The following is a 137,968-nucleotide window of genomic DNA, read 5'->3' on the forward strand; positions in this document are numbered from 1 at the left end:
AGATGAATGAATACATTTTGCTCATTAAGCGTTATACATGTTATTGCTCATTAGTAATTCCTTTTAACAAGAAATCTCATTTAAACCGAGGTTAATTAGCGAAACAAGATAACAAAGTGAGGAAGTGATTAAACTTCATTTACAAAAGGAATCCATGCGATTATTTAAGAGTTTGAAAGACTTCTTTCAAAACTTAACGGTGTATTGTTTCGTATAAAATTAACGCGTACATGCGTTTTAGGAGGAATATTCACGTTTGAACCAAACGCCCAACAATCAATTTTCTCTACTTCTGTACAAATTGCTTTCACGTATGTATTCATTTAGTTGTTAGCTATACATAAGCTTGCCAGACGTCCCAGTTTGACCGGGACAGTTTCGGTTTTCAGACAAAATCCCGGTGCCCCGGCCAATTCACTCCACATCTAGGCAAGAACGGATCCAGAAATTTGTAAAAGGAAGGGCGATTGCTTACTTTGACTGCTTGCTATTACTTACTTTTTCTTTGAGTAATGATTTTAAAATATTGATCACAAAGGTTTTGACTTTAATTCCGAAACTGTTCCAGGATAGCGTCAAGAACCCAAACCTCCCTTCTCCTAACATCAATGAAACTCGTCTAAATTTGCGTTATTTGAGCTTCATTTTCGAAAAATTACCTGTAGAGAGTTCCTCACGGAAGCGACGATTATCCCCATCGCCCGACTCTTGTATACGTCCCTGTGTCTCGGTAAAAGATTAATTTTAATTACAGATGGCCAAAAAAGTCTTAAAATAATTAACTGTGGCGGATTATTTTGGATAAATACTTTTTCATTTTGTGACATTGATTTATAAAATTAATATCGGATTAGCCTGTGAGGATTTTTACAAGAAGGTTAAAACCAAAAAAAGATTTTTTAAAAAACAGACTTAGTCACTGAAAAGTGTTTGTAAATATTGATATATTTTTTTATTTCTCATTGAAAGTGCTTCTTCTTGAATAACTTGTAAATATCAACGTTTAAGAAATAAAACGTTTAAATTTATATGCTTGTGTAATTTCTTACTACCCTTGTTTTAGGTTCATAATTGGTAACCATTTATTCATAGTATTAAGAATGAAATGCCCTATTAATGTACTCAAAAAACCTGCCAGGAGTGTGTACCAACTCTTTTGAATACTCGCTACGTTCAAGGGGGGGGGGGGAGAGGGGAAGCATTTAGGTGTCCCATTTGATCATTTCAGAAATCTGGCAAGTCTAGCTGTGCAGTAAGATTTCTAGTATGTTAGACTTTGTTTGTGGTGCTGTTTTTAACCAGCAATATAATATCTACTTATATCCTCTCACCTAAATATACGTATTAAAAAATTTGGAACATTTTTATTGTTTGTGAAGCATTTTCGAGTAACACTAGAAGTCGCATTTTAAAATACTCTTTGTTTTGTTCGGAAGTTTTTTAGAGACATTGTTTCTCGCGTCCTTTAGATTCGCATGTTGTTGATGAAGCATGTTTTCTTTCTTGCAGATCACGTGTTCAGTTAACAGTAGACTCGCCACATTTTTTCGAGTCCAGCTATCACAACCTACAAGAAGGCCTCATCAGTGGTTACCTTAAATCACAGCCTTATATATATCAGGCCTACGCGCTGTATTGCGCAATCGGTGTCACGTGACCTCAAGCAGGCTTTGAGCGGGGAAATCCCTTTAGTTCAAACAGTGTTGTGGACTTCAAGTAGCTGCTCGTTGCGGATGCAAAATTGTATTTCATCTCACAACTTTAGTATCAAATAGCAAAGTAATATTTATTCCAAATGTGTGAATACGTTATCAACTGTCTTTATGGAGACTTGAAATGATGTTTTCTTTTTTGTTCTTTGTATTTGACTGTGCTAAATCGTTACGTTTCGTCAAGTTTACATTATAAGCCGTTGGGATACTTTGGTGGTGAAAATTTAACGTATCAAATGTTTAACATCTCCAAATATGTTTGAAGCTACTATTGTTGGATTAAAAAATGTTAAGAAGGTAAGTGTGGTTACCAATAGTTATTTTTAAGCAGAATTGATAATAAAAATAAATACAGTAAAATCCCTCCTAGCGGATACCCCTCCTATGTGGACAGTATTTAATTCTTCGATTCTAAGGTAAAATTAAAAGGTATTATTAAACCTCTGTCATGCGGACACCCCTCAAAAAATTTTGTCTTGATAGTGTCCGTATTAGAGGAGTTTTACTGTACTTGTAAAATAATATTTTAGGGATTTTTTACTTGTAAGGGGCAAATTTTTATGTATGGTTTTTCATGCTACATATTTTTATCACTTTCGATTTTTATGACGAAGCTTTTTTGCCCTCAATTTGTGTAATGATTATTTTTTGTAACTATTGTTTCAAGGAACTTTTTAACATCAATTGGCTGAAGAGTGCTGTTTAATAAATACATTAGATCGCGGTTCATTAAAAAGAGCAACTGTTTTAACTTTTAAAGCAGTTTCTATTTCTGTAAGGTACTATACTCTATTATTGAAAGGTACACATTTTTATTTATGTTTTTTTCATGTAATACACGTTTATTACTTTCGATTTTAATGACGAAACTTTTTGTCTTCATTTTGGTAAATGATTATTTTTTGTAACTAAAATTTCAAGGAGCTTTTTAATATGAATTCTCTGAAGAGTGCAGTTTAATAGATTCACGAAATCGTGACTTTTGAAAATCACCAACTTTTTCTTTTAAACCCAGCTTCTATTTATATAAATGTATTTTAAAATGTTGTGGATTTTTTTTTTTTTTTTTTTGGAGGAATTCATAACAAATGAAAATGAATTAAAGCTTTTAACAACTATTAGCGAGCCATGCATTAGAAATGTGGTACATGACCATTACAAGCTTAGCTTTCACACCATTTTCTTGATTTTGAGAAATATTATGCGAACGATTTATAACATACTGTAGAATAACTTCTCCAAAAAAAAAAAAAAAAAAAAAAAAAAAAACACTCACAGATAACTCATGATAAATCTAATTATATTTTTTACTCTGAAATATATGCATCAGTATTGTCCTTTTATACCAATTGTTTAGTTTGTTTCAATTGTTCAGATGTTTTGCAATTATTATTTGGTATTGGAGTGATTTTTTTCTCAAAAATGTATACTGTTTCTTTTGTTTGTAACAGTTAGAAATATGGCTAAATATTGGTTTATTTTATTCCATCTTATTATTTTTTTTCATTTGTCTGTATTTTTATCAAAGGAAATCAATACTACTGTAAATCATTCGTGTGAAAAATGCAAAATATTTATTAGTTTATTGAATAAGAAATATGCACTTCCCGTTTGTCTTCCCCGTCTGTCTTAATCATTTTACAATTTACAGTAAGCAAAATTTATTTCGTACTTTCTTTTGCATTATGATTTGAAGTTGAAGTGTATTTTCTTTTTACCCATTAAAATTTTCATTTTTATTCATTATCTATATATTTATTGCGAATATAATATTTAATGTGTCATGCATGAATTTTAATTTAGTTTACTATTTAAGAACTATTTGTGTCGATATTAAAACTCGAACGATATAAATTTTTAATTTAAAGATGTATCGGAGTATTTCACGTAAAAATTAACTGTGTTTTTTAATGGATTATAAAAAAATCTAAATTTTTATTCACGGTAGAGCTATTATTTGATGTAAAGAAACCGCCTTCACGGGCGGCCATGTTGAATGAGCGCGCAGGCCTTGTGTTAAGATGGCTGTGCTTAAATGAGCGATGACGTACTAGAAAATGGCCGAGTAAAATTTTTATTAGTCTGTTTAGCGCTTTCAGCACTCGCCAACGCAAACGCCAATCTCAAATTAAGTTTCAAATTCTCGGCCATTTACAATGAAAGAAATATTTACAGAACTTTAACATTTTAGATATTTTTTTACTTTTTGCGTAAAAGAAATTCTGATCAGTGATCACTAAATTTTTTGTCATCATTTCAGTAATTTTAATAGAATGCAGCTACTAACTTGACGAAAATTTGCAAGAATAAATCTAAAAACTTGTTTTAATTGATTGTGAAAGATGAAATATGTGTCGCGAAGGAAAGTAAACAAAAAGAAAATATTTCACTCACAACTTACATTTTTTAAATATTACTTTCTGTTTCGAGAAATATTCACTTGATTAAGATAAATAAATACCTTTGTGCTGAACAGTAGAGTAAGAAGTAAACAACGTCAGAAAATCACAAATTCGTACATTACAAGACACGTATTTCGGCGTTACAGGGAACGCCTTTTTCAATGCAAAAAGTAATGAGCATACGGATGTCCTTTCATCCATAAGGTAATTACTTTTTGCACTGAAAAAGGCGTTCCCTATAACGCCGAAACACGTGTCAGTTGTAATCTGTGAATTTAGGCTTTTCTGACGTTGTTTATTTCTTACTTTATTCATTTGATTACTTTGCGTTGCAGATAGTGACGCATGATTTACATAATTCCACTGTATATTTTCATATTTATTCAGAACGCATAGAACGCATTCCATATTCAGTTATACATATTTTAAAAATAATTTATTATGATATCCATTGCGTTACAAAGTACGTGAACGTTTCTGCGATAGTGGACGGGAAAATTTAAAGTATGTCGTTCTTGATAATAATATAATAATCTTAAATATGTGTCTATGAAAGTTAAAATTTAAATTTTTCATTTATGTTTACTTCGTCATGATATTAATAATTTAGACATTTTATTTCGAATCTAATAAGAGTCTTTAAAAATCATGCGGATATAATACACTGTATTGAAAATTTTGGTTACTGTAATCTTTATCCTACGTTCTTTCTTAAATATTTACTCAATTTAAAGGAAAAAAAGAGCGTTAACTTAGAAAATAAACATTTGATTTCTCCTTTGATCAATGTTAATATGTTTGGTGAACTACTGTTCTCAAAATAATAGCTTTAGTATGTTAAGAGACATAAATTAAACCGATTTCCATCGGGAAATTTCCCCTGAGTCAGCCTCTTTCGGCCACGTGACAAAACCAGTGATAGGGCTTTCTATGTAGGAGGTGGGGGTCCAGCCCAGGTTCCTACTCGTTGAGTTTCTTGTTTCTACAAATAGAGTAACTACGTCATTTCATTATATTGTAAATTTTAAAAATATTCACTTTCAATCCGACGTGATAATTTAGATTTAGTATTATAGACTCTAACAACATATTCTGTTGAACCTTTCACGTTATCTCATGAGCATTTTATCGAAACTGAAAATTTCTATTTGCTTTCTTTAACCTTCTACAATGACTATTCTTTCTGAACAACCGGAATGAAATATTTTCGTTTAAAATTCCATTTTACATTTTGTAGGCATACCATCGATCTGTACTAAGTTCATCAGGGCAAATTCTGCCAAAGAAACATCTACTTCTGAAAAGTTTACTACAGCCATATTTTTCACAGGGCTCTAGTTTTTTCTCCAATTTCAAAACAATATCCTTTTGGCCCTACGGTTATTTCCATTCAAATGTTCGAGTAAATAGCGTAATTGTAGTTCATTTGTATGAAATTCATAAATAAGCCATTGCAAAGAATGTCCAATATAAAACTCAATTTTCCTTATAACTGCACTTTTAAAACCTTTTATTATAAACTGTTTGCACTTAACGTACAGTGCGTAACTAATCAATAACATCCTTTCAAAAAGTTAATATTCTTATCTTATGTTATTAGAGCAACCAGACATAGGGGTGACAAGGATAACATACTTTGATTTAAGTTATTAGAGTAAAATAATTTAGTCTTCCGCTATCCTTCTAGCTTTATTTTTTCATTCCTTAAATCGACTCAAATTATTGCTCCTTCGTCCGTCAAAGCACAGCATATTCTTATGAAAAATGTTATTCCTCATTTTTCTTTTCTCTTCCTTCTGATTTTGTGACGATCGTCTTCTTTCGAGGAATCATCTATGGCAATTATTCAAATACAAATACAAATTGGACGACCAGCAACAGGCTCTGGGCCCAGCTAGGCTGGTAAGAGGTCATTTAGTCCCCAATGAAGATCAACGGCCCTCTTAAAGCTATCTATCCCCTTGCTCATTACAGGCGCTTCCGGTAAACTGTTCCAAGTGCCCAAAATCCAACTAAAGTAATATTTTTTCCTAATTTCTAAACTAGCCTGAGATTTGAATAGCTTAAAACGAAGACCCCTTGTCTTGCTTTCCAAGCAAAAAGTAACCCCTTAGATCTTTCATATTGATAAATTTAAACAACTTCACATTCGCATCTAACTCTTCTTTGCTCCAGGTTATACGTAGTAAGACTTTCAAATCTGATACCATAATCTAAATATGAAAGTCCTCTTACTAATCTAAAAGTCCTCTTTTGAGCCCTTTTCAATGAAAAAATATTTTTCTTCGGATAAGGAGAGTATAACTGAACAGCATACTAAAGATGAGATCTTACCAAACTCTTTTAAAGCAGCATAGATAAGAATTTTTCGCTGATTTATCGGAGTCATCCTCCTATGCTACATTTGGACGTTTAATTCTCGTTTTTCATACTGAAGAAAAACTTTGACTTATAATTGTGTTTTTCTCCTTTCAAGTTGTTTATACGTAAACACAGCGTCTTCATTTGCATTTGAAGTAATATATTAATGTTTTGAAATAATTCAAATTAAATGAACTACTTTAAAAGAGAGAGACAACCAACTAGATCAAAGAGCGCTGTTGATATCAGCACAGACAGTGCACTGGCAGAGCATGCGCGATTAACACGCTGAAAGCACGTTTATAAGCAATTCCGCAATTATCTAGGTCATTCAACTAATAACTATATATTAAGTATTTATTTATCAAGAGTTTCATTTCAAACATTCAAGGTTTCAAATGAGAAGTAATTATATTTTATCTTTCCGTTTTCATCAGTTTGGTGAAAAATCGGGCTAGTTTAAATTCCAAGTTAAATGGGCAGCTAAAGATATTATTTGACTTAGCTAAAATTTTGTATGATAAATAGGCTTGGTAAGAGGCAACTTTTCCCGCATTTTGGCTTTACATATTTCTCACTTTCGTTTTTTCACTCCACCCTAATGCACACGTCACCTTTCCAACGACCTGTCTTACATAGATGAGCAATACACAGGGACGAGCAATCTTTCCCTTTTAACCTGCAAGATCTCTATTTTCGCAACCGTTAGTCCTAGATGCATACTTCCAATTGCAAAAAATGTTCAAAATCAGATGCAAAGTTAAGATATTGAAAGTTTGAAGCAAAAGTAAAAATGAGTCAAAAAATGCAAAACTTAACTTTTTATACGGGCCCTAGGTTCCCTAACTTATATTTAGGGAAATAATCTCCATCATAAAAATGTTCATTAATTGCTACTATGTTAATAATTATATTTGGTTTTCTGTGGGTACTCATTTGTTTAGTTACTGGTTGATTTGCCTTAATTTATGTCTTTTTTGGTGATATTTACTTTGTGGCTATATGTGTTTCACTGGTTCATGTATTTTATTTCATTATTCTATTTAATTGGATTATGGGTTGTGTCTGCTGATTTTCTTTTTCTTACACCTTCAATAGTTCTATTTTTTGCTCGACTGACCTTTCGTTTTCCGTTTTTTTTTTTTTTTTTTTTTTGTTGTTAATGAACTCATGCATGTTATAATATTGAGAGTCTGAACACTCAAACCGCAAATCATAACACTAACACACTTGGAGAATTTAAATACTGCACTATTTTGCACATAAATGTAGGAAGTATAGGATCTAAAGTTGATGAATTAAACAGATTAGTTAATGAAATTGATGATATCATAATAATTGGAATCACTGAAACATGGGGTATTTTGGATGCGTTTACATATTTTCCGGGTTTTAACTGCCATCATATTAACAGAATGAATAAAATTGGTGGAGGAGTAGCTCTTTTTGTAAAACAAGACTTTAATAATGTTGTTACTTGTGTTAAATTTACTTTTATAACTGAATTTTATGAAATATTGTCACTATTGAATCTGATAAAGTTGTGTTTTCAACTATTTATAAAATTCCAAAAGGTGACTTTACTGCCCTTTTTTCCTGTTATTGATTCTCTGTGTGATTGCTAAAGAAGTCAAAACACAAATATGCATCTTGGAGACTTTAATATTAATTTTCTTGAAAACAAATGACCATGTTAATGTGATACAAGTCTTATTCAGATCCCATTGCTGCCTTAATTACATTAACAAACCTACTGGAATAACTTATAGTACTTCTACTTTAATTGACGTAGTTGCTACAAACGTATATGATAATTTTTTTGACCTGAATCCCGAATACTTGGGCAATTTTGATGTTACAAGTTTTGATCACTTTGGTTCTGTCGCTTTTAATCGGGAAATTTTTGCTGACATAATTATCTCAGATATTTCTGATCATCTGCCTGTTTTTGTCAAAATTAATCAGAATTGAATTTTTAATAATCATATAGTTCTAAATGAAAATAATGTTTGCACTGAATCTGTGATCCGTTCTTATAATCTGCAATCTCTTGAAGATTTCAGACTTTTTATTTCTACAGTAAATTGGAAAGATATCGCGACATTTAATATACTACTACAATGCTCTTTTGAAGACATTTTTTGAATACTATGATTTTTTTTCGCCTTTAAAAAGAAGAAAAAAATGAGAAAGTGTTGGATGAACAATGACTTACAAAAATGATTAAACACAGAAATAAGCTCTATCAGAAATTCAACTACGACGATTTATTAACCTACAAGACTTATAGAAATAGAATAAATAAGGAAATTCAAAGAGTGAAAAAGCAGTTCTATTGCAATTTATTTTCCGTTGATAAATCAACTAAATCTATATGGAATAGTTTAAAGAAAATTAATGTCAATGGTAAGGGAATGGAACAGTGTGATATTGGAGATTTAAACAATGGCGATGTAATTGTCCTGTATGATGCAGATTAGGCTGAGCTCTTAAATAAATATTTTCTTAATATAACTGATAATTTTTAATAAATGCTAATGATACCGATGTTTCTAATGATCTTTCATTCCAAGGGTGTTTAAAAAATTTGGAGTCAGTGCCTAACTACTTTTATCTTTATGAAATTACTACTACTGAGATTTATATGACAATTAATGAATTGAAAAGCATAAAAAAGTGCAGGTCATGATGGAATAAACCCTAGAGTGATAAAATCTTACTACTATTGTATATGCGAAAGTTTGTCTGGATGTATGGATGTTTGTTACTCTTTCACGCAAAAACTACTGAACGGATTTTGATGAAACTTTACAATAATATAGCTTATACCTCAGACTAACACATAGGGTAGTTTTTGTCCCGTTATGGGGGGCAAAACTCCCTTAGGGGGGCAATATAACACAATTTAAAATAAATTCTCTAATATGGGGATGAAAAAATACTTGCACATACACTGCTTGATAACTGCTAAGGAACAATTACGTTTTTTGGAATAGTTAAGAATAGATAATGATTAAAAAAATAGAACGAAATATATAGTTAGTAGGGAGGGTGTGCCTTTATTATAAGTACAAAATAATACAGATATTACTGTATCAATGAAGTAAAAACTTAAAAATAAAAAAATAATCCTACTTAAATGATTTTCATACAAACACAAAAAAATTATCTAGGTCAGAATGATGGAGACATGAGTACTTAATTATGATGTATGATTATCAGGGACATTGATGCACAATTTACTTTTGTTTTTTATACTCCCCACTAATTATTGAGGAGTGCTTGGGGGATGTTTTCCCACTCCTCTCTCAATGCGGATTTGAGTTCTTGTATTGTTCTGGGAGGGACGGTTCTTTGCGCAACACGTCTGCCAAGAGCCTTCCAGGCTAGTTCAAATGAATTTAAGTCGGGAAAGTAAGCAGGCCACTACATACGGAGAATGTTTTCACTTTGCAGTGTGTCTGACACTTCAATGCTCCAGTGTGGCCTTGTATCGTCGTCCGTAAAAAGAAAGTATGGACCTACAGCCCCCCTAAAAGACGAACATGGTCCATCATAACATATCTGCAATACATTTGCGACGTATCACTTTCTTATTCAAAAATATGAAGCGGTGTTCTGCCATTGTGCATGATGCCTGCCCACACCATGACGCCTGGGCCGTACCGATCACGTTCGCAAACAAATTTTTGTGCATACCGTGTTCCACTCTCTCTCCACAGTAGTTTGTGACCAGAATCATTTGTCCCACTGAAACGAGATTCGTCAGAAAACATCACTCTAGACCAATTTAGATGATCCCACCAACATGTTCCTTACACCAGCGTAATCTCTCTCGACGATGGCGTGGTTGAACTCGGATGCAAGGTACGGGCTTCCTTGCATACAAACCGACATTATATACTCACCGTGAGATGGTTCTTGCAGAAACATGTGTACCGATAGCGGTTGTTACATTTGCAGCTACCTGTCCGAGAGTGAAATTTCTGTTCCTTTTTGCCACGAGGGCTACATAGCGATCCTCTGAAGGTGTGGTGTTCCTTCCTCGACCCCCGGCATGCTTTTGAAAAACATTTCCACCTTCAGCGGCCGTCTTTAATCGGGAAATGGCACTTTTTATACACCTATTGCAGCAGCTACAGTGGTGACACTTTGACCTGCTTCCAGTCGTCCAACCGCTCATTCACGGTCGTAGATACTCAAATGATATCTTGCTGACATTTTGCTCTTAAGTATTTCAAGAACCAAACAGAATTTTAGAGAAAAACCTTTTTTAACATCCAGCACTATTTTTGTTAAAAACCAAACAGCGTGAATTTTCGTACGAATTTCTAGCATGTATGCACTGTCTTTTATACAGATAACGAGTCTTGGTCTACCACGCCATCTGAACTTGAATTTATTTCCATTGGCCAGGTTGTTGAGATACAAATTTGCATAAATCACTTGTTCCTTAGCAATTGTCAAGCAGTGTATTTACATTATATGTCCATCGAAAGCTCTGATTTTTCTGCAGAAGATGGTACCTGTTCGAAATTTCCAAGTAGAATAAAAAACGAGTTATGAGTTTTTTAGTTCCATGTTCGAAGGCTTTCCTCAACTCAATACAGTATTTAGTGTATCATCTCAACTATTTGTCGATAGCGACAATTGTTGTATTATTGACTATCTTTGCTTTTCGTGACCGTTCAAGGCTTTTCTCAAGTCAAATCTTGCACAAAGCAAGATTTTTGCACAAGATTGGCAAATAATACATGGATTTGGCTGATTATTTTCCATTTTAATGCAACTTTGAGGCGCGGTTTTTTAAAAAATTTATTTGTGCTGACTGGGTATTTAATCGATCAGTATGAATCTAGCCAAACTTTTTTTGTGGAATCATTTCAATAGCTAAGGCATTCGGCAATTTTTTCAACTCTCGCTGTTTGTGAAGCTTAAGAATACGCAATACTGTTTTTCGGTTTTCACCATGTAACCAAATATCGCCATTTCCTTAATATTTCTTTCTTTAAATTTGTTAACACGTAAAATTATTCGCCAACTAATTCAAGAAAATCCATAAACAGCATAAAAACTTCCATTAATTTGTCTTTGTGCACATTTTCAAACAATTGCCAATTTTTTACTATTTATTGGAAACATTTCGGGTAGCAACATTTTATAATCACCAGAAGTATCTCAGAATTTGGCGACACTATCTCTTCGATTAAAATGAGTAACACACAGTTTTACAAAATAGGGAGCAATATTCTGTTAATAGCAATATACAGAATTAAAAATGTTCCCCATCTTCAAAAAAAAAAAAAAACCCCTAAGGATATTAAAAATTATAGAACAATTTCTATTGCTTGCACATTTATTAAAACTCTTGAGAAATTAATTTATACAAGGATTTGGAACTACTTTTATAATAACAAGTTATTATTTAATAACCAGTATGGTTTCACTAAAAATAAATCAACAGAAGCAGCTATAATTCGAGCAATTGATTATATTCAGAAAGAGATTAATACTAAAAAGAATATTGTACGTGGTTTTTTTCTTAGATCTCACAAAAGCTTTTGACGTTATTGACCACAATATTTTGCTGCACAAATTAAAGTTCTATGGTATAAGAGAGGGGGGGCATTTGAATTGTTCCAGAGTTTTTTAAGGAATAGAAAACAATATGTTAATATAAAAAATACAAAATCGAAATTACTTACTGTTACTCATAGTGCTCCTCAAGGATCAATTTTGGGCCCACTGTTATTTATAATTTTTCTAAACGACATTTTCTCTATTGCAAATAACTCATTAATACTGTCTTATGCTGATGACACATCTGTTTTTATTAGAGAAAAAGATGTAGTTTCCTTATATAATAAAAGTCAGGTAATTTTATAGCAAGTCATATATGACATCTTTTTTAACTAATAAATTATTTGTAAATTACGAAAAAACTAATTTCACTGTTTTTCATTGGAAAAATAAAAAATAAATGATAATTTTGAACTAAAATTGATTGGAAAAACTTATCAACATGTTGAGAATATTAACTTTTTGGGAGTAAATCTTCAAAATAACTTACGGTGGGACAATCACATTGAGTTTGACTCATAAAAGATTTATCGTGATTCAGGTTTAATTAATTTTGTGTTTAATTTCCTTCCTGCTGATGTTCTGTTTTTTTTTTTATATATTTTTCTTTGATATAATCAGTTCTCAATTATGGTGTTCTTGCTTGGGGCCAAACAACTAAAAATAATCTAAATAGAATAAATATTTTATTAAAAAGATTTCACAGAATAATTAATAGAGATAATATTGTGGGTAACAGTAATAGAAGCTTTTTAAAGACCGTGAAACAAATTTATAAATATAATGTTAGTATTTTTATGCATGATTTAGTAATAAATGGTTTGAATTTAGAAATAGTAACAATCCGGGAATTGGTTCCTAATTACCCCACTAGAAACCGTGAAAACATTATACCTATGAACGCAAAAACAAATCTATTGTTTAATGGCATTAATTTTTACGGACCAAGATTTTGGAACACCTTACCCAATTATTTAAAAAACTATTAATAATCGAAATTTGTTTAAGAAAAGGCTAAAAAATTTTACACTCAATTCTACTGCAGTCAATTTAGGATAAAGTAGCATATTTGTAATAGTATACTTGGGTTCAGTTATAAAATTAGACGTACTTTATTGCATTAATTGTGTTGTGTTTATGTGTTCTTTGTATGATTGTGCAATTATTTTTTGTCCATTACATCTTATGCTATAAACTTTCCCTAAATTAAGTTCTTTTCTGAGTGGTGGGAGCTAGTCAGGCTATTGTTATAGCCTTTACTCCCATCTACTCAATCAGGGATTTTCAAATAGATAGGGTGAAATATATTTCTGTTTGTAATTTCTTTTTTCTTTTATTTTATATGTGAAATGCATATTTGTAGAAATAAAAATATTTCCATGATTGAAATAAAATGAATTGAATTGAATTGAACTGAATTGAATTAAAAGCTATTACTAACAAAGAAAAAAAAAACTTGACATTTGTGCAACCAAAATTCAAGGAGCTAGTTTAAAAAAGAGTTCAAAGTTTTAAGGGATCATAAAGAAGATGAGATTGGAACTTATCGCTCTTTCAGAAGAACACTGTAAAAACGATTCAAAAACGTTCCTGGAAAATAATGGGCAGCTGATGTGCCCAATTTCTGCCAGTAACATATCTTGCCAAGTCCAGGAACGTTTTCCGCTAAAATTCAGCAGCCTTCCTGATATTATGCTGGAATCTTTCTGAAAAATTCAGAAATCGTCCCGTTAATAGTCAGTCGCGTCTTTGGAAAATTAGAGTAAACTTAGGAAAGTATAATACAATAGCTTGGCATCTTCCCAATTTATCAAGGAAGTTCCAAGAGCATTACTGCAAACATGGCCAAACTAAGCCAGAATTTCAAATAAGTAAAGGTAATTTTACTCACCTGCAATTCTTGCAAAACTACGTAGTCCATACTTATTTGCTCCCTTTGTTAACTTATTTAGCTTGGACGAGCCGTAATTGAGCTGAAGACTACTCACTTTATAAATACGCTCATTTGATATTTAAACTGGGAACTAAAAATATTTTTCACAACAGTGAAAAGTCTGCAATCTTGCAACCTGTAGCAATTCAGGAAACTTTTTGACAATGATACTTGATTTTTCCAGGAAGTGGATAAAAACCAATAATTTCCTGAAATGTAACACGGAAATACCCAGTAACGTTTCGGAATTTTTTTACAGTGAATGCCAGGTGGTCCAAGCGAAAAAAAAAAAGTATTTATATTTTTCCTTGCTATTCAAAAATAAATGCAAATGTTATACCATGATACGCAAAAACACACTACAAAACCTCAATCAATTTGAAAAACCACTCTATGCACGCATATAATTTTAAACACCCTGTTAACTGCTACATTTCCCCCCAAAAGGTGTTATTGACGGCGAGTGTAAAGTGGCGCAAGTCACAAAACGCTGCGTTTCATATCTCGGTGAATATTGGTCGGACTAATGTCAAACTTTTTGTGTTGGAATTATTTTTCAATGGAGATTATTTCCCTGAGTATAAGTTAGGGGACCTAAGGCCCGTTTAGAAAGTTTAATTTTGTATTTTTTGACTCATTTTTATTTTTGCTTCAAACTTTCAATATCTTAACCCTGCATCTGATTTTGAACATTTTTACAATTGGAAGTATGCATATAGGACTAACGGTTGCGAAACAAAAGGTCTTGCAGGTGAAAACGGAACACCCTGTATACTTTGTCCTAAAATTATCTTTTTCTTTGATGAGGAGTTACTGCATCGAAAATAAAACATTTCATTGCTACACTATTTAAAGAGCGGTTTATTCTGAGTTTCTACAATACTAATTTGATTTCAATTGATTAATTCACCTTAAAAAATCTAGAAAATGGAATCAACAATTTTAAGTTTTAGGCATAAGATTATTTTATTTTTATGTTGGTTTTCTTCCTTCGTTGAGTAATATTTTTAAATATATTTTAGTTGATAGAAATGAATGAAATTGACGATATGTAATGAGCTGAAATGCATTTTGCAAATAAAAAGGCCTCAGAAATGATTGCCTATTCATCAACTAGACACATTTATACATTATTTTGCGTAGATAAGTGACATAAAAACTGCAAAATAAAAATTAATTTCCGTTTTCTAGAGAAATGAAGTTTACTTTTGCTTCTCCTTGCGTTTTCAAATAATGTTGAACAAATATTTCATTTTGTAAAATCAATTACCACAACCACGAATCGTAGAGTTAGAAGTAATTCAATTCCTGCGCCGAATTTTCGGTTTCTCAAACTTGAAACACACTTATTCGAGATTTTTCTTAAAAGTACATAAAACACATATCCAATATTTTGTCTAACCAAATTTAATAACAGTTGAATTTAGTGAACTCTTTGCTTTGTATCCTCATGAATAATAGAGCTTCGTGAAATCTATTTCAAATGGAAATGTAGGATATATTTTACAAATATAATATTCGCAATAATTTTTAAGGTTATTTATTTGTTTATTTAAAAGCGTCTGGTTGGGGAAAATAAATAGCTGTTTTCTAGAATCCATAAGTTTACTTGAGTTATCGAATGCATTATGAGCTAAAATGTAGAGCAAATTATTTTATGCAGTTATAATGCATTTCCTTCTGAAGAAAACCATTAAAATTTTAGAAACGTATCAAAAAACATAGTTTCTGTATTCATAAAATTTATTTGTTTACATTTCGTAGATTAGGAAATGTTTTTACCTGAAATGAGTGGGCGAGTTTGCTTTTTTCAAGCTCGCTAGGGTTAAAAAAGTAAATAAAAGCAACTTAGCGCTAAAAAATCACGTTGAAGAAACAAAAAAAAAAAAAAAAAAAAGAGAGTTAAAAAACTATTTTACATTGAGAAATTTATGTTTAAGGGGTTCATGAACATTAGTATTGCATATCATTTATTTGTATAAGCGTTTAAAATCATGTCATTCATGTATTTTGTTTTTCATTAATTATTCACAAAAAAAAGCAACCTTAATTGAAATCTCGATTGTATTGGAAGGTGTTAAACAAAACAAACAAAAGCTTAGCATTATAGAAATGTATGATACTATTAAAAAATAAATAAATATTGATTTAAAAGGAAGTTCACTACTAACTTTAAACGGGTCTACTTTTTACTCATACCAATATTGATTTTTTAACAGCAGCAAAATCACTCTTGAAATAGGCTCACGCTCTGAAAATGAAATTGATCTCTTTTGTATAAATTGAAAATTATCTGTTGATGCATAAAATGATACGAAATGCATTCATTTAGTGGCTTTTTGTTAATACACTTTTCATAAGGAACTTGACTGATAAACTAAATTTAATCTCACCCTCTAAAATTTGAAGTCCACTAAAAATACAGCTGCTTATTTCTTTTCTTGTCACAATAGTCATTGATGTTCTCTCAAAAATGTATTTGAAATTTACAAGCTGTAGCTAAGATTTTTTTTTATAGCCATGATATGTGATATTTTCTTGAATGAAGCTCAAAAAGTAATGTATTCAAGAGGCGTTTGGGCTCAGATGATGCGAATGTTGCGCTAGGAATTTGATTTAGCCGAGAATATATAACCCAAATAGACTCTTAAGGAATTTTTCCGTAAATTTTCGCTCATAGGCCAGGAGTAAGACCCAGATCTTCATGCAATGTACCAGACAGGTCGGTTATCACATCCAGTTCGTTCTTGTTAAACTCATCAGTTTTGAATAGTAAATCAATGAGCAGGAGGTAGATGTCATCTCACTGAAGCTGAGAGCACCATAAACTGGTAGATAAAGTAAATTTAGTCTCTGAATGTGATAAACGGGCTGTCCGGTATTTTGAAAGCACTTCTGCCTTAGTTCTGGTTTATGAGCGATAATTTACTGCTAGATATCCAAGTTTTGCCTTCATTTTACTAGTCGAACCACACCATGCTGCGAACACTTGCTGCTGAGATAAATTTAATTTTTTTACCAGTCTGTTGGAGCTCCTAGCTTCAATGAGATGACATCTGCCTCCAGTTTGGTTGTTTACTATTCAGGACTAATGAGTTCTAACAAGAACGCAATTACAGTCTCTGAATGTGATAACCAGGCTGCTTGGTATATTGCATGTACTTTCAGAAAATTTCAAACGAAAACCAGACAATTATAGCCTCTACGACTTAAAAAGGTAATTCTGATCAAACACTCAGATAGAATGATGTAGTTCTCATACTAAAAAATATTGATTTTTTGTGGCGTCTTTTCCCAGCATTTGTTCATTACTTAAATTGGCAATAATTTAAAATAAAAACCAGGAAATAATTATTCCATACAACACAAGAAATGCATCTGCGTTAAATTTTATGTAAAACAATGTAGTTTTCATACTAAATACAATACGGCATTTTGTATGGTCTTTTACCGTCATTCTCATAATAATTAGGTTGGCATAAATTCTAAATAAGAGTCTCCAAATACAACTTTTAGAGTAATAAATAACTACATTTAACGAATGATTTTCGAGGAACAATAAACTAGCTAAAGAAATGAAACAAAATTGTCACAAAATAGTGTATTTCACTAACTTAATAGTTTAATAAGTTTATTAGAAAGAAATTTAAGAATTCTCTCTTGATGGGTCAACAAGAGAAAGGTAGTAAAACAAATTTTTACGACTCTTAACGAAGTTCAAAAATACGACTCTTAAGAAAATCATTTAGTTAATGAGTTTACAAAAGTCCTTCGCAGGAGCTCATTTGCATTGAACGAAATAAAAGTTTTTTTTCTCCCCTCATTCCACTTTTCTTTTATAAACTGCCTTTTAAGTATAATAAATGTAATTATCTTTGGAGAAAATCAACATTTAAACAGTAATCAACTATTACGACTACGTTTATCAGAAGTAAGACTCAATTTACTAAAACACGCACCTAAACACCTATATACTTATATATTGTCGACATCATGAGTGGTTAAAAAAAAATTGAATCTTTTGGGATGGTTATCTTTTATGTTACTTTGTACGATCTTAGGAACGTGATCTACATTAAGGTAAACGCACCAGTAGTGGCCAGTGCTTCAGTAGAAGCCACTTCAAGGTTTATATTTGAAAAAAAAAAAAAGAAAAAGAAATCAAGTATATTAATTTGAATTTTTGGCATCTTGAATTCAAATTATGTTTTTCGCAATCACGAGCGTGTGTGTGTGGTTGCGTGTGTGTGTGTATGTATGCATGTGTGTGCGAGTTGTGTATGCTGTGCTGTGTGTGTAGGCGTAAGTGTGTGTGTGTGTGTGTATGTAGGCATATGTGTTTGTGTCTGTGTGCAGGCATGAATATGTGTGTGCGTGTGTGTGTGTGTGTGTGTGTGTCTGTGCGCAGGCATGAGTGTGTGTATGTGTGTGTAGGTGTGTGAGTGTATGCGTGTGTGTGTAGGATATGGACGCAACCTCGAGACGGTTTTCGCTACAGAAGCATCATCGTGAGGAGCCGGTCGACGGTGATGCTGCAGAGAGTGATGGCGGGAAAATAAAATGATAGCACACCAAAACAGTCAAATGAAAGCAATAAGCAATTGTGATTGCTCAAAAAAAAAAAAAAAAAAAAAAAAGGGTTCCAATTCACCCAATGGATTTAAAAGTGCATCGAACGTACGCAAAAGGTCCTGCACGCTTGAATCTATTGGAAAACCTGGATTTATATTTTTTCAATTATGAACCTTGAGGTGATAGCTACTGAAACACTCTGAAGCACTGGCCACTACTGGTGCGTTTACCTTAGAGTACCGGAATACGTTGTTTAGATAGTTAAATAGTTTGGGGTTGCTTTTAAAAATTACTATTAGGTATACGAGAACCGGGTTATACCTTTCAAAATGAATTGTTTCTTACAAGAAGCTATACGCTAGAGTAAGAATGAGAAGAATCCAAATGAATAGCAATAAAAAGCGCGTTTCAAAACATATTTTTGACGCATAAGTTATTTGCGTTTCCTTTCGACAGTGAGCTTATGTTTTGATAATATGCCATTCCATAACCATAAGGGGCCAATAATTAATTACTTAAGGGTGAATCTGGCAATTCTAGACCTCCCTACTCCCCCCATCTAAGGGTACGCAAGATTTTTCCAACCCCCTACCTATTCTTACGTAAGTTTCTATTTTGTTTTTCTAAATAATAAAATAACGAATCTTAGATTACTGAAATCGTTATTATATACACTATTATTAAATTAAATCTTTTTTTATAAAGAAATATTAACTAAACAGTTGGAATTCAGACTGAATATTTTTTGACATTTTTTTTGTATCTGATGCGATACTAATTAAAAATAAAACATGCCTTACATAGTGCAATTATTTTTTCCCTTAGCACTATTCATTCTTTGTAAAACAAATACAAAACAGCTCATCCTAATACGTTTTACCATCCAGGCGCAAATGAAATATTATCCCTGCTAAATCACTTGAATGCGCAATTTCTAATGTAAAATACAGACTTGGAGAATCTTACGTAAGAATGGGTTTGACCCCCCCCTTCCCCCCAAGTAAGGATATGTAGAGGTTTTTCCAACCCCCCGGAACCCTTACGTAATTAATTAATGGCCCCTAAGCTGTATCTGTCCTTGTATTTGGATACTACAATATTTCAGCGTCAAGTTGAAATATGTTAGTAGTAAGCTAATTGAGCCAAGGGCAGCTCCTGTTTCTAGTTTTGAGGGGTCATTATGAGAAAAAGGTGTTCAAAATGCAAGCTTCGGGCAGAAATAGAGGCTCCAGAGCGAATCTTTTGAAATATGTCTCCAAAATACAGCCTTTGGCTATATTTAATCACTTTAGGGGGGGGGGGGGGTCATGACCACCATTGCCCATCCTCTGGATCCGTAATTGAATTGAATTGAAAGTTGTTTTTTATACAGGTTGAGTCTAAATTCTGGGGAAAAACTTTAAGGAGTGTTAGAGGGAAGGGTAAGAAGCAAAAGTCATTCAGGAACATACGGTGGCAAACACAATGCTAACGTGCTACATGCACACAAAGCCAGAAACCGATGGATGCAAACAGGTCACAAGTTTATTTTGAGACGATTTATCAATAACACATGGCTCGCAATGCCAAAGAACTCATTGTAGCAATAATGAGTCATTCTGATAAACTTTCGTTAATAACAGCGCCTTTGTTGCGAGTTACGATGCGTGCTTTACAGCTACTCTTTGCCGTACCTTTTAACAAAGACTTTAAACCTTTCTCAAGAACTTAAATGTCGTATAAAATCGTCTTTGTGCAATATATTTGTGACCTGTTTTGCCATCCATCAGTTTGTGCGTGTTGCGCGTCGGCATTGCGTTTACGACCATATCTTCCTCACGCAATTCTTGCTTCTTGTCGTCCCCTGTAACACCATTTAAAAATGTTGCCCAATAGTTTAGGTTCACGCTGTATAAGTCAATTGTCTAAACTTACCTGAAAAAGCGAGCCCGTCAGCATTATTTTTATTCACCATTTAAAAGGAGGACTTCATGCGTATTAATATCCACTCAGCGATCTAGAAAATCTTTGCTGCATAACTAATAAAACTGTAATCTTCTCTCAAAAGAATTTTTTTCCACCGACATTATTAGCTGCTTGACGAGATGTGAAGGCTGCGGTTTTTTACTTTTATATTCATTAAGTCATGATTTATTCGCCTGCAAGGCGTTGGAATGCTACTTAGTTTTTAAAAAAAGCGTAACGACATTTGTTTTAAGTACTGTTAATCAAGATATTTTGAAATATTAGGTAATGTATTTTAAAACCTGTCCAATTGTAAAATGCCTTAGTTAATTGTGGAAATAATAAAACTGCGTGCAAACTAGCGTATTTACCATTTCTAAGTTGAAGATGATTAATTGAAATATATATGGGTCGATATTGAGGATAATTTGAAAGAACATTACATGAAAATAAGCAATCTCAAACTTTAATTTTGCAAAAAAACTCTGCACAGTTGAACTAGTTCTATTTGGAGGTGAATTCGTCTTCTGTTTTTTCTCTCTTATGTCTCTGATTTTATTTTCATTATTTTCTCATTACTTCATGTTTTTAAAAACCTTTCAATGTTGTTGGAATTAGTACATTTAATGCCCAAGATAACATAATCAATGTTATCATTGGTGATTTGTTGTTGCTTTAATTTCAAAATTAAAAAGAAACTATAAAGATTAAATTAATAATGAAAATTCTTATGAATGAATTCTAAATTTCTGCTTTTTTTTCTCAAGTCTATTATATGGTTAGAAAATAGAACAAAGAATTAATCTCTTCATTGGATCTTGTTCCGTTTTTAAAAGAATTTTGTAAAACAATTAATGAAAAAAAAAACGGCATCCAGCACAAATTATTTAGCACCTTGGTCCTGGCATTAGTTTAAATTTTGATTAGTTTGAAATTTTTCTTGAATTAAAATTACATTTTTGGCAATCAAAAAAGTTTTCTATTCGTACTGTAAAAAGTGTCCAAAAGTGTTGAAAAAGTATACTGAACCAAATAAGTGTCATGAAAGGTGTTTCAAAAAGTGTGCTTCAAAGTGTTCAAAAATGGGGAAAATTGTCTACGTTTAAAAAGTGTTCAAAGGTTTATCAAAAAATGTCTGAAGATTTGCAGTGTACAAACTTTGTATCCAACGACGCGATCCAACTTAGTGTCACAGCTTCTTTTTACACTTTTGACCAATGTAACGCCTGTGGAAGTGTAAATAAATCTTCAAAAATGATCACGGTGCAGTTCTAGCTTGCAGAAAGTGATGTCTGTTGCTTTTATGCCTATGCTATTTTTGTGAAAAAAAATATTTGAATGTGAATGCCGTGTTTTTACAATGTTTCTGTATTGCCTTACGTACAACAGCTATTTCTACATGTTTAAAATTCTTGTAAAACTCTCTGCTGTATTTCTATATTATTGGAGGTTAATAATCTGGACCTGGGGTTGGTCATCTTGTTTCGTTTAAGAGTCACGTCAGGGTTTTCTTAAAATAAGAAAAAAAAATAGAGAGAAATGAAAAGAAAACATTTTATTTCCAACAAATGTCAAGTCATGAAGGCGTCTGCTGTTTTTTCTTGGTTTTTGATTTTGATTTTTAAGAATTTGTCGGTCCAATCAATGAGCACTTTTTTTGATTGAACTCAACTCAAAAAAAAAAAAAAAGATTGCAGCATTGATATTACATTTGTGCAGTGTATTCTTGAGAATTTGTGCTTTATTTTACGTTAGGTTTTTTACTTTGAAAATATTGTAGCATAAAGCTTATTTGCTCATTTTTGATTCAATTGGTTAAATATGTTTTTTTTATTAAAATACGAGGATCAAATTAATCGGTTTTGAAATTTTTTAACTAAGTTACAAATTATTTATAGTTATAGTTATTGACTAAGTTACAAATGGATATTTTGTTTTCAGTTTATAACAAATAAATTCTGTTTTTTAACAACATGATCTATTTTGTGTACACAATGAAATTAGAGCATTTCTTTCCGGCTAAGTTTTATGTTTGATGATACCTAAAATGGCATTCTCATTTGTCGGAAAACTCGATTTTTTAATTCATAGTTTTTTGTATTTGTTTTAAGGAAAAATTTAAAACGATTGAAAAATATGACAGAAAAGGTTAAAAAGGAAATAACTGAAATTTTTTAAAACTGATTTCGATAAATCTCTGTGGTTAAAGGAAAAAGATGCTTGAACCTGACACGAGTATAAAAAGTATTACGTTTTATGTTAAGTTCACTCTGAACAATACATTTCATTTTTCAGTTTAAGTTTTCATCTATTTGTTTAAAAACATTTCATACTAAGAAAATTTTGAAACTCTTTCTAAAACCTTATAAGCAGGATCTGGCAAAGCCTGAGTGACTGAAAAAATACTTTAGGACTAGAGTTTTCAGATCAGTAATCTTTCATAAGTCATGTTACACTGAATCTGACTATACAATATGGGAAATAATTTGTCAAGGAACTAAAATATGTGTCCTAGCTGTTAAGAATTTAGTATTGTATCTGCTTATAAGTATTAATTGTATTTGTACATTCTCATGGATTTATGCAGACTACGGCGTAATCTTCAACATTATCAATAATTAAATTCGACAGAAATATGCTCCCAGATCTTTTTCAGTTAAAATCAATATTTTTGATTTTATTCTAGATAGTAATTCGTTGGTAAAGGTACAGAAATGAAAAAAAAAAAAAAAAAAAATTGAACAATAAGCAGTTTTAAAAGGTACGTTTTTAGGAAATTAGAAACTTGAATCATCATTATATTACAAATCTGTTCTACAAGCAAGCTAAAACTTATTAATAACTAATTTATGCACTCAAAGCCAAAAATGTGCTCCACTGTAATATCTCTACTTAAAAGATGAATAGTTTCTCCCCTTTTTGGCTCCGCGTGCATTAATAGAATATTGACAGAGTTATTTTAATAAGAATTTCTTGTCAGAAGATGTCTACAACGTTCAGATTACCAGAACAATTTACGTTAGTTTCTAAACAAAAATATTCAGACCTATGGCTTTATTATTTCTTTCTCGCTTCGATGCTAACTATGCATTGAAATTTGAAAAAGAACGTAACAGGAAAATGCGTGTACAAGAAAATTTCCGCGAAAACTTTGCTCAAGCGCTTTTAATCATAAATAATTCAAACGCTATTCTATAGAATACCTACTTAGTTATTTGAAAATAGAAGAATTTATGAACCAAGTTCTACAGGAGAGAAGCCAGAAAAGTTATTCATTTAATCATTGCGTGTATTTTGTGATCACTGAACTCATCAAAGTATGTGAACAAATTTATTTATTACATGCACCGGGTATGGTACACTGCAAAAAATAAACTGTTGTTTTTACAGTATAATACTGGCAGCTCACATTCCAAAGAAAAATTTTAAAATTTACAGTTTTAAACTGTAAAATTTGCAGTAATATACTGTCTTATAACAGACTTTTACTGTGAAATTTACAGCGATAAACTGTAAAATTAGCAGTAATATACTGTCTTTTAATGGAAATGCCCTGTGAAATTAACAATGACTTACTGTAAAATTAGCAGTAATGTACTGTTTTTTAATGAAACTGCCCTGTAAAATTTACAGTATCAAACTGTAAAATTAGCAGTAATATACTGTTTTAGGAATGAATTGGCCTGTAAATTGAACAGAGATAATATGTAAAATTAACAGTAATATACTGCTTTTTAATAAAATTGCCCTTCAAAATTAACAGTAACAAACTGTAAAGTTAGCAGTAATATGCTGCAAAATCAGCTGCACTGCTCCGTAAAAGCAGTAGTATACGGTTTTATAAATGATTTGTACAATAAAATTAACAGCAGTTAACCGTAAATTCAATAGTTATAAAATTTTATGCAAAAGAGTTTTCTCCCCTATTGTTGTCTCTTTTCATAGCCGAAATCACTGCTTTTACAGCTGAAGAACAATATAGAAAAGTAAAGCAATTGATTCTGTATGTACTTTGTAGAAATTAGCCTACATGCGAAATCTGTTCCTTTTCTAAAGTTTTTCAACAACAAAAATATTTTAGGCTATGAAAAGAAACAAGTAAAGAAATATAAAAGAATTTTACATAAAAATAGTTAACTGCTGCTAAATATATGTTTTATTGATATTAATTTCATTGTACACAAAATAAATCAATGCCCGTGTTTAAATTTTATAAACACTTGTTAAAGGAGGAAAAATGGTGCTTTTTCATTTCTACAAAAAACTTTTAGCTTTTACTGCCAACTGAAAAATTTACAAATAGAAGGAAATTGCAAGATATGGTCTGAAGCTTTATTTTAGGAACAATTATAGCCTTTTCATAAAATAAAACTTTTTGATCCATGAAGGTAGTAAAAATGAGAAGTTTTTTTATATATATAACTGAAAACACTACATCGTGTGTCTTCACTGAAAGTACTTTTTTCACTTTCAGCATTATTGTAATGCTAAAATGAGCAGCATAACGTGGGAAATGTTTTACAGTATGCAATCCATTATACCTTTAAGTTTATTTTTAACTTTATACATGCAATTCCTTGCATTTATTTTCCTTTTCTGGAAAAACAGATTATATTCATGGTTTTCTTTTTTTAATGTTATAAGTTGCACTTGTACCTACTTTATTTGAGAAATACTGTTATTTTTAATAACCAGGCGCAAGTTCGATCCATATATTTAATGAAAGCAATGATTATATACAATGTGATGAATATATTTGCATATGAAAAAACATTATGAACTAAAATATATAATACATAATCGCCTACCTTTGGTAGTGCGTAGAACGAAACATGTTGTATAGATAATGGCTGACTGGAGAGTACTGCGCAGTTCGATTCGCTAGTGTTACAATTAATATGATATAAGTGCGTTTATTAAAGACGCTTAAGGCGACATCTGGTGATCTGAAAAATAGTGAAAGGAATTAAAGTGATGCATTAAGTTTCTGTAAGCAAAATGTTCTATCATATCCCCTGGTTTTGCTATAGAAACTTAAACCAGGTTCATTTTACCCCTACAGTACTGGTATTTTACTTTAGGAAGAGGTTTAGTCATTATATCTGCAAGCATCTCATTAGTTGGAAGATAGTCCAAGGGAACTGATGTGATATACCCCACCCTTGGCGACTTTTTCCTGTTGGCGCCAAGAAAGCGTCGCCAAGAAAACGATGTATGACGACATATGTCATACATCGTTCTTAGCGATGCTTTTTTAGCGCCAACAGGAAAAAATCAGATTAAAAAACATGATCAAAGCACTTCAGAACACAATATATATAAAAACAACATAAAAGCACAACAAAAAACATCACGAATATATGCTTCAAAAATGTACAGGGCCGGGTTTTTTTTTTGTAAACATATTAAAATACAATGAAATAAATTTTTGTATTAATTACAAGTCGAAATTAATGCATTAATTGTTTTTTCATCATTTCTCCGGGATACGAGCCCTCGGTCTCATAGTACTTTCGTAATGAGACCTCGGCTCGCCGGCCCTGCCTCGGTCTCATTACGAAAGTACTATGAGACCTCTGGCTCGCCAGGACCTCGCTCCGTTCGGTCCGTTATCCCTCCGACTGTTAATATACATTACAGTCGGAGTATGGTCACAATTATGTATATTTATGCATATTATGCATATTCATGTGTATGTACACCCTAGGGTGGCTCCTTCCGTTCAGTGTACAGTAATGACACAGTTTTAAGTGTGAAATATGCACCATTATTGTGCAGATTTATTAATAAAATTCAGCATTTTTAAGAGTACAACCGAAAGAACTTTCAATTGTTAACATAAAATTCAGTACCTAAAGGAGGCACGTTAATGTCTAAATAATTCGTGGCATCGATAAGAATTAACTTTTAGAACAAAATAACTGAACTATTTTTGTAAAATTAATTAACATACAGTAAAAATAAAGTTAAAAGCTACAAGAACCCCTCAAGGATTTGTAAAAAACAATGAATTTCCGAAGTGAGAATTTTTATGTGAATTCTAAAATAAAGAACTTACCTTTTTATGGTATAAATCCTCACACTCAGTCCAAAACAAAACATCATCTGACAATGGCGCGTTACAGATATACACCACGTTGGAGTTAACTTTTAATTAACCTTCAAGTTTGAAGAAACTGCCATTTTCTAATGTTTTTACTTCAAAACACAACAACTGAATCTAAACTAACACAAAATAAGCATTCCTGTAAGGTATATTGCACAAAACAACACGTATCTCTCCTGCGTAAAACCAAGTAAAGAACTTAAGTAAACAAGTTCGAACAAGTTTGCCTTCGCGTTGCCAACCACAGGTTAGTTTCACCAGGGATGCCATGCTTAAAAATTTATCGCCTCATTGGCGAGAAAAATATTTCAATTTTGTGCAAAAAATCGGATGTCGCCAAATGGGGGGGGGGAGGTATATCACATCTGTACCAGTCCAAGTCTATAATGTTTCTGTTGAACAAGTCTTTGATGTGATGATACTTTGTATCAATGTGTTTGGTTCGTGAACTGAATTTCTCAGACTGCACCAGCTTTATTGTGGATTGGTTATCTTCAAACTTTTTTACTGGCAATGACTGAGAAAGTTCCAAGTCGTTTTTTGAGTTTTAGCAGCCATAAAAGTTCTTGCATTGCTTCAGACAGAGCTATATATTCAGCTTCACCTGCGATAATGAAACTGTAGTTTGTTTCCTCGATGCCCATGAAATTAGTGAGTTTCCGAGAAATATCAGGTATCCAGATGTTGATTTCCTGTCATGCTGGCCTTGTGCAAAATCTGCATCCGTGTAAACAGTTAAAGTTGGTGCTGATTTTGCTGTTAATTGTAAACAGATTTCTTTTGTACAGTTTAAATATCTGATGACTTTCTTTATTGCGTTCCAGTCCTTTTGGGTAGGATTATTACATCTTCTGCTTAGTATGTGAACTGCTGAAGTTATATCTGGACGTGTAACAGTTGAGATAAACATGAGACTTCCAATTGCTTGCCTGTATTGATCATTCGAAGTTAGAAGATTTTCTTCTTTTTGCAAACTGTAATAATTCGTTTCCATTGGTGTGCTGGTTGGTTTAGCATCATCCAATCCAAATTGTTTCACAAGTTGATCGATTTTATTTTTCTGTGAGAGCATAAAACTTCCGTCTTTTTTTCTGTTAACTTCCATGCCTAGAAAATATTTGGTTTCTCCCAGTGATGTTATTTTATAACTTTTCTGCAAATCACCTATTATATTCTTGATTAACTTTTCTTCTCTAGCTGTTATCAAGATATCGTCAACATAAACGATTAGATTTATTTTATCTTCATTAGTTCCTTTTGTGAATAAAGGGGGGTCAGCTTTGCTTTGTGAGAATCCAAGATTCGTTAATGTCTTCTCCATTTCAATATTCCAACATCTTGCAGCTTGCTTTAAACCATAAATTGATCTTCTTAGCTTGCAAACTTTGTTTTTATGATTTGGATCTTCAAACCCTTCTGATTGTAGCATATAAATTTCTTCGTCTAGTTTACCATTCAGGAAAGCTGTTTTAACATCTGCTTGATACACTTTTGCCTTGTTAATTGCTGCCCAACTAAGAAAAGTGCGAATTGTTGTATGTCTGACGACTGGCGAATATGTTTGATCAAAATCAATTTTGTACTTTTGTGTAAAACCTTTTACAACAATTCTTGCTCTGCATTTCATTTCTTGACCGTTTTCGTCATATTTAGTTTTGAAAATCCATTTGTTTCTAACTGCACGTTTATCTTCAGGTAGTTCGGTCAGTTCATAGGTATCATTTTCTTTTAAGGATTGTATTTCTTCTTTCATAGCTGTAAACCATTTTTCTTGCTCTAATTTTGGTAATCTCAGTACTTCAACAAAAGATTGTGGATCTCTATTTTCATGTGACATTGGAAGATTTGTTTCAGCCTTGTATATCAACCTTTCTGGTGGAATACCTTTTGTTTTTCTGCTTGATCTTCTTTGAAGATTTTCTTCTTCCTCTACTTCTACCACTCCTTCATTTGTTTACTCATGTTCTTTTTCTAACTCTTCTTCACTGCAGTCTTCATGTTGCTGAGGCAGGTTAAAGTAAATTAAATCCGATTGATTGATGTAGTAATCTTCTGCTCCTTCCTTCGATTCATGTATCTCTTCAGAAAATTTTACTGTTCTGCTTACTACTATTTTTCTTCCACCTGTATAGATTCTATATCCTCTACTTCTCATATCATATCCTACAAAGGTTACTTCTATTGCTTTGTCATCAAGTTTCCTCCGTTTCTGTTTATGAACGTACATGTATGCTTTGCATCCAAATACTTTCAAATGACCCAAATTTGGCTTTTGTCCGTTCCAAAAGTCGTAAGGGGTCTTCGGAGCTGCTTTTGTAGGCAATCGATTTTGAAGAAAATTTGCTGTTGAAACTGCTTCTGCCCAAAAACTTTTTGGTAACTTTGAGTTTATAAGCATAGCAACAGTCATTTCAAGTAGAGATCTGTTTTTGCGTTCAGTCGTTCCATTAGAAGACGGTGAGTAAGGAACTGTGGTTTGATGAGAAATTCCTAGCTCTTTGAAGTAATTTTCCATTTCTTTGTTACAGTATTCTCTTCCATGGTCGGATCTTATTGCTTTAATCTTCATTCTGAATTTATTAGTTGTTGATGATACATATTCTTTGAATTTATAGAAAACTTCATCTTTTGAAGAAAGAAAATACACATGAGTATACCGCGAATAATCATCAATAAAAGTTAGAAAATATCTTTTTCCGCCTAAACTTTCAACTTCAAATGGGCCAGTTAAATCAGTGTGGATTAAATTTAAAATCTGTTCTGATCTATAATTAGCATTCTTAGGATATCGTTTCTCCGTTAACTTAGCTTTATGCATATTGAACAATCTAAGTTATGCGAACAGTTTTTAATTTGTATTCCTCCTGCTAAGTCATCCTTCATTATTTTCTTGATCGCTTCAAAACTTCTGCGGCCTAATCTTTGATGCCATTTTAAAATACAGTTTGAATCCGAGCAAGTACCATCTTTTTCAGATACGGTAAACGACCTTTCATCGCTTTTAATTATATCCAGTTTGAATAAACCATTAGTTGGTTCTCCTTTCAGTATAATCTTATTATTTTTCGTAACTGTGCATTTATCACTTTCGAATTTAACAACACAACCTTTATCAGTACACGCTTTTACAGATTAAATTACAAATTAAGCGTTTGTAAATTTTTGTTTCAATAGTTACTTGAAGCAAGTATGAAAAAGCTAGTGGGAAATAGTCTTGGAAGAGAAAGTATTGTGAAATGACAGGTTTTTTTTGTTGTTTTCTACGCTTTTAACTTCTAAGTTCGCTAGAAAAAGCTTTCTGGCAGGCGCCGTGGCTTAGATGGATAAAGCGCCTGTCTAGTAAACAGGAGATCGCGAGTTCGAATCTCGCCGGTGCCTTTTGAAAGCGTTTGTAAATTTTTGTTTCAATAGCTACTTGAAGCAAGTATGAAAAAGCTAGTGGGAATTAGTCTTGGAAGAGAAAGGTATTGTGAATAGACAGGTTTTTTCGTTGTTTTCCACGCTTTTAACCACAAAGTTTGCTAGAAATAGCTAAGTTACTGGGAGGCGCCGTGGCTTAGTTGGTTAAAGCGCCTGTCTCGTAAACAGGAGATCGCGAGTTCGAATCTCGCCGGTGCCTTTTGAAAGCTATGGTAAATTTTTGGTTTAATAGTTACTTGAAGCAAGTATGAAAAACCTAGTGGGAATTAGTCTTTTAAGAGAAAGGTATTGTGAAATGACAGGTTTTTTTCGTTGTTTTCCACGCTTTTAACCTCTAAGTGTGCTAAAAATAGCTGAGTTTCTGTTAGGCCCCGTGGCTTAGTTGGTTAAAGCGCTTGCCTTGTAAAAAGGAGATCGGGAGTTCGAATCTCGCCGGTGCCTTTTGAAATCGTTTGTAAATTTTTGTTTGAATACTTACTTGAAGCAAGTATGAAAAAGCTTTTGGGAATTAGTCTTGGAAGAGAAAGTATTGTGAAATGACAGGTTTTTTTCGTTGTTTTTCACGCTTTTAACTTCTAAGTTCGCTAGAAAAAGCTAAGTTACTGGGAGGCGCCGTGGCTTAGTTGGTTAAAGCGTCTGTCTAGTAAACAGGAGATCGCGAGTTCGAATCTCGCCAGTGAATTTGAAAGCTATTGAAAGTTTTTGTTTCAATACTTACTTGAAGCAAGTATGAAAAAGCTAGTGGGAATTAGTCTTAGAAGAGAAAGGTATTGTGAATAGACAGGTTTTTTTCGTTGTTTTTCACGCTTTTAACTTCTAAGTTTCCTAGAAATAGCTAAGTTACTGGCAGGCGCCGTGGCTTAGTTGGTTAAAACGCCTGTCTCGTAAACAGGAGATCGCGAGTTCGAATCTCGCCGGTGCCTTTTGAAAGCGTTTGTAACTTTTTGTTTCAATAGCTACTTGAGGAAAGTATGAAAAAGCTAGTGGGAATTAGTCTTTTACGAGAAAGGTATTGTGAAATGACAGGTTTTTTTCGTTGTTTTCCACGCTTTTAACCTCTAAGTGTGCTAGAAATAGCTGAGTTTCTGGCATGCGCCGTAGTTTAGTTGGTTAAAGCGCCTGTCTAGTAAACAGGAGATCGCGAGTTCGACATCTCGCCGGTGCCTTTTGAAAGCGTTTGTAAATTTTTGTTTCAATAGCTACTTGAAGCAAGTATGAAAAAGCTAGTGGGAATTAGTCTTTTACGAGAAAGGTATTTTGAAATGACAGGTTTTTTTCGTTGTTCTACACGCTTTTAACCTCAAAGTTTGCTAGAAATAGCTGAGTATCTGGTAGGCGCCGTGGCTTAGTTAGTTAAAGCGCCTGTCTTGTAAACAGGAGATCGCGAGTTTGAATCTCGCCGGAGCCTTTTGAAACTATTTGTAATTTATTGTTGCAATAGTAACTTGAAGCAAGTATGAAAAAGCTAGTAGGAATTAGTCTTGGAAGAGAAAGTATTGTGAAATGACAGGTTTTTTTTGTCGTTTTCCACGCTTTTAACTTCTAAGTTCGCTAGAAAAAACTAAGTTTCTGGCAGACGCCGTAGCTTAGTTGGTTAAAGCGCCTGTCAGGTAAACAGGAGATCGCTAGTTCGAATCTCGACGGTCCCTTTTGAAAGCGTTTGTAAATTTTTGTTTCAATAGCTACTTGAAGCAAGTATGAAAAAGCTAGTGGGAATTAGTCTTGGAAGAGAAAGGTATTGTGAATAGACAGGTTTTTTTCGTTGTTTTCCACGCTTTTAACTTCCAAGTTTCCTAGAAATAGCTAATTTACTGGCAGGCGCCGTGGCTTAGTTGGTTAAAGCGCCTGTCTCGTAAACAGGAGATCGCGAGTTCGAATCTCGCCGGTGCCTTATGAAATCGTTTGTAAATTTTTGTTTCAATAGTTACTTGAAGCAAGTATGAAAAAGCTAGTGGGAATTAGTCTTGGAAGAGAAAGTATTGTGAAATGACAGGTTTTTTTCGTTGTTTTTCACGCTTTTAACTTCTAAGTTCGCTAGAAAAAGCTAAGTTACTGTGAGGCGCCGTGGCTTAGTTGGTTAAAGCGTCTGTCTAGTAAACAGGAGATCGCGAGTTCGAATCTCGCCAGTGAATTTGAAAGCTATTGAAAGTTTTTGTTTCAATACTTACTTGAAACAAGTATGAAAAAGCTAGTGGGAATTAGTCTTAGAAGAGAAAGGTATTGTGAATAGACAGGTATTTTTCGTTGTTTTCCACGCTTTTAACTTAAAAGTTTCCTAGAAATAGCTAAGTTACTGGCAGGCGCCGTGGCTTAGTTGGTTAAAACGCCTGTCTCGTAAACAGGAGATCGCGAGTTCGAATCTCGCCGGTGCCTTTTGAAAGCGTTTGTAACTTTTTGTTTCAATAGCTACTTGAGGAAAGTATGAAAAAGCTAGTGGGAATTAGTCTTTTACGAGAAAGGTATTGTGAAATGACAGGTTTTTTTCGTTGTTTTCCACGCTTTTAACCTTTAAGTGTGCTAGAAATAGCTGAGTTTCTGGCATGCGCCGTAGTTTAGTTGGTTAAAGCGCCTGTCTAGTAAACAGGAGATCGCGAGTTCGACATCTCGCCGGTGCCTTTTGAAAGCGTTTGTAAATTTTTGTTTCAATAGCTACTTGAAGCAAGTATGAAAAAGCTAGTGGGAATTAGTCTTTTACGAGAAAGGTATTCTGAAATGACAGGTTTTTTTCGTTGTTCTACACGCTTTTAACCTCAAAGTTTGCTAGAAATAGCTGAGTATCTGGTAGGCGCCGTGGCTTAGGTAGTTAAAGCGCCTGTCTTGTAAACAGGAGATCGCGAGTTTGAATCTCGCCGGAGCCTTTTGAAACTATTTGTAATTTATTGTTTCAATAGTAACTTGAAGCAAGTATGAAAAAGCTAGTAGGAATTAGTCTTGGAAGAGAAAGTATTGTGAAATGACAGGTTTTTTTTGTCGTTTTCCACGCTTTTAACTTCTAAGTTCGCTAGAAAAAACTAAGTTTCTGGCAGACGCCGTGGCTTAGTTGGTTAAAGCGCCTGTCAGGTAAACAGGAGATCGCTAGTTCGAATCTCGACGGTCCCTTTTGAAAGCGTTTGTAAATTTTTGTTTCAATAGCTACTTGAAGCAAGTATGAAAAAACTAGTGGGAATTAGTCTTGGAAGAGAAAGGTATTGTGAATAGACAGGTTTTTTTCGTTGTTTTCCACGCTTTTAACTTCCAAGTTTCCTAGAAATAGCTAATTTACTGGCAGGCGCCGTGGCTTAGTTGGTTAAAGCGCCTGTCTCGTAAACAGGAGATCGCGAGTTCGAGTCTCGCCGGTGCCTTATGAAATCGTTTGTAAATTTTTGTTTCAATAGTTACTTGAAGCAAGTATGAAAAAGCTAGTGGGAATTAGTCTTAAAAGAGAAAGTATTGTGAAATGACAGGTTTTTTTCGTTGTTTTCCACGCTTTTAACTTAAAAGTTTCCTAGAAATAGCGAAGTTACTGGCTGGCGCTGTGGCTTAGTTGGTTAAAACGCTTGTCTAGTAAACAGGAGATCGCGAGTTCGAATCTCGCCGGTGCCTTTTGAAATCGTTTGTAAATTTTTGTTTCAATAGTTACTTGAAGCAAGTATGAAAAAGCTAGTGGAAATTAGTCTTGGAAGAGAAAGTATTGTGAAATGACAGGTTTTTTTTGTTGTTTTATACGCTTTTAACTTCTAAGTTCGCTAGAAAAAACTAAGTTTCTGGCAGGCGCCGTGGCTTAGTTGGATAAAGCGCCTGTCCATTGAACAGGAGATCGCGAGTTCGAATCTCGCAGGTGCCTTTTGAAAGCGATTGTAAATTTTTTTATATAGCTACTTGAAGCAAGTATGAAAAAGCTAGTGGGAATTAGTCTTGGAAGAGAAAGGTATTGTGAATAGACATGTTTTTTTCGTTGTTTTCCACGCTTTTAACTTAAAAGTTTCCTAGAAACAGCGAAGTTACTGGCTGGCGCCGTGGCTTAGTTGGTTAAAACGCTTGTCTAGTAAACAGGAGATCGCGAGTTCGACATCTCGCCGGTGCCTTTTGAAAGCGTTTGTAAATTTTTGTTTCAATAGCTACTTGAAGCAAGTATGAAAAAGCTAGTGGGAATTAGTCTTTTACAAGAAAGGTATTCTGAAATGACAGGTTTTTTTCGTTGTTTTACACGCTTTTAACCTCAAAGTTTGCTAGAAATAGCTGAGTGTCTGTTAGGCCCCGTGGCTTAGTTGGTTAAAGCGCCTGTCTTGTAAACAGGAGATCGCGAGTTCGAATCTCGCCGGTGCCTTTTGAAAGCGATTGTAAATTTTTGTTTCAATAGCTACTTGAAGCAAGTATGAAAAAGCTAGTGGGAATTAGTCTTGGAAGAGAAAGGTATTGTGAATAGACAGGTTTTTTTCGTTGTTTTCCACGCTTTTAATTTAAAAGTTTCCTAGAAATAGCGAAGTTACTGGCTGGCGCTGTGGCTTAGTTGGTTAAAACGCTTGTCTAGTAAACAGGAGATCGCGAGTTCGACATCTCGCCGGTGCCTTTTGAAAGCGTTTGTAAATTTTTGTTTCAATAGCTACTTGAAGCAAGTATGAAAAAGCTAGTGGGAATTAGTCTTGGAAGAGAAAGTATTGTGAAATGACAGATTTTTTTCATTGTTTTACACGCTTTTAACCTCAAAGTTTTCTAGAAATAGCTGAGTATCTGGTAGGCGCCGTGGCTTAGTTGGTTAAAGCGCCTGTCTTGTAAACAGGAGATCGCGAGTTCGAATCTCGCCAGTGAATTTGAAAGCTATTGAAAGTTTTTGTTTCAATACTTACTTGAAACAAGTATGAAAAAGCTAGTGGGAATTATACTTGGAAGAGAAAGGTATTCTGAAATGACAGGTTTTTTTTGTTGTTTTCCACGCTTTTAACTTAAAAGTTTCCTAGAAATAGCTAAGTTACTGGCAGGCGCCGTGGCTTAGTTGGTTAAAACGCCTGTCTCGTAAACAGGAGATCGCGAGTTCGAATCTCGCCGGTGCCTTTTGAAAGCGTTTGTAACTTTTTGTTTCAATAGCTACTTGAGGAAAGTATGAAAAAGCTAGTGGGAATTAGTCTTTTACGAGAAAGGTATTGTGAAATGACAGGTTTTTTTCGTTGTTTTCCACGCTTTTAACCTTTAAGTGTGCTAGAAATAGCTGAGTTTCTGGCATGCGCCGTAGTTTAGTTGGTTAAAGCGCCTGTCTAGTAAACAGGAGATCGCGAGTTCGACATCTCGCCGGTGCCTTTTGAAAGCGTTTGTAAATTTTTGTTTCAATAGCTACTTGAAGCAAGTATGAAAAAGCTAGTGGGAATTAGTCTTTTACGAGAAAGGTATTCTGAAATGACAGGTTTTTTTCGTTGTTCTACACGCTTTTAACCTCAAAGTTTGCTAGAAATAGCTGAGTATCTGGTAGGCGCCGTGGCTTAGGTAGTTAAAGCGCCTGTCTTGTAAACAGGAGATCGCGAGTTTGAATCTCGCCGGAGCCTTTTGAAACTATTTGTAATTTATTGTTTCAATAGTAACTTGAAGCAAGTATGAAAAAGCTAGTAGGAATTAGTCTTGGAAGAGAAAGTATTGTGAAATGACAGGTTTTTTTTTGTCGTTTTCCACGCTTTTAACTTCTAAGTTCGCTAGAAAAAACTAAGTTTCTGGCAGACGCCGTGGCTTAGTTGGTTAAAGCGCCTGTCAGGTAAACAGGAGATCGCTAGTTCGAATCTCGACGGTCCCTTTTGAAAGCGTTTGTAAATTTTTGTTTCAATAGCTACTTGAAGCAAGTATGAAAAAGCTAGTGGGAATTAGTCTTGGAAGAGAAAGGTATTGTGAATAGACAGGTTTTTTTCGTTGTTTTCCACGCTTTTAACTTCCAAGTTTCCTAGAAATAGCTAATTTACTGGCAGGCGCCGTGGCTTAGTTGGTTAAAGCGCCTGTCTCGTAAACAGGAGATCGCGAGTTCGAGTCTCGCCGGTGCCTTATGAAATCGTTTGTAAATTTTTGTTTCAATAGTTACTTGAAGCAAGTATGAAAAAGCTAGTGGGAATTAGTCTTAAAAGAGAAAGTATTGTGAAATGACAGGTTTTTTTCGTTGTTTTCCACGCTTTTAACTTAAAAGTTTCCTAGAAATAGCGAAGTTACTGGCTGGCGCTGTGGCTTAGTTGGTTAAAACGCTTGTCTAGTAAACAGGAGATCGCGAGTTCGAATCTCGCCGGTGCCTTTTGAAATCGTTTGTAAATTTTTGTTTCAATAGTTACTTGAAGCAAGTATGAAAAAGCTAGTGGAAATTAGTCTTGGAAGAGAAAGTATTGTGAAATGACAGGTTTTTTTTTGTTGTTTTATACGCTTTTAACTTCTAAGTTCGCTAGAAAAAACTAAGTTTCTGGCAGGCGCCGTGGCTTAGTTGGATAAAGCGCCTGTCCATTGAACAGGAGATCGCGAGTTCGAATCTCGCAGGTGCCTTTTGAAAGCGATTGTAAATTTTTTTATATAGCTACTTGAAGCAAGTATGAAAAAGCTAGTGGGAATTAGTCTTGGAAGAGAAAGGTATTGTGAATAGACATGTTTTTTTCGTTGTTTTCCACGCTTTTAACTTAAAAGTTTCCTAGAAACAGCGAAGTTACTGGCTGGCGCCGTGGCTTAGTTGGTTAAAACGCTTGTCTAGTAAACAGGAGATCGCGAGTTCGACATCTCGCCGGTGCCTTTTGAAAGCGTTTGTAAATTTTTGTTTCAATAGCTACTTGAAGCAAGTATGAAAAAGCTAGTGGGAATTAGTCTTTTACAAGAAAGGTATTCTGAAATGACAGGTTTTTTTCGTTGTTTTACACGCTTTTAACCTCAAAGTTTGCTAGAAATAGCTGAGTGTCTGTTAGGCCCCGTGGCTTAGTTGGTTAAAGCGCCTGTCTTGTAAACAGGAGATCGCGAGTTCGAATCTCGCCGGTGCCTTTTGAAAGCGATTGTAAATTTTTGTTTCAATAGCTACTTGAAGCAAGTATGAAAAAGCTAGTGGGAATTAGTCTTGGAAGAGAAAGGTATTGTGAATAGACAGGTTTTTTTCGTTGTTTTCCACGCTTTTAATTTAAAAGTTTCCTAGAAATAGCGAAGTTACTGGCTGGCGCTGTGGCTTAGTTGGTTAAAACGCTTGTCTAGTAAACAGGAGATCGCGAGTTCGACATCTCGCCGGTGCCTTTTGAAAGCGTTTGTAAATTTTTGTTTCAATAGCTACTTGAAGCAAGTATGAAAAAGCTAGTGGGAATTAGTCTTGGAAGAGAAAGTATTGTGAAATGACAGATTTTTTTCATTGTTTTACACGCTTTTAACCTCAAAGTTTTCTAGAAATAGCTGAGTATCTGGTAGGCGCCGTGGCTTAGTTGGTTAAAGCGCCTGTCTTGTAAACAGGAGATCGCGAGTTCGAATCTCGCCAGTGAATTTGAAAGCTATTGAAAGTTTTTGTTTCAATACTTACTTGAAACAAGTATGAAAAAGCTAGTGGGAATTATACTTGGAAGAGAAAGGTATTCTGAAATGACAGGTTTTTTTTGTTGTTTTCCACGCTTTTAACTTCTAAGTTCGCTAGAAAAAACTAAGTTTCTGGCAGGCGCCGTGGCGTAGTTGGATAAAGCGCCTGTCTCGTAAACAGGAGATCGCGAGTTCAAATCTCGCCGGTGCCTTTCGAAAGCTATGGTAAATTTTTGTTTTAATAGCTACTTGAAGAAAGTATGAAAAAGCTAGTGGGAATTAGTCTTTTACGAGAAAGGTATTGTGAAATGACGGGTTTTTTTCGTTGTTTTACACGCTTTTAACCTCAAAGTTTGCTAGAAATAGCTGCGTATCTGTTAGGAGACGTGGCTTAGTTGGTTAAAGCGCCTGTCTTGTAAACTGGAGATCGCGAGTTCGAATCTCGCCGGTGCCTTTTGAAATCGTTTGTAAATTTTTGTTTCAATAGTTACTTGAAGCAAGTATGAAAAAGCTAGTGGGAATTAGTCTTGGAAGAGAAAGTATTGTGAAATGACAGGTTTTTTTTTTGTTGTTTTATACGCTTTTAACTTCTAAGTTCGCTAGAAAAAATGTAGAAACTGAATACTTTTTCTTGTCAAAAAAAAAAGTAGTTTTGAAAGCAATTTGCCAAATATTTTCATTCTCTACTAGATAGATCTTCGCCAAAGAAGGAGAAAAATCGTAAAAGGTATGTTACATAAGACGGTATTAAACTTAAACAAAGGCGTAAAGCAATAATAAAAAAATAAAATTGTATACCGAGCACAGTATGCATTCTTACTCCAACGTATCATGTAGGCGCCGTGGCTTAGGTATTAAAAGCGCCTGGCTCGTAAACATGAGATCGCGAGTTCGAATCTCGCCGGTGCCTTTTGAAAGCATTTGTAAATTTTTGTTTCAATAGTTACTTGAAGCAAGTATGAAAAAGCTAGTGGGAATTAGTCTTGGAAGAAAAAGTATTTTGAAAAGACAGGTTTATTTTGTTGTTTTCCACGCTTTTAACTTCTTAGTTCGCTAGAAAAAACTATGTTTCCGGCAGGCGCCGTGGCTTAGTTGGTTAAAGCGCCTGTCTAGTAAACAGGAGATCGCGAGTTCGAATCTCGCCGGTGCCTTTTGAAAGCGCTTGTAAATTTTTGTTTCAATAGCTACTTGAAGCAAGTATGAAAAAGCTAGTGGGAATTAGTCTTGGAAGAGAAAGTATTGTGAAATGACAGTTTCTTTTTTGTTTTTTCCACGCTTTTAACTTCCAAGTTCGCTAGAAAAAACTATGTTTCTGGCAGGCGCTGTAGCTTAGTTGGTTAAAGCGTCTGTCTAGTAAACAGAAGATCGCGAGTTCGACATCTCCCCGGTGCCTTTTGAAAGCGTTTGTAAATTTTTGTTTCAGTAGCTACTTGAAGCAAGTATAAAAAAGCTAGTGGGAATTAGTCTTTTACTAGAAAGGTATTGTGAAATGACAGGTTTTTTTCGTTGTTTTCCACGCTTTTAACTTCTAAGTTCGCTAGAAAAAACTTTCTGGCAGGCGCCGTGGCTTAGTTGGTTAAAGTGCCTGTCTCGTAAACAGGAGATCGCGAGTTCGAATCTCGCCGGTGCCTTTTGAAAGCTATGGTAAATTTTTGTTTTAATAGTTACTTGAAGCAAGTATGAAAAACCTAGTGGGAATTAGTCTTTTAAGAGAAAGGTATTGTGAAATGACAGGTTTTTTTCGTTGTTTTCCACGCTTTTAACCTCTAAGTGTGCTAGAAATAGATGAGTATCTGGCAGGCCCCGTGGCTTAGTTGGTTAAAGCGCTTGCCTTGTAAACAGGAGATCGGGAGTTCGAATCTCGCCGGTGCCTTTTGAAAGCGTTTGTAAATTTTTGTTTGAATACTTACTTGAAGCAAGTATAAAAAAGCTAGTGGCAATTAGTCTTGGAAGAGAAAGTATTGTGAAATGACAGGTTTTTTTTGTTGTTTTCCACGCTTTTAACTTCTAAGTTCGCTAGAAAAAAATTAAGTGTCTTTCAGGCGCCGTGGCTTAGTTGGTTAAAGCGCCTGTCTTGTAAACAGGAGGACGCGAGTTCGAATCTCGCCGGTGCGTTTTGAAACCGTTTGTAAATTTTTGTTTCAATAGTTACTTGAAGCAAGTATGAAAAAGCTAGTGGGAATTAATCTTTTACGAGAAAGGTATTGTGAAATGACAGGTTTTTTTCGTTATTTTACACATTTTTAACCTCAAAGTTTGCTAGAAATAGATGAGTATCTGGCAGGCGCCGTGGCTTAGTTGGTTAAAGCGCCTTCTTGTAAACAGGAGATTGCGCGTTCGAATCTCGCCGGTGCCTTTTAAACCGTTTGTAAATTTTTGTTTCAATTGTTACTTGAAGCAAGTATGAAAAAGCTAGTGGGAATTAGTCTTGGAAGAAAAAGTATTGTGAAATGACAGGGTTTTTTTTTTGTTGTTTTCCACGCTTTTAACTTCTAAGTTCGCTAGAAAAAACTATGTTTCCGGCAGGCGCCGTGGCTTAGTTGGTTAAAGCGCCTGTCTAGTGAACAGGAGATCGCGAGTTCGAATCTCGCCGGTGAATTTGAAAGCTATTGAAAGTTTTTGTTTCAATACTTACTTGAAGCAAGTATAAAAAAGCTAGTGGGAATTAGTCTTGGAATAGAAAGGTGATTTGAAACGACAGTTTTTTTTTTCGTTTTTTTTCCACGCTTTTAACTTCTAAGTTTTTTAGAAAAAACTAAGCTTTTGGAAGGCGCCGCGACTTAGTTGGTTAAAGCTCCTGTCTAATAAACAGGAGATCGCGAGTTCGAATCTCGCCGGTGCCTTTTGAAAGCGCTTGTAAATTTTTGTTTCAATAGCTGCTTGAAGCAAGTAAGAAAAAGCTAGTGGGAATTAATCTTTTACGAGAAAGGTATTGTGAAATGATAGGTTTTATTTGTTGTTTTACACGCTTTTAACATCAAAGTTTGCTAGAAATAGCTGGTTAGCTGGTAGGCGCCGTGGCTTAGTTGGTTAAAGCGACTGTCTTGTAAACAGGAGATCGCGAGTTCGAATCTCGCCGGTGCCTTTTGAAATCGTTTGTAAATTTTTGTTTCAATAGTTACTTGAAGCAAATATGAAAAAGCTAGTGGGAATTAGTCGTGGAAGAGAAAGTATTGTGAAATGACAGGTTTTTTTTTTGTTTTCCACGCTTTTAACTTCTAAGTTCGCTAGAAAAAACTAAGCTTCTGGCAGGCGCCGTGGCTTAGTTGGTTAAAGCGACTGTCTTGTAAACAGGAGATAGCGAGTTCGAATCTCACCGGTGAATTTTGAAAGCGTTTGTAAATTTTTGTTTCAATAGCTACTTGAAGCAAGTATGAAAAAGCTAGTGGGAATTAGTCGTTTAAGAGAAAGGTATCAATTAATGACAGGTTTTGTTGGTTTTTTTCCACGCTTTTGACTTCGAAGTTTTATGGAAATAGCTAAGTTTCTGGCAGGCGCCGTTGGTTAAAGCGCCTGTCTCGTAAACAGGAGATCGCGAGTTCGAGTCTCGCCAGTGCCTTCTAACTGCACGTGTAAACAGTGATTTTCTAAAATTACTTTAAGCAAACACTAAAATGCTAGTGGGAATTAGTCTTGAAAGAGAAAGGTATAAATAAATGACAAGGTTTTCCATTGTTTTCACGCTTCTATTTTCCAATTTCGCTAGAAATGGTGACATTTTATGGCAGACACCGTGGCTTAGGTGGTTAAAGAGCCTATCCTGTATATAGGAGATCGCGAATTTGAATATCGCCTGTGCCTCATGCTTGCTTTGGAGACTTTACATTTTAGGTATTGTTTAGGCTTACATATTATTAAAAGGATTCTAATTAATTATTCAAAAGTAGATTTAGTGTATAAGATAAAGGTTTCAAAATATTAATATATTACACTTTAAAACGTTGGAATATATTCTAACCTCAACTGTAGAAACTGAATACTTTTTCTTGTCAAAAAAAAAAGTAGTTTTGAAAGCAATTTGCCAAATATTTTTATTCTCTACTAGATAGATCTTCGCCAAAGAAGGAGAAAAATCGCAAAAGGTATGTTACATAAGACAGTATTAAACTTAAACAAAGGCGTAAAGCAATAATAAAAAAATAAAATTGTATACTGAGCACAGTATGCATTCTTACTCCAACGTATCATGTAGGTGCCGTGGCTTAGGTGTTGAAAGCGCCTGAATCATAAACATGAGATCGCGAATTCGAATCTCGCCGGTGCCCTTTGAAAGCGTTTGTAAATTTTTGTTTCAATAGTTACTTGAAGCAAGTATGAAAAAGCTAGTGGGAATTAGTCTTGGAAGAAAAAGTATTGTGAAATGACAGGTTTATTTTGTTGTTTTCCACGCTTTTAACTTCTAAGTTCGCTAGAAAGAACTATGTTTCTGGCAGGCGCCGTTTCTTAGTTGGTTAAAGCGCCTGTCTAGTAAACAGGAGATCGCGAGTTCAAATCTCGCCGGTGCCTTTTGAAAGCGTTTGTAAATTTTTGTTTCAATAGCTACTTGAAGCAAGTATGAAAAAGCTAGTGGGAATTAGTCTTGGAAGAGAAAGTATTGTGAAATGACAGTTTTTTTTTTTTTTGTTTTTTTCCACGCTTTTAACTTCTAAGTTCGCTAGAAAAAACTATGTTTCTGGCAGGCGCCGTGGCTTAGTTGGTTAAAGCGCCTGTCTTGTAAACAGGAGATCGCGAGTTCGAATCTCGCCGGTGCCTTTTGAAATCGTTTGTAAATTTTTGTTTCAAAAGTTACTTGAAGCAAGTATGAAAAAGCTAGTGGGAATTAGTCTTGGAAGATAAAGTATTGTGAAATGACAGGTTTTTTTCGTTGTTTTTCATGCTTTTAACTTCCAAGTTCGCTAGAAAAAACTATGTTTCTGGCAGGCGCCATGGCTTAGTTGGTTAAAGCGCCTGTCTTGTAAGCAGAAGTTCGCGAGTTCGACATCTCGCCGGTGCCTTTTGAAAGCGTTTGTAAATTTTTGTTTTAATAGTTACTTGAAGCAAGTATGAAAAAGCTAGTGGGAATTAGTCTTTTACGAGAAAGGTATTGTGAAACGACAGGTTTTTTTCGCTGTTTTACACGCTTTTAACCTCAAAGTTTGCTAGAAATAGCAGAGTATCTGGTAGGCCCCGTGGCTTAGTTGGTTAAAGCGAATGTCATGTACACAGGAGATCGCGAGTTCGAATCTCGCCGGTGCCTTTTGAAATCGTTTGTAAATTTTTGTTTCAATAGTTACTTGAAGCAAGTATGAAAAAGCTAGTGGGAATGAGTCTTGGAAGAGAAAGTATTGTGAAATGACAGGTTTTTTTTTTTTGTTGTTGTTTTCCACGCTTTTAACTTCTAAGTTCGCTAGAAAAAACTAAGTTTCTGGCAGGCGCCGTGGCTTAGTTGGTTAAAGCATCTGTCTCGTAAACTGGAGATCGCGAGTTCGAATCTCGCCGGTGCCTTTTGAAAGCTATTGTAAATATTTGTTTTAATAGTTACTTGAGGCAAGTATGAAAAAGCTAGTGGGAATTAGTCTTTTAAGAGAAAAGTATTGTGAAATGACAGGTTTTTTCGTTGTTTTCCACGCTTTTAACCTCTAAGTGTGCTAGTAATAGCTGAGTTTCTGGCAGGCGCCGTAGCTTAGTTGGTTAAAGCGCCTGTCCTGTAAATAGGAGATCGCGAGTTCGACATCTCGCTGCTGCCTTCTAACTGCACGTGTAAACAGTGTTTTTCTAAAACTACTTTAGCCCATTAAGCGCCGCTATATGAACCACGTTGGAAATATTTAAGTTTTCATGTGTTTGGATGTTCAATACACATCTCTAATCGTATGTAGCTGAAATGTTGCAAAAATATTTATTAGGTTATGAGATATGGTATGGTCCCAAAATGGGAGACTTGGCGTTTAATGGGGATAACATACATATCCCTGTCACTATGTTGATACTTGAATAATTTCTGACTAAATCCAATTAGAAAGCCCTAAAATCATTTTTATGTAATGAATACAGCTAGTTATTCGTACTTTAATTGCATATTTAACATATTCAAGCTTTAAAATGTAGAACGTTTAAGTTTTCATGAGACCCAAAGCTATAAATTGTGAGCCCCCTTGCAACAAAAGCTGTGGAGGCCAGCCCCAGGGGCAGCAGTGTACATTTACAACGTTAGTAAGTATTAGTATGCTAGTTATTTTCAATTTCTTGAGCCGTTCGGCCCCTTAAGGACGTCTCCTCCCTCCCCCACTCTGCCCGTACATCACTTTAGGTCTGGTTTTTATTCTTGTTTCATTCCTTCTTCTTATAGGTTTTTGTTCAAAATGGAACTTTTCCCACACATTTTACTACCTTTTAGCAAAAGACCTTAGGATTTTCATACACAAAAAGAGAAGAGGTATTTTTTTTTTTTTTTATTAACCATGTCGGGGATCGAGCGATGGTAAATGGCAATGACCCGAAGCACTATATAAAATGCCTCTTATAAAATGGAACTAAGATATTTTTGGGTTCCATGACGGTGTATTTGTGTCATTATAAACAAGGGTTTTCTTACAGTTAACATTTCGACTGCTTCATAACATGTTTCATGCTATGATTTACTCATAATCATAATGTTTTTAGAAATAAATGTCCAGCATGCTTGACATTGAGGAATTATCAACGGTTATAGTTTCTCCGATTTCATCCAACAAATTGCGATCAATTGAAAAAGTGTAAATTGAGACAGTTATCGCATTATCTGTGATCTAAGCGATTTCCATTAAAACAAATTTTTCTCAACTATCTGAACAGAATTTGGCAATTCACTAAGAAGTGATACTGCACTCATCTGCTTGTTTCAAGCTTAAATGTATTATTTTAATATTGTTTGAAACTCGTAGCAAAGTCGAAAATTCTAACTATATATTTGATTTCAAAAAAAAAAAAAAAAGTGAAGAAATTTCTCTATTGAAATTCAACTTTCCTTATTGAAGGGGAGGGGAGGGAAATATTTTTATGAGGGGAGGAATAGTTTTAAAGGAAATTTTGATCTTTTACAGGAATCTCTTCCGTGATCTGTAGAAATTCAGAGAGATGCGTCATCTTCCTTAGGGAGGATTGGCACCCCTGTTATTCCAGAACTTTTTTCTAAAGGAGAGGAATGTCACTTGTTTTGATAAAAGAGCCTGCTCTTGACCTTGAACAACAAAAAAGTGTTTACACTGAGAAAATACAAAGGGGGCTGTGGCTTCCACAGGAAAAAAGGGGAGAGTTCATTCATGCAGAATGGGTTAGGCATCACTAGCTCTGCTAAGCAGAACACGCAAAGTCTCCCATTTTGGGACTCCAGTAAATAAAGTCCAATAAAACTCCTTCAAATTGTTTTTCTTGGCCCCTGTTTGTTGTGATTTGAAAAAAGCTCTACTGAGGTTCATATTTCATTTCCCGAATTTCCTTTATTCGCATTAATTATTTTTTGGGAATTTTTTTCCCGTGTAATGCAAAAACAAGAAATTTTTGCAAAATTAAAAATTTTTTAAAAAAAGAATTTACATTCCAAACTTTTTTGAAAAAATTAGGAATAAAGTTTGATTCTCTATCATTCATTTTAAAAATTTTCAAAATGATATCTTAATTACTTGATGAAGAAAAAAATATTAATTGAAGGTTCCCAAAATGGGAGACTTGGCGCTTAATGGGTTTTAAGCAAACACTAAAATGCTATTGGGAATTAGTCCTGAAAGAGAAGGGTATAGATTCGGGATTCTAGATTAGAAAGGACAGGGTTTTCACGCTTCTATTTTCCAATTTCGCTAAAAATGGCGATTTTTGTGGCAGACACCGTGGCTTAGGTTGTTAAAGAGCCTGTCCTGTAGATGGCAGATCGCGAATTTGAATATCGCCTGTGCCTCATGCGTACTTTGGAGACATTTCATTTTAAGTATTGTTTAGGCTTACATATTATTAAAAGGATTCTAATTAATTATTCAAAAGAAGATATAGTGTATAAGACAAAGGTTTCAACATTTTAATATTGTAACGGATCCGGTGCGACTTCCACTTTCTTGAAATGAAGACACAGTTCTTGATAAAAGCACAGGAAATTTATTTACACTATGTACAGGAAAGATCGTCAACAACTGCAAAATTATTCATCAGCAATTAAGCAATTATCACGCAACACCGTAAACTCAACGTTTACACACGTATTTACTTCCAAATACGAAAACAACACAGCGAAATGCCTCGCTATAAACAGAGCTAATACACACACTCAGTTCGAAATCTGAATCGAAACTAAACTGTTGCCATCGCTAACGGCTTAAATACACCGAAAAGAAATTTCTCCAATATTCCACACGCTTCTGTAAAGTAGTAGACCGTTATCAATGAAAAGAAAGAAAATAGGGGTCGTATAATTTAGCCGAATGAAAAAGGGGTTGTATATTCATTACGGGAAACTATTTACAGGTTACGTTCCTACAATAATTACTATTTACAGGATTTGTAACATTGCCCCCTTCCTAAGGACTGCACGTCCCGGGCAGTACAATCCCCAGAAAGGGTGCCAAACTTCTATCACAAGTTTACAAATATACACATTAATTAATAACTAACAGATACAGAAAACACAATAATAACAAGAAATATTACTAAACATTAAAAGCAAAAAAATTATCTACAACTTTTATGTTATCAACCATGGTTGTTTACGTAATACTCATGAACTATGGCCATAGTATGGGGCTAACCGATCATAATGTATAACCCTAGGTTTTGCATTAGGTGATTTTTGGATCCTCACTACGACGTCATTCAGTCGGTTAAGGACTTTGTAGGGTCCATCCCAATGCGACTGCAATTTGGGTGAAAGACCTTTCCGTCGGATGGGATTCCATAACCAAACCTTGTCGCCTTCGTTGAATTCATGTCCAGTAGACCTTGTATCGTATCTGGTCTTCATCTTCTCCGCCGCGATGTTGATTCGCTTTCGTGCGAAGTTATGAACGTCTTCCAACCGGGCCTGGAGATCCTGGATGTACTCCTCAGGCGATGAAGGCGCATCCGGAGGACGACCGAAGACGAGATCACAAGGTAGCCGAAGCTCTCGTCCGAAGAGCATCTGAGATGGGGCAAATCCGGTAGTCTCGTGGACAGCACTGCGGTAGGCCAGCAGGAACAAAGGTAGCTTCTTGTCCCAATCCTGTTGATTTCTGGATACCATAAGTGAGAGATTATTCAGGATTGTGCGGTTAAATCTCTCCACCATGCCGTCCGATTGTGGGTGTAGTGGTGTTGTCCTAGTTTTCACAATTCCGAGAATGTGACATAGGCCCTTAAACACAGCAGAGATGAAATTCCTCCCTTGATCGGAATGAATCTGCAAAGGTGTTCCATATCTCGAGATCCAATGTTGGACTAGAGTCTCTGCTACGGTAGTAGCCTCTTGATCTGGAATGGGATATGCTTCCGGCCATTTGGTGAAGTAGTCGATGGAAACAAGAATGTATTTGTTCCCATCAGCAGTTCTTGGTAGAGGACCCAGGATGTCGATCCCAATTCGTTCGAAAGGAGCTCCAACGTTGTACAGATGTAGCTTCCCTCTGCTTCTCTTCTTCGGTCCTTTACGAGCAGCACAGGCGTCACAAGAATGGCACCACTTCTCCACGTCATCCTTCGCCTTGCTCCAGAAGAAGCGCTCCCGAACTTTATTGAGAGTTTTCAAGACACCAAAATGTCCTCCAGTCGCACTACTATGTATTTCTTTCAGAACATCTGAAATCCTGGATCGAGGAAGTAGTAACTGCCACCTAGATGTCTTGCCGTCGTCAGATTCCCATTTCCGGTGTAGCACGCCGTTCCGTAAATGGAGTGAGTTCCATAAAGCCCAGTATCTTTTTGTTGCAGGACTGAAGATGGAAACGTCCTGCCAGCTAGGGCGTCGACTGTCACTTTCCATGAACTCTAAAATTGATTTTATGTCGGGGTCTTCAAGTTGATCTTTTCGAACTTGGTCATCACTCCATGGATCAGGTTCTGATGATGTTGGAGTCACTGTCACCTGATAGGCGGTAGGGCTAGTCGTTCCATACTGTTTCTCGATTCGGGAACAATAGTGGCAGTTCTCAGGACAGGGTCTCCTTGATAAAGCGTCAGCATTACCGTGAGATAACCCTTTTCGATGCTTGATCTCCATGTCATATTCCTGGAGCCGCTGTATCCATCTGGCTATCTGGCCTTCTGGATTCTTGAAGTTCAGAAGCCAAGTTAACGAGGCATGATCTGTCCGAAGCAGAAATTTTCGGCCGTAGAGGTAATGATGGAAGTGTTCTACAGCTTTCACTATGGCCAGTAACTCCTTTCTGGTGACGCAGTAATTTCGCTCCGACTTTGATAAGCATTTGCTAAAGTAAGCGATGACATGTTCATTTCCGTCAATTTCTTGGGATAAAACAGCTCCAATTCCCTCGTTGCTCGCATCAGTGTCCAGGATGAAGGATTTTTCAGGCTGAGGATAGGCGAGGATAGGCGTTGATGTTAAAGCCTCCTTCAGTCGTAGAAATGCATCTTCGCATTCTTTGGACCATTCAAACTTTTGCTTGCTCTCCGTCAGCTTATGCAAAGGTCGTGCAATGTTGGAAAAACCCTTCACAAACTTCCTATAGTACGTGCAGAGCCCCAGGAAACTTCGCAGCTGATGGATGTTTTCGGGACGACTCCAACTCTTGACCGCAGATACCTTTTCTGGATCGGTTTGTACACCTTCAGAAGAGATGATGTGACCAAGGTAATTCACTTCCCGGCGGAACAAATTACATTTGGACGGGCTTAACTTCAGATTGGCTTCCTTAAGCTTTTGCAGCACCTTCCTAAGATTTGCCAGATGTTCTTCGAAGCTGCGTCCCACGATGATGATATCGTCTAAGTAGACCAGACAGGATTCGTAGGAAAGTCCTCTTAACACTGTCTCCATAAGACGCTCGAACGTAGCTGCTGCATTGCAGAGGCCGAAGGGCATCACTTTAAACTGCCATAAGCCTTGTCCAGTTGTAAACGCTGTCTTCTCTCGGTCATCAGGGTGTATCTCAACCTGCCAGTAGCCGCTCTTCAAGTCCAGGGTCGAAAACCACTTGTGTCCGGAAAGAGTGTCTAAGGTGTCGTCTATCCGTGGAAGAGGGTAACTGTCTTTCTTGGTGATTTCATTCAGTCGTCGGTAATCGACACAAAATCTGGTGGAGCCATCTTTCTTTCGGACCAAGACGATGGGAGAGGCCCAAGGACTGGATGAAGGTTCGATTACATCATTCTCCTTCATCTCTTTCAGGAGGGTCTCAACCTCTTCCTTCTTGGCGAACGGTAGTCGTCTTGGATGCTGTTTAATAGGGGGGTGTTCTCCAGTGTAAATCCTATGCTGCGTTAAATTCGTACGGCCAACATCCTCCGATGTAGATGAAAACAGATGCTTGAAGTCGTCCACCAATTGTTCCGCAGCAGTTCTTTGATCCTTCGATAAGGGTGCACTCCCAATTAACTTCGATGTCAAGGACTCAGAAGACACAGTCTCGGGGGAATTGATTCTTCTAATGATGCAGTTTACGGGAGTACAAGTTGCTAACACTTCGCCTTTCCGGATATTCCTTGGCCTTTCACTCACGTTGGCGACTCTCACAGGAATTACATCCTTGGAAAGGTCCACAAGCGTAGATGCCACCAGCACTCCTTTTGGGTTATTGCTTAAGTTGGGGTATTCAATGAGTCCAAATCTAAAACTATTGCTCTCTTCAATGGAGCCGGGTATTAATGATTCTGACCTTGAGGGAATTGATAAATCTGTTTGGGCAATTATTTGATGAGCGGATTTTACATCACTTTCTGCGGGAAAGACTGCTATGTCTTCTCTCGTCGAGTGCAGCTCGTTAGTCTTGAAGTCGAGGTTGAAGTCATACTTCTTTAAAAAGTCCAATCCGAGAATGAAGGGGTCAATGATAGCAGCAACGAATGCGGTATGATGGTAAATGGCATTTCCAAACACAATTTCTAAGTTCACTTTACCTTCAATCTCGATCTTGTCACCTGTCACAGTTTGGAGGGTAACGCAGGGCGGCGTCCACAGAATGTTGAGTCCAAATTGACGAGCCACATCTGTTCTAATGATCGTAACATTGGCTCCAGTGTCAATAATCAGTTCGCAGGGAAACCCGTTTACATATGCGTAAACAAACAGTCCATTACTGCCGCCACTCGTCGAGGAAATCTGGAAAACTTTAAGATGGGGCTCATTCCAATTTGGCGACCTCCGCCCCGCGAGATTGCCATGGCTTAGTTTTCCTGGACCTGCGAGGGAGAGGTGCTCGTCCCTCTGGTTTCTTGACGAGCTTCACAGTTTCTTCGTAAGTGACCCTCGCCACCACATTTCCAGCACTTAAGTGATTGTCCATTATGGTCTTTGGGAGCCGAATTCCTTTTGAGGATTCCTGCAATTTCTTTTATTTGCTTTTCCAGATCAGCAAAACGTGACGAAACCGGATCAGGCTCATCAGTTTTCACGCCGCGGATTGAATGGCGATCCTTGCGGGTTGCTTGCTGGGCGGCCTCCAACTTCATCGCATACACAACAGCAGAACTCAGGTCTTTGACATCCGCCATCCGTAGAGCTTTCTGGATTTCCAGATCTCGAACCCCGTCGATGTAGTAGTTGAGTGCCAGGTTGTCTCGAACATCCGCAGGACAGTCACAAAAAGCAAGATGAGACAATCTCTCGACGTCCGCCGCTAGCTCTTGCAGGGTTTCCCCGGTTTTCTGGAAACGGGATTTCAACTGGAGTCGGCTGAAATCTTTCTGGCACTTCTCACCGAAGCGAAGCTCCAACGCAGATGTGAGGGCGGCGAAATCCAGGCGCTGGCTGTCCGGAAGGGTCTGGAGAATGTCCGCTGCGTCACCTCTCAGGGATGCTGCAAGATGACAGGCCTTGGTAGCAGAGTCCCATCCGTTCGCTTCCGCCACTATCATGAATTGAGTTTTGTAAACCTGCCACGAAGTTTTCCCATCAAATGTGGCAAGTTTAATGGACGGTCGAGCAACCGATGTGGGAGCGCCAAACTGTACAGAGCTGCTTTCCGCGGTCGCCAATCTCCTTTCCATGTCTTTAATTATTTCTTCCTTAAATGAGGTAAATTTCTTGTCTTCTTCTTCTAACTTATTTTCCACATTGGCGATACGCTCTTCCACAGTATCAAATTTTTCTTCCAGAGCATCAACTTTATCTCCCATGGCGGTTAGTTGATTCTCCATCATGGTTTTCATCGACGTTAGGTCACTTTTTATTTCATTTTGACTTGTAGTAATTTTAGCAGTTAAATCACTATTTAACTGTTCTTGGTTAGTCGCCAATTCATTTTTTAATTGTTCTTGGTTAGTCGCCATGTCATTTTTTAATTGTTCTTGATTTGCAGTAAAACTTGCAGTCAAATCACTTTTTAATTGTTCTTGATTAGCCGCCATATTTTCAGTCAGGTCGCTTTTCACAGCATTAATTGCTTCTAGAAGTTGCTTTAATTGGTCATCCATTGCGCGAGTAATCACCATAAAAACAAAGTCTATAAATTCAAACAGTCTTTATGAAAAAAAATGTCCAAAGTCACACTTACTCCAAGAAAGTCCAGAAGTAGCCCCACGTTGGGCGCCAAATTGTAACGGATCCGGTGCGACTTCCACTTTCTTGAAATGAAGACACAGTTCTTGATAAAAGCACAGGAAATTTATTTACACTATGTACAGGAAAGATCGTCAACAACTGCAAAATTATTCATCAGCAATTAAGCAATTATCACGCAACACCGTAAACTCAACGTTTACACACGTATTTACTTCCAAATACGAAAACAACACAGCGAAATGCCTCGCTATAAATAGAGCTAATACACACACTCAGTTCGAAATCTGAATCGAAACTAAACTGTTTATCCATCGCTAACGGCTTAAATACACCGAAAAGAAATTTCTCCAATATTCCACACGCTTCTGTAAAGTAGTAGACCGTTATCAATGAAAAGAAAGAAAATAGGGGTCGTATAATTTAGCCGAATGAAAAAGGGGTTGTATATTCATTACGGGAAACTATTTACAGGTTACGTTCCTACAATAATTACTATTTACAGGATTTGTAACAATATATTACACTTTAAAACGTTGGAATATATTCTAACCTCAACTGTAGAATTTGAATACCTTATCTTGTCAAAAAAAAAGTAGTTTTGAAAGCAATTTGCCAAATATTTTTATTCTCTACTAGATAGATTTTCGCCAAAAAAGGAGAAAAATCGCAAAGGTATGTTACATAAGACAGTATTAAACTTAAACAAAGGCGTAAAGGCAATAATAAAACAATAAAATTGTATACTAAGTACAGTATGCATTCTTACTTCAACGTATCCTGTAGGCGCCGTGGCTTAGTTGGTTAAAGCGCCTGTCTTGTAAACAGGAGATCGCGAGTTCGAATCTCGCCGGTGCCTTTTGAAAGCGCTTGTAAATTTTTGTTTTAATAGCTACTTGAAGCAAGTATGAAAAAGCTAGTGGGCATTAGTCTTTTACGAGAAAGGTATTGTGAAATGACAGGTTTTTTTTGTTGTTTTCCACGCTTTTAACTTCTAAGTTCGCTAGAAAAAACTAAGTTTCTGGCAGGCGCCGTGACTTAGTTGGTTAAAGCGTCTGTCTAGTAAACAGGAGATCGCGAGTTGGAATCTCGCCGGTGAATTTGAAAGCTATTGAAAGTTTTTGTTTCAATACTTACTTGAAGCAAGTATAAAAAAGCTAGTGGGAATTAGTCTTGGAAGAGAAAGGTATTTTGAAATGAAAGTTTTTTTTTCGTTTTTTCCACGCTTTCAACTTCTAACAAAGCTTTTGGAAGGCGCCGTGGCTTAGTTGGTTAAAGCGCCTGTCTAGTAAACAGGAGATCGCGAGTTCAAATCTCGCCGGTGCCTTTTGAAAGCTATAGTAAATTTTTGTTTTAATAGTTACTTGAAGCAAGTATGAAAAAGCTAGTGGGAATTAGTCTTTTAAGAGAAAGGTATTGTCAAATGACAGGTTTTTTTCGTTGTTTTCCACGCTTTTAACCTCTAAGTGTGCAAGAAATGTGTGTGTTTCTGGCAGGCGCGGCAGCTTAGTTGGTTAAAGCGCCTGTCTAGTAAACAGGAGATCGCGAGTTCGACATCTCGCCGGTGCCTATTGAAAGCGTTTGTAAATTTTTGTTTCAATTGCTACTTGAAGCAAGTATGAAAAATCTAGTGGGAATTAGACTTTTACGAGAAAGGTATTGTGAAATGACAGGTTTTTTTCGTTGTTTTACACGCTTTTAACCTCAAAGTTTGCTAGAAATAGCTGAGTTTCTGGCAGGCGCCGTGACTTAGTTGGTTAAAGCGAATGTCTTGTAAACCGGAGATCGCGAGCTCGAACCTCGCAGGAGCCTTTTGAAATCGTTTGTAAATTTTTGTTTCAATAGTTACTTGAAGCAAGTATGAAAAAGTTAGTGGGAATTAGTCTTGGAAGAGAGAATATTGTGAAATGACGGGTTTTTTTTTTTTTTTGTTGTTTTCCACGCTTTTAACTTCTAAGTTCGCTAGAAAAAACTAAGTTTCTGGCAGGCGCCGTGGCTTAGTTGGTTAAAGCGTCTGACTAGTAAACAGGAGATCGCGAGTTCGAATCTCGCCGGTGAATTTGAAAGCTATTGAAAGTTTTTGTTTCAATACTTACTTGAAGCAAGTATAAAAAAGCTAGTGGGAATTAGTCTTGGAAGAGAAAGGTATTTTGAAATGATAGTTTTTTTTTTTTTTTTTTTCGTTTTTTCCACGCTTTCAACTTCTAAGTTTTTTAGAAAAAACTAAGCTTTTGGAAGGCGCCGTGGCTTAGTTGGTTAAAGCGCCTGTCTAGTAAACAGGAGATCGCGAGTTCAAATCTCGCCGGTGCCTTTGAAAGCTATAGTAAATTTTTGTTTTAATAGTTACTTGAAGCAAGTATGAAAAAGCTAGTGGGAATTAGTCTTTTAAGAGAAAGGTATTGTCAAATGACAGGTTTTTTTCGTTGTTTTACACGCTTTTAACCTCAAAGTTTGCTAGAAATAGCTGAGTTTCTGGCAGGCGCCGTGGCTTAGTTGGTTAAAGCGCCTGTCTTTTAAACAGGAGATCGCGAGTTCGTCATCTCGCTGGTGCCTTCTAACTGCGCGTGTAAACAGTGTTTTTCTAAAACTACTTTAAGTAAACACGAAAATGTTATTGGGAATTAGTCCTGAAAGAGAAGGGTATAGATAAATGACAGGGTTTTCACGCTTCTATTTTCCAATTTCGCTAGAAACGGCGATTTTTGTGGCAGACACTGTGGCTTAGGTGGTTAAAGAGCCTGTCGTGTAAATGGGAGATCGCGAATTTGAATATCGCCTTTGCCTCATGCGTACTTTGGAGACATTTCATTTTAAGTATTGTTTAGGATTACATATTATTAAAAGGATTCTAATTAATTATTCAAAAGAAGATTTAGAGTATAAGAAGAAGGTTTCAACATATTAATATATTACACTTTAAAACGTTGGAATGTATTCTAACCTCAACTGAAAATTCGAATACCTTTTCTTTTTTTTTAAAAAAAAGTAGTTTTGAAAGCAATTTGCCAAATATTTTTATTCTCTACTAGATAGATCTTCGCCAAAAAAGGAGAAAGAGCGCAAAGGTATGTTACAAAAGACAGTATTAAATTTAAACGAAGGCGTAAAGGCAATAATAAAACAATAAAATTGTATACTGAGCACAGTATGCATTCTTACTTCAACGTATCGTGTAGGCGCCGTGGCTTAGTTGGTTAAAGCGCCTGTCTAGTAAACAGGAGATCGCGAGATCGAATCTCGCCGGTGCCTTTTGAAAGCGTTTGTAAATTTTTGTTTCAATGGCTACTTGAAGCAAGTATGAAAAAGCTAGTGAGAATTAGTCTTGGAAGAGAAAGGTATTGTGAATAGACAGGTTTTTTTCGTTGTTTTCCACGCTTTTAACTTCCAAGTTTGCTAGAAATAGCTAAGTTACTCGCAGGCGCCGTGGCTTAGTTGGTTAAAGCGCGTGTCTCGTAAACGGGAGATCGCGAGTTCGAATCTCGCCGGTGCCTTTTGAAAGCGTTTGTAAATTTTTGTTTCAATAGCTACTTGAAGCAAGTATGAAAAAGCTAGTGGGAATAAATCTTTTACGAGAAAGTTATTGTGAAATGACAGGTTTTTTTCGTTGTTTTCCACCCTTTTAACTTCCAAGTTTGCTAGAAATAGATAAGTTTCTGGCAGGCGCCGTGGCTTAGTTGGTTAAAGCGCCTGTCTAGTGATCAGGAAATCGTGATTTCGAATCTCGCCGGTGCCTTTTGAAAGCGATTATAAGTTTTTGTTTCAATAGTTACTTGAAGCAAGTATGAAAAAGCTAGTGGGAATTAGTCTTTTAAGAGAAAGGTATTGTGAAATGACAGGTTTTTTCGTTGTTTTCCACGCTTTTAACCTCCAAGTTTGCTAGAAATAGCAGAGTTTCTGGCAGGCGCCGTGGCTAAGTTGGTTAAAGCGCCTGTCTCGTAAACAGGAGAGCGCGAGTTCAACATCTCGCCGGTGCCATTTGAAATCGTTTGTAAATTTTTGTTTCAATATTTACTTGAAGCAAGTATGAAAAAGCTAGTATGAATTAGTCTTTTAAGAGAAAGGTATTGTGAAATGACAGGTTTTTTCGTTGTTTTCCACGCTTTTAACCTCTAATTTTGCTAGAAATAGCTGAGCTTCTGGCAGGCGCCGTGGCTAAGTTGGTTAAAGCGCCTGTCTTGTAAACAGGAGAGCGCGAGTTCAACATCTCGCCGGTGCCATTTGAAATCGGTTGTAAGTTTTTGTTTCACTAGTTACTTGAAGCAAGTATGAAAAAGCTAGTGGGAATTAATCTTGGAAGAGAAAGTATTGTGAAATGACAGTTTTTTTCGTTGTTTTCCATGCTTTTAACCTCTAAGTGTGCTAGAAATAGCTGAGTTTCGCTCAGGCGCCGTAGCTTAGTTGGTTAAAGCGCCTGTCTTGTAAACAGGAGATCGCGAGTTCGACATCTCGCCGGTGCCTTCTAACTGCACGTGTAAACATTGTTTTTCTAAAACTACTTTAAGCAAACACTAAAAGGCTAGTGGGAATTGGTCTTGAAAGAGAAGGGTATAGATAAATGACAGGGTTTTCACGCTTCTATTTTCCAATGTCGCTAGAAATGGAGATTTTTGTGGCAGACACCGTGGCTTAGGTGGTTAAAGAGCCTGTCCTGTAGATTGGAGATCGCGAATTTGAATATCGCCAGTGCCTCATGCTTACTTTGGAGACTTTTCATTTTAAGTATTGTTTAAGCTTACATATTATTAAAAGGATTCTAATTAACTATTCAAAAGAAGATTTAGTGTATATGACAAAGGTTTCAACATATTAATATATTGCACTTTAAAACGTTGGAATATATTCTAACCTCAACTGTAGAAATTGAATACTTTTTCTTGTCAAAAAAAAAAAGTAGTTTTGAAAGCAATTTGCCAAATATTTTTATTCTCTACTAGATAGATCTTCGCCAAAAAAGGAGAAAAATCACAAAAGGTATGTTATATAATACAGTATTAAACTTAAACAAAGGCGTAAAGGCAATAATAAAACAATAAAATTGTATACTGAGCACAGTATGCATTCTTACTCCAACGTATTGTGTAGGCGCCGTGACTTAGTTGGTTAAAGCGCCTCTTTCGTAAACAGGAGATCGCGTGTTCGAATCTCGCCGGTGCCATTTGAAAGCTATTGTAACTTTTTGTTTCAATAGTTACTTGAAGCAAGTATGAAAAATCTAGTGGGAATTAGTCTTTTAAGAGAAAGGTATTGAGAAATGACAGGTTTTTTCGTTGTTTTCCACGCTTTTAACCTCTAATTTTGCTAGAAATAGCTGAGTTTCTGGCAGGCGCCGTGGCTAAGTTGGTTAAAGCGCCTGTCTTGTAACCAGGAGAGCACGAGTTCAACATCTCGCCGGTGCCATTTGAAATCGGTTGCAAATTTTTGTTTCAATAGTTACTTGAAGCAAGTATGAAAAAGCTAGTGGGAATTAATCTTGGAAGAGAAAGTATTGTGAAATGACAGGTTTTTCTGGCTTTTTTCCACGCTTTTAACTTCAAAGTTCGCTAGAAGAAACTAAAGGCCATATCACACGTAGCGAAATTCGTTCAACCTGACGATCAACTTCGGTTCGACTCAACCGCGAGAGCGAATTCCGACCGGAAAATCCCCGTGTGCTATGCTTTCCGAGGTTGAACGTATTCCATTCAACTTTTTATCTTCTCGGCAAAAAAGTTGGATCAACCTCAACTTTCAGCCAATCAGGAGGAAGCAATCCTCTGACCTGTTACGTCAAAATACAACATGGCCGCCTGTAACAACATCAACAGCGTGTGCAAGGAATAGAATAAACTGCTAGAATAACTTCAGGTGAGTTATTAGTACTATATTTTCGTCAAAAACAAATATAAAACGTAATATTTTATAAATCTCCACCTTATTATTGTGTTAAAAGGTTAATTTCTAGTTCAAAGTCGTCGTAAGAATTTCCTTGCCAAATTCGCCAATCTCGTAGTGTGCAATCTTGCCAAATCAATGAATGTTTATAAACAATCTGAAGCAAGAGCAACGGTAATGGGTCAATCCGTAGAAATCACCCAGGCCGTGTTGCTCGACATTTTTGATTTTCCTAATTTTTTTACTAGTAAATTCTCACTACTAGGTGAGTTCAAAAGTGTTAAAAGAAAATTTTTTAAGCTCATACTTTTTTTTAACCCACCACTTTAAGTTTGCTTAGTTGCCGTTTTTGGACCAAAAACAAGTTTTACGTAAATGCATCTAACTCGGTCAATTTTACAGTTATCAGGACAAAACAAAATCCATCACCAGAAGGATGCCCCAGATACGATTTGCTTGCAAAATATTATTTAAATGGTGAGAAAGGTGAAGAAAAAAAATAACAATTACAAACTGAAAATTAGCATAAAATACGAGTTTTAGTGCAACAAAATTAGTAAAAGGAGGAGAGTTTCAGCTATATTTTTTTTCTTCTGTAGATATAATATAGGACTACTTGTTGTAGGAATTTTAAACTTAAGAACTTTGTCCTTTTTTTTTTTTTTTTTTTTTGCAAACTTTTTCAAAAATGGAAAAAATCGAATTTTGACTAAGTTTAAAGTAAAATATCTCAAAAGGGACTAGTGAAAAATTATGAAATTGATACAGGTAACACCTTTTTTATGACATGAAAATATGATTACAATTTTATGACTGAGACTCAACTGGTACTAGAGTTATAGAGCATTAAAGTTGGCCAAATATTGCATTTTCGCAAAGTTTAAAGCAAATTATTTCAAGTGGGAACGAGTGAAAAACAATGAAATTGATACAGGTAGCAGGTAGCACCGTTTTATTATATGAACCTATGATTACAATTTGGTGACTGAGATTCAACTGGTGTCAGAGTTATAGTGCATCAAAATTGGCCAAATATTGCATTACACATACACAAAGTTAAATATTAATTCATAGATAAGCTTCACTTTCCAAACATTTAATAGAAACAAAAGTTCATCTTCTTTAGCAAATTAAATTCATGCAATAGAATTATGCACAAAAAATAAGCAAATGAATAAATGAAATAAATGTTTAGCTCCTTTGTCCTAAACATTTAAGTATATACACATCATAAATCAATTGTTATTAATAACAACACATTTTTTTTTTTTGCTACAATTTGTCATCTTTTACTTAAGTTTTCTTCTGTATGTAAAATACCAGACACCCGGTTATCACATTCAGAGGCTGGAGGCAGATGTTATCGCTGAGATGACATCTGCCTCCAGCTCGGTTATTCGCTCTTCCGGACTGATGAGTTCCAATAAAAACGAAACTGTAGTCTCTGGATATGATAATCGGGCTGTCTGGTATAACATGTGGATTGTTTAAAAACAGCACACACACCATGCCTATACTTTACGAAATACATTGATTTTACATTTCATAAAAGCTAGGGGGTACTTTGCCTGTCCTCCTCCCTGTATAATATTCATGTTATATATACTTGTCTAATTTGTTTTCTTAATTTTAGATTATGTGAGAAAGAATTTCAAGTTATTGTTTACAGATGCAGTTATAGAGGTTGCAGTCAAAAACTGTTTGTTCAGGGCGAAGTTAATTATTGTTGAACTTTGAAATGTAATTGAAATTATGTATTAATACATATGAGTGTGTGTGTGTGTATGGAATTTATTGTAAATAAAGTTTATGTATAAATTTTATGTGTCAGTTTCTCTAAAGAATACTAGAAAAAAATGAACTTTTTTAATTTTTTTTTCTTTCTTGGTATATATTATAAAAGATAATGTTCCTTCAGTATGCTTTGTAAAAACATCTATGAAGCATTGTTCTTCTCAGAGAACAAAAGTAAAACAACTCACAATTTCTTACTTAATTGAATGTACCTGCATGACTCAATTAAATCAATAGAACCATTTTAAGTCCAATTTTTCAAACTATGAAAAGTAGTACAAACCTGCCTAAATCAGTAGAAAAGTTGGTATTCTTGCGTTCTATGTAACTTGTAATCTATGCAATAAGTACTTTATACTCTTCACTATTTAAAAATTTAAGTTTTGATTTTTTTTAAAAGTAATAAATTTTATGTGCATGTGTTGGAAAGATAAAATAGAATGGGTCATGTACAGAGGTTTCATATAAAAACAGTAGCATGTATATATAAAAGTAGAAAATTTTGTTATTCCACTTTTTGTGCATTGCTAAAAAGATTTCTATTTTAACAACTAAACTTGGTGTACATTCAATAGCAAAATAATAATACTTAGACGAGGTTGGGTTTTTGACAAAAAAAAAAAAAAACTGTTTTTGAAATGACCTGTTAAAAACTCCAATACTGACATTGATAGTTTTTATAAACACATATGGTTTCCTGATGCTGAAAAATTATTTCACATTATATCATTAAAATTAATAGTTTAATTAATAAGTTTGATTAAAATTAATTGATAAATTTTCTTGTAAATTTGTTACACTGTAAAAGTAGTTATGGATAACAGTTACAGCTTGTTTTCAAAGTAGTTTTGTTTTAAACTTTTTAATAACTTAATTCATTTGTAACAATTAGATACAATTAATTTTATCAATCAAAAAGGCTTTCTGGGAAAGGATTTATGCAATGTCTCTTTTCTTTTGAGTAAAAATGAAACTAAGTTGATCAGAACTCAATAGTTAAGTATAATAGTATCTAAATATTTTGAATGGTGATATTTACTTTTTTTATGTTATTAATTTTTTCTCTAATATAAATATTCTCTGTTTATAGAGGAACTAATAGTTGCTTGATACAACCAAAGACATAAATGTCAAAAACTTAAATACCAACTCTAATAGCTTTTGTAGCGGTTATCTCTCAATTCAGGATGTCCCAGCAAAAGTATGATGGGAAAGTTTTAGACAAAACAATATACCCCTGTTCAGCATCAATAGAGAGGATATTCTCCAGTTTTGAATTGATCCATTCCAAACTTAGAAATAGACATGGTGTGCAAAAGGATTTGAAATTAGTATTTTATCACTGCATGGTTTGAGGAGAAAAGATTTAGAGTGGGAATAAATGTAAATGTTGACTAAAGATCCAAATTTTATTAAAGTTTGAAAATTAAACTAGACAAATGTATGCATTGCCTTTCACTTTCAACTTTAAAAAAAATTAAGGAATAAATAGTCATTATTATTGTTACTATTCAATATACTGCTATTTCCATTACTTGTTATCCTATACTAATAGTAGCTCTTTTATTCATCTCTCTCATTCTACTGGCAAGCAGCTTGTTGAATCAACATTCTGTTTGGGATTTTTTACTAAACATATATTTTTTTTAATCCAAAAGAGTCGAAAAGTTTCCTCTAGTGTATGAAATCAAAATACTTTAAACTGAGAATCATTTGTTGTAGCAATTTCATACTAAATACAAATTTTTTAGTCAGGTTTTGGGCAGATAAGTGTTTAAAAGTAATAACTCAGAAATGTCCATTTACTTGATTTATAATTGCTGTTATTAAATTTTGTCACATATTTTAAAGTGGTAGACAAGTTTACTGGTTTAAAAATCACAGCTTTTACATAATTAGACAAGTTATTTATAAACATCGACTCTTACTCAGGTCCAGATCTACATGCCCGCAGTTGGGGGGTCAGGGCAACGACCGGAGAAATTGGAAAACTTTTTAGATAAACGAATACACTTAAACCTTCAACGTTGCAAACACATTTGGGAATTTCTGTAAAGTATCAGGATAATTAAAAGATTTTATTTGGGAAAATCAGCAAATGTGAAATAAATACATAGAATTACCTTAATATGAGCCACGAAAATGTCCGTTTCAAATAAAATTATTAAAAAAAACCTTTAAATATATTATGAAAAGCAGCAAGACTAATCAAAGTGTAAAAAACGTAATAGTTACATAAGAGTTACCTACATTTGCAAAAAAAAAAAAACTTGCTAAGACCCAGAAAGATGGATAAAACAAAATTTTTTATTGTAAAAAGTTTCTTATGGTCCATTGATTTTGTAATGAACTTATACGTAAAATGAGAGGAAAAAAAATCAGGAGTTAAGAATTTCAAACTCCCTCAAAAACAAAATAAGTCAAAAAAAAAAAAAAAAAAAAAAACTTTGTCTGATAATTAAAATAGCCGTTTAAAACATAAACAAATAATAATATTGAATTTAAAAAAAAATAGTGAAGAAAAGCTTCCATGGTTTTAATCAATTCTTATCGGGGAAGGGGGGATCAAAACTTACAGATCCAGGCCTGCTTTTACTCATTGTTTTTAGGTAAAAGGGCTGTTATCGCTGTATTGAGCTAGTAAAATTAACATGTTTATAAATCACTTTTTCATAATTTCGAATGATTGCAACTTTCAAAACTGAAATTTATTTACAGTTTTGAAATAAATTGAGAAAAAAAAACCCATTAAATCCAAAAAACATCGCTCAGAGTACATTGTGCTAAGTCGCCTAAAGTGGTAGACAGAAGCCACGTTTAGGATCAACCCTTCATTTGAGAGCCTGGAAACCCTGTTCAACTTCTCCAAGAGAAAGTTGAATGAAAGCTTGAAGTTGAACGGGTAGGTTGAGCGAATTTCGTTACGTGTGATATGGCCTTTAGTTTCTGGCAGGCGCCGTGGCTTCGTTGGTTAAAGCGCCTGTCTAGTAAACAGGAGATCGCGAGTTCGGATCTCGCCGGTGCCTTTTGAAAGCTATTGAAAGTTTTTGTTTCAATACTTACTTGAAGAAAGTATGAAGAAGCTAGTGGGAATTAGTCTTGGAAGCGAAAGGTATTTTGAAATGACAGTTTTTTTTTCGTTTTTTCCACGCTTTTAACTTTTAAGTTTGCTTGGAAAAACTAAGCTTCCGGAAGGCGCCTTGGCTTAGTTGGTTAAAGCGCCGGTCTAGTAAACAGGAGATCGCGAGTTCGAGTCGCGCCGGTGCCTTTTGAAAGCGATTGTAAATTTTTGCTTCAATAGTTACTTGAAGCAAGTATGAAAAAGCTAGTGGGAATAAGTCTTGGAAGAGAAAGTATTGTGAAATGACAGGTTTTTTTTGTTTTTTTTTTCCACTCTTTTGACTTCGAAGTTTGAAGGAAATAGCTAAGCTTCTGGCAGGCGCCGTGGCTTAGTTGATTAAAGCGCCTGTCTTGCAAACAGGAGATCGCGGGTTCGAATCTCGCCGGTGCCATTTGAAATCGTTTGTAAATCTTTGTTTCAATAGTTACTTGAAGCAAGTATGAAAAAGCTAGTGGGAATTAATTTTGGAAGAGAAAGTATTGTGAAATGACAGGTTTTTTTCGTTGTTTTCCACGCTTTTAACTTCCAAGTTTTCTAGAAATAGCTAAGTTACTCTCAGGCGCCGTGGCTTAGTTGGTTAAAACGCGTGTCTTGTAAACAGGAGATCGCGAGTTCGAATCTCGCCGATGCCTTTTGAAAGCGTTTGTAAATTTTTGTTTCAATAGTTACTTGAAGTAAGTATGAAAAAGCTAGTGGGAATAAGTCTTGGAAGCGAAAGTATTGTAAAATGAAAGGTTATTTTCGTTGTTTTCCACGATTTTAACTTCTAAGTTTGCTAGAAAAAACGACGCTTCCGGAAGGCGCCGTGGCTTAGTTGGTTAAAGCGCCTGTCTAGTAAACAGGAGATCGCGAGTACGAATTTCACCGGTGCCTTTTGAAATCGTTTGTAAATTTTTGTTTCAATAGTTACTTGAAGCAAGTATGAAAAAGCTAGTGGGAATAAGTCTTGGAAGCGAAAGTATTGTAAAATGAAAGGTTATTTTCGTTGTTTTCCACGCTTTTAACTTCTAAGTTTGCTAGAAAAAACTACGCTTCCGGAAGGCGCCGTGGCTTAGTTGGTTAAAGCGCCTGTCTAGTAAACAGGAGATCGCGAGTTCGAATCTCGCCGGTGCCTTTAAAAGCTATTGAACGTTTTTGTTTCTATACTTACTTGAATCAAGTATGAAAAAGCTAGTGGGAATTAGTCTTGGAAGAGAAAGGTATTTTGAAATGACAGTTTTTTTTTTCGTTTTTTTCCACGCTTTTAACTTCTAAGTTTGCTAGAAAAAACTAAGGTTCCGGAAGGCGTCGTGGCTTAGTTGGTTAAAGCGCCTGTCTAGTAAACAGGAGATCGCGAGTTCGAATCTCGCCGGTGCCTTTTGAAAGCGTTTGTAAATTTTTTGTTTCAATAGCTACTTGAAGCAAGTATGAAAAAGCTAGTGGGAATTAGTCTTGTAAGAGAAACGTATTGTGAAATGACAGGTTTTTTCGTTGTTTTCCACGCTTTTAACTTCTAAGTTTGCTACAAAAAACAAAGTTTCTGGCAGGCGCCGTGGCTTAGTTGGTTAAAGCGCCTGTCTAGTATACAGGCGATGGCGAGTACGAATCTCGCCGGTGCCTTTTAAAAGCGTATATAAATTTTTGTTTCAATAGCTACTTGAAGCAAGTATGAAAAAGCTAGTGGGAATTAGTCTTTTACGAGAAAGGTATTGTGAAATCACAGGTTTTTTTCGTTGTTTTACATGCTTTTAACCTCAAAGTTTGCTAGAAATAGCTGAGTTTCTGGTAGGTGCCGTTGCTTAGCTGGTTGAAGCGCATGTCTTGTAAACAGGAGACCGCGAGTTCGAATCCCGCCGGTGCCTTTTGAAAGCGTTTGTAACTTTTTGTTTCAATAGTTACTTGAAGCAAGTATGAAAAATCTAGTGGGAATTAGTCTTTTAAGAGAAAGGTATTGAGAAATGACAGGTTTTTTCGTTGTTTTCCACGCTTTTAACCTCTAATTTTGCTAGAAATAGCTGAGTTTCTGGCAGGCGCCGTGGCTAAGTTGGTTAAAGCGCCTGTCTTGTAACCAGGAGAGCACGAGTTCAACATCTCGCCGGTGCCATTTGAAATCGGTTGCAAATTTTTGTTTCAATAGTTACTTGAAGCAAGTATGAAAAAGCTAGTGGGAATTAATCTTGAAAGAGAAAGTATTGTGAAATGACAGGTTTTTCTGGCTTTTTTCCACGCTTTTAACTTCAAAGTTCGCTAGAAGAAACTAAGTTTCTGGCAGGCGCCGTGGCTTCGTTGGTTAAAGCGCCTGTCTAGTAAACAGGAGATCGCGAGTTCGGATCTCGCCGGTGCCTTTTGAAAGCTATTGAAAGTTTTTGTTTCAATACTTACTTGAAGAAAGTATGAAGAAGCTAGTGGGAATTAGTCTTGGAAGCGAAAGGTATTTTGAAATGACAGTTTTTTTTTCGTTTTTTCCACGCTTTTAACTTTTAAGTTTGCTTGGAAAAACTAAGCTTCCGGAAGGCGCCTTGGCTTAGTTGGTTAAAGCGCCGGTCTAGTAAACAGGAGATCGCGAGTTCGAGTCGCGCCGGTGCCTTTTGAAAGCGATTGTAAATTTTTGCTTCAATAGTTACTTGAAGCAAGTATGAAAAAGCTAGTGGGAATAAGTCTTGGAAGAGAAAGTATTGTGAAATGACAGGTTTTTTTTGTTTTTTTTTTCCACTCTTTTGACTTCGAAGTTTGAAGGAAATAGCTAAGCTTCTGGCAGGCGCCGTGGCTTAGTTGATTAAAGCGCCTGTCTTGCAAACAGGAGATCGCGGGTTCGAATCTCGCCGGTGCCATTTGAAATCGTTTGTAAATCTTTGTTTCAATAGTTACTTGAAGCAAGTATGAAAAAGCTAGTGGGAATTAATTTTGGAAGAGAAAGTATTGTGAAATGACAGGTTTTTTTCGTTGTTTTCCACGCTTTTAACTTCCAAGTTTTCTAGAAATAGCTAAGTTACTCTCAGGCGCCGTGGCTTAGTTGGTTAAAACGCGTGTCTTGTAAACAGGAGATCGCGAGTTCGAATCTCGCCGATGCCTTTTGAAAGCGTTTGTAAATTTTTGTTTCAATAGTTACTTGAAGTAAGTATGAAAAAGCTAGTGGGAATAAGTCTTGGAAGCGAAAGTATTGTAAAATGAAAGGTTATTTTCGTTGTTTTCCACGATTTTAACTTCTAAGTTTGCTAGAAAAAACTACGCTTCCGGAAGGCGCCGTGGCTTAGTTGGTTAAAGCGCCTGTCTAGTAAACAGGAGATCGCGAGTACGAATTTCGCCGGTGCCTTTTGAAATCGTTTGTAAATTTTTGTTTCAATAGTTACTTGAAGCAAGTATGAAAAAGCTAGTGGGAATAAGTCTTGGAAGCGAAAGTATTGTAAAATGAAAGGTTATTTTCGTTGTTTTCCACGCTTTTAACTTCTAAGTTTGCTAGAAAAAACTACGCTTCCGGAAGGCGCCGTGGCTTAGTTGGTTAAAGCGCCTGTCTAGTAAACAGGAGATCGCGAGTTCGAATCTCGCCGGTGCCTTTAAAAGCTATTGAACGTTTTTGTTTCTATACTTACTTGAATCAAGTATGAAAAAGCTAGTGGGAATTAGTCTTGGAAGAGAAAGGTATTTTGAAATGACAGTTTTTTTTTTTTTTCGTTTTTTTCCACGCTTTTAACTTCTAAGTTTGCTAGAAAAAACTAAGGTTCCCGAAGGCGTCGTGGCTTAGTTGGTTAAAGCGCCTGTCTAGTAAACAGGAGATCGCGAGTTCGAATCTCGCCGGTGCCTTTTGAAAGCGTTTGTAAATTTTTTGTTTCAATAGCTACTTGAAGCAAGTATGAAAAAGCTAGTGGGAATTAGTCTTGTAAGAGAAACGTATTGTGAAATGACAGGTTTTTTCGTTGTTTTTCCACGCTTTTAACTTCTAAGTTTGCTACAAAAAACAAAGTTTCTGGCAGGCGCCGTGGCTTAGTTGGTTAAAGCGCCTGTCTAGTATACAGGCGATGGCGAGTACGAATCTCGCCGGTGCCTTTTAAAAGCGTATATAAATTTTTGTTTCAATAGCTACTTGAAGCAAGTATGAAAAAGCTAGTGGGAATTAGTCTTTTACGAGAAAGGTATTGTGAAATCACAGGTTTTTTTCGTTGTTTTACATGCTTTTAACCTCAAAGTTTGCTAGAAATAGCTGAGTTTCTGGTAGGTGCCGTTGCTTAGCTGGTTGAAGCGCATGTCTTGTAAACAGGAGACCGCGAGTTCGAATCCCGCCGGTGCCTTTTGAAAGCGTTTGTAAATTTTTGTTTCAATAGTTACTTGAAGCAAGTATGAAAAAGCTAGTGGGTATTAGTCTTGGAAGAGAAAGAATTGTGAAATGACAGGATTTTTTCGTTGTTTTCCACGCTTTTAACTTCAAAGTTCGCTAGAAGAAACTACGTTTCTGGCAGGCGCCGTGGCTTTTGGTTAAAGCGCCTGTCTAGTAAACAGGAGATCGCGAGTTCGGATCTCGCCGGTGCCTATTGAAAGTTTTTTTTTCAATACTTACTTGAAGCAAGTATGAAGAACCTAGTGGGAATTAGTCTTGGAAGCGAAAGGTATTTTGAAATGACAGTTTTTTTTTTCGTTTTTTTCCACGCTTTTAACTTTTAAGTTTGCTAGAAAAAACTAAGCTACCGGAAGGCGCCGTGGCTTAGTTGGTTAAAGCGCCGGTCTAGTAAACAGGAGTTCGCGGGTTCGAGTCTCGCCGGTGCCTTTTGAAAGCGATTGTAAATTTTTGTTTCAATAGTGACTTGAAGCAAGTATGAAAAAGCTAGTGGGAATTAGTCTTTTAAGAGAAAGGTATAGTGAAATGACAGGTTTTTTTCGTTGTTTTCCAAGCTTTTAACCTCTAAGTTTGCTAGAAATAGCTGAGTTTCTGGCAGGCGCCGTGGCTAAGTTGGTTAAAGCGCCTGATTTGTAAACAGGAGAGCGCGAGTTCAACATCTCGCCGGTGCCGTTTGAAATCGTTTGTAAATTTTTGTTTCAATAGTTACTTGAAGCAAGTATGAAAAAGCTAGTGGGAATAAGTCTTGGAAGAGAAAGTATTGTGAAATGACAGGTTTTTTTTTGTTTTTTTTTTCCACTCTTTTGACTTCGAAGTTTGATGGAAATAGCTAAGCTTCTGGCAGGCGCCGTGGCTTAGTTGGTTAAAGCGCCTGTCTTGCAAACAGGAGATCGCGGGTTCGAATCTCGCCGGTGCCATTTGAAATCGTTTGTAAATCTTTGTTTCAATAGTTACTTAAAGCAAGTATGAAAAAGCTAGTGGGAATAAGTCTTGGAAGAGAAAGTATTGTGAAATGACAGGTTTTTTTTTGTTTTTTTTTTTTTTTTTCCACTCTTTTGACTTCGAAGTTGGATGGAAATAGCTAAGTTTCTGGCAGGCTTCGTGACTTAGTTGGTTAAAGCGCCTGTCTAGTAAACAGGAGATCGCGAGTTCGAATCTCGCCGATGCCTTTTGAAAGCGTTTGTAAATTTTTTTTTCAATAGTTACTTGAAGCAAGTATGAAAAAGCTAGTGGGAATAAGTCTTGGAAGCGAAAGTATTGTAAAATGAAAGGTTATTTTCGTTGTTTTCCACGCTTTTAACTTCTAAGTTTGCTAGAAAAAACTACGCTTCCGGAAGGCGCCGTGGCTTAGTTGGTTAAAGCGCCTGTCTAGTAAACAGGAGATCGCGAGTACGAATTTCGCCGGTGCCTTTTGAAAGCGTTTGTAAATTTTTGTTTCAATAGCTACTTGAAGCAAGTATGAAAAAGCTAGTGGGAATTAGTCTTTTATGAGAAAGGTATTGTGAAATGACAGTTTTTTTTTCCGTTTGTTTTACACGCTTTTAACCTCAAACTTTACTAGAAATAGCTGAGCTTCTGGTAAGCGCCGTGGCTTATTTGGTTAAAGCGCCTGTTTTGTAAACAGGAGATCGCGAGTTCGAATCTCGCCGGTGCCTTTTGAAATCGTTTGTAAATTTTTGTTTCAATAGTTACTTGAAGCATGTATGAAAAAGCTAGTGGGAATTAGTCTTGGAAGAGAAAGGTATTTTGAAATGATAGTTCTTTTTTCGTTTTTTTCCACGCTTTTAACTTCTAAGTTTGCTAGAAAAAACTAAGTTTCCGGAAGGCGCCGTGGCTTAGTTGGTTAAAGCGCCTGTCTAGTAAACAGGAGATCGCGAGTTCGAATCTCGCCGGTGCCTTTTGAAAGCGTTTGTAAATTTTTTGTTTCGATAGCTACTTGAAGCAAGTATGAAAAAGCTAGTGGGAATTAGTCTTGTAAGAGAAACGTATTGTGAAATGACAGGTTTTTTCGTTGTTTTCCACGCTTTTAACTTCTAAGTTTGGTAGAAAAAAGTAAGCTATCGGAAGGCACCGTGGCTTAGTTGGTTAAAGCGCCTGTCTAGTAAACAGGAGATCGCGTGTTCGAGTCTCGCCGGTTCCTTTTGAAAGCGATTGTAAATTTTTGTTTCAATAGCTACTTGAAGCAAATATGCAAAAGCTAATGGGAATTAGTCGTTTAAGAGAAAGGTATTATTAAATGACAGGTTTTGTTGATTTTTTCCACGCTTTTGACTTCGAAGTTTTCTGGAAATAGCTAAGTTTCTGGCAGGCGCCGTGGCTTAGTTGGTTAAAGCGCCTGTCTTGTAAACAGAAGGTCGCGAGTTCAAATCTCGCCGGTGTCTTTTGAAAGCGTTTGTAAATTTTTGTTTCAGTAGTTACTTGCAGCAATTATGAAAAAACTAGTGGGAATTAGTCTTTTAAGAGAAAGGTATTGGGAAATGACAGGTTTTTTTCTTTGTTTTCCACGCTTTTAACTTCTAGGTTTGCTAGAAATAGCTAAGTTTCTGGCAGGCGCCGTGGCTTAGTTGGTTAAAGCGCCTGTCGTACAAGCCGGAGATTGCGAGTTCGAATTTCGCTGGTACCTTAAAACTGCTCGTGTAAACAGTGTTTTTTCAAGATTACTTTAAGCAAACACTAAAATGTTAGTGGGAATAAGTCTTGGAAGAGAAGGGTAGTGTTAAATGACAGGGTTTTCCATTGTTTTTCGCGTTTCTACTTTCCAATTTCTGTAGAAATGGCGACATTTTGTGGCAGACACCGTGGCTTAGGTGTTTAAAGCGCCTGTCCTGTAAATAGGAGATCGCGAATTTGCATATATCGTGTGCCTTGTAAACTTTTCATTTTAAGTATTTTTTAGGCTTACATATTGTTAGAAAGATTCTCGTTAAATATTTAAAATTAGATTTACTGTACATGACAAAGGTTTCAACATATAAATAAAGCACACTTTAAAATGTTGGAATATATTCTTACCTCAACTATAGAAATTAAATACTTTGTCTTATCAAAGAAAAAAAAGTAGTTTTGAAAGCAATTTGCCAAATATTTTTATTCTCTACTAGATAGATCTTCGCAAAAAAAGGAAAAAAAAATGCAAAAGGTATGTTACATAAGACAGTATTAAATTTAAACTGAGGCGTAAAGGCACTAATAAAACAATAAAATTGTATACTGAGCTCATGCATTTGTACTCCTGGATTCGATGGTTAAATCGCCCGTCTAGTAAACAGGAGATCGCAAGTTCGAATCTCGCCGGTGCCTTTTAGAAGCGAGTTTAAAATTCCGTTTTAATAGCTACTTAAAGGAGTATGAAAAGCTAGTGGAATTAGTCTTGGAAGAGAAAGGTAGTGTGAAATGACATGTTTTTTTTTTTTTTTTTTGTTTTTGTTTTACATACTTTTAGTTTCGAAGTTCACTGGAAAAGTTTGAATCTCGCCGTTGCCTCCTAACAGCGCTTGTAAATTGTTTCTTTAAAATTATTTTAAGCAAACACTAAAAAGCTAGTGGGATTTAGTCTCGGAAGAGAATGGTATTGTGAAATGGCAGGGGTTTTTATTGCTTTTAACGCACCAATTTTCCAAGTTAGAAATGGCAGACATCGCGGCTTAGATGACTAAAACGCCAGTCTTGTAAACAGGAGATCGCGAGTTCGAATATCGCCGGTGTCTCATGTGTGCATTGTTAACTTTTCCTTTCAAGTATTGTTTTGGCTTAAATATCAATAAAAAGATTCTATTTAAATATTCAAAAGATGAGAGAGATTTAATGTATAAGACAAAGGTTTCAGCATATTAACAGAGCATACTATACTAAAACGTTGGAATCTATTCTTACGTCAACTGTACAAATTGAATATATATATATATATATATATATATATATATATATATATATATATATATATATATATATATATATATATATATATATATATATATATATATATATATATATATATATATATTTTATTTTTTGTTAAAAAAAGTAGTTATGAAAGCAATTTGTCAAATATTTTTATTTTTTACTAGATAGATCTTCGCCAAAAAAGGAGAAAAAACGTAAAATATATGTTCCATAACACAGTATTAAATATAAACTAAGGTGTAATGCTACTAATAAAACAATAAAATTGTATACTGAGCAGATTGTGCATTCGTACTCTAACGTATATAGTAGACGCCGTGGTTTAGTTGGTTAAAGCGCCTGTCTAGTAAACAGGAAATCGTTGCTGCCTTTTAAAATCGGTTGTAAATTTTTGCTTGAATAGTTACTTAAAGCAAGCATGAAAAATCTAGTGGGAATTGGTTTGGAAGAAAAAAGTATTCTGAAATGACATTTTTTTTCCTACGCTTTTAATTTCCAAGTTCGCTGGAAATAGCTAAGGTTCTAGCAAGCGACGTTGCTTTGTTGGTTAACTTCGAAAAATCCACTGTATATCGAGAAGGAACTGGAATGATATGTTCTATTCTGTCCGTGCGCTTGCGTGCGCTATTTTTCAAACTTTCCGAGAGTTCCCCCAATTTACTCTTGGGAAGCGAAGAATATACAGATTAAAGGGCAGTGACACTTTCTAGGAATTTTGAGAGGTCGCACACCTGCAGGTGATCAATGGTCACATGAGACATTTGTTTTAGATGAACAGAAGAAGGCATCACATAAACATAAAACATAGTACATATTATGATCAAGGGATTGATCTTGCTTTTAAAGTATAAGTAGGCGAGCAGAAATTCAAATAATTTCATCCATGATGTATAGAAATTATTTCAAGGGTTATGAAAAGTGATTTACCCATTATTATTACTTTCTAATGCTGTAAAAAAGGATTGAACTATCGCTATTTTAGTAACTAATATATGACTTTTTCATGCTTAATTTCGCTTAAAGTTATGCATTAAATGCAAAAGTTATTATAATAACAAATGTGTCCTATTTTCTATTAGGGTCATTCTTCAAAAAGTGTACCTTTTATGTCACACGCCTTTTTCAGTAAAAATTTTAAGGAACAATTCATTTAACAATGATTTTTAATTTCATCAAAAGTATATCTATTTAAACCTGTCAATATTTTTTTAATAATAATTTTTATTTTAGTATATTTTTGGTTCACAACATGTGAATTCTCTCCTCCGTGGCATGTCACGCACCTTGTGTGACTGTTTTTGTTGCTTAAGAAATTGTTTAATTAAAAGTATATACTTACTTATTTATAATTACTTTTACAAGTATCTCAAATACTAGTTGTTTAAGAATATTTATTTTTCTATTATTGTGTTTTAGTTCGTTTTAGAAGTACAAGGATTCATCTCACACAAAAAATTCTCACCTCCGTTACCTAAACACAAAGTTCCATTCCTCATTAACACTTCACACTAATGACATAAAATTTTATTTCCCATGATGCAAGGGAGCTCCCTTGTTTATTTTCAGCCGTAGTTGAAGTTGTGAGATTTTTGTCGAAAAACAAGAAGATTGATTTTGATTTAAAAACTTACTTTGGTTACTCTGACTTCTTTCCTCCGTGAACTTGAATTTCAGCGATATAAATTAGTGTAAAAAAAGAAGTGAGCTGTTTTCATATGGTTAACATGTGCAGATAGTAGCAAAAGATCCTTAGATTCGTGACAGACCTTATCAACGTCTTTATTTCTGAGGTGAAAATAAATGATGGTGGGGAAATACATCAATAATAGGCATTGTACCAAAATTATAAATGGTCAGTATCTCCTCAAATTTACTAAGTACTATTTTTAACATACATTTGAAACTACTAATTAAGCCGCACTTTAGAGCTTAATATTATGTTCCCATTAATCCTTATATATTATTTCTGTAGCCTGTTTTTTGTTTCTACGCTAAATCTGCCTCAATTCTTGATCGATTTCTTTGATTTACACCTTATTTTAAAGCTTATCGTGCAGGCTACTGACGAAAAATAGACCAACGGTCTAAAAATTGTTTTTTTTTCTGTCAAAATAACCTGTTTTAAAGAACCAGAATGAGGTTTTCGGTTAAATTTATAACTTTAGCTTGCACTGTGACCGACAGAGCTGCATAGCTTGATCGGCAGAGCGTTCGACTGGTAACCAGGAAGATGAGAGTTCAGTCCCATGTCCGGACAATCTGCATCAAAAAAATTGAGAAATATCGCGCATTACGTGAACACTTAATAACAACGAATAACAAATATGAGGGAATAGATGAGATGGAAACACTCCTTGCTGTTATGCAAACTTGATGCAACATGGAGCTAAATTGATCCTTAAATGTAAGGCTGTTATAACTATTTATTTATTATATTATAATAAATAAATAATAATAATAGCCTCACAGTTACAGCTTTATTATTATTATTTTTTTAAAGCTTTGACTCTGGTAAGAAAATTAAAGCATAATGTAAGTGAAAATATAAGTATCAGGTTTACGATTTCAGACTACGATGGAACTGTTTTTTGTTCAGAAAAAAGTAATAAATCGTATAATGAAATATAGATTCTTCTAATGAGTTTTTGTCTCTTTGTACAAATAAAAAAATTACTACCTCAATTTGAAGGGTAAAATACTTTTTTTTCCTTCTTTTTGTAAAAAACAATATCCTATCACATTTTTACTACATTCGAAAAGCTACGCTTAAAAAAGAACTTAGTTCAAATTATTTTGTATTTTAACCGTGCTGTTAAATGATAAACAAGTGCTGCCATCTAAGCTATAACGGCCCAAGCAGCCTGCGATAACAAATTGCAAAAATTTTCAAAAATAAAAACACTTCTCTTCATTATCTTATCTTATATATTATTTCTGTGGATTATTTTTCTATCAGTATGCAAAATTCCCCCCTCATTTTAGAACTTTTCAGGCCGGCTAATGACAAAAAATAGACTTACGGTCTAAAAATCAAATTTTCGGAAACGCCCCTTGCTGTTGCAAAACCTTGATTCAAGCTGTAGTTCTTATGCAATTTTTAGTGGAACTTTTAGAAACATATTCAATTATTTTAGACACGTGGAAAAACCACCTCAAACAGTTAAACACATTTTTTTAACTATACATTACTGTTTCTTACATAAAAAACTGAATTTTTATTTGTATTTTAAAAAAAAAACGTTTTATTCAACGTAAAATACTGCTGCGATGCCCGAAATCAGTTATCAATGGGAAAGAAAGGCATAAAATAAACCAGTTCAGGGAAATCAAGAAACGGAAAAGTGGTCAGCAATGAACGCTATCTGCTGGAATTTAGGGTTAATCCGCTGGAGTTAGGGTTCAAATTTCAACTATTAAAATATTACTAAACAGGCAATGACTTCGTTCAAATGTAGAAGCAATTTTCTCCCATCAAATCCTGATGGGCGATTTTCTAGTAGTATCAGAATATGCGCACAGTGGTTTATGCATGCGGTTTTAGGGTAGCTCGCTTGAACAGGGGTTCGTGAAATTGAATCGCGCCAGTGCCGCACCATTTTGTTTAGATTTATTCAGGGAAAATAGAGTGCATGTTACACGCTAGTAAAATTATGTGATGAATGATGCAGATAGAGTTTTGTTACACTTTTATTGGAAATCTCAACTACTGAAAAGTTATTTTGATTAGGTTTTTTTCAAGACATATTGAAATCTTATGAGACCTGCAGTATAATAAATGCAGAAAAAGTGTAGTTCTGAATAAAAAGCGCGTCTTTTACTTAACCCATACTGTTGGTTAGTGTCGCTTTTTTTTCGTGACTGGTAGGGGAAAAGGGGCAGATATGAACATGGGACATATGTGAACATAGTATGTTTTGCTAAGATCACTTCAAGCAAAAAATCTTGAAAAATCCTCAAATAAGGACCGTACCAGATGTACCTATTGGACAAATATTTAGAGCAGCGAACCATTTTATGTTTCTGCGGTGGCAACGTCTTTGTTTTAGCAGGTGATGGAAAATTTTTATCACTTCCTTCTTTACTTCATTTTTAAAATTTACTGCTAATCTAAATCAAAGTATTACGAAACATTGTGTGAACATTCAAGTAAATTTATGACAATTTTTAAATTTCGTTATTAAATTAAAAATTCTTTATTTTTTGCGAGTTAGCTCTAAAGTAGACGATGGGGTACTTGTGAACAGTTCCCATAGCCTCTCTCCGTAAAAATTATTAGTAGTTTAGGACATTGGAAATGTTTACAAAAAAGTATAGATTTTAATAATTATCATTTTCATATAATCAGTTTGTAAATTTATTGCTAATTTTTATTAGCATTATTAAGTATTTATTTATTTATGTTTATTAGTTTTATTTTTTAAATTTTTTGTTTTTAAATAGTTGATCAATAACTAATATTGATAGGGGAAAGAAAAAGACACAAAATATTTTCGTTTAATTAAAAAATAAAGTTCAAAATCATTTTAAAATGCATTATCAAACAATATATTAAGCTTAAAAGCAAAATTCATATAGCACAACCCTTACATAATAAAAAAATTCTTTGTATAATGTAATCATATAAGTTTTTTTTTTCTAATCTATTCAGTGATCAGAACAGGTTACGAGACTTTATAGTTTGACAGTGAGCAGTTACATATTCGGGAAAAATATTTTCTTAATGAAACAGTTACTGTAACTGAAACTGGCGCAGTATAGGTTACAAACCTTTCAACGTATTTGTTATTTAGGTATATATTTCATATTGATCAATTTTCCTTTAAAATATGATGCTTCTCCTGCATTTTTTACCCGTGTTCATATGTGTCCCAGGTCTGTTTACATGCACCCCCCCCCCATAGGGGCACATGTAAACAACTGAAGACGTTTTTTAAAAATACCATAAAGCAAAGAAATAATTTTTCGAAAAATTCTAAAAAATACATGGCACAGAGAAAGGTTTTTTTCAATCATGGGGACACTTTTGCGTTAAGAAATTGATATATATATATATATATATATATATATATATATATATATATATATATATATATATATATATATATATATATATATATATATATATATATATATACAGTCGACGCTTGATATAACGACCATCTCCGTGCCGGGGAAAAATGTCTTTATAATGAGTGGTCACTATAAGAGATAGAATTTTTTTAAAATATGCACAAACATCATGCATGTTCCGTTGTTCCAAAGCAATTGGCACTCTTTAAAAGATTCCAGTAAAATGCCCAAATTATTTTTTATCATGGGATTTTTTATTTTAATTATGGGTGCAAAATGTTATGACAAAATATTTCTAAGTAGAAAATATAGGAAAAATTGTATTACCGTACTTACAAATCATTTATTTTCTGAAGATAAAATCAGAAAGAATTGCTTTCCTTTTTAGCACATGTGATTTTTGCAAGACATAATTTTCCATTTCAGTTATAGATGATAAATAGTTTTTTCTTGCTTTTCAAAGCAACACTAAAAACTCTCTCGAGCATTTGAAACATTTTTCATACTGGGAACATTGGTCTCAATTTCTCCTTCTTCATCTGATCATGATATATTAATTTGTTTTTGTGCACAATATCGAGAGGTACTTCATTTTCTGGCAGACACGTGTTTGACACATTCTAAATCATAATTGATTTTAGCATAACAGTAAAAGTTTAACACTTTTACCAATTTCGTTTTTTTTTAGAAATTTTTTACAGTATTTCATCCTTTTTATCGAAATTTTCATCTTGGATTGCCTGACAAATAATTTAAGCATTTTTTCTTTGCTTTTTAAAATAAACGTGGTGGAGGCAATTCTTGGTGGTCTTTTCTGAATTCCATGCTGATTTAGAAAGAAACAAAGCTGTAATTGTACCCACTTTGTAATCTTCACCTTCTTCCAGTCCATAAACGGTAATGAAGGTCATTTCAAGTTACATATTAGTATCATCGGAAAAAACACCAGGAATAATGTTCGCTGAATTCGGTCGCTGTATTGGATTAGATGATGCAGAGCGGTCGTTATACCGGAAGCAAATTAATATAGAGTTCATTGGAACAATGTTGGGACTATTACCATTGTTCGTTATAATGGATTGGTCTTTATACTGAGAGGTCGTTATAATGAGCGCCGACTGTATATGTAATATGAAAAATCCTTTGATAGGTCTTTTCCATATTAAGTTCTGTTCACTTATATGTCGGCGCGTATGAGTCACAGACATTATTTATTACACACTTAAATGCTTCTCATACCATATATGGCTATGTTCTAGGCTCAGATGAGTTTCCCCTTAAAGTACCTACCAGACACTTTTTTTCCCTCCAGACTTAAGCCAGCCTCTGTCTGCGGTGCAAAGCCCAATAATATTTCGTTATTGCATTCTGCTCCAAAATGGAATTGTTGTAGATTTGGCCTGCTACAATCCATGCCTCGGGTTGAAAAAGCATTTGAGCTTGTTGCAGTAGATAGTGTGGCTGGTTTCAATTACTACAACTCCACTAAAAAGTATATGACATTAATCATTGACCATCATTCAAGATATATGTGGTCTTTTGCGTCAAAGTCAATTACTTCTGAAACATATATTAACTTTCTTAAGCAAGTCTTCAGCGTACAAGTGCCTAAAAGTATTTTGAGTGATAAGAATCCGGCATTTACGTCGTCCCATTTTAAAAAGTTTCTAAAGTACAATAAAATTAAACAATTGTTAACTACAGCACACAGGCCAGAATGTAACGGCAAAGTGGAAAGACTAAACCAAACAATTGTCACTCGATTAAAGTGTAAAGTAAACGAAACTTCTAAAAAAGTTCCTTGGCCTAAATTACTGGAGCAGGTGACTCAAGAATACAACTTGACTCCACACTCAGTAACAAAGTTTCCTCCTTCATATTTAATGTATGGTATTGTACCTTTTGAAAATCCAATAAAAGAAGACATATATCCTCCGGTCGAACAAGCAAGGAAATTGGCAGTTAAAAGAACTAAAGAATACCACGAAAGAAATAAGATATACTACGATGCAAGATTTGTGGACAAAACTTTTAATACAAATGACACTGTCATATATGAAGAATTCAAATATCCTAATTCTCGAAAACTGTCTCAACCATTCAGTGGTCCATATAAAATTCTTCAAAAAATTTCAGATGTTAATTATGAAATTAACAAACCGAATGCGCATACCAAAGATAAAACACAAACAGTTCATATATCTAAACTGAGGAAATATAATGTACCGAGCAACTTCAAGCTATCTCACGAGTGAAATAATATTATTGTTCATCTTTGAGCTAAAAGAAGAAAGAATGTTGAGTACATATGTTGAATTATGTAGAGAACTTACAAAAAGTATTGAGTGTTACATAATTTTACCTCAAACTACAATGTCATTTTAATTGTACTGTGTTTTTATTAGTAACTGTAGGGTTATTGCATATGTAATGTGTATAATGTTATAACATTTCAGATTGAAGTAAAAAAAGAAAGAGGTTGCAGATAATTTCCCGTCTTCATTTTCCCCCCTTTCAATCCTGTCGTATTCTTTGGGGGAGGGGGGATGTAATATGAAAAATCCTTTGAAAGGCCTTTTCCATATTAAGTTCTGTTCACGTATATGTCGGTACGTATGAGTCACAGACATTATTTATTACACACTTAAATGCGTCTCATACCATATATGGCTATGTTCTAGGCTCAGATGAGATCCTCTTTAAAGTACCTACCAGACACTTTTTTTCCCTCCAGACTTAAGCCAGCCTCTGTCTGCGGTGCAAAGCACAATAGTATTTCGTTATTGCAATATGGTCCTCCTATACAGATCACGTGAGATCACATGATCGAGGGATAATTATCTGTAATCTTTTAATGATATTCCCTATCTAAAAATCGTGGCACAACTAAACAAGTTGGTTGGTTAAGAGAAGTTCCTGCTGGTATATTCTATGTAAAAATAAAGATTTTGATTTTGCGAATGTAGCTTTGTCCTCTTCCTACGTGGTAGATTATCACGGCACAACACTACAACTTGCGAAAATCAAGATTCGTAATAAGAACCGAGCGGCGGTTCTTACATATATATATATATATATATATATATATATATATATATATATATATATATATATATATATATATATATATATATATATAATTTTTTTTTTTGAAAAATAAAGAAACGAAAAAAATGTTCACATGTGTCCCTCCCCCTAAATATACCAACATCTCGACCGACAACTTGTTTAGCTCGATAGAAGGTTGATTAGTGCTCGAGACCGGTTAAATTCAAGTTATCTACTTAGAAAAAGAAACGAATGTGCCAACAGTGATAGCAGGCGCAGCAATCCACATAAACATGCAAAATCGAAAACGAATAGGGTTGAAGTCCGTCTCGACAAATAAGTACTAACTGCTGGAAACTGATCTTGTAGTTTAAACATACAGATATTGCCGAATTTCAGCGTTCCTTGGTGAAAATAGTAAAATGTCACAAAAGACAGAAAGTGGCAATACCTTGAACTACCCGCTTTTGACATACTCCTCACTACTAACAAACTGCCATTTCCAGACATTTTCTCTCAGCACCAAGTAGCAAATGATCACACCAGGGGTGCCCAGCTACGGGGGAGGGGGTCATGGCGCAGCTAGTACCATTGGAATGGAGGAGGGGTGATTTTAGGTATGTTTTTCTCTTTTTTGGAGGAGGAGGGCTTGTGTTTTTGGGGGGATCTTCGTGATGTATAGGGGGGGGGTACGACTTTGCTCGTAAGGGGGGTGCCCCTGGATCATACCGCATACATTTTTAAAAAGTTTCACTAAATTTCCTAACTTTAGTCATGGGGAGTAACCATACTGCAAGAGGTTTAAACCCTCAAGAAGTAATTAGAGTTATAGATAATCATTAAAGTAGTACTGCGTTTTCAATAAAAGTCATAGCAGTCTATTTTCAATTAGGGTGAAGTCAATTTCAGGTAGTTGAGTTTTAAACTGCTCTCTATAATAAGCTCTCTCAGCAGCATATGTCTGTCATTTAAATGAGAGAGATATGCTGTATCTATGCTGCAAAATGTTTATTTTTTTCCAAAACCGAATTTAACGTAGGCTAACTCTTGCTATATGGGATTGAAAATTCGCAGTATCACAAGCAATGGTACAATCTACCATTCACCCAATCAGTCAATCGCCAGGAAACTGATATTTATAACAACATTTGATTAAAAATAAAAATCATATGGGCAATTCCACGTCAAATCAATCAAAAAAATTAATAATGACCACTACAACAAAATGTAGACTGGGACCGCAATGGCAAGGGACTGCAAAAAAATTAGGAATGTTTGCAAATATTTGTTAGATGCTTTACATTAATTCTGTCATAATATTATTGTTTTAATTTTTTGGGCGTATTCTTCATAAAGTGTGCATATTTTGACAAATCGACGGGTTTCTTAAATAAGAGCTAGAATATGACAGAACTTTTATATGATAAACATAATTTTTATCTGCATATAGCAACAGATGTTGGAAATAAAAACAGCAAGTTTTAGCCTATGACAAAGCTTCCTGTATAACGGCAGAGTTTTGTTTTTACTTCATGATAATAATGCGTCCAAAAGTTAAAGCAATAATATTAGGACAGAAATAATGTGAAACATTTAACGAAAATTCAGTTGACTCTCGGGAAGCTCGAAGTCTCATGGGATCGGCAAATAGCTTCAAGTAATCAATAGTTCGAGCAACGGTAAGTTGTATGTAAATATTTCTGATTTATTTTGCAGTACCTTGACATTGCGGCCCCAGCCTACGTTTATAAAGACAAGTGTTAGAGCTATAATATGTATATTTTTAAAGAAATTCTTAGGGGACTTGTTTTGAGATATTCAAGGTCAAAATTCACGGTAAATTGAACCATTGTGAACACTTGAAAACGATCACACCGTTGACACACGGTGAACCTTGAAACTTAAACCTGTTTTGAGAAAGTCATGTTTTATACCAATAGAAAGCTCTATTTTTTAACTTTACAATGGTTTTTAAATTTTTGTTCTACTATAATTATGATAAAAGTTACAGTCTTTTGCATGTATCAACTTTCCGTTTATTTCTCACTTTTTAAGTTTTTAAAAGCCCTGTATTTCGCAGAATTTTTGAAGTAGAATTCTGAAAATTAGCATGATTACTTATCTTGACATATGTATCCTTCACACGAAATTCCATTAAAATCGGAAATGGTGAGGAGATCAAAGAGGTCATTGACCTAATATTTGGAATTCCACAATGTAAAACATGTGAACACTTCCAGAGTTTTTTTCGGAACCTTGCCATGGCCTTCCCAGTCTAATTTTAGGTGTAGTGTAAGAATAGTGTCAGAGGTATAAAATGTATTTTTTGAAGAAATTTTAAGGGGGCATGTTTTGAGATATTCAAGGTCAAAAATCACGGTGCACTGTAAAATTGCTTCATTTAATTTACTAATGCTTTTCCGTAAATTTACTGTACAAATTCCCTTTATAAATAGAAAAGTTCCGTTCTGGATTAAAAACGGAACTTTTCATGGAATTACTGGAAATTTTCTTTTACTTTAGCGCAATAATAGAACATGTCCGTATGCGATCGTTAGAGGGAGCCTTTATCCGTGAAAAAACTTAATATCTCCAGCGTAGAAGATTTTTTTTAGTACAGAGAAATGGCAACAAATGAGTGATGGCAGTGAAGCACGTTGTTTATTTCGTGCATGGAAATGTATGTATACTGAAATCATGGAGTCTCCATGACTGAAATACTGAACATTTTTCGAATATTTTCCTCTTCTCCATCAACATGAAATTGTTTCGATCAAATACGGCATTAACTGAAATGCTTCGAGCGTTTGTTCGTAGGCTACGGTTTATTTTGCAGCAATGGCGGATGCCGTAGCGGTCAGAAATCGTTCTCGCCGAAGAGGAATGTTTTGGTATCTTCTCATCCGGAATTGATTGCTGGTGAGTGTTTACATTTTTACTACAAATAAATACTTTTTGAATTCTGTAACGATGATTGCTGCTTAAAATTAAGTTTTTATGTAGTTTGAACATTCAATTTCCCGCAGACCTTAGATTAAACTTTAAAACATCGTGACAAGTTTTTAAAATTAAAAAACTTCTAATAATATTGAAAACTTTTGTTTGCTAAGAGGATATTTTACAAAATTGTTTCGAATAACTAAGTAATTGTTAGATAGGACACCATTGAGTCTTGATTGTTTTATTGTTAATGAAGAATATTTTCTGCCTACAGATAAGGTTAATGTAAAAATATTGCTTATTACTTAAAATACTACTTTTTTTATTAATTTATTTTAATTTCTATGAATAACAACAGTGTATGTATAAACTTGATTCTTGCTATTGATTAGATTTCAATTAACTAGTTAAATCATCTAGTTTTAGTTAACTACTTGGGTTTTCAAGAAAACAATTTTAAATATTGATTCTATCCCACCTTCCCCTCTCTTTCAAACTTTTAAGTGCTTGTTACCTATATTAATGAATATAGTACATAATATTTTAAGGAAATGAATATAAAAAAAATGTATCAATCATTAAAAAAAGCATTATTTTGAGAACTTTGAATCATATTATTCTAAAAGCACTTTATTTAACGTTCCAGATGCTGTCCACTTTGCACCCTCTCAGCGCTGGAACCTTCCAAAGTGAGCCGGAGAATTATTGATGGAACGTGGATTCAAATGTGAAACTGAGTGAACAGAACTCCTTGAACAGAAAAGGGAAGTTCGCTGCAAATATGCATATTGTAAGTATAAAAAATGTTTTGTTACATATGCATTAGGGCTGGGCGTTAGATCGATAAATCGTCAAAAATCAGTGTAAATCCGGCATTGTTAAATTGGTTTCAAATTTTTCTCTTAAAAAATGCATTGGTTCCGCACCAACTAAAAATCGAAGCGCCAATGTATGCACACCGGTCAAAGATAATTGCCGTTGTAATATCTTTATTGTTTCAAAATGCCACTGGAAGCGGCACCCTGATGGGAGGTCACTGTGACCTACCAAAAATTTTCTAAGTCGACAATTTTTTCTGATGATTCTGTAAATTTGGACACTTTACTGCAAAACTTTGAAAATTTTAAATAGTGATGTTTAATGTATCTTCTCATTAGACGCACGTTTGTGTTCATGCTCGTATTTTATCATTCGGTAAAATTCAGAGTATCAGTCAGGAAATTAAAAAATCATCCCGTCCCAAACATTTAAAAGCGGGGTTGTCTGTAAAGAAGTATCATAAACGAACAAACAACTTTCACTTTTCACAGGTGTATAATATGCGAGTTGAAATTTGACTCAATTTACCAGTGCACCAATGAGAGGCCTTGTCAACCTGATAAGTCAGAATCGGAATAATATATTTTTTACAGTTTTATATGGGGAGGGGTTAAGGCGACCAAACTAAGAAGGGCTAACCTTGGCTCTCGTTGACCTGAGTTCAACTATTACATATACATTGAAAAAGTTGTCTTCTCGTAGTTAAAATTATTTCCGCACCAACAGCAATTTTATACGATTTTGTGGAATTGTGCATTATTGCATCCTTCCACATAAATGCAAAAGGAGATTGAAAGCACAGTACAAAGACAAATTATAAACATAAAAAAATAACGATTTTTTTGTGTGTGTGGGGGGGGGGAGAGAATATAGTAGAAAAACATCCAGTTACAACTCCATTATATTTATTGTCATTCACAAATTCATGATTCCTTTCATGACAGTTCTTTTGAAGTTATTGATTAATATGCTCGAAACAATTCTTATAACCTGCAAAAATATTATTTTTTCATGGATAAATTTTGTTTTGTTAGTCAAGTAATGAGATTCAGTACAAAAATTGAGTTAGCAAATAAAATGTTACACTTACTATAGTTGGACAAACTTAACCCGGAAGCATTGTGAAAGCTAAGCACATCCGAAGCTCAGTATTACTTGGCTGCCAGGTTAGGTTCGCCCCAACTATTGCTAGCCGAGAATTAGAAGAGATCGAGAATTGTTTTTGAGCTATTGGCTGGCACGCTCAATTCTAACATATCTACTATTCCACACTGCCACTTGTAAAATTGAAAGCATTAATTAAAAAAATTATTTAGAAAATATATATATATTGCACGGGTTTCTTACAAATTAACTGTTTCTAAAGTAAGATGCCTAATTTCTCTCCAAATTTCGGCACAATGCTGTTGATTACTTTTTTAGCTTACCGTCAGCATATTATCTCGTTGTCAAGAAAAATTGTAGTCAAATATCCTACCGTAGGTAATTGTGATGTTTTCATCTGCATGTTTATGACATGACACTTGGTAATTTACTCAATAAAAAGTCCACGTGTTAAATATTTTTGATATAATGCATTGATACTCTTATTCTTGTAATTTAGGTTTGTGACATTAATTGTGAAAAATTGGAATCGTCGAAAGATGGCCCAGTTGTACCTATGATTTGATTATATATGAGTGCAGAAATAACAATGGTTATTGATGATGACAGCAAAGAGAACTATTAATTTGACATTGGTGCAAGCAAATAATGTTAAAAATTGTGTAGCACAAGATCTGCAATAAATGTTTTGTCTTATTGATAACAATATTAACTATTCACAATTGATAAGTTTCAATAATTTTGATACAGTTAAATTTTATGGCAGTTATTGTTAAATAAAACATCGCATAGTTAACTACAGGAACTGTTTTTTTTTCCCGGGGGGGGAGGGGAGAGGAGGGTATTTTTGTGAAGATTGTTTTAAAAAAAAAGTTGGTATGATTTGCGTTTATTTCATATGTTTTGCAATTGTTTGTTGATAAGATTTCAATATAATAAAATGCAAAGCAAATAAATTCCCAGATAGCTGTTATATTTTCTCTCTATACCTTCAAAAGAGAAAGATAGTTTCTGCATAGTAAAAATGTGTTTCCTCACTTTTAGGATGTTTCAGAAATTTTTGGATGTTAATGAAGAAATTCATGTAAATGCTCTAATGAAACTGCCTTTCTTTCTTTCTTTCTTTCTGTTTTTTTTTTTTTTTTTTTTTTGCTGTTTTTCAAAAAAGAAAAAAAAATATACATTGGCATTTAAAATCTGCAAATGTTAATTCATTATGCTTTAATTGCCCAGCTACATTTTCAAAATAATAGTTTTTTAAACTGAAAATATACGTGCATAAAACGGCAAATTTATATTATAAACTGAAAACATCAGTTCTTGAAACGGAAAATATCATATTAAAAACTGAAAACATCAGTTCATAAAACGGAAAATATTTATATAACAAACTGAAAACATCAGTTCATGAAACGGAAAATATTCCGATTGAGAACGGAAAATGTTCGTGATAAAAACGGAAAGTGTCAGTATGAAAAAACGGAAAGCATCCGTGATAAAAACGGAAAACACCACTTCTGTAAAAAAACGGAAAATGGTCGGCAACTCTGCTGCCAGTACATTTTCCGTTTTTTGAAGGAATTTTAAAATACAGTGTGAATAACCTTGAAATTTAAATCTGTCGCAAGAAAGTCATGTTTTATATCAGTAGAAAACTCTACTTTTTAGCTTTACAATAGGTTTTGAATTTTTATTCTACTATAATTAGGAGAGAAGTTACAGTCATTTGTATGTCACAACTTTTCGTATTTTTCATACTTTTTCAGTTTTTTAACAGCCTTGTATTTCGTAAAATTTTTCAAGAAGAATTCTAAACATTGGCAGGATTACTCATCTTGTCATATATGTCCCTCTCACCAAATTTCGTTAAAATTGGAAATGTTAAGGTCAGGAAGGTGATTGATCTGACATGAAATTGCCCATATGTTTGTTACTAAGCTTATCATTAATAGGCTCAAACCTTGCTATTGAAAAAAATAATAATAAATCCTCGGTGAAAATATTCTTTCTGTGAAATAATTTCTTGAAATTGCGAAATATCTTATATCTAAAATTTCTTCATAAAGTTTTTTGGTAACTATTTTCTTTTATTATTTCGTTTTCATGTTTCATTAAACAGTGCAAGAAGTACCTTTCTAAATGTACTATCAGTTGTTGTCAAAATTTACTTTAACGCCCCGTCGAAAATAATATTTTATACATGGACACATCAAAGTAAGATAAGTATTTCTACAATATTTGTCTTATTCTTCTTTAAAATAATAAATTGTCGCCCTTAATTCTCTCTTAAATGTGCAATAAATTTCACCTAATATTATATTTCAAATCCAAAGGTTTGTTTTAATACCATGCGTACATAACATTCAGTATTACATATAAAGAGGAAAAGAAGGGAAAAAAACACCCATACTAAAAGGAATAATAAAGCAATAGAAGTAACAATTTTGCGTACAAATCTAGAATATTCAAAAAAAGATGTGAGATGATGAAGAAATTCTAAAGGCATTGCATCATCTTAAATAATTGTTCCATACCTATTATGTTTCATATCGGAGAAAAAATATTCTGCGCATTAAATGAGAAATCGTGAGCTAAAACTGAAGATAAGCGGATTAAAATTTTCTCCAAGAATATCAGCCACTTATCTCGAAATTTCAACTATCCAAAAAATGTTAGAGAAATTGTTGCATCACCTTTTCAATACTTTGTGAGTTCAGTTTTCCTTTATACTCAAGATTTTACTTAACGAAAAATGCTGGATAAACATTTCTAAAAAATAACGCAGTATAAATTTAATCCAGCACGCTTATGAGCTAAGCAATCGCCCTTAGAAAATTAAGGCAGTTTGTTTAAACCAACTGGTTATGTATAAAAGTAGTTTGAACTATTAAAGTATAAGTAGTATTGCAGTAGTTTTCAGTAAGTAAACGTTTTAGCAAATAACTATCCGGTTAAAACGTACACCAATATTAAATTAGAAAAAAGTTTGTAATCGTGACGCAACTTTGGTTTTTGCTATTTATTTGCGTTATTCAATTTTTCGCGGCAAAAACTTAGCATGAAATTTTTTGTTAAAGTCTTCAGCTCTACAATTTTTTTTTCGAAAATTAAACTTATGATTGAGGAAGGTATATACTATATCTTATAAGTTTACAACTCCAACCATAACTACATTCATATCATTGAGAACAGATAAAATGGAGGAAGTGAAGACTTTTATTCGTGAAACAAAGACACCAAGTCACGTGATGGATTTTAATGTAAAGCATTGGAAGAAATACAGTTTCTTTTCCTAATTTCACTCAAAATGTGTCAACTATTCGTCGTTGTTAAGTCACGTGACTTGATATCTTTGCCCAAGCTTTTGCTAAGGCAATGATTGAACTAACTCCCTCCATTTATAATTCCTGCTCTAAGGTTCATACTAAGTACAACTAAAAAGAAAAAAAAAGAAGAAAATACCACCTGTACGGGGTTGACTCTTAATTATTCTTACAATCTACGAGAGGGGATAGTACCCATCCAGACAACCGCTATTTTCGAGCGTCAGTCAAAAAGTCATTTACACTGCTCCAGAAAACAAAACAGGATAGAAATTTTACAAACACTTTATTGGTATCTTAAAGTACCATTTAAAATCTACTTTTCAACGTGACCACCTCCGTTATTTAAGCATTGGTCGAAGTGTGGTACACGTTTTTCGACGCCTTCTGCAAAGAAATCCCGTCCAATGTCCGATAACCATTGTTGGGTTGCTGCTTTCGCTGCGTCATCCGAATGGTATCGTAGCTTTGAAAGTTCTTATTTAACGGGACCAAAAACTTGAAAGTTAGGCGGTGAAAGTTCTAGGTTATAACGAGGGTGATTCCACAGTTTCCACTTAGTAGTTAATGATCTTACCTCACGCTCAGTGTAGTCCATTCTCAAACATGTTGCAGCATTTCGGGATAGCTTAATGTGACATTGCATTTTCACCATAAACTTCATGCAACTGCTTATAAATTTCAGTGCAGTTGCACCTTTTTCCCGCAAAAAAACGGATCACTGCACGCATTTCCAGTTTGGATGCTACTTGCAGCTGTCGAGACATGTTTGCGACTGATTCAGAAAAAACTAAACTTGTCGTGGGGAACCCGCTGCGTCACACAATGAAGGTAAATGTCTGAAGTGCTGGCACACAGTCATCAATATCGTCTTAGACGGAAAATATTTACGAAGTGGTGCAACTAACTTTCTGACTGAACTACGTACTTACGAACTTAGGAAAGCATTCCCTTCTGAGAGGCAGAAAAGAAGAAAGGAAAAAAAATCGAGTGAGTGGAGTCAGTACAAGAAATTGCTCTGACGACATCTTGTACGTGCCTATGTAGCATGTCTGACAATGCAACCAAAAATTTACCGCATGCTTATTTCTACTGAGAAGAAGCAGCCTTTTGCTCTCAGTTGGTAGCTGAGAAAGACAGTCATAGCAAGTGTTGTAGTTTGAAAAACGACCCATTGTTGTCCGTGTCACTTGTGCACTGCTTGCGCGAATGACATCTTGGCTAGCTTTTGCTAGCGTTTATTCGCTTTTCCAACACTGTTGTAGGTTCCGGTTGGAATTCCAATACCTTTCTTTTCTGTCTCTCAGAGTGGAATATTCCCAATGTTTCTATAAAACTATTGGTATAGAAAAGTCTGATTAGTCTGAATAGTCCGAATATTAGTCTGAATGGGTACTATCATATTTTCTTAATTTGTTAAAACAATTTAGAATCACCCTGCGTGTTTACTAACTTGTTGAACTTACGAAAAACAATTTCTTTGTGCACTTAAAGTGCTAAACTACTTTAAGTCACGAAATTTCAATTTGAGGTCTACCTTTTTATGACTAGAAAATAAAATGTTTTGTACTAAATTGTTTCATATTGAGCTGCAAGGATTACATGTATTCGATTTCGCAAATAGCACGATTGATTTAAGGACTTGTTCATCATTAAAAGAATATATATTGAAGCTAAAGAAGAACAATAAGACCCCAGTAAAAGTTTAAGCTACTCTTAATGTACCTTTATCAAATAAAAATCTTTGCATTTCTTAAATAGCTTAGATGTAAGTGATTAGTTAATGTAATAGTTAGGATGTTGCATAAGGAAACTAAAATTGAGACACATCACAAGATGGATAAAACTAATAAATTGTTCTAATCTCGGAAGGATAGAACACCAATTGTTCAATGGAAAATAGCATCTTTAATATTTTTATGAACAAAGTTATTTTTATCTTAAACCACAAAGAGAGGTGAAGCGGGGAATGGTTTACCTAAATCTCACGATAAGGAACAATTGGGAGAAAATGAGAAAATAGAAAAGACAGCTTTAAGGAAAAGAAAACCCCCCTGAGATAGGCGGAGGTGGCGCTGGTATTAAGCCGTTCAGCGATGAAGAAGATTAAGTCAGACGTAAGAGAAATTTCCCTGTCAAATAGCTACAGCCGAAGACATCAAGGAGAATTATTAAGCCACTCAAATCTGGTACGCGTCTCAAACTATGAAGCATGGACTTATTTACTACACTAGCTAAGGATCGAAACCATTGTTGTAAATCACAAATCATTATTTGTAAGGAAACACAAAAGTTTAGGCTTGTAGTTGTTAGAGAATTTATAAGAGAAATCTAGTGGAAGGCATGTATATAATTACAAAGAAAGCGTCTTTATTATTTTGAGTTTTGACTTATGGAATTTTTATTTTGTTGTCAAATCGGAGCTATTTGCCGACAGAGCTCATCAGCATGGCTACCAAAAATTGCCTTTTGGATAGCATAATAAATTTTGCGCACACATAAATGATACGAATGTAAAAATGTTCAAATTTGATGAAGTTTCATTACAAATAATAATAAGAAGAAATACGTAATTGGAGCATCAAACTTGTTTAACTTTGAAAAAAAAAAAAAAAAACTTCTGTAAAAGAGTTTGCCCATATTATAATCCAGTAACGGTTTTTGGATACAAAAGCTGTTTATAGTGTTGCGTGAGTTTCAAATAATAACATTGTATCAAGGTATATGTATTATTTTTTATTCCATATATATATATATATCAAAATCTTATACTATAAAATAACATTCATATGTTTGCTCAACGGCCTGTTTGGTCGTGTACGGTCGTGAATAATTGCAGTATGATTAAAAGGTAATTGCCTTACATAGGCGATTGGATGAATGATGGAGCACCCTTTCAAATTAACCACTCACCATGATCCGTGGGCGCACGAATACGACGTCAGACACCCAATTCTCAGTGGGGCATTTCAGAATTCTTCATATTGACGAACGGGACACAAGATCCGAGATCCGCACGCAACTGCGACCATTAAAATTCCAAGCGAAGACCCAAACATAAGCAAACGCCACAGGAGTGACGTGTTGCCAAACGTAAACGCAGGAGTGGAAACATTTGAAATATGAGGCAAGGAGAAGTAACAAACGTGGAGTTGCGCGCCATGTGTTGCGACAGAAGAGTGCCCTGGCGTGCGAATCGGCAAACACCAGAAGACTGTAAAAGGAGAACGTCAAGCGTTGTGCAGCGGCACAACATTCTCCCCCACAGCCGGGCAAAATTTTGTAGAGAATCAACAAAATTTTGGAATGCACAAAACAAATGTCAAATGACAAGTAATTATGAAAACATATGAGAGTGGTATGCAGGTCACAATAAAAATGCCTTTTTTTTTTTTTTTTTTTGACAGCAAAACAACCTAATCCACAGAGTATGACAATAGTATGATCACACATGTGCTGCAAAATAGTAGGAAAACAAATACCTGAGACCAGAATCAACAAGTTGCCTTTGACCAAACCGCCCAGTGCAGTGTACACTCATAATGAATTATGAAGACATGTAAAAATCTGGTTTTGCTTATGTTTGGGTCTTCGCTTGGAATTTTAATGGTCGCAGTTGCGTGCGGATCGGCAAACACCAGAAGACTGTAAAAGGAGAACGTCAAGCGTTGTGCAGCGGCACAACACTGTTAGTTAGTTTGAATTTAGTCATTGTTAACGAAGAAACGCAGTATTCATTTTGTGCAGAAAATAAATTCATAAAGCAAAAATAAAAACCACAAAAATGACTAATTTACTGCATACACAAAATCCAAAGTTACAACAAGCATCTTTTTGTAGGGCTGCAGAGTCAGAGGAAAAACTGACCGATTCCGGCTCCACTTCCGACTGCGAGAATTTTATGTTCTTCAATTCCGACTCTGACTCTTTTATCCCAAAATAAGTCCGCCTCCGAATCCTCAAGCACTGACAGAGTAGCGGTTTTCAAGGGAACATGACGAACTCCGACTCGGACTTCTCTACCGCAATACGAGTCTCACTCCGACTTCGCAGCCTTGCTTTTTTCAGTGCATATGATGTATGAAGTCATGGATATTGTTGTATTTTTACTATACATTTCAAAATTTTGCTGCATTAAAAATCATCGCCTCCGAGCAACAATAAGACATCTAATCACAGAAATAACACTAAGATATCCTACTGTTGCTCTGAGGTCACAATATTCTATATTAGACACGTAGGGAATTGCTCATTAGAGTGAAATAAGTATAGCGCAAATGTTTTACTGCAGGAAGGCCACCTAAGCTATACATGTCTAATGGGATCTGCGCTGAAAGTATGCAATATAGTTCTTGCTTTTGACCATCTTACTCTTTCCTATTTAAATTTTTTTTAATGTTCGTTCTTGCCACCTGATTTTATAAATGTTCTTTTACCTGGCATCTTGCGTTTCCTGCAACAGTTACTTTTGCTTTTCTATTTACTGTCAGGCATTCTCAAATTGGGTTCTTTTTGGAACTGTGCGGTCTCATGCTAGCAGGTTAGTGATTTTATTCATTTTCTGATCGGCTTTTTGAGCTCTCGGGAAAGGTGGTATTTTTGGGGACCTTTCCACATACAGGGCAGAATGAGCCTTGGAAAAAGGGTCTCGTCTTCAACCTGATAACGTATCAGTCCTTACTTCACGAATTTTCTTTGGTATGATTTTGTATTTGGTATTCCCCATCTTTTAACATTTTAAAAATCCTGTACTTTTTATATTTTTATTATCTTTCAACGAATCGATAAATTATGTTTTTCTTGAATACATACAGTGGCTCCCAAAAGTCTTCGTACACCTTGAAATTTTGTAGTAAAACTAAAATAACGAGAAACTGAATTCGAATATGAAGTCCAATTTTTTTTTTTTCACATCATTCCTATGCCATTCTAAATAAGACCCAGTAGTTTTTTTTTTTAAATATTTCCTGATTTTATTTTTGAAATTTGTCAAAAAACGAAGAGACATAGAAATAACACGCCACAAAAGTCATCGTACACTGAAGCTTTTCGAATAATTTCATGATTAAAATAATTGTCTGGCGTTTTTTATTTTATTTTTTCATTGTGGTGACACTTAAAAAGTCGTTTGGCATTACTTTTTTGCTTGTTTATTCCGGAATATTCTACGTATTATTAAAAATGACTCGCATTCGTAAAGAAACAACTAACTGCATTCGAAAGTTGATTATTTTTCATTATTTTCGTATTAAATCAATTCGAAACATCTCCAAATTAGTTGATATATCCCCTTCTACAGTTCAGTATGTGATAAAACGCTTTAAAGAAGAAAAACGGATTGAAAGCAAGGTAAGAAAAGGTCGACCAGCGAAGCTAACTAAACGTGATCAGAGGTTTATTATTCGAAAATTTGTGAAAAATCCACGTTTGAGTGCTGCAAAAATTTCTGCAGAATTTGGTGAAAGATATTCGATTGCAATTTCACCTGAAACTGTTCGCCGAGTTCTCAGAGCAGCTGGGTTAAACGGGCGCTCTGCCCGCAAGAAATTTTTTGTTAGTGTGAAAAACAGAAAGCTTAGGCTTTCTTTTGCAAAATTAATGAGAAATAAACCCGAAATGTATTGGAGAAATGTATTATTTGCAGATGAAAGCAAGTTCAACATTTTTGGTTCAGATGGGCGTATAATTGTATGGAGAAGAAAAAATGAGGAACTTAATTCCAAGAACCTAGTTGGAACAGTTAAGCATGGTGGTGGAGGTGTTTTAGTGTGGGGGTGCATGTCATCATCAGGACTTGGAAATTCTGTATTTATTGATGAAATCATGAATCATCAAGGTTATTTAAATATTTTAAAAGATAATTTAAAAATTTCAGCTCAAAATTTGGGTATTGGAAACAACTTTGTTTTCTACCAAGACAACGATCCTAAGCACACGGCCTACAACGTTCGCTCCTGGTGTCTCTATAATTGCCGACAAGTTTTGAAGACACCTCCCCAATCACCAGATTTGAACCCTATAGAACATATTTGGAGGGAATTAGAGGTTAGAGTTCGAAAACATGACATCAGAACGAAAAGTGAACTAAAAACGGTTATGATGGATGAGTGGATGAAAATTGACTCAGAAATAACAAAAAAACTAGTGAAATCTATTCCTAGAAGATTAAAAGCTGTTGTGAATCTAAAGGATATCCTACTAAATATTAATTTAATGAAAAAATACATTATTTACCAATTTGTAGACATTTTTTCAAAGTGTACGAATACTTTTGTGACAAAATTTCTTGTACTTTTTGATTATTGATTTTTTAAAAATTAAGCTTTATTACATTTTTAAAAATTTTCACGTAGTTTTGTTAAAAATAGATCATAGATTTTGTAATTAAATACTTATTCCAAAATATTAATTCTAACCAATAGATAGGGGCCTAATTCATTGAAAGTCGTAGGTGTACGAAGACTTTTGGGAGCCACTGTACATATGCATGAGGTTTTAAATGACTAAAATATATTAGTTCTACTATTTTCTCGCTCATGATCCATAGACGTATTTTCTTTTGAGTTATTTTATAGGTTTACGTCGATTCTATTAATTGTGGTAAGACATTTCGAATTAAATCTAAAAGCAAATGATTTCAAATGAGGAGGGACACAAGTAAGATTAAAGAAAACTTGCTGAAAAAATAATGCGCATAATATATGTGAGAAAAAAAATCTTTGCTTACAACTGCAAAGAGTGTGAAACGTTTTCTTTTGTGAGGTGTCTCACGTGCAAACAATTTCAAGAAAAAACTCTTAGCAGAAACATTGCATTCGTTATCTTTTAAAATATAAATAACGCAGAACAAGTCTTGGTGCTGCAAAAACAACCGAAAAAGTCAAAAGAGAGATTTAACTAAGGAAATAAACGAGCAGTCGCTAATTAAGTTTAAAAGTACTCGAAGTTGCACAGAAAGAAGCAAAAACAATGCACTCTTTTTCTTCGCTGCATTTAATTTTCCAAGTGATGAAGTATGTAAAAATATACTTGCATGAAAAAAACTCAGGTCAGGATTGCTAGATAATTTTTGATACGCATTTGTTCATTGCAAAAATTGCAAGCTTAGATTTCATTCAGTTTTAGATTTTAAAATTGTATTAATTGAAACTGTTTTTAAAAGTACGTCTTCAGATATTTTTTGTTACAATTAAAATTGGTAAAAATACTTTGAACATTCAAAATAAATTGCAATGATTCTGAACATTTTGACACACACACACATACTTGATATCTGTTTTTCTTCTTCTGAAACGAAGTTTATAGTACGTCTGTTCCTTTTTGCAAATTGTTTCAGTTTTTTATAAAAACAGGTACTAGAAGATAAAAATTATTTCACATAGAAGTTAAGAAGACAGCAATGTGCTTTCTGCAACTGTATGGAAATTCTCACTTTTATACAGATCTTAAAAGTGGTGTTAAAGGACGTTTTATTATACTTATATTTAGGAGGCAAACACTTAGCTTAGAAATGAGAAAAAACGTTTCACTTTGAAAACATGTGTTAGATTTTTTCAATTGATTGAAAACATGCATTAAATTAGATCTGCATTAGATTTTTTTAAATGAAATGTTAGCGTTAACTGCTGTCCCTGCTTTTTTTGGTGCACTGATACGTTGTTATTTTCTGCTTTTTTTGGGGAGGAAGCGTGGTCTCTTCTGAGCATAGTTCGTACACATATGTGCAGCATGTTTAGCACAAGATCACACTCTCCACCCGATGAAGGTTTAAAAATGACACTGGAGTCCTAATAAGGTCGACTATGGCCTTATCGGACAGCAATTAACTTTTCTATCTAACTGTAAAAAAGGATACACAACGATTTTTTTTTAAATTCTTTAATTAAGGCAAACTTAGGGCACTGATAGTATAAACACTGTAGTTAGAGTTGTTTTGCTGAACGTTTTATCCGTAATTCTAACACCATTTGTTGGTAATGTATGGTCTTTGCTATTTCGCTGTTACGCTTTAATGTAATGCAGAAGTTGTAATAAAACCAAGCTGATTTTTTTTTGAGCAGAGTGTCCTTATAGAGTCGAAGAGATTCAGCACTTGGGCAGGATGTATTACTCTTGATAACAACTATTCAGTTAAATTGTTAACAACAATAATTTTCGCTTCATGAAAATATTGTAAGGCTCTGTTTGCAAGCACAATTATAGTAGGAGTAAATACTTCAACCAAATCATTTGGAAATTATCAGAGAATGCACAATCTTCAGCAAGGAATCAGGAATCGTAAAGAAAAAAAATAAAAACTTTTAATTTAAACAAGGCACCTGCTGGAAGAGGTACTGGTGCTAACAATGTTCGTCTACGGCAGTAGTTTCACACGAAACCACTTAAATCAAAATCATTTTTCTTCATTGTCATTAAATAAAATTTAGGGAAATAACTACGGAAATTCAAGAATTTGCTTGGTTAAACAATGCAAAGTACATTAAGATTTAGATTTTTTTTAAAATAAAAATCTATCTAGGATCTCAACTTCAAATGCGTATGTTTCTCGAAACTTAAAAAACTCCGCTTACATTCTTTTGCTTCTCACTGCCACCTATGTTAATTAGGAAATATTTAATACTATAAATGTTTACTGCGAGCTCTGAATAACACGTATATTATAATTTGTGAATCATCTTCACATCACTTCCAAAGAATATTATCAGAATTTTCAACTTTGACCCAAAATATAATTTTAAACATAATTAAAGCATTTAAAATATACAAGGAAACTATATGGATAGGAAGCATCACAAATTTTTTTGACATTCATGTTTATGCGTTCTTAATAAAGCTGAAAGGGTAAAGAATGTACAAACAGAAAAATCTTACAGAACATAACTTCCGAAATGCGTGGGAGTAAATAGAAGGAGCCCAATAAGAAACATCTGTTGCTGCATTCTTTTCATAAAAATAATTCTTCCATGCAGTTAATTCGTTTCGTTTTACAAGAGAGGAACGGGTATACTGCTATTCTAAATGTGTTTTTTTTCCTAATTTCAATGCAGACTTTTTTTTTCTGAAAGTAATGATTAATAGTGCGAATAAAATTATTTGTTTTTTTGTGATTGCTGCATGTAATGAGTTTAAAAATATTACAAATTTAAAATCCTCTTTTATTTTGTGCAACACTAAATCTCTTCGTGGTTGATACATGTTTTTTATTCTTACAGATAGGCAATATATTATGTAATTTCGTTGAATTTGAAGTATTATATCCTTTCTAACAGTGTTAAAGACTGTTTCATCTGTTTAGGAAAAATGACTAAAAAAAATATTTATTTATTCAATGCATCGTGTGTAAAGTTGTTTAATTATTTCTTTAAAATATTTGTGCGGTTAACTTTTAACTTTTTAAAAATTATTTGACATCATATTTAATTTTTTCAAGTTTTCGACTAAGCATATCAGAAAATCATTATAACTATGATAAAGGAAAATATTTCTGGACTTTAAAAAGCAAGGAGTTGAATTAAACAAAATTTTCGAACATTGATTCCTAGAAGTACTAACTGATTTGCTATTATTGTGTCGTACTATGCTAACAATGATTCATTTTCCTTCTGATGTAGTATTAAAAAAGAAATAAATAAATCAATAATTAAGATCAAATGTAAGTGAACGTGCAAATATTGTTGTAATGTTCAGTAAATTACCTCCCATTAGCCAGGGCTAAAGCAGAATTACATGAAATACACCGCCAGCTCAGTCATTTCCAGCCGAGGACTGCAGTATCGTGCTTATTAGCACTGATCAGCTCGGCATAGGAAAATGACTGAGCTGGAGATAGAAAACCTCTTAAGGAAGCCAAGCGTGCCAAACACCAGTTATTAGCTACCAGTCTGTTTGGCACTCTTGGCTTCCTTAAGAGGTTTTCCATCTCCAGCTCAGTCACTTTCCTATGCCGAGCTGATGAGTGCTAATAAGCACGAAACTGCAGTCCTCTGCTGGAAATGACTGAGCTGGCGGTGTATTTCATGTAATATTGTTGTAATGGTTTTCCACAGTTGGGAAAGAGTAGTTTATATTTTAAAACTCCACTGACACTTTTGAACACTAGTAGTAATGCATAATGCTTTAGTAGTGCATACATAGTTTAAAACAAAAACTGTTTGTCACGTCACAGAACTAACTATATGGTAAATGAACTGTAATTTATGTCACACGACAAGTTTTACGAAGGTATATTTGGGATTTCATTGAAAATTTTCAGTAGTCTATCAATGAACATTGCAAATAAGTTTGTGTATAATATTTCCCTACTTGAAAAATTCTTCTTAAACATAGTAATGATTAAGAATTATCAATGAAAAAATTAAAGACATAAATGAATTTTTTTTTAAATGCAACTTACAATTACATTAACATCTCCCTTCAAGTTTGAGTTAAAATCGGTTCTAAGCAAAGTTACTCATTTTTTTTTTTTTTTTTTTTTTTTGTATAAATATATTTTTAAGAAACACGGCAGTAGGTAATGCACGAGATCTGCATTTATCACTCATACACATACAAAGCTACACTTACAGAGAAAAGTTATAAAGTTGTCTCATTGAAACGGTTTAGCAAGAAAATGAACCACTTTTTTGGTTTGTACGGAGAGGAAAAGATTCAAAGTGAGCTTCCATGACCGAGCGGTAGAAAGAGCTATCTTCCGACAAGTGCCTGCGCGCAATATTAAAAGTCGTGTGATCGGTTTACCACTGATGCTTTGCGTGTTAATTATTTCTCTTTGTGATAAAAATTTCATTCTAGCTTGTGCTATCTGTGCCATGCAGTACTGATTTAATATGGGGTTCGGAAAGATGTGTATAGTAACTGAAGAAAAGTCCATTGCTTTACACAGATATGTATTTTATCAGTAGAGGAATTTCTTTCTTTTTTTCTCTACTCCGTTAAATACATAAGTGAACTTACAGTCCATTAAAGGTGCAACTGTTTTATTAACCGACTTCAAAAAATTAGGTTATTATTTGGTATTGCGGCTTTTTATGTATGTTTTCGAATTATTCCAACACTACTGGACCGATTATTATTATTATTTTTTTTTTTTTTTGGAAAGGTATACTTCCTCGGCGGTCTAATGGTAATCAAGTTTAGGTTTGATACAATTGAGGGAACTCTTCATATGTCATACTCACATTTAAATCGATTTGTACTTTATTAACTTTGTATATCGTCTCACTTAGTGAACCAGTTTTTATGCTTTTTTTTTGTTAACTGATGGTTTTGTTTAATTTTGGTCTAACTTAGGTTCCAAATGTTTGATTTACCCTATTTGTTCTTTAGGGAAAAGTTAAGGGTAAAACAATAAATTTCATGCAATTTCCCTCACAAACGATTAAATATAAGAACCCATTGATAAACAAAGGCCATAAAACAAAGAAATCAAAGGTATATACTTTCTTTACCTATAGTTAAAGTAAGTACTAAAAACATATATTATTAAGAGTAATGATAATGAAGATTTTGAATTAAGGATTTTCTGAAGCAAACATAAAATTCATTCTAGTGGAATTTTTAATCTTCATCTATAGTGGGGCCATGTGAAGAAACATGCGACTTTTATCACGAGTTACATGACGCGTATTGCGAAACATAAATTACAATTTACAATATTACAATTCTAAAATTTACAACAATTTTACAATATTAAATTTAAAGCGATTTCGTTTTTTTTATTTTTTATTTTTTAAGGACTCGTGCATTATTTGCTTTCGGAAAGCAAACTTTGAATAAAGTTGAACTAATGATGAAGACATTTTTTTTTGTACATCGTTACGCATTTGAAAAAGCCTTTCTTCACAGTCGTCGGAAGTCACCGAGACGCTCGCCGTGTTATTTACATCACTAAAAAGCAAAAAATAAATTACTTTTAAATTAAAAAAAACCTCTTTCAAAAAATAACCAGGAACTAAAAAGCAAAAAATAACTGATTACACTTACTTTCTATTTCCTACTCAAACATAGAAATTAAATTCATTTTACAATTCCAGTACAAAAATCAACTAAACTAAACACCGAATTATAAAATAAACACTAATTTAAATTAATATACGATGAATTATTTTAAATACCTAACTAATTATATATCATCTCTTAATTTTTAATAACCTTTTGAAGTCGGGGCCTCCTATAAACTACTACCTAACGTAACTGAGTAGTTTCGCGTATAGTTAAATTAGTGTTTAATTCAGGATTCGGTGGGTTGTCAGTTACGTTATGTAGTTGTTTATAGGAGACATTCAAAAGGTTATTAAAAATTAAGAGATCGTATACAATTAGTTAGGTATTTAAAATAATTCATCGTATAGTAATTTAAATCAGTGTTTATTTTATAATTCGGTGTTTAGTTTACTTATTTTTGTACTGGAATTGTAAAATAAATTTCATTTCTATGTTTGGGTAGAAAATAGAATGTAAGTGCAATCAGTTATTTTTTGCTTTTTAGTTCCTGGTTATTTTTTAAAAGTTTTTTTTTTTTAAATTCAAAAGTAATTTATAATCCGAAAGGTTTAGTGAGCTGGACTTTCTAGTTCATGCTACTTTCACTATAATTTAGTCTGCAAATTCAAAAATTGTAAGACATGTAGTTGTTATATTATAAACATTTACAATAAGATGCCAGCTTTACCGTTGACCGCTTACTTGTTTAGTTGGTGTTATCTTTAGTAGCTTGTGAATGAACAAAAATATTTTCTGGCAAGAATTTTTCGACTTTTTTTTCCAGCTGCCAGTTAAGGGTGAGTTTATTTTAAATTATAAACATTCTATTTGCCTTTAAAATCTTGTTACGTTTCTGCTTTTACATCTGCATGTTGAATGAAAGATTATCAAGTCGGTTTTGTGCGTGCTAAAATATGCAAGAAGTGAAACACCAGAACAATGAAAGTACACATTATTAAGAAAATAATAGTGTATAACTATTTTAAGGTTAAAAAAATAATAATAAATCAATAAAAATAATAATAAACAAAGCACGTAGGTACTAGTCGACCCGTGCGGAACTCCGCACTGTACTTCGAATCGTTTCATAAGGCATTTCGCTCTTTAAAAATTTCAAAGAAAGAATATTATGAAGAAAAACCGAAAAAAGTAAACGGAACAAAGTAAGCGCACAAGAGAAGGCATGTAATTTGAAGACATCAGTAACAAATCCTCGTTAAATACAACGTTGTGATAATTTGACCTTCGCTCCCCTTTTGGTTGTACGTATTTTCAATACAGATATAAATATCATTAAAAGTGTGGCTGAGTGACACGTGAAAAACCAGTAATTTTGCATGTGAAAAAACAGGTTGTGGCAAATACAGTCCTGCCCATGTGAGCATCTGACGGAAACAAAAGAAACATTAAAGAGATATTTAGTGGCTCGGATTCGAACTGTCGCCATTCTGATTAACAGTACGACGCTCCAACAAACCTAGCAACTGTGCCTTCCTTTTCGAATGCTATTCATTGAAGGAATGCGTATTAAAACACAGTAAAAATTTTTCGCCGAAAAAATATCATAAGATCATGCGTCTATGTTTTTTCATTAGCCAGCATGAAGCGATTTAAAATTATTCGTAAAACATGGAATTTTATTAAAGAATGAGGAAGATCTGGCATATAGTTTTTTCATTTGTACAACAGGTCGAACACTGCTATTATAGAAAAATCTACATTTCAGCATACAATGAAAATGTTTTTCTGCACAAAAAGGATTCCCTTGAGGGATATCTAATACTTTTTTTTATGCTTACATTATGCTCAGTGGTCTGGACGGAGTCAAAGCTTAGAAAAAAAGGGAAGAACACCCTTCGATTAGCAGTCAACTTATCTGACTGATAAAGGTAGCCTGCATAAAGGAGTCGAAACACCAAAAAGCATTCCCACTGCATTTATTTTATTACGTGTGTTATCTGTTGTATGTTATGAGTACATGTACTGCGTAATACTACTGTAAATTTGCTATTATGTCGGACAGCCCGAACTGGCGCAAAGTTCAGACAGTTTATAGCCGAACGCTTTACCGAAAAAAAAAAAAAAAAAAAACCCCACCGATAATTTTTTTTTTCCTTGCCGAGAAGTGTTTTTATTTTTGAAAATTTTTACAATTTGTTATCGCAGGCTGTTTGAACCGTTATAACTTAGATGGCAGGACGTGTTTATCATTTAACAGCACGGTTAAAATGCAAAATAATTTGAACTAAGTTCTTTTTTTAGCGTAGCTTTTCAAATGTAGTAAAATTTTGTTACGCTATTTTTTTTTTTTTTTTGAAAAAAGAAGAAAAATATATATATTACCCTTTAAATTGAGGTAGTATTTTTTTTATTTGTACAAAGAGTCAGAAACTCATTAGAAGAATCTATATTTCAACATACGATTTATTATATTTTACTGAACAAAAAACAATTCCAATGTAGTCTGAAATCTTGAACCTGATACATATATTTTCGCTTATATTATGCCTTAATTTTCTTCCCGGAGCCAAAGCTTAAAAAAAAAAAAAACCCTTACAATTAAGTATCAATTTCGCTTCGTGTTGCATCAAGTTTTCATAACAGCTAGGAGCGTTTCTACCTCATGTATACCCTCATATTTGTTATTCATTGTAATACGCGATATTTTTCTAATTTTTTGATGCAGAATGTCCGGACGTGGGCCCGAACTCGCATTCTCCTGGTTACCAGTCAAACGCTCTGCCGATCAAGCTATTCAGCTCTGTCGGTAACAGTACAAGTTAAAGTTATAAATTTAACCGAAAACCTCATTCTGGTTCTCTAAAACAGGTTTTTTGCCCGAAAAAACGATTTTTAGACCGTGGGTCTATTTTTCGCCAGTAGCCTGCACGATAAGCTTTACAATAAGGTGTAAATCAAAGAAATCGATCAAGAATTGAGGAAAATCTGGCGTAGAAACCAAAAACAGGCTACAGAAATAATATATAAGGATACACACTTTATCCTTTAAAATTTTGACCAAGTGACTAAATAATTTTAGATTCATCAATGTGTTTATTTACGAATTGCAAACATGGTACATGAAAAAGTTCTATGCTATGTCTCATTATAAACGTTTGTTCATACAAAAACAAACTCCAGCTTTAGCAGGTCACTTAACCAAATATTTTTTTTTCCCAAAAACAATACACCATTACCTTTTCATATTTATTCTTCATGTGTTCGTTACCGTTAACCATTCGTGTAAAAGTACTGTTTTCTCATATTTTTGGATAACACATAATGAAGATAAAACTCCCTAAATAATAATAGTAATGCATAGTATATTACTTCTTGCACTTTTCTGATAAAGTACGTTAGGATAGAAAACCATATGCAGCAGATAAACTTTGCGAAATCCAATCTAATAAGTGAAAGGAGATCTTGAATATAGTTGTTTCCCCTTGAGTAAATAGAGTTGTAATGAAAATATTTAAAGAATGTAATATTTTTGAGATGCATTACATATTTATCCTTCTATAAATACTAAAAGAAAGTAATTACAATCATTTAGAGCAGTCCCAAAGCAGTTTGCTTTTCAGCGTACTCTTATTTTAAATTGGGAATCGGCAAAAGTCTTATTTTCAAAAGTGCTATTGGGTAAAAAAAAATCCTAAATAATGTTATATAAAAGGAAATACTTGGATTTTTACATGAACAAAGAAAAATTTAGTTTTGAATAACACATGAGTCTTTTTTTTTGATGAAAAAGGAACTCAAATTATTATTAATTTTAAATATGAAATTTGAAATACGAATACGTAGTAAAAAAACTACAAAAACAAGCAACAGGACAATTAAATGAATTAAATACAATATTTGATGACAAACATTAAAAAATAATATTGAAAAGGGGGAAACAGCTATGCATTTGTTTTCAGGAGGGGGGCGTAAGTTTCCCCTTAAATTTGAGTTTTTAGTGGTCCTAATTAGTTATTTTCAATAATTTATCAATTGTACAATTATTGTTTTTTAATATTGCACAAAAGAAAACAGAAAGCGTGTTTAATTTATTCATTCTGGTTTCACAACCATTGATTTTGTGATAAGGAACGTTATAATGCCGTGGGGAAGCAACGCGGAGTACCTGCCAATTTTTTATTTCATTATTATTGTTTCTCCTATGCATTTTCATCATACATTGTATATAATCTTTTATGTACACGCTTGCTTACCTGGTTTCTAGAGGAAACCAGGTAACCCGTCTTACCTTGACGGGCAATTTTCCAGTCAAGGGTAATATTGTCCAAAGTGTGTGCGGAAGAATAGATCATTTTACATGCAATGTACCGACATTCCGCTTATGAGATCCAGGGATTGCAGTTTTATCCATGTTGCAAACTCATCAGTCTGGAATTTTCAAACACGGAGCATTACCAACAGATTACCAACAAACTGTAAGCTTAAAAAATAAATTTTGGACAGTAGCGTGAGACCTCAAGCAGTGGGGCGTTTAGACTCGAAACATAAGGCAAAAGCTTAGGTATGAAGCACTAAGCAGACGCCCTTAAGCCGTTTCTTTAATTCATTTGTTTGAAAGTAATGGGCTCGTAATTTCGCGATTCGCTCTTGATGCTTCAGTAACAGGATAAGTAGTCTTCGTCGAAAAACACGAATGTGTGTGAGTGTGTATGCTTATTCGAAAGAGTACTTTTAATCAAGGAAGCAAAGTGTGAACTTTTTTTTTTAGTTTCCAGGAAACGGCAGTGGAAAAAGTGGAACTGCTTTAAGTAATAACTATGACAGTAAATTATAATGGCAAATGATATGAACGACGCACAAACGGGTATTTGAGACAAAAAGCAAGCCAAAACTCGAAATTATCAACTTTACTGGTTATTGTCGGTCCTGATTATTAAAACAGGTAAATAAACATGACAGTAAGTTAAAGCGTTCTTTTTTCATTGAAACTAACCATAAAAATTGATCAGCAGTAGGAATTTAATGATTTTTTTTTCCCTTGTTTGGGACCATTAAAGTTTTTCAACAAACCGTCATTGTCTTATTTTTCGCGTTAAAAGAGATATTAGAACAGGGGTTCCCAACCTGTGAGTCGCGACCCCCCGGGGGGGGTCGCAATTCATTTTTTAGGAGGTCTCGACATTATCTCTACATTTAAAAGTATATCATTACATAACTTAAAAATTAAAATACATAGAGAAATAATCGCATTTTAGAGCTGTATCAATACTTGAGCTCAATGGAAAATTCAGTTGAAAGTATATGGAGTTTCAGCAACTCCCCCCCCCCTTCCCTACTCTAAAATTGTATTACATTTTATTTTATGAAGTTCTATCTCTCCATATTTTCGTAAAAGAATTCCGAATTCACATCCCTCTAACGTAATCTAAAATCGTCTAAAATTTCGTTTTTGGGGAACTTACATTTCAAATATTCTCTGAGGGAGATTTTCTAAACCATAATTCTTATCATGAAAGATATCCTGTAATTGCGTTTTTAGGATTTAATTTTAGAAATATTCCGAGAAAATCCTCGAACATTCATCCCGTCCCTTTACTTCATCAAAAATTAGTCAAGAAATGGGTTTTCAAGATTTTAACTTCGAAAAAAATTTTATAGTAGTGCCTATTGTCTCCCTCACAGTTTTAAAGTTTTCTTAAAATTTCGTTTTAAGACTCAAAACTTCATAAAACGTCCGGGAGATGGTCTCCGAATATTTCGCTTTCTCATCAAAGATAATCTATTATTCTGTTGTGCTAAGAACCAAAGCCTTATTTGCACTTTTTTGCAAAATTGAGTTACTGTCATTAAGTGATACGTTGTTACATATTTTACCTAAATACAATGTTTTATGGTCATTTCTGTACCTCAGAGCCAGAAGGACGTAAGTCACATTATGATAATTTTACAGAAGAGAGGAAAAACTTTTTCTGGCGCATACAAAGGATGGGACGGGCGCTCTTTTTTGTAAAAAATTGAAAAGTATTTTTTTTAAAGAATTTTTTCACATGGCTCGATTCGAAATAGGCTACATACAATGCACTAATAAACTGAAAATCTCGCGTCAATTTGACTCTGAGATACAGATTTTTTTTTTTTTTAATTCTGAAAAAGTTGCATTTGTATCAAATGCATGGAGTCACACAACTTTAAACGGCTATTACTCATTTTTAATTGAGATGCAGATACGACTTTTGCGCTTAGCACGGCAGTATTCTGTTTTTGGGACTTAAAACATCAAGTTCCTTGGAAGTCCCCCCCCCCCCATCCTCTTTCTCCCTATATATCAAAACTCGTCTAAAACTTCGCTTTTGGAACTCTATTCCGAAAAAAAAAAATATGGGAGAGGTTCCCAAGTCAAATCTGTTATCTAAAGTTTCCAAAGATGACTTATAATTGCGTTTTTAGGACCTCAAACTTGAACCCCTTCTCTTCACAAAACTTCAACAAAGATGGTCTAAAACTGAGCTTTTGATTTTCATTTTCAAAGAATTAGAGTTCATCCACGATCCCCCTCTCGTTAAAAATATTCTAAAACATCATTTTTAGGAGTTAAATTTTGAAAAGTTTCAAAGACAGAATCTCTGAGCTTGATTTTATAAGATTTTTACGACCTCAGCTCCTCCAGAAACCAAGTCCTGCATTTTCACTTCTAGGACACAAGAATTAGAAAAGTGTCAAAATGTACGTTTAACATTATCTCTGCAATCTTTTTTAATTTCTACAATCATTGTGTGTTGCCTCCCTTAAGCTCAAATAAAATGTATCAAGCGCCATGAGTTATTATGTAAATTATGCGCTCACATACGCACATATATATAGGGGGTCGCAGATTGTTTAGTTGGTGAAAAAAGGGTCAAGACGTGAAAAAGGTTGGGAACCACTGTATTAGAAGAAACATTTACTATGGAAGGGCTCGAGCAAGGTTTGTACTCCATTATTCACCAATTTACATGATATATTTTTATTATTTCTTTTAATGCTTTTCTTCGAGCCTCACAAAGACACATCCCCATCTTTTTTTTCTTTTTTTGTAAGTGAATGTTTTAAGTATTCTTTTCTCATTCGTACTACCTCCAAATTTTCCTATAATACTGCCTATTTTGACAATCTGCAGCAAAAGTTTGCCCGAGTTTGCACAGAAAAAAAATAAAGCTATAAATAGAGCAGACTATTAATTTCATAAATTTTCATTTTTTGGGTTATTTTTCGGTTCACAAGTTTCAGTCAGGTGCAAAAATTGAAAACAACTACAGGATATTATAAATTAGACTATAGGGAGACAATTTGATGCTACGGACTTTCAAAGTCAGACCCAGAAATAAAACGGGGTGATATTTTTCAATTTCGATATTTTCCTATAAGAGAAATATATAATTTCAGCTAATTTCATTTCTATTTGCTTGAACTTTACATCAGACAGGATTCGTGTATTGTCTTTTATTATATTTTGTAGTTGCTTTTGAGTCGAACACATGACTAAAGCCATAAAACCTAAAAGTCATCGAAAAAGCTCAAAATTATGAAAATAATAATGTGCTCTATATTAATATCTTTTTTATTTTTTCGGGCAAACTCGGGCAAACTTTTGCTGCAGACTATCAAAGTAGAGATTCTAAAGTAACATAGGGTATATCTTAGAAACAGTACAAATGAGTACAAAGTGTTTAAAACCATTCATTTATAAAAAAAATGTCAAAGAAAAAATGGATGGCAATTTTTGAGAGGCGTCAAGAATTTCACTAAAAAAGTACTAAGTCTTAAAAAATAAAAATTGATAAAAAATAGACTAAGAACCTTCCCAAGGCCAAATCATGATATTTTTTTCTTCTAACACAAATTTAACGCAAAAAATAAGACTGAAGGTTTATTGAAAATCTCGCATGTCGTAAACAAAGACAAACGAATCATGAAAGTGCTAAGTTCCGACTGCTGGCAAATTGTTATGGATAGTTTCAATGCACAAAGAACACTTCCACATGATGGCATGTTTATCCACCTGTTTTGAGACTTAAGGCCGACACCAATCGGTAAAATTGACATTTCTACTTTTGGCCAGCTTTTTGGCTCCAATACCCCTCTGTTCGACGACTCTACGATTTTAAAAAAACACCTGTGTTAAATTTAGTTACTAAATTGTCTCTGAATATTTCAATAAAACCTGCATGATTTTCCTCTTCACATAATATTCTTTGTGCTAATCAACCTAGAGACGTGTTCATAGATATGTGTGGGGGGAGGGGGAGAGGATAAATCAGTGGCATAGCTAGGGTGGGACGGAGGGGGCGTGGCATACTTTTGGGAGCGGAGATTTTGCACCCTTAATGTGAAAACAAATCTCGGTAAGGGAATCATTATTTTCCGTCTATTAGTGGCGGCAAAGAAAAAACCCCTCCAAACTGTAAGATTTTGGAAAACTAAACTTCACTTCTCAGTGTTCAAAGTTGAAATATTTCCGTAGTGAACACCTGAACCTTCCTCATTACGTGATGGACTTAAATTCTATTTTTAAACTTAAATTTAGGAAACATTTCTGCACAAGAACTCGATTTGCTAACTTCAACAAAGGCTAAAACCGCCTTCACAAAACACCCCTCCCTCCCTTTTTTGTTGGCAGAATACGAATTAAATTAGTTTCCTTTCTTCCTTAAAAGAAGTTTTCAATCATAAGTTCAAAAATTTTCAGTGGTTTATAGTATTAGATCTGTTTTAATGAAAGGGCGGCAAATACATTCATCGCCCCGGGCGAAAAAAACTGTGTACCACCCGGATAACTATATCTTCTATCTAAAAATGTCAATGAATTTACACTAGTTCAGCATAAGACTATGGTTTCGTTTGTTGAAGTACTCCATTTAACATAATTATTATGACGATTCTTCTCAATATAAGGCTTAAATGTTTAATTGGCTTAATTTTATTGATAAATTTTGTATATCGTCATACGAAGTAAACTAGTACACATTTTCGCACTCATATGAGCAGGTTTAACGGTAAAGAGCTTCTTATCATCGAATGGAATGTCTCTCAACGCTGACTTGTGGCCCGTCTCAAACGTTATTGGCATGTTTCGAGCCGCCTGAGTTTGTTTACTGCAGTGAAAAGCTGCACATTTGGCGGTTATAAATCTTTTGCCCGAGCTCTGTTTTTCCCATAAACCACTCTGACCGATCACATATTCCCACTTCAAGAGCAAACTAACACGTGGAATTCCGAGTATTTCATTGTACTCGCTTTTTGATGGCCTTATGATTAATGTAAGCGTTTACTGTGCGCTTTTGTCATTTCTTGGGGGTCAACTGTCTTTTCCAAGCTCTTTGAAACGGCAGATTGCATCAGACCCTGCTTGCCGAGGCACATGAAGCAGACAAAATGTCGTTCTCTCAACTAAGACAACTTTAAAACGAGCTGATGTGTGCATCACGTGACTTCTTTTCACTCCAATTTAATGTCATTTTCCCATTATTGGTAATTTTAACGCGATTCAATACTTGACTTTCTAAATATTACCAACAGTGGCCAAATTAAAACCAGATTTTAAAAAAAATCGCCAAATTTGTCGCAAGTTGATGACAAAACTTGGCGGCCAAAAGATTGGCGATATATCGCCAAGTGTCTGCCAAGTTATAACACCACTTGAGTTTGCATCGAAATTAACAATCACTTTCCCCCAAAAAGGGGAAAAAGACCCATTTAGAAACACCCGAATGCAAGCAAAAGGGGAGGTGCACAACTAGACCCCACTAGGATACGTAACAAATTTCAACTTTCTAGGATATACCGTTCTTGAGTTATGCGTCATACATACGTACATACGCTGATACGCACGTACATACAAACGTCACGAGAAAACTTGTTGTAATTAACTCGGGAATCGTCAAAATGGGTATTTCGGGCGTCTATACATTCTTGGGTATATATGCACGTGTGGTCGGGTAGAAAACAAAAAAAAAAAAAAGAACTCAACATTCATTCGGGGGTGAGCAAAATGGAAATTAAGGTCGATTTTTGAGTGAAATTTTTTTCGTGAATTACTTCCTTTTTTTAAAAGGAAGTAAAAATAGCAGATCTTTGGCTTGACATTGTGAAAAGGCCGAAAACAATACATAAATTAGGACAAACATTTTAAGTTATTTTCCATTTAAAGAGAGAAACAAAGAGAAAAAAATACCTCGATGAAAAGATATTAGTTTAGTTCTATACAATGATGCATTCTTTGCCCGAGTTTTTTTGCCGCATCCTGTATTTTCATTGCTAATGAAAAACAATTGCAAATGTTACGCTTTGATACGTAATAATACACTACAAAAGCTCGTACAATTTGAAAAATCACACTGTGCACACGTACAGTTTAAAAATCCTTGTAAGTTGCTGTGTTTCCCCTAAAGGTACAATTGACTGCGAGTGTTAAGTGGTGTAAGTCAAAAAACGCAGCGTTTCTTATCTCAATGAATTTTGGTTGTACTGATGTCATTTTTTTCCATGATTGCGCTTTCTTCAAATGAAACAGGGTATTTAGGGACTATATAAAAATTTAGATTTCGAATTTTTTGCGCTATTTATTTTTTTTTGCTTCAGACTTTTCCCATCTTAACTCAGCATAGTATTTTGATCATTTTTGCAACAGGACATATGCATATTGGACTAACGGTGAAAAAATGGAGGTCTTGTACGTTAAACGGAGACACGCTGCACATACACAGTGCTGTAGTTAAGAAAAAGGGGGGGGGAACGCATATCTTGTTCAAGGTAGATAAATATTTTTTTAGGTAAAAAAAAAAAAAACTCGGATTTTTTATCTCAGTTCTTGTTTTAAAAGTGGACACATTTTAAAATGAGGTGCTTTGCCTCCCAGTTACATTACATTTGCACTACTCTTCAAATAATAAATCAAATATTTGGTGGACCGGCACTCCCCCTCCTCCTCCATCACTACAGCAATTCTATACATTTTATTGTACTCATTTACGCTAAAATATTTACTTCTTAAATATTAGCATTAGTTACACTTTACAATTAAACTGCAACTATGTTAAGTAATGAACATGTTGTCAGAAATTAATAATGTTCATACATACTTAGCTTCAAAGGCGAAGATGAAATATATAGAATGCAAAGAACAGAATTATATCATGACAAACTTTTAAATTCCTCGAGGGTGCTTATTAAAGAAATTTACTCGTAAGTGAATTTGAGTTCTGTTTTACAATTAAGAATGCTTCAAATAATCGTCTTTGAGCATTCGGTTTTTATTTAATCTTTTACGGAAGTTTTACTGATGAATAAATCATCACTGAATAAATATTTATGGAAATGAAGACAATCTTCTCCAGATCTACTCTAGCAAGACATAACATCGTGAAAAAAAAAATTTAGTCAAGAGAAGATTATGGAGTTTTATTAGTTTATGAAGCAAGAATTTTCTGCGTTGTTTAAGTGGGAGAAGGATATTAATAAGTATGAAAATGTGCCTTTCGTCGAAGTTAGAAGTACGTAGTGCTGATGGGCTTACTTTCTCAGGTGGATTTTAGAAGTGGTGTATCCAAGAAGATTTATCAGTCCAATTTATTTATTCAAGATATATTTAAATTTGGTCCCGGACCTTTGGGCGTAATTTCAGTTTTTCCTACATATCTAGATAATTATCGTTTTCGAGATTTAAATCTATAAAATATATTTGATGTTTCTCTTGTTTTAATTCTTTTGCGCTGCATGATGATTCATAACATCTTTTTCTGAAGCGAAAAACGTAGAATGGTTATGAGAGCATTTTCAAAATCAGTGTGAATAAAAATAATTCAAAATTTACGACCTCTTAATTTAGCAAGTTTTTGACTGGAATTTAAAAGATTAATTTCCGAAATTGTATAGTGGGCAGTTTTAATAACTATTGCATGCAATCTAGTTTTGTGACTTGTCTTGGCAATATTTTGCATGAGTACGGAGCGCTGGAGATGCGTAATAATAAACTACAAGAAATGATATGCTTGTGTAATTTGTCCCTTAATTTCAAACTCGAAAAACGACGCAAAGTTGCGATACCGCTAAGGCTTGTTATAACACCAAAGTGAAATAATTTCTCTTGTAATGACAATGTTAGAGAGTTTAGCATCATATGTTTAAATGTCCATTAAACTTTTGCTGATATTCTACCATTAATATTATTACTACATACTATATACAGTAGAATCTCGATAACTCGAAGCTTACACTCAAATATTTTTTTATCTCAAAGCTTTTATTGGATCTCAAACTCTTAAGATTGCTGTAGAAATTTCCCATAACTCGAAATTATTATAACTCGAACGTTTTGGGACTTCAAGTTATTGAGAGTTGACTGTATATAATAATAATGTCTTTATTATTATGTACAGTTATTACTACAAAAATTATAAAACTGATGAGATAAGACCAATCCAGCTGTACTGCACTTTTGTTTCTTAAATCAAATTTATCAAATATTTGTCCTTCGACATTAATAAAGTTAGTTATTCTGGTTAGAGCCGCTTTGGCCCGTCCGCGAAGCATTTTGACGGCTTTTTCATCAGCGCCGTGTTGAATTTGCGAAGCTTTATCTTCAGCATATTGCCGGTCATTCTGAGTGACGAACATAACCAAAGTCAAACTATTTGATTGAAAAGATATAGTACTTATCTTTCAATTCTTCATATGCTGAATTGTTGAGTATATTCCTTATGATCTCGCCGGTGCCTCCAAATGTTTCTTCGATTGTAATGATTGTTTCTTATGTAGGCAAGAAGACTACAGTTTACGTAAAAATATTATATTGACTTAATACATGTACAGTAGGGCAGACCGAGGCCCATTTACGAGAATTTTTTCAATGAATTTTCTAATTTTAATGTTTGAACCTAGGAAATTTTAGACATTGGTTTTATGAAGCAGCTAATGAAATAAAAATTTGTATATTCAGTTGGTGCTCAGCTTGTGTTTTTAATCGAAAAAAAAGTTTTTTAAGTCCAAGTCGGTTGCGTAATATTGACCCGAACACGGAACAAGTTTACGCTTTGAGTGGGACACGTTCACGCACATTAAAAGTGATACCAAATAGTAAGTGAAATAGATATTTAACCAAATTTAAACATTTTGTTATCTTAAAACACTTTAGAAATTAGAAAATCACCAATAATTAATTAAAAGTCATTTTATAGGCTAAACTAAAATCATAGGACTTATTGCTAATTAAAAACAGAAACTGTTTAATCATCTTCTTCATCACTGTTAGATTTCTCTAACGAAAATAAAGTATTTCTTTTCGCATACTTGTCATGGGGCTGCGTTTTGTCATCTAAGACGTTGAACCTTATCTTGTCCTTTTTTCGATTGGTTGTGTGCTTTCAAACAATAGATGCAAGCGCAATTCTCTACTTCGTAAACAGAATCGTTCATTAATTTCCTTTTTACAGTGTACTAACTCTTCTCTGTCGCAGGCTTCGGTTTCATATTTTTTCTTTGATATATCTTCTATTTCTGATTCAAAAGAAACTTGAATATTTTTAAGTAATTTCTCCTTTTTGTTTTGTTTTGCCCATTTTGTTTCTTTCTTTTGTAGCTTCTAACTGTTTTTGTCTGAGGGCTTCTTTAATCGGAATATTATGATTGTGAGCATCCTCTTTTTTTTTCCTCTCCTTGTTCCTAAGCTTTGGTCCTACTTTTTCAAATGGTCTCAGTTGGTGTAGTCCTTATATGATGATGTGGAATTCTTACTTTGAAAATACTTGGATTATTGATGAGCTTTTTCATCATTTTGACATATAACGTGGTTATGTTTGAACGTAATGTCTAACCATCTTTAAAATAAAGAAAATGTATCAGAGGCTGAATAGTGTATAAAGTTAAAGCTGAACAATCATGAAGACATCACTCTATGATTGTTAAGATGTAAGATACGGATATTTTACTTAATTAAAAATAAATGGTTATTTTAAAAATTAAATAACCTGAAAATACTAAAGGGTTGAAACAGTACACAGCGAAAAAAGCGTCCGAGACCCGTTTAGAAGTAAGACGGAGTAGTAAGACACACAGTAATAACGTGCGTAAATGTGCCCCACTGAAAATGCGTAAACGTGCCCCGTCGGCAAGTTTGGATTTATTTTTATCGTGCAAAAAAATTTAATAACTTTACTGTCCATACAAATACAATTCTCAAAATTTAAAATTCTGCTGTATTTTATGTGTTTATTTGTTTTTAGCAAAGTATTATTCATTCACAATAAATTTCAAAACCTTCAACACAAAAATTACTCGGCTCGGTAGAAAACAGATTTTTCTATCCAAATGCTAAGCCGAAGCTCGACTGATGTTCAAAAACGTGTGAGAATATTTGCTAGGGAGAATCATCAATCTGTTATAACTTTTGGCTCTCCAGCTATAACTTGTTTTTGAAAAAGGGCTCTGCGTAAACGTTCCATGGTCTACCCTAAATAAAAATAACATTGTAAATAAAAATTAAAACCCTTCTTGGTTTTATAAAAGTTCTGCGACATACAGTGTAACGGACGAGTGTCCGAATGCTGTTGAGATACATCAGGTAGGAAGCCGCTGGTTTTCATGGAGCTTAGCTGTTTTATGCTCACAGTCACGTGTGTTGGCTGCTCTCTGCGGGCAGCGCATTTGCATATTGGCCCAGACAGTGCGTATGCTCCCAGAACTGAGAGTCTTATGAAAAAGCTCCTGGCTTATACACTGGCCTCAAAAAGCTAAGATACAACATGTTTTTCGAAGTTCACCATAAAAAATGGCAGTAACAATAAAATGCATAGTTTTCATTAATGATAATAAAGACCTTTAAAACTATTTATGAAAAATTGATAGCTATCACTTTTGTTTTATAGAAAATAACATATCTTTATGAGTAAGATGAAAATATGCAAATATCAAGCTTTCGTATTTATGTGTGTAAGTTGTGTTGATCTTCAACTGTTGTTGGCAGTTTCGGTGACAATAGTCAATAGATTTAGAAAATGTCTCAAAGACGTTGTTAACCCGATTCGTTCAGGTGGGCAGTTGGATGGATGGAAATGGGATTGTCACAGGGTGATGCTGCTAGACGTCCCAATGTGTCTCAGACTGTTTATTGAGCGATATCGATCAATACCAATCCGAAGATTGTGTCCAGAAGATCTGTTCCAGGTCGACCACGAGCTACAACACCTGCAGAAGACCGTTTTCTAGTTCTTTCGGTCCCGAAGAAGAACCACTACTGTGCCGCAGCTCGTTGTAGACCATTTCATAGCATAAGGAAGAAGAATATCTGCTACTACGGTGCGAAATCGGCTTTACAATGCAGGTCTCTATGCAGGGAAGGATCCGCTTTTGATGCACATGAGAGCATGCTTCCTGGACACAGCAGCAATGGGCTTCTGTGCTGCTCACATACGAGTCCAGATTTTTATTGGAGGGTAATTCAGGGCGTCTACTGATCTAGAAGGAGCAGCGCACTAGATACCATCAATCCAGCACTGATGAAAGACACAGTTATTTCAGAAATTTTTCATACCTAAAACCATAGTTTCGTTCATTAAGAGAGGGGGCATTCTACAGCATGATACCCTTAACATAGTTTACTGTATCCACCCCTACTTGTAGCAATCACAGTAGCCCCAATTTCAAACTCGACTGCTTCCTGACATTATTAGCAAAAAGACCTGCTGTTTGCTTCCCGTTCACTACTATGCTTAAGAGAGCCCGTATTACATACGTAGAGTACATATTACGTACCAATGCGCGACCATATAAGCCACTATAGCTGCGTATCTCATATGCGCATAGCACGCCTATCCTTGTCTCATTACTAAATCAGTTACATGCTTTTAACTGAATTACTGTTTTTTGATTGTAACCCCAATTTCTAGTGGGTGCATAATATTTTTGTAACAGAGTACATTAAATTCTAAAAATTCTGAAAAATATTTTCATTATGGTCACAGTAAAAGTAAAAAAAGTTAAAAAAAAAAAAAAAAAACCCTAGTATTTAACCGTTTAACCGCCAAACTATTGACGGATGATCAAATTTGAGTAATTTTTTGAAATTATGTCTATTTATGTTTAGTAAATACAGAAATAAAATAAAATTTCCAGAAAAAATTTTTTTACTATGATTTTCAGTGTGTTCCATTTTTGGAACATTGGCGTTTTGCATGAAGTTTTTTTTTTTTTTTCAGAGAATTTTTTTAAACTAAAAGGTTTTGAATGCGGTTTTTATCTTAGCATACTTTATTGCGGAAAAAATAATATTTGAAATTGCATTTGTGTACATATCAGAATTCAGAAAATCCAATACAGAAATATCTAATGCCCATCATATGAAAGGAAGCGTTGCTGGTGAAGTCGTTTGTCGCAATGGAAACATTTCTTAGTCGTATTTTTTTGCACACCGCGCAACGTCCTTGGGATGCAGATACAACATAATGTCCGTCAGACATTCTGGACCGTTTATGTAAATGACAACGAGGCCCTGGAGGACTTTCCACTCGTACTTTTCTTCTTAGGAGGTGAGTTGTTATTTCGCTTCGGTACTCTAAATGCTTCATCTTGACTTCGTGTAAATCACAATGAAGTAACCAACTAGCTACAACTGAAATATTCAGCGCATTACTAAAAAGATTCCACCACCATTTTTTACTCCTCAAATGAGGTCTGTAGCTCCCTAGAAGTTTATCCAAGACGTCCACACCCCCCATTTCTTCATTGTATCTCTTGATAAGATGAGGTTGTGGCACATCTATCTTGCATTTCTGCGCATTTGAGTAACATTTTACAGATGCAAGTGGCTCATGTGTATAACAATTAGATGCTACTGTAACCACTGCATTATCTTTCCAGCTGCACATGTACACTGATCCATCAGATCGATAGTCAAAATTTCCGCGATCTTCTTTAGAAAGGGCTTTTTTGGATTTCCGTGGACAATGGCCAGTTCGGTTTTCACGAATTGTTCCTGTTGCTCGTACACTTTTTTTTTTGATAGCTGAGAAATTAAGTCATATGATGTAAAAAAGTTATCAAAGTATACTTCATGCTTAGACGTGTCAGTCAAAACTGATAATAGATCATTTACAACTCTGGATCCTAATTGCACATCAGGGGGTCCTTCTTTTTTGCCTGAATAAATCTCCATGGAATATGGGTATCCACTTGAAGAGCACAGCATCCAAATTTTGAAGCCGAATCTTATGTGTTTTCATCTAATAAACATTTTACATGAATGCCAACCGTAGTAGGGAACCATAGATTCATCTATGCTTAATTTTTCATGAAATACACCAAATTGTTGAGGGTTTTTACACAATTCTTCGTAAATAAGGAAAACTTTTCTTAGTTTGTCATTTTGTTTTAATTCATGGTTGTCCATCAAATGAAAGTTGTTTTTTATTTTTCGAAAACGATTTTGAGGCATAACTGTTAGTACAATTGGCACAGATGTATCTTCTGCACTGCTCCAATACATATCTTCAGAAGGAACAGAATGGTACCCACTCAATAGCAACAAACCAAAAAATTGTAGGATTTCATCTCTGTCAACATCTATTCTTCCTCAGTGATATTGCCTAGTTCATCAGGGGGTAATTGGCATATATCTACATCTGACAAATCCGAATCTGACAATGTCTCTAAATAAGCCACAGCTTGTTCTACAGTAAGAAATATTGTAGACATTTTTTAACATTTATGAACAGTTGGTATACGTCAAACAGAATTTTCTTTCGCCCGAAAACAAAGCTAGCGAATTATTGAACTGCATTTAAAATATGAAGAATAAAACTCTCACTAATATTATTTTTTATTATTACGTGACAATGCAGCTGTCCGAGCAGGTGTGGATTCGGAGCCATATAGTCCGTCAAACAGAAGACTGTTATTATTTTCTTTGCTAACGAAACGTCATATCCTTTCAAAATATAAACTTACTTGGTTTTGCCAACATCTACATCAGAGTACATTCAAAATGAGAAAAAAAAAGAAACATATATTACGAAAAATGAAATTTCCCCTTAGAAGTCGAACAATTTACTTCTTGAAAATTTGACTCCCTAAAAGCGCCAATGTTCCAAAATTGGAACATGCTATTTTGAAGGGGTACACCTTTCGGAAATATCATTGTACATTTCTACAAGCATTTTAAAATCATATATTGAAGTATTTTTCACAACTATAATAAATATCATCACATTTTCTGAAAAAACCAATTTTTGGTAAATTTTATAAGAAAAAGTTGCAAAAAGCTAAAAAAACACTCATCTTTAAAAAATCGCAATAAATAATTGAAAACATATAAACAATCAAGCAGGAAATCAAAAAATACTTTGAAATAAGACTAAACTGTGTTGAAAAAAAATTGTTTATTTTAACGTTATTTCTTGGGAAAATTTTCACTTAAATATGATGTTCCATTTTTGGAACATTGGCGGGTAAACGGTTTTAAAACTATTTTTTCACGCAGACATCAGACAATATAAAAACGTATTGTCTAATGCAGTTCTATTTGTATTTATTGTAGTGAAATATATCTAGCTTTATTTATTGAAGAGAAGGAACATTGTTTATTGCAACCTTTTTGTTTGATAATTATTCAGTTTAGTATTCAATAAAAATAATTGTTGGATAAGAGATATGAGAATTTATTTGACATTAATTACCATAAACGTATCCACAAAACGTTTGAACAAGCATTTCGGTGACGAAAACTTTAAAATTAGGTGAAAAATACACAACAGCAAAAATACTAAATAAACAAGCATAAAGGATACTTAAATTATGCTTAATTATAATATCTTTCTCTATCTAGGTGTACTTGGATAGAAATAATTAAATGTGTGTTGAGTGTTAAGAAAAAGGTAAATAGTCACTAATTATTCAAAAGTTTTTTTTTTTTTTTTACGCTTTTATTATCATTGGAAAATCATAAATGTAATTCTCTTGTTTTTGATATTATGTAAATGAGAATGTGTTCTTATAATTACTATTTACTGAACTTTAATCTTTAAAACTAGATTATATTTGACATTATTGAGAATACCACGTTTGCAGCAAATGTAATGATTTATTTAACATTCGTGATCAGAAAGAAATGATTTAGCTTAAATGAGAACACTCATATTCCGATAAGCATTAAAAAATGAGCTTGGAATACTATTCTTTGTTTGAGTGAAAATCTTGTTCTACAATGGATGATTTCCATGGAAACCGGTGTATAGGAAGTTAGCAACTATTATTAGTCTTAAATAGGGCTTTATTTATCTTTAAAAAAGTTATTTAGCAAGTTAAATATGATCGAGACACAAAATCATCTTGTTCTGTCTGGTGTATCAGTCTGGTTTCACAACAAGATAATTTTTCACATGGAGTAACAATATTTCGAATCCAAAAGATGGGTGTTTTTACGATATATTTTGAAACATTTGTAAGAAAATGAAAAATGATGTTTTAATGGTGAAGTAAGGTTATTGTAAAATAGGAGAAATAACACAGTATTTAAAATTATAGTTGGGATCAACTGAGCCTAACAGCAATTTGAAGGCCACACTAGTTCTAATCACAGCATTAGAACACTGCCAGGTTAGGTTTGCCATTACTACAGACATAATTTTTTGGGAGTATTTTTCAAAGTGTGGTGATAATTTTTGTACTTTATGCAAGTAGCCGAACAGAAATATATGCTTCAAATAAGACTTTTAATACTGTAGACTTTCTATTACAGTGATTTTTTTAACAACAATTTGGATGAAGGAGCAAATCTCACTTATTTAAAAATAAAAATAAAGCTGGATATAAAGTAAATCTGCATAACAATCATGTATTTAGTGCTTTCGATTTCACATTTAATTAATTCCTTATGTTCAAACAAAGTCTTGAAGAAAACTTTTCGTTTTGCTTGCATGAAATCAAGCCAAGCTGAATTCAAGAGAATTAGTATTATCTGGATTTTTGGAACGTTTCAATTTAGAACTTAAGCATTAGTGATTCATCTCATGGTTACTTCTTAAAGTAACTAAACAGTTAGGCATTTTTTTCCTCTTATTGAATAAAAACAAATTCTCTAAAATTTTGGATTATACAATGCCCACAACAAGCTTAAAAGATAAGGGCGTTTTGTTTAAAGATTACACATAGGGTTTTTTTAGTCACATTGCAAATGTTAGCTTAAGTTTTATGCAAAATGCTCTTGTTCTTTACTTAAGAGTGAATTTACCTGAAGATTACCAGATATTGATTTCTTAAGGTCTCGTTGACTTGCTTATGTTTCAGGAAAAGGACACAACTTTGTATTTATTTTAATAGTTGGTGTCATTTCGAAAATTAGATTTAAAATTTTAAAAATATTTATAAATATTCTGTAATGTATGTATTATTTGTGGTAACATAAAGATATTTAAGGCCACTTTTCGGTTAAATTAAATTTTTACTTAGCTATTAGTTTAGTTGTTTCTTGATATAACTGAACGCAAAAAGTTGAAAATTTTGTTCAGCGTTACCGCAAGGAAAACTGCTTAGTTCACTATTTTTACAGAGAGTGCGAAACGATACGAAATATAATTTATTACCTTACTAATTAACCAAAAGTATTTATTTATTTTACTCATAAATGTTTTGAGCTGTATTAAACTTTTACTACATAAATTACAACACCTGCAATAAAAGTTTTGTGTAACCACATGAAGATTTTAGTTTTGAGATAGCATGCTTTAATAAAAGCGATTGATTTTTAATTTTATTTAAAAATTACATTCATTGGATATTATGCTCACGCAAATTCAAAAGTAGCGAGCCAAGTGGAAAATATGTACTCTTCAGCAATTTATCGAGTTCAATGTTTATCCCGTTGTGATAGAAAGTGAGAAAAATACATGATAGACAGTTTTATGAGCAACTTTAAATAAAATGTCTTAAGATGCTTATCTCTCTCCCTCACTACATTTGAAGCAGTGAGAAGCAAAAGGATGTAAGTGGACATTTTCATGATTTCAGTAAAACCCGTTTAAAATAAGGTCCGAAATGAACTTTCATTGGATTTTTTTCTAAATCATGCTGTAGAGCAGCAGCTACCAGGGCTACTAGTGGTATCTCTTGCCGCAGAGGCTAGGCTCACCTATCATTTGCGCTGGTTATCTCAATTTTTTTAATTTTGCCATTTACTTCTCTTAGCTTCTCACTGCCTCATATTATCTCTTCTCCTTCTCCCTTCTTCACCTTATAGTAATATCACCCTTTTTCCTGTTCTCTTTATTATTACATATTAATATAGTTTGCCGGAGATATAAGAGAATAGATGATATTAATATGTGGTGATGGAAAGAAATGGAGGGGGATATGGTAAGAATATTACACAACAAAGGATAAGAGATACTAAAATAAAGGAGAGGGAGACTTTCTTTAGTAAAATTACATAACTAAGAGAGAGGGAGAAACGATGATAGTTTTTCTAAGTATACTGAGACTTTTCGAGTATTCACAAGCTTATGAAATAGTATAGCATCTCCTATGCTTTGTGGCAAACGAAAAAAAAAAAATCTTTAAAATGCTCCTGACATAATTCTTGCTGATTCTTAAGTTGAAATGGCCCACTGAATCCAATTATGACCACCATTTTCTCCCTATACGTCCCTTTTTTGGAAATGGTGCCTTATTTTTTTTTTTTTTTTTTCAGTTTTCGTAGTTTTACTGTCACTATTTTTATTTGGAGTGAAAGGGAATATTAGATGACCCATTAACACACTTCTTAGAAAAGAGAAAGATGTGAACTTTAAAAGCATTGGAATTTGGATTAAGTTGGGGACCCATGGGGGTATTCCCTCTAAAATATTTTTAAAATCATCAAAACTGAAAATTGTTTTACTTTATTTTTTTAAGGGATTTGTTTTACTATTTTTTAGTTATTTTTCGACATAAAACCTGAGAATAGGATTCCCTCCTATGACCCCATGTCTGGAAAAAGTTTCGCATTGTAAAATATATTTTTGAAAGATACTGGAAGCACATCACACGTTGCATAATTAGAATCGCATTGCAGATCTTTAGTAAAAAAAACTTTCCAGTGTTATTCTTCTTATTTTCCCAGACATAGTTATGATTAAAATGAACGTAGGTGTGCTTATGAAGCTGCATTAGTTTATAAATCATTATTTCTGGGGATGCACCGGCTTCAAAATTTATCACTTTTTGATATAGTGAAACAAAATAGGGGCAGCGCATCGTCAGAAATATAAATATAATTTAGTGTTAATAACGTCAAAAAGCACAAGTTTCAATTGCTACTTTATAACTCTACTTTTATTTATTTTTATCTTAATTATAGATGTAAATGTTAGTTTAATAAAAAGGGGAGTTTTTTTTTCTAAAAATCTGCGATGCGACTCCGACTATGCAAAAAACAATACTTCCAATATTAAAATAATAAATAAATAAAATAAAAAATAAAACTTTAAATATTTTCTTGATGTGTGGTCTTAGGATGTCCTTTACTGTGGATTTATGATGAAAACTAAGCGGACAAATTGTAAAACAACAATTTAGAGAAACAGACAGTTTTTGATGATTTTTTTTTTTTTTTGATATATTGAGGCAGCGTTTCTTAAATTGTGTTCCGCGGAACTCCAGGGTCCACGGAGATCTCTCAGGGGTTCCATGAGACTTGCATGTATTCTTTTCACACCTTTCAAATAAGTTCTTTGAAAAATCGATAACACTAACGTTTTTTCAAACTTAAAATTAAATTTGCTTTTACTTCCGTACTTGAGTGTAATTACCCATCAGAGTTAGTCACTTAAGTAATAATTTTATTTGTTACAAAAAATAATGCAAACTTCTGACTATCAAAAATAGGCTGAAATTGTGCTTTTAAGATTTCAACTTCATAATTTTTCCTAGCTTAATCCCAAAACACCTCCTTCTCACCAAATGTGTCCATAGATAACCTAAAATTGCATTTTAAAAACTTCTATTTCGAAAAATTTTTGGAAGAGACTTTTGATCTCCTAATATCACCAAGAACTTTTTAAAAGTGATTTCAGTACTTAGTGAAAAAAAAAAAAAAAAGGGAGTCACACACAACCCCTTTTCTAGCAACATTACAAATTATTGCCTAAAATTAGGATTTTTGACGTCATTTTCATATATTCTGCTCTTGATACTAGTCACTCTCCTAGTATCTGTGGCAGCAGTCGAAAGGACTATTTCAATATTTAACGAGTGAGAGGGAGTTTAAGAAGCAGTCCTGGTCAAGGACGTCTAAAAGTTCGAACTCTGTCTGACGTCACATCAAAATCTAAGTCCATTATTTATATAAGTAAAACAAAAAAATGTTGAAAAATTTAAGACATTTTAATTTCTAAGGCTCAAGAACTTTTTCGGTAAATTTGAATGAATTGTTAGCACTATTGTAGTTAAAACGTTATTTTTTTTTCCTATTCAAAAACTATTTTAATCATATAACTCATTCCTAAGTTCTGAGGTTTTTTGCCCCTTTTAAAAATACTCAGAATTGCAAATAGGAGTGTATTGGTATTTTACAACAACGAATAATAACTAGCAGTTATCAATAATTAGCATGATTGTTAATGAAATCTATTTAAGCAGTGATTCAATGAAAAATAGTTAATGTGATAGTCTCTTTGAGTTAAAAACCTGGTTGCCCTCCGAATCAGAATCCTAGCTACGCCAGTGCAATCTGGTGACGAAAAACCAGGGGTTCCATTTAAAAAGGGAGCATTAAAAAGGATTCCACTAATAAAAGCAATGAAGAAACATTGTATTAGGGGTCTCAACTTAGGGATCTCCCAACTTGCTCCAAATGGTAATGCTTTTGAACTTTGCTCCCATCTAGCCCCTCAGAAGATTGTAAATGGCTAATATATTGCTCTCTTTCACTCCAAATAAAAATAATAGCTATGAAACTATCGAAAACTGAAAAAAAAGGGAGGTGAGGAAGCTGGAAGCTTCATTTCTTAAAAAATGGGACATAATTAGGGAGAATAGTAGTCATATTTAGATTCGGAGGGTCAAATTACATAAGAACCGGCAAACGCTATATAGGAACCTGCTAAAGATTACCAATGCAAAAGAATTCTAATGCTGAAGAATTTGACTGATGTTAAGGAATGGTAATGAAACGGAAAGAAGCATTAAGAGTTCTGGTAAATGCCAAAGTTTTATCCGCATAATACAAGTAATATCAGCCTATCACAAAAATGATGCCAGTGAGTAATTAAGAAACATTAAAGCTAGTTTATTCATTGAGAATAGATAAGAATACATTTCAAAAAATGATCGTATAGTTTAAAATGTTAAAGATTAAGAAATGGTGATTTTGAAAATATAATATTATAAGAAAAACTGCTGATCAGCACATGTATGGTACACAAAAGTAAATCATTGTTTAAGACAATTATTATTCAAATAAACTCATATATTTTATTAAACGATGATCACGTGAATCAAAAAAAAAAAAAAAAAATACATATTGCAATTTGTTGATCAGTGGAATTACAAAAAATTGTAGAGTCAAAAAATTGGATTATACGACCTGTCCGATGTGATACATGAAAATGATGGCATGTTTGCCATTTTTTTTAACACCAATTTGCAAAAGTTCGGAGATGGGGAATGCACACGAATTTTTATAGAAAATTCTGAAATCGCTCCGCACACGATTTCATTATATATTATTTATCCACATGTCGTCATCTTCAAACTATTTAGACGGAATATTTCATCGGATTCAGTTGGATGCGGCTTGACGATCATCACACAAACAAAAATTTGGTGTTCAAGAAGGCATCAGCTCAATATCACCACACATCCAGCGAAACCCCCGAACACCAATCAGGTGTCCGGAAGTCGCGACACGAACAACTTTTTTTCAAACTACATTTTCATCCGATCTGATCCAAACTGCTGCCACATGGGAAAAAACAGCATGATGTCATTCAGTTAACTGCGTAGTTGCAGTTATTGGCGGCGTGCAACCGTAGAGGAGCGAAATGCGAGGCTTGTGACTGGAGGTGTGTTTCACATGAAGGTCGAAGCGTGTTTGGAGGCAGGTGTGACGAACAGGGTTGTCACATTCCTCCCCCGCAAGAAAAAAAATCACAGAAAAAGTCCAACTGTTGCAGACTGTTGAAACCAGAGAATGAAAAGTTGACAGACCGTTGATATGTACAAAACATCAAGAATCCGAATACATAGACACATATAAACCAGCAACAATACACAAACACAAAACATAAATAACGCTTATAATACCTTAAGTCATATTGACTTTCATCAAAAATACCAATAAAATTTAATCTTTGTCATGATACATAAAAATTTTTTGAATAAAATCCAGCATAAGTTGAAAAACACAAGAGAACTCTGGCATTCAAATGTGTGAAAGGAAAAAAAAATTTTTTTTTCAATTATCCACAAATTCATTAAATACAGTACCAACCGAAGAAATTTTGCAGTTTACTCATTTACTGCTTTTCCTTGCTCATCATTTTTGAGTAAATTTATCACATGAATTTCTTGATCTTACTTCTCAATCATATATCATATTGCAAATATTCATAATTTTCAAAGAAAAAAAATATATTCTTCATGTTCAACTCATGATTCGTTTTGTTTTTGTTTCTTTGCTAAAGTCGCTTTTGTCTTTTTATTTTTCGTTTGTTTATGCGCATAAACTAAAACTAAAGATGTTCAAAAGTTCATTATGTAACTAAATTCCATGCATAAGAGAGAAAAAACAAACATACATTTTCACATTTATGTCAATATTCATATTGGGTGGATTAATGCGGTTCACTAAAAAAAATTAGTCTCTGTTGATCTATGAAAGCAAGATACTGACCAAGGAAATGTGAACTTAAGTGGAAATAAAAAAAATTTTGGATATTTTTGAGCAACTTTATTTTCACAAACAATCGAAGATTCGGACCAGCCAGACAAAAAACGACTGTCTATTTTGTGAGCTCTCAAAATACTAGAAAACATATTTCCCAAAAATATACCAAATAGAAAACAAAAACAAAAACAAAAAAAAAAAAAAAATTTCACCGACCACCTATGCATTGACAAAACAGATTAGTACAAATTTCTGCATGCAAAAAAAAAATTTGTAGAAGTTTTTATCATTCATCAATTTGCTAAATGTCACTTGTGACATGATTGTTTTCCTCATTTTCAATATTTATTTTACCAGTACTTTCATTTTGAGCATTTGACAATTTTGCATTTAGAGGTACTTGTAAAAACAGTTTACTAACGTGGTATTTTTTAATTAAGTCCCTGCTATCATCATGAAATTCAATGAGATAATTGTCATTTCTCAATTTTCTAGTGATTGTATGAGGACCATCATATTTTGCACAAAAGATGTTTGTGTGAGAAGGTATTTCTACAAAAACTTTATCTCCCACTTCAAAGTTAGGAATGGCACGACCCTTAATGTATTTCAGATGTTTAGAAAAATACTCATTTTCATTAAATTTTACCATTTCCCTAGTCTCTAGAATATGCTCTCTGAGCAATTTTAGATATTTAGATGGGTTTTCCACCTCATTAGATTGAGTAGTCAGTGTAGAAGGTAAGTACAGTTTCCTACCAAAGAATATTTCAGCAGGTGTAAATTTAGTAACAGAATGTTTGGAACTATATTATAATGAAGCTTAAAGAAAAGTAATCTATCAGACCACTCACAAACAGAGTTAGACATAGCTGACAGGCTTTCTTTCATTATTCTGTGAGTCCTTTCACTATCCCCGTTACTCTGTGGATAGTATATAGATGAATTTCTATGCTCAATATTGAGTGATTTCAAAAAATGTTCTAATTCCAAATATTTGAAGTTAGGAGCATTGTCAGACAGCAGAGTCTTTAGAATTCCAAAAGGTGAGAAATACTAATTCAAGGTGGAAATTATGGTGGAAGATTTAATGTTGTTTAAGGGTACAGCTTCTAAATACCTGGAATGATCAATGATTGTTAAAATATAAAATTTTTGATCGTGTGACCTAGGTAGTTTTCCCACAACATCAATTGCAATTATTTCACCACAGGTGAGATCTCTCATTTGAATAAATTTTGTTGTTGTCAATTTTGCTTTAGGTTTATTTTCCATACAAGAACTACAGTTGTTACAAAAGTTTTTTGCGTCTTTTAGCATCCCATACCAGGAGTAACTCTTCTTAAGAAAACCATATATTTTAGTAATACCAAAATGTGAAGCATGTGCAGACCTAAGGCATTCTAAGATTAAAGAGTTTGGCATGAAAATTCTGACTAAAGTTCTGTGTGGCTTGTGTTTTGTGTTTATTCTGATCATATTAGTACAGTGTTATCCTTATTAATAAAACATTTTTTACAAATAAATTCATCATTGGCATCTAGTTTGTCAATAATACATTTAGTATCTTTGGACTCCCTTTGTTTTTTGGCTCACTCATTTTTGGTAAGACCAATAAATAACATTAGTGTCCGATCGAAACGCTAATATCTCTCCCACATTATTTACTAGAAAGCAGAGGTCTAATCTTACATTTGTGACACATTGTTGCACCAATCGGAACAACCAATTCTCCACACGCAAAAATGAATTTTAAAAAAAGGAAAAGTTTGGACTTAACTCGTTCCTGCATCAAAGTCCCCAACCTTGTGCATGCCGCTGCTCATGTATCAACACCCCAAAGCATGGCCCACACATTTATAGCAGGGCCGGGGCTGCTTTGTCTAGTGGTGCAGGGCAATTGCTGTTAATAGTCGTACTACTATAATATTTTGAAAGCTCTTTTTTCGTCCCGGGCCCTTTTTCAGGCCGCGTTGGACCCTAATTTCTCTGGCCCCCTCCGTTTCCTCAATGTGAGCCATGGGCCCCAGAGCTCTAAAAACTAGAGAGAAAGTTGACAAAGAGAGGAAAGCATTTGCACCTGTCACTTCGGCTATTTACTTTGGCCCCTGCTAAGGATGGGAGAAAAATAAACCTGCTTCCAAACACTTTTTCCCATAGAGTGAACAAATTTAATTTTTTCTTCTATTATTACGCTTTAAAAATGTTAGATGTGAATTAAATGTATTAAGTTCAATAAAAAATTGCTTAAAGTGTCCCACTCGGAGGTTGACCCAGTCGGGGATCCCCTACTAGCCGACCTGGCCAGTCCGCCCCTATATATATATATATATATATATATATATATATATATATATATATATATATATATATATATATATATATATATATATATATATATATATATATATATATGCATATCAGCTGAACGAAGAGGCAGAGCGGAAAGAAAGACCAATCAGGAGATTAAGTAAGGTGATGTACCGTAGCACATGCGCAGATAAGCAGGCAGACGTAATGGGGGAGTGTCTGAGTAGTATAAAGCATGTTGTCGGTGTAAGATCAGTATTTCTGGCAAAGAGATTGCACGCCGTATAGCAGTTAAAATCACACCGAGTTGCTGTCTCAGCGAGAAATGGCGAATAATCAATCTGTTAGACGACATCTGGATGCTTTTACCCGAGGCCGAACCATTGGGAAGTTGGAGGAAGGCAGCAGTGTGACAAGTGTGGCTGCAGAGTTCGGAATTGCTAACAGCATCGTTTCACGACTTTGGAGACAATTTCAAACTACAGGAACAGCTATCCGGGGGTTCAGTAGTGGTCGTCCACGAGGAATCACACTCGCAGATGACCGGTATATTGTCTTACAGGCCAGAAGAAACAGGCGACAGACAGCGGGAGAAATCGCTGGACACACGACACAGGCGACTGGACGACCGATATCGCGTTTTACCGTGGCCAGAAGACTGCACGGTGGTGGTCTGTTTGCACGACGCCCTATACGGTGTGTACCTCTAACGTCTGCCCATCGGAGAAGGCGCTCTCTGTGGTGCCGGGAACACCGGAATAGGAGAGACAATGAATGGGGAACAGTACTCTTTACAGATGAGAGCAGATTCAGTCTGAGTAGCGATTCTCATCGCATACTCATTTGGAGAGAGCAGGGAAGCCTCAATCATCCCTCGAACATCATTGAAAGGGACAAGTATGGAGGTCGCGGTGTTCTCGTTTGGGGAGGCATCATGCTTGGTAGTCGTGCAGACCTTCACATCTTCGACGCAGGTTCAGTCAACGGGACCCGTTATTGTAACGAGATTCTTCTTCCATATGTGCGTCTTTTTTGAGGCGCTATGAGCCCGCAGTTCCTTTTTATGGACGACAATGCACCATGTCATCGCACAGTAGCTGCCGAACAGCTCTTAGAGAGTGAGGATATTGAACGTATGGATTGGACGGCACGATCTCCGGATCTCAATTCCATCGAGCATGCATGGAATCTTCTAGGCAGACGCTTGGCAGCTCGTACCTTACCACCAGTAACGATTCGGGAGCTTCGATTGGCGCTGCAAGACGAATGGGCAGCAATGCCTCAACAACTCATTGACACCCTCATTCTCAGCATGGGCAGACGCTGTGAAACCTGCCTAGCAGTCGAGGGAGATAATATCCCCTACTAAGGACCGGATGTTTCTTGCTGGACACCCTTTACAGGGATTTTTCGGCCTTCAGTCGCATTGCGCTCCATGCTACTTTTTCAGTAAAGTTTCTTTTTATCCCTCTGATTTCTCTTTTAGTAAGTGTTGCTTACATTACACATGTCCCCATGTATTGGGGATCTTACGGTATTAAATGTGTTGATTAAGAAAGCTTTTGTACAAAGTTATATTGAAAAAACCGTCTCGTCCTTAATTTTGCACACCAGTGTATATATATATATATATATATATATATATATATATATATATATATATATATATATATATATATATATATATATATATATATATATATATACACTGTTATAACCAGAGGTGCCATATAGGAGCCATGGAGGATAGAAAATATTGTTCCGATATCTTTTAGCACCTCAGTGGATGAAAGAAGGTAATGAAAGGCCATCAGCCCTTGCAGTAGCCAACATCTGAATCTTTTTCCTTCGAAAAGGTGCCCCGCTCGTACATGCGCTGTGCGTTCCGGTATAAGTTCAGTTTAGCCACTTTAATGGCGGACGATGATGCTGCAACCAAGATGCTGGTACATTAAATTTTCACATTGAATAGACAACGAAACTGGATTAAAATTCAACATTTCTGCGACAAACCTTCAAAACCTTGCGTAAGTACAGACATTTAGTCATGGTATAACATTTAAGGCTTTCCAACAGGCTTTATTGTTTTCAGAGTTGTGTTTCAAAAAAGTAAACTGAGTATTACTTATTTTTTATAGTTAACCGTTTTAACATAGTGATGTATGGCTATTTCTATCATGTGTAAACATATTTGGTGTTAATTGTTTGTCGCTTCAGAGGCCTCGCGGATTTTCCCCAAAAATGTTTATTGTTATCTATACGAAATGATTAATAAGTAACCGGGATGAAAATGCAATGATTTAACTAACTGCTGCAGCAGATACTCTAAATGTCCTTATCTTCTCAATAAAATAGTTGCGTAGACGCAGCAAAGGAAGAAAAAAAAACGCTTTGAAAAGAAATCTCTGTGTTTTATGCCATGACTCATTACGTGAAAATATTTCGTTGGTGATATTTTAAAAAAAGAATGCAGTGTCTAGACGCGTTTATTATTTTTTTTCTTTCTAATTTCTGTTTCCAATGCTTTTTATTATGTAGGATGCTAAAAATTTGTTTTTATTTTTAATGTCAAATAAATTTCTATTTAAAAAAGAAAAAAAAATGCTTTTTTAGATTACTTAGGTTCAAATATGATATTCAAATGTCGAACCATATATACGTATCTATATGTTACTCTTGATTAAAATATTTCGAACGTTTATGAAACGCCTGCAATTTATGAAACGATTTGATTTTTCCGTGATTGTAATATAACTGAATATTTTTGGCTGTGCATGCACATTATCCATAAATGCCTACACTCTAAATTTTTGGTACCATGCTATAGTAAATGTCAATATTATTTAAAACTACTGAACAATCCAAGGATTACAACTAGAATAGAGGAATTGAAGTCATGAACACTTATAAATTATGTTGGAAAGTCTGAAATGTGATCAAAAGCCTTAAATGACAAGTTTTAATCCAAAATCAATTCAATGTGAAAAACGTACCAAGACATTATATATCATAAACACAAATAAACAAAATAATATTCAAAAAACACACACAATACGGGGGAGGGGGGAAGAGGATCTACTGTAGAAATCAGTAAGGGTGCCATTTATCTCTTCGAAGGTTCCTTCTTTTCACCCCCGCTGCTTGTCTTTTAAAAGGTGCCCATTTTTCAAATTTGTAAAAGGTGCGATTTCGGCTCCGTATTGGGTGTCGCTGTTTCCCCCCTGAAAGGTGGCAAACGCAACCTGTAGTTTTAACAGTATATATATATATATATATATATATATATATATATATATATATATATATATATATATATATATATATATATATATATATATATATAATTTTTTTTGCTAACTTCTATTTTCACCATTAAAAAACGCAGTATTAATAATATATAAAACATAAAAGCAATTGCTAAATTAGTAACCTAAAAATGAAAAATAGGGACAAAAGTTTGCTTTAACGTTTTTTTTAACGAACGATAAGGTAAAATATAAATTACCTTTGTTTATCGATTGGATTTTTTTTCTGCTCATTTATTGTTTCATTTGCGAAGTGATAATTTCAAGAACTTGATGAAAAGTGACAACAAATGGCTTTCATAAATAAATCAAAAGAAAAATCAGGTAAGATCTTTAACTTCGGGACAAGATTTATATTATCACATTATCCTTAGAGTAACTTCAATCCGAAGACAGAAATTCCAGCAGTGTTTTCCTAAGAAATATCGATTTTTTAAAATGTGTGTGTGAACGGTAATAATGCGAATTATGCCAAAAAAAAGTATTTTCACTGATCAAAACATTTTTAAATGTTCGATAATGCTACACTTTATACTAGCTTAAAAGATAAGTCACCTTTTTTTAAGGATTAACCACAGCTGGTTTAATTAGTCACTGGGTACTTGTTGAGATAAATTGTATGCAAAATATCGTTGTTCATTTTTTACTACCCTACATGTTGGCTTCCAGATGTCGTTGTTTATGAATGGCTATGTTTTGTTAAGTCTTTTGTTCGTCATCTATTCTTGTAGAGAGAGTGGAGAGTTTCGTAGATTTTTTTTTTTTTAGTGAAATAAGATTTTTCGTAAGTTAAGTTCTTTCTATTTGTTTACGTACATGATTTCTTTCAGCAGGCTAAGACGCAAATTGGAAATCTCAAAAATATATTGCAAGATTAACCGACATTAGATTAAGTGTGCACTCAAGTGAGAACCGAGAAACTTTAAAATAAAGTTCTAAGCTTTACTTATACAAATTCATGCTACCTGTGGATTATATTCTAAAAAAAACACGGTACAAATCTTCGCTCGATAAATTTTATTTTAAATTATTTTATCTTTAAAAATTCAGCTTTTTTTTCGCCCTGAACTAAGAAATAGTCTATAGAACCAGAGCCGTATATATCGCTGTTTCTGCTACCACCGACCTTGTATTTAATCTAAAAAGTAAAACTGCTTTGTAGTAAAAACATAAGAATAATATAAGTTAAGAACGTATTTACAGATAACAAACATTTTACCGGTAAATACATTCATGTGTAAATACTTTAAGCTTCGTTTCATGAAATTCATACTTTTAAAAGAGCTATTATTTAAAATGAGATTTGATTTTACATACGAAGCGACCTGCGCACAATATGCGAATTGTGTGGCCAGAGTTGCGAAGTGATAAGGTGTTGGTCCCTTACACCCAAAAGACGGGTTCAAAACCGGTCCCAATCGGTGGATTTTTAAGATGCAGAAAATCGTCAGTTTCCAAGGCTTGTTATTACACGGCATGTAACAGATTCTTTGACAAATTTCTTGGTCTATAAATGGACACGTAAAAAGTTAAAATAGATATTCACTGATAGAGGTGCTGCATGAAGGAATGGATGTCTTTTGGGGAAAGGCACTAGAGAGATCTGCTGATGGCGAAAGAATACGCAGCTTCACAGAAAGCAAGTGCAATTTTTTTCATTATAATTTATAAATAAAAGAAATAACTGCACTAGCTTTTAAACGTTTTTCAATTAAAAACTAATAAAAATAATAACCTTTTCGTCAGTCAAACTATTGAAAAACTCAATGTTCTTTAGCAAAGTTTGAAGTATAAAAATAAGTGCACTTGCTTCATGAGCTTAAGAAAAGATATTTCTTTTAGACACATAAATGAAACTTATGTATCAGAAAGTTTTGAACGTTGTATTTGTCATTCGACACGTTATAAAAGGTAAAAATAGAAATATTAATAAAGCGTATTATAGCATTTAGAGACTTTACGATACTGTACCATGAAATTTCTGGGTTTTTTTTTTTTTTTTTTTCGTAATTTACTTTTAGAGTCAGCACTCGAATAAATATTACATAAACACATTTCTCTTTTTTTTCCGTATATGCTGTTTGTGTTTCTATTTATAAGGCAGTTTATTTACTATCATAAATATTTGTGTCTAATTGGCTTGTTTAGGATTCATGAATCTGTTAAAAAAATAACAATGAAACACATAGTTGAATCGAAAAGGAAATGCGCTTATAAAGTTGCTGGTAATATAAATCTGCTGTCTGGGGAAGCAAAATTCCACTCTAAAATCACTCTCATACTTAACATAACCTTATCAGTGCATTTTATATTTAATGCTGAAAATGAAAAAACGTTAACGGAATAAAGTTAAGATGTCACACTGAATAGAAATATTTGCGAAGTACTTGAAATTGAGGCAGTGAGAAGCAAAGGGAAGTAAATAAGAAAAAAAAAATGAGTTAACCAATTAAAAATATAATGCAACAGGTTTGTTTGGCCCTCTTGGCTTCCTTAAGAGGTTTTCCATTTCCAGCTCAGTCACTTTCTTATGCCTCGCTGATGAGTGCTAATAAGCATGAAACTGCAGTCCTCGGCTGGAAATGACCGAGTTGGCGGTGTATTTCATGTATAATACAACCTCCTTCATGTTTTAAGGAACGTTGCAGTACTAATAGCCCTAGTAGGTATTGCGATGCAACATGACTTAGGAAAAAAAAACAATGAAAGTATGTCCAGGATCTGAATTTTAAACGTGTTTTACTCAAATTTTAAAACATCAACTTAAGCCCGTTTTCCTCTTACTGCCTCGACTGAATCAGTGAGAAGCAAAAGGATGTAAGTGGACATTTACGAGATTTGAGTAGCACGCGTTTAAAGCTGCAGTCCTATAGGTAAGCTTTCATTAAAAAAAGTTTCTAAATCCTGCTGAAGAGTAGCACCAACTACGGCTATTAGTACCATCTTTTGCCTCAAGACAGAGGGAGGTTCCCTTACCATTTGACCTGATTATCTTTAAATCTTGAATTTTGCCACTTACGTCCCTTTGCTTTGCACTGCCTCAATTGCGCTTTTGAAAATAAGGAAATCTCAAGCAACACATGTCTCAAAGAGAAATATTGCTGCATAAACATGAATAAAACGATAACAAGTCCCTTTCAGAAGCACAGGGAAAGATATTCAGAAAATTTGAAACTGAAAATGTTATAGATAGGCATTTCAAAAGCAAAAATTATCTACGAATTTTTGAATAACGTAAATGTAATAAATTGAAAAGGAATTTGCATTTGTGATAGGTTTTGCTCCCAAATAATATTCTGTTCAATAATTTAACCGTTATGAAAGAACTACTTTCTCAATATGAAAGAGAAAATCCAATTCTTTTTAGCACTGTGAAGTTAAATTTGTTGAAGATAGCAAAGAAGGTATTTTGTAGAAAAAAAAAGTAAGCATAAATCGATGCATAGCCTTTTCTAAAAGCATCTTGAAATGCAAACAATGTATATGAAATATATTTTTCTAAATAGACTATTTAACTAAATTACTTTTGTTAAATATATCGTGACATTTCACTTTTGCTTTACTTTTTGAAAACAGCAGACTTAAGTATACTGTTTAAAGGATCTTGTTTGCGGACAATTTTTTTGATTATTAATTCTCCAAGCACGAATTGCTGTAAAATTGCTATTTAAATGAACTGAGATACACTTTTGTAGAAAGGTGCTCTCGAGTACAAAGTGTTTATTATATCTAAAACATTTTTATGGCAATAGCTAATAAATACCTTCGGCTTGAAAATTAAATGAATGAATTATCAACGCAACGGTAAAACAAATGCTAATAAAAAGATCCAAATAACTAAATAATTCATGAATCAAAAAATAGGAAATAAAATAGAACATTAATGTTAAACGTTAGTTTATGAATAATATTAGTAAAATGTTTTCACAAAAATTTAAACTAAACAAAAATCCCGCTTAATTAAAAATAATAAAATATTCAGTTCAATAATAAATGTATGTATAGAATTAATTTTACTAATCTCATCTCATAGAAATTGGCTCTAATTTCAAATTAAACTGATTCAGTTAAGAAAGAATGATAAATTTCAAAAAACAAAGCCCTTTAAAAAAATAAAGTGAGAAGCTAATGCTGTAAAGAAAAAACGTACACACACATACAAACGTTTTAAAACTAAGACTTAATATTATTTGTTGCTGGTAATGTATTAAAAGAGCTTAATTGAATGCAGCTTTCTTCACATACATACCAAACAAATTAGTATTAAATACATTTTTGGCTATTGATCATTGCTGCAATTTCTCTCGCTTCAGAAAGCATTTTGCTATTAACTGTGCAGAGTTTCAATCTTGGAATGTTTAAACCCATCAGGTAGTGAATCTAAAATTTTTGGGGATGGTATTTTAGATATCACCCAAGCATTCAAGTTTTATCGTACAGAAAGTGTTGCAGTTAGTGGAATGAGGGGAAATAAAATGTGGCGACAATGGACGAGTGAGGTAGGGAGAAGTAATCATACTTCATTTTCCTCCGGAATCGTTTGCAGTAGCATGTTTTTATACAGTGCTTTAATATCCAGTCAATGAGTGCTCAAAACAGGGGTGTAGCGTGCATGGAATATGCGATAATTGTTGACTTCAGAATATTGTTAGGGGTAGTTAGTAAGTAAACATACTAAAAGTCCCCGCCCCTAGAGGCTAAAGGTGGGAGGGAGCTAAAGGTGGGAGGGTGAAGGTAGGCAAGTTTTGGGTTTTTCGAGAAAATGTCGGAAACTGGAAAAAATGCGTTTAAAATAAAAATTCAAGCTAAATACATTTCCTATGAAACTCTTTCTACACATAATTGTAAAATTTCCAGTAATTTTCGGGGTATATGCTACGAAAAATCGATGATTTTTCGGAAAAATTCTCTCATTTTGTCAAACATTTGCTCCTATTGCCTCCCAGGATCAGTATTCTTAAAAATTGCCAACGACAAAGTTGTAGAGTTTTATATTTTCTTCAATTTGATATGCTATTTTGTTATATTTTATTCAATTAATCAAAAGTTACAGATTTTCAAACACACAGTTTAATGCAAAACATGAAACACTTGCAATTCACAAACTTCAAACTGACTCGAAAGGATTGCGCACTTCCTCTTCCCTCAATGAATTCCATAATCCTGATGGACAATAAATAAGTATTTGTGGATTACTACAACCCAAATAATGTTCGGGGGGGGGGGTCGTGAAATTGTGACTTTGTGACAAGAGGGCAGAAAAGAGTAAGAAGTGTGACATCAAGCATGTTAATAAGAATATGTTTATAAAAATTAGTTTATGAAAAGTACTATGTGACAAATGGGGAAAGGGTCAAAAATGTTGAAAAAAAAATGTAACATCTTTTTTGAACAGCCCTTTACCAAGAAATCGGACGGAGAGCTGCAGAACTACGTACATGCAGTATGAATTAGTTCCATACCATTGTTAAACGAAAGTGAACTGAGGAAGTGCAGAAATTCAGCACTTCCTCAGTAAGAAATGTTTTAGAAGTAATTAGTAAGTACATATACTGAAAGTCCCCGACCCTAAGGGGAGGGGAGTTAAAGGTGGGAAAGGGGAGTCAAATTTTGTGGATTTCGATTAGATCTCGGAAACGGCAGGAAAAATGTTTCACATTTCCAGTGTTTTTTTTTTTTTTTGGTATGCGTTCTTAAAAACCAATACTTTTTTCGGAAAAAAAAAAATATCTCGTTCTTTTTGTCTCAGAGTGTCTGTGCCAAGCAATGAATCTTTAAGGTGACATCTTGGTTTTATTCTGAGGAGGAAGGGTCATGTCACCAACAGTGGTTCTATGAAATTGGTAATGTGTATTGATGTATGTCATCGTCATCCCCTTCGTCCTGGATAAATATTTTAATTATGTTGTTGCAACTGCCCTTGCAATGCAAGCTTAAGACAGAGTAGTTGAACGATGATTTTCTACATGTGACCTTCCGGTCACTTGTAAAAAAGCAATCGGTCGAAATCATCTTTAAGATTCCGTAAGGAGCAACATCCGATTCCGAGAGTTTCGGCACGAATTGGTCATTCCTCCTTTCCCAGCCCCCCAACCCGGTATTACACCTTAAGCTCCTAGCTACAGGTATACCTGGTGGTGCGGTAGAAATAGAGATCAGTCTTGATGTTTGCAGCTACTTAGATAAATGATTTGTAACTGACCTCGTTGAGGGACATTTCTGTGGCTAGAGCACCATATCATGAGAGATACATATGATAACAGCAGCCTCAATTAATTCAGGGGAAAAAAAACTGTTGATATAAATACTTTAGATGTATGTTGTATAATTTCAGATTTCTGGTACATTTTGACAGCAGAATGTTGTGACCAGTTAAGGATTTGGCTATCATGAGAACAACCAGGAGGTCTTCATCTCAAATGATAGCTACTGAAGAATTTTGCCATCTGATAATAGTCGTCTTCGCAATATCAGCGTCAACATCACCTAAAGCTCGAAGCGTATGTCTGCTGCACCATTAAGTTCTTAGAGCTGATGAAAACAACAGCTTCATCATTAACGGATTTGACAGCTGACTGTTATTATGAAAATTGGACAGGAACCTTCTTGTTTGACCGTCGTTTTAATTTTCTAACAGACATTGATGACCATATGGTTTATGCAGTAGTCTCTTTTTAACCGACTTCAAAAAGGAGGCGGTTATCAGTTTATACCGTATGTATGTATGTTTTTTTTTTGTTTGTCCACTCACAGCGTCTCACCTAGTGAACCGATTTTGATGATTCTTCTTTTAATGGATAGGGGGTGACTCAACTTAGGTCCCATTACTTTGTTTGACCATATTTGTTCTTTAGAAAAAAAAAGTTCTGGTCAAAAAACAGTAAATTTCATGCAATTTCCCAGTTAAATGATTAAATTAAAAGCCCATTGTTTAAAAAATTTGGTGCCATACAGCAATAATATTAATAGTAATTGTGGTGACAATTTTGAATGAAGGCTTCTCTGAAGCAAGCATCAAGTTTCTTCAGTTTCATTGCTCTATAGTCGGGGTAAACCTAACGTGGAAGCGAGGTTTAGGCAGTGATTAGGATATGCTTAGCCTTCACAATGCTACTAGGTTAGGTTTGCTTCAACTACAGTAGTATTTTTATCGTTATCATGTATGCTAATAACAGATAATTTGGGCTAAGTAAGGAGATACAGGATTGCATAAAAAGGAACTATGCTGTGAACTGTAAATTAGTTAGGGAAAATGTAATATTTAAATGGTTATAATTAAATTAACACACAAATGAATTCCAGGGAGGAACAGAGATAAATTTTTAGTTTCAATCGCTTAAAGTTTAAGGCGTGTTTTTAGTTTCTTAGTATGGAGCATTTTTATGAAAAAAAAATAAGGTAAAGTTTCGTTATGGTAACTTTTTAATATTTCAAAAATACATTTACACTAAAAAGAATTAAAAAAAAAAAATTTGAAAAAAAAAAAATAGAACCGACTTCAAAATTGCTCTAAAAAGTGAAAAATAATTTTATTCTTTAAACACCATCGATAATACTTTTAAACATAATTTTTGAAGTTGGCGCAAAAACGATCGATAAAGTCATTCACAGCCATAACTCAACTACAAGTCTAAATTTAACCAGGCCCAGTTTCTTCACTACCACATGCATTACGCATTGATGACAGCATATTTGAGTAACGATATAAATGTTTCGTTCCTAACTTTAGATGCTTTTTTGATAAAAATATGAACGAAGCATGGTTACAATGGATTTTACTTTTTTTTTTTGCGTCAACTTCAGAAATTTTGTTTAAAAGTATTATCGATGGTGTTTAAAGAATAAAATTATTTTTCACTTTTTAGAGCAATTTTGAAGTCGGTTCTATTTTTTTTTTTCAAAATTTTTTTATTGCCTAACTGTTTTGTAGACCAGGTATCCTCAGTAACAACAAATTCAAATTGTATTAAATCAGTGTCGTTATTAATTTCCTTAACCTCTTTACTGTGAGAACTTCTTCGCCAAAAAAGGTCCTTTTATGCGTAAACATTTTGAAGAGA

General features: G+C 34.2%; 78 non-coding genes across 78 annotated transcripts; all 78 read left to right on the forward strand.

Moving 5' to 3' along the window:
* The first annotated feature begins 29,914 nt into the window (after nt 1–29,914).
* On the forward strand, nt 29,915–29,988 carry Trnat-agu (transfer RNA threonine (anticodon AGU)). The gene has a single exon. It is a non-coding gene; the product is annotated as a tRNA-Thr (tRNA).
* Nucleotides 29,989–30,155: 167 nt separating this feature from the next.
* On the forward strand, nt 30,156–30,229 carry Trnat-cgu (transfer RNA threonine (anticodon CGU)). The gene has a single exon. It is a non-coding gene; the product is annotated as a tRNA-Thr (tRNA).
* A 409-nt stretch (nt 30,230–30,638) lies between these two features.
* Trnat-agu (transfer RNA threonine (anticodon AGU)) lies at nt 30,639–30,714 on the forward strand. The gene has a single exon. It is a non-coding gene; the product is annotated as a tRNA-Thr (tRNA).
* A 165-nt stretch (nt 30,715–30,879) lies between these two features.
* On the forward strand, nt 30,880–30,953 carry Trnat-cgu (transfer RNA threonine (anticodon CGU)). The gene has a single exon. It is a non-coding gene; the product is annotated as a tRNA-Thr (tRNA).
* Nucleotides 30,954–31,117: 164 nt separating this feature from the next.
* Nucleotides 31,118–31,196, forward strand: Trnat-agu (transfer RNA threonine (anticodon AGU)). Its single transcript has one exon. It is a non-coding gene; the product is annotated as a tRNA-Thr (tRNA).
* A 168-nt stretch (nt 31,197–31,364) lies between these two features.
* On the forward strand, nt 31,365–31,438 carry Trnat-ugu (transfer RNA threonine (anticodon UGU)). The gene has a single exon. It is a non-coding gene; the product is annotated as a tRNA-Thr (tRNA).
* Nucleotides 31,439–31,847: 409 nt separating this feature from the next.
* On the forward strand, nt 31,848–31,921 carry Trnat-cgu (transfer RNA threonine (anticodon CGU)). The gene has a single exon. It is a non-coding gene; the product is annotated as a tRNA-Thr (tRNA).
* Nucleotides 31,922–32,088: 167 nt separating this feature from the next.
* Trnat-agu (transfer RNA threonine (anticodon AGU)) lies at nt 32,089–32,164 on the forward strand. The gene has a single exon. It is a non-coding gene; the product is annotated as a tRNA-Thr (tRNA).
* A 165-nt stretch (nt 32,165–32,329) lies between these two features.
* Trnat-cgu (transfer RNA threonine (anticodon CGU)) lies at nt 32,330–32,403 on the forward strand. Its single transcript has one exon. It is a non-coding gene; the product is annotated as a tRNA-Thr (tRNA).
* Nucleotides 32,404–32,567: 164 nt separating this feature from the next.
* Nucleotides 32,568–32,646, forward strand: Trnat-agu (transfer RNA threonine (anticodon AGU)). Its single transcript has one exon. It is a non-coding gene; the product is annotated as a tRNA-Thr (tRNA).
* A 168-nt stretch (nt 32,647–32,814) lies between these two features.
* Trnat-ugu (transfer RNA threonine (anticodon UGU)) lies at nt 32,815–32,888 on the forward strand. Its single transcript has one exon. It is a non-coding gene; the product is annotated as a tRNA-Thr (tRNA).
* Nucleotides 32,889–33,297: 409 nt separating this feature from the next.
* Trnat-cgu (transfer RNA threonine (anticodon CGU)) lies at nt 33,298–33,371 on the forward strand. Its single transcript has one exon. It is a non-coding gene; the product is annotated as a tRNA-Thr (tRNA).
* A 167-nt stretch (nt 33,372–33,538) lies between these two features.
* On the forward strand, nt 33,539–33,612 carry Trnat-agu (transfer RNA threonine (anticodon AGU)). Its single transcript has one exon. It is a non-coding gene; the product is annotated as a tRNA-Thr (tRNA).
* A 167-nt stretch (nt 33,613–33,779) lies between these two features.
* Trnan-auu (transfer RNA asparagine (anticodon AUU)) lies at nt 33,780–33,853 on the forward strand. Its single transcript has one exon. It is a non-coding gene; the product is annotated as a tRNA-Asn (tRNA).
* Nucleotides 33,854–34,019: 166 nt separating this feature from the next.
* Nucleotides 34,020–34,094, forward strand: Trnat-agu (transfer RNA threonine (anticodon AGU)). The gene has a single exon. It is a non-coding gene; the product is annotated as a tRNA-Thr (tRNA).
* Nucleotides 34,095–34,262: 168 nt separating this feature from the next.
* Trnat-ugu (transfer RNA threonine (anticodon UGU)) lies at nt 34,263–34,336 on the forward strand. Its single transcript has one exon. It is a non-coding gene; the product is annotated as a tRNA-Thr (tRNA).
* A 168-nt stretch (nt 34,337–34,504) lies between these two features.
* Nucleotides 34,505–34,579, forward strand: Trnat-agu (transfer RNA threonine (anticodon AGU)). The gene has a single exon. It is a non-coding gene; the product is annotated as a tRNA-Thr (tRNA).
* Nucleotides 34,580–34,746: 167 nt separating this feature from the next.
* On the forward strand, nt 34,747–34,822 carry Trnat-ugu (transfer RNA threonine (anticodon UGU)). The gene has a single exon. It is a non-coding gene; the product is annotated as a tRNA-Thr (tRNA).
* Nucleotides 34,823–34,987: 165 nt separating this feature from the next.
* Nucleotides 34,988–35,061, forward strand: Trnat-cgu (transfer RNA threonine (anticodon CGU)). Its single transcript has one exon. It is a non-coding gene; the product is annotated as a tRNA-Thr (tRNA).
* A 164-nt stretch (nt 35,062–35,225) lies between these two features.
* Trnat-agu (transfer RNA threonine (anticodon AGU)) lies at nt 35,226–35,304 on the forward strand. Its single transcript has one exon. It is a non-coding gene; the product is annotated as a tRNA-Thr (tRNA).
* Nucleotides 35,305–35,472: 168 nt separating this feature from the next.
* Nucleotides 35,473–35,546, forward strand: Trnat-ugu (transfer RNA threonine (anticodon UGU)). The gene has a single exon. It is a non-coding gene; the product is annotated as a tRNA-Thr (tRNA).
* A 410-nt stretch (nt 35,547–35,956) lies between these two features.
* On the forward strand, nt 35,957–36,030 carry Trnat-cgu (transfer RNA threonine (anticodon CGU)). Its single transcript has one exon. It is a non-coding gene; the product is annotated as a tRNA-Thr (tRNA).
* A 167-nt stretch (nt 36,031–36,197) lies between these two features.
* On the forward strand, nt 36,198–36,271 carry Trnat-agu (transfer RNA threonine (anticodon AGU)). The gene has a single exon. It is a non-coding gene; the product is annotated as a tRNA-Thr (tRNA).
* Nucleotides 36,272–36,439: 168 nt separating this feature from the next.
* On the forward strand, nt 36,440–36,513 carry Trnan-auu (transfer RNA asparagine (anticodon AUU)). The gene has a single exon. It is a non-coding gene; the product is annotated as a tRNA-Asn (tRNA).
* Nucleotides 36,514–36,679: 166 nt separating this feature from the next.
* On the forward strand, nt 36,680–36,754 carry Trnat-agu (transfer RNA threonine (anticodon AGU)). The gene has a single exon. It is a non-coding gene; the product is annotated as a tRNA-Thr (tRNA).
* Nucleotides 36,755–36,922: 168 nt separating this feature from the next.
* Trnat-ugu (transfer RNA threonine (anticodon UGU)) lies at nt 36,923–36,996 on the forward strand. The gene has a single exon. It is a non-coding gene; the product is annotated as a tRNA-Thr (tRNA).
* A 168-nt stretch (nt 36,997–37,164) lies between these two features.
* Nucleotides 37,165–37,239, forward strand: Trnat-agu (transfer RNA threonine (anticodon AGU)). The gene has a single exon. It is a non-coding gene; the product is annotated as a tRNA-Thr (tRNA).
* Nucleotides 37,240–37,406: 167 nt separating this feature from the next.
* On the forward strand, nt 37,407–37,482 carry Trnat-ugu (transfer RNA threonine (anticodon UGU)). Its single transcript has one exon. It is a non-coding gene; the product is annotated as a tRNA-Thr (tRNA).
* Nucleotides 37,483–37,647: 165 nt separating this feature from the next.
* On the forward strand, nt 37,648–37,721 carry Trnat-cgu (transfer RNA threonine (anticodon CGU)). Its single transcript has one exon. It is a non-coding gene; the product is annotated as a tRNA-Thr (tRNA).
* Nucleotides 37,722–37,889: 168 nt separating this feature from the next.
* Nucleotides 37,890–37,963, forward strand: Trnat-ugu (transfer RNA threonine (anticodon UGU)). Its single transcript has one exon. It is a non-coding gene; the product is annotated as a tRNA-Thr (tRNA).
* A 623-nt stretch (nt 37,964–38,586) lies between these two features.
* Nucleotides 38,587–38,660, forward strand: Trnat-agu (transfer RNA threonine (anticodon AGU)). Its single transcript has one exon. It is a non-coding gene; the product is annotated as a tRNA-Thr (tRNA).
* Nucleotides 38,661–38,827: 167 nt separating this feature from the next.
* Trnat-agu (transfer RNA threonine (anticodon AGU)) lies at nt 38,828–38,902 on the forward strand. Its single transcript has one exon. It is a non-coding gene; the product is annotated as a tRNA-Thr (tRNA).
* Nucleotides 38,903–39,066: 164 nt separating this feature from the next.
* Nucleotides 39,067–39,140, forward strand: Trnat-cgu (transfer RNA threonine (anticodon CGU)). The gene has a single exon. It is a non-coding gene; the product is annotated as a tRNA-Thr (tRNA).
* Nucleotides 39,141–39,308: 168 nt separating this feature from the next.
* On the forward strand, nt 39,309–39,382 carry Trnat-ugu (transfer RNA threonine (anticodon UGU)). The gene has a single exon. It is a non-coding gene; the product is annotated as a tRNA-Thr (tRNA).
* Nucleotides 39,383–39,550: 168 nt separating this feature from the next.
* Nucleotides 39,551–39,624, forward strand: Trnat-ugu (transfer RNA threonine (anticodon UGU)). The gene has a single exon. It is a non-coding gene; the product is annotated as a tRNA-Thr (tRNA).
* Nucleotides 39,625–40,034: 410 nt separating this feature from the next.
* On the forward strand, nt 40,035–40,110 carry Trnat-agu (transfer RNA threonine (anticodon AGU)). Its single transcript has one exon. It is a non-coding gene; the product is annotated as a tRNA-Thr (tRNA).
* Nucleotides 40,111–40,278: 168 nt separating this feature from the next.
* Trnai-aau (transfer RNA isoleucine (anticodon AAU)) lies at nt 40,279–40,352 on the forward strand. Its single transcript has one exon. It is a non-coding gene; the product is annotated as a tRNA-Ile (tRNA).
* Nucleotides 40,353–40,520: 168 nt separating this feature from the next.
* Trnat-ugu (transfer RNA threonine (anticodon UGU)) lies at nt 40,521–40,594 on the forward strand. The gene has a single exon. It is a non-coding gene; the product is annotated as a tRNA-Thr (tRNA).
* Nucleotides 40,595–41,941: 1,347 nt separating this feature from the next.
* Nucleotides 41,942–42,015, forward strand: Trnat-agu (transfer RNA threonine (anticodon AGU)). The gene has a single exon. It is a non-coding gene; the product is annotated as a tRNA-Thr (tRNA).
* A 172-nt stretch (nt 42,016–42,187) lies between these two features.
* On the forward strand, nt 42,188–42,261 carry Trnat-ugu (transfer RNA threonine (anticodon UGU)). The gene has a single exon. It is a non-coding gene; the product is annotated as a tRNA-Thr (tRNA).
* A 167-nt stretch (nt 42,262–42,428) lies between these two features.
* On the forward strand, nt 42,429–42,503 carry Trnat-ugu (transfer RNA threonine (anticodon UGU)). The gene has a single exon. It is a non-coding gene; the product is annotated as a tRNA-Thr (tRNA).
* Nucleotides 42,504–42,919: 416 nt separating this feature from the next.
* Trnat-cgu (transfer RNA threonine (anticodon CGU)) lies at nt 42,920–42,993 on the forward strand. The gene has a single exon. It is a non-coding gene; the product is annotated as a tRNA-Thr (tRNA).
* An 8,955-nt stretch (nt 42,994–51,948) lies between these two features.
* On the forward strand, nt 51,949–52,022 carry Trnat-ugu (transfer RNA threonine (anticodon UGU)). Its single transcript has one exon. It is a non-coding gene; the product is annotated as a tRNA-Thr (tRNA).
* Nucleotides 52,023–52,416: 394 nt separating this feature from the next.
* Trnat-agu (transfer RNA threonine (anticodon AGU)) lies at nt 52,417–52,490 on the forward strand. Its single transcript has one exon. It is a non-coding gene; the product is annotated as a tRNA-Thr (tRNA).
* A 168-nt stretch (nt 52,491–52,658) lies between these two features.
* Nucleotides 52,659–52,733, forward strand: Trnat-agu (transfer RNA threonine (anticodon AGU)). The gene has a single exon. It is a non-coding gene; the product is annotated as a tRNA-Thr (tRNA).
* A 416-nt stretch (nt 52,734–53,149) lies between these two features.
* Nucleotides 53,150–53,225, forward strand: Trnat-agu (transfer RNA threonine (anticodon AGU)). The gene has a single exon. It is a non-coding gene; the product is annotated as a tRNA-Thr (tRNA).
* A 175-nt stretch (nt 53,226–53,400) lies between these two features.
* On the forward strand, nt 53,401–53,474 carry Trnat-agu (transfer RNA threonine (anticodon AGU)). Its single transcript has one exon. It is a non-coding gene; the product is annotated as a tRNA-Thr (tRNA).
* Nucleotides 53,475–53,641: 167 nt separating this feature from the next.
* On the forward strand, nt 53,642–53,716 carry Trnak-uuu (transfer RNA lysine (anticodon UUU)). Its single transcript has one exon. It is a non-coding gene; the product is annotated as a tRNA-Lys (tRNA).
* A 622-nt stretch (nt 53,717–54,338) lies between these two features.
* Trnat-agu (transfer RNA threonine (anticodon AGU)) lies at nt 54,339–54,412 on the forward strand. Its single transcript has one exon. It is a non-coding gene; the product is annotated as a tRNA-Thr (tRNA).
* Nucleotides 54,413–54,580: 168 nt separating this feature from the next.
* On the forward strand, nt 54,581–54,654 carry Trnat-cgu (transfer RNA threonine (anticodon CGU)). The gene has a single exon. It is a non-coding gene; the product is annotated as a tRNA-Thr (tRNA).
* Nucleotides 54,655–54,822: 168 nt separating this feature from the next.
* Trnat-agu (transfer RNA threonine (anticodon AGU)) lies at nt 54,823–54,896 on the forward strand. The gene has a single exon. It is a non-coding gene; the product is annotated as a tRNA-Thr (tRNA).
* Nucleotides 54,897–55,063: 167 nt separating this feature from the next.
* Trnat-cgu (transfer RNA threonine (anticodon CGU)) lies at nt 55,064–55,138 on the forward strand. The gene has a single exon. It is a non-coding gene; the product is annotated as a tRNA-Thr (tRNA).
* Nucleotides 55,139–55,305: 167 nt separating this feature from the next.
* On the forward strand, nt 55,306–55,380 carry Trnat-ugu (transfer RNA threonine (anticodon UGU)). Its single transcript has one exon. It is a non-coding gene; the product is annotated as a tRNA-Thr (tRNA).
* A 166-nt stretch (nt 55,381–55,546) lies between these two features.
* On the forward strand, nt 55,547–55,621 carry Trnat-ugu (transfer RNA threonine (anticodon UGU)). The gene has a single exon. It is a non-coding gene; the product is annotated as a tRNA-Thr (tRNA).
* An 864-nt stretch (nt 55,622–56,485) lies between these two features.
* Nucleotides 56,486–56,560, forward strand: Trnat-ugu (transfer RNA threonine (anticodon UGU)). Its single transcript has one exon. It is a non-coding gene; the product is annotated as a tRNA-Thr (tRNA).
* A 5,220-nt stretch (nt 56,561–61,780) lies between these two features.
* On the forward strand, nt 61,781–61,854 carry Trnat-agu (transfer RNA threonine (anticodon AGU)). The gene has a single exon. It is a non-coding gene; the product is annotated as a tRNA-Thr (tRNA).
* Nucleotides 61,855–62,266: 412 nt separating this feature from the next.
* On the forward strand, nt 62,267–62,340 carry Trnaa-ugc (transfer RNA alanine (anticodon UGC)). The gene has a single exon. It is a non-coding gene; the product is annotated as a tRNA-Ala (tRNA).
* Nucleotides 62,341–62,507: 167 nt separating this feature from the next.
* Trnat-ugu (transfer RNA threonine (anticodon UGU)) lies at nt 62,508–62,581 on the forward strand. The gene has a single exon. It is a non-coding gene; the product is annotated as a tRNA-Thr (tRNA).
* Nucleotides 62,582–62,989: 408 nt separating this feature from the next.
* Trnat-agu (transfer RNA threonine (anticodon AGU)) lies at nt 62,990–63,063 on the forward strand. Its single transcript has one exon. It is a non-coding gene; the product is annotated as a tRNA-Thr (tRNA).
* A 169-nt stretch (nt 63,064–63,232) lies between these two features.
* Nucleotides 63,233–63,306, forward strand: Trnat-agu (transfer RNA threonine (anticodon AGU)). Its single transcript has one exon. It is a non-coding gene; the product is annotated as a tRNA-Thr (tRNA).
* Nucleotides 63,307–63,474: 168 nt separating this feature from the next.
* Trnat-agu (transfer RNA threonine (anticodon AGU)) lies at nt 63,475–63,548 on the forward strand. The gene has a single exon. It is a non-coding gene; the product is annotated as a tRNA-Thr (tRNA).
* Nucleotides 63,549–63,957: 409 nt separating this feature from the next.
* Nucleotides 63,958–64,032, forward strand: Trnat-ugu (transfer RNA threonine (anticodon UGU)). Its single transcript has one exon. It is a non-coding gene; the product is annotated as a tRNA-Thr (tRNA).
* Nucleotides 64,033–64,199: 167 nt separating this feature from the next.
* Trnat-agu (transfer RNA threonine (anticodon AGU)) lies at nt 64,200–64,273 on the forward strand. Its single transcript has one exon. It is a non-coding gene; the product is annotated as a tRNA-Thr (tRNA).
* A 412-nt stretch (nt 64,274–64,685) lies between these two features.
* Trnaa-ugc (transfer RNA alanine (anticodon UGC)) lies at nt 64,686–64,759 on the forward strand. The gene has a single exon. It is a non-coding gene; the product is annotated as a tRNA-Ala (tRNA).
* Nucleotides 64,760–64,926: 167 nt separating this feature from the next.
* Nucleotides 64,927–65,000, forward strand: Trnat-ugu (transfer RNA threonine (anticodon UGU)). The gene has a single exon. It is a non-coding gene; the product is annotated as a tRNA-Thr (tRNA).
* A 167-nt stretch (nt 65,001–65,167) lies between these two features.
* Trnat-agu (transfer RNA threonine (anticodon AGU)) lies at nt 65,168–65,241 on the forward strand. Its single transcript has one exon. It is a non-coding gene; the product is annotated as a tRNA-Thr (tRNA).
* A 167-nt stretch (nt 65,242–65,408) lies between these two features.
* On the forward strand, nt 65,409–65,482 carry Trnat-agu (transfer RNA threonine (anticodon AGU)). Its single transcript has one exon. It is a non-coding gene; the product is annotated as a tRNA-Thr (tRNA).
* A 173-nt stretch (nt 65,483–65,655) lies between these two features.
* On the forward strand, nt 65,656–65,729 carry Trnat-agu (transfer RNA threonine (anticodon AGU)). Its single transcript has one exon. It is a non-coding gene; the product is annotated as a tRNA-Thr (tRNA).
* Nucleotides 65,730–65,898: 169 nt separating this feature from the next.
* Nucleotides 65,899–65,972, forward strand: Trnat-agu (transfer RNA threonine (anticodon AGU)). Its single transcript has one exon. It is a non-coding gene; the product is annotated as a tRNA-Thr (tRNA).
* A 641-nt stretch (nt 65,973–66,613) lies between these two features.
* Trnat-agu (transfer RNA threonine (anticodon AGU)) lies at nt 66,614–66,687 on the forward strand. Its single transcript has one exon. It is a non-coding gene; the product is annotated as a tRNA-Thr (tRNA).
* A 168-nt stretch (nt 66,688–66,855) lies between these two features.
* Nucleotides 66,856–66,930, forward strand: Trnat-ugu (transfer RNA threonine (anticodon UGU)). The gene has a single exon. It is a non-coding gene; the product is annotated as a tRNA-Thr (tRNA).
* A 171-nt stretch (nt 66,931–67,101) lies between these two features.
* On the forward strand, nt 67,102–67,175 carry Trnaa-ugc (transfer RNA alanine (anticodon UGC)). The gene has a single exon. It is a non-coding gene; the product is annotated as a tRNA-Ala (tRNA).
* Nucleotides 67,176–67,353: 178 nt separating this feature from the next.
* Trnat-agu (transfer RNA threonine (anticodon AGU)) lies at nt 67,354–67,427 on the forward strand. The gene has a single exon. It is a non-coding gene; the product is annotated as a tRNA-Thr (tRNA).
* Nucleotides 67,428–67,594: 167 nt separating this feature from the next.
* Nucleotides 67,595–67,668, forward strand: Trnat-agu (transfer RNA threonine (anticodon AGU)). The gene has a single exon. It is a non-coding gene; the product is annotated as a tRNA-Thr (tRNA).
* Nucleotides 67,669–67,839: 171 nt separating this feature from the next.
* On the forward strand, nt 67,840–67,913 carry Trnat-ugu (transfer RNA threonine (anticodon UGU)). The gene has a single exon. It is a non-coding gene; the product is annotated as a tRNA-Thr (tRNA).
* A 169-nt stretch (nt 67,914–68,082) lies between these two features.
* Trnat-agu (transfer RNA threonine (anticodon AGU)) lies at nt 68,083–68,156 on the forward strand. Its single transcript has one exon. It is a non-coding gene; the product is annotated as a tRNA-Thr (tRNA).
* A 168-nt stretch (nt 68,157–68,324) lies between these two features.
* Trnat-agu (transfer RNA threonine (anticodon AGU)) lies at nt 68,325–68,398 on the forward strand. The gene has a single exon. It is a non-coding gene; the product is annotated as a tRNA-Thr (tRNA).
* A 167-nt stretch (nt 68,399–68,565) lies between these two features.
* Trnat-ugu (transfer RNA threonine (anticodon UGU)) lies at nt 68,566–68,639 on the forward strand. The gene has a single exon. It is a non-coding gene; the product is annotated as a tRNA-Thr (tRNA).
* Nucleotides 68,640–137,968: the final 69,329 nt, after the last annotated feature.

Source organism: Uloborus diversus, chromosome 1 (genome assembly GCF_026930045.1).
Source record: "Uloborus diversus isolate 005 chromosome 1, Udiv.v.3.1, whole genome shotgun sequence".
Classification (NCBI taxonomy): domain Eukaryota; kingdom Metazoa; phylum Arthropoda; class Arachnida; order Araneae; family Uloboridae; genus Uloborus; species Uloborus diversus.